Here is a 123,152-nt window from a genome sequence, read left to right as displayed (position 1 = left end):
ACTGAACTACATTTAAAAAGTTTTACTTGACAGCATAACTCGGTTGGTTATGTTTGCCAACATAGTTGTACTGGGAGAGTCCTAGTGTAGATGCATTTACCACAGTATAAAGATGCTTTGTACCAATACGGCTTATTTTGATTTGAGAACAAAATAAGCTATTCTGGTGGTATGAGACTCCTTTGTACTGGTATAACCACATCTACACTAGGTTTTTTTTTTTCCATTTTAGCTATGTCTCGTTAAAGCAACAAAACATTTAAGTGTAGACAAACCCTAAGATGCATCCTGAATATCGTTCAGAAATTAAAAGGAAGAGTCTATTTTTTTAAAAGGGAGGTTTGTGACCCATTTCTTAATGATCCTTCCCTGTCCAGGCAAAATAAGAGTAGCAAGCCTGAATAACCAGCCAGCCAAGCAAAGGCCAGGAATTAAGATGAGGGAACTGTATGTTGATGTTTGAAAATATCCTAAGGCACTTGAAGACAATCACTCCTCCTACTCATTCCTGTGCTATGATATAGAAAATACAAATTAGAGTTTTAAACTCAACCCTTTATCTGAGGCTCATCGATAGGGCCATGTCAAATTCACATTCCATTTTGGCCAATTTCATGGTCATAGGATTTTAAAAATAATAAATTTCATGATTTCAGATACTTAAATCTGAAATTTCACAGTGTTGTAATTGTAGGGGTCCTGATTGTGGGGAGTCACAAAGTTATAGTATTGCCACCCTTACTTCTGCGCTGCTGCTGACAGCAGCACTGCCTTCAGAGCCAGCCCAGCTCTGAAGGCAGAGCCGCCATCAGCAGCAGCGCAGAAGTAAGGATGGCATGGTATGGTACTGCCACCCTTACTTCTGCGCTGCTGCTGGTGGGGTGCTGCCTTCAGAGCTGGGTGCCTGGCCAGTAGCCACCACTCTCCAGCCACCCAGCTTCAAAGACAGCATAGAAGTAAGGGTGGCAATATTGTGACCCTCCTCCCAAGACCCCTTTTTGGGTCAGGATCCCCAGTTTGAAAGAAACACTGGTCTGCCCCATGAAATCTGTATAGTATAGGATAAAATTACATAAAAGACCAGATTTCACGGTCTGTGACACGTTTTTCACAGCCATGAATTGGTAGGGCCCTACTCATAGTGGTGGTGGAGGGTGCAAGAGGGTAGAGAAAACAAAAAAAAGATGGTGTGATATGGGGCTTGGAGGGCTGGGCTGCTTAGGGGTTAGCACACTGACTTCCAGCCCATTGTTCCTCTATCAGGGTGGTAGAAGTGCCTGTTTTGGACATTAAGCCAGAAACTTTTGGCTTTCCACCTGCCTCTGAGCATCAGCCCTCAAGAGTGTGGCAGGGGGGTCCCAGTCCATGGCTCATTAGGAAGGAACCCCAGCAGGGTCTTCCCTGCTCAAGTTCACATTCACATTCCTGGGCTACTTCCCATAGGTCCCTTCAATTTGGGGTGTGACACCTATAATCCAAACAGAGAGTAACTCAACCAAAAGAGTGCAGATGAGCAGGGCCCTGCAGGATTTCAAAGGGGGTGGTGATTACAGAAGACTGTCGTGTTGGTCCCTCTCAGGCTCAACCTTCTATCTGGTTTCCTGCAGCCTGTCCACCCTTTGCCTGGGCTTTTCAGCTCTCTTTTAACCTGCGCCTCCCATTGTAGGATGCCAGCAGGTCCAGAGGGACTGGGCTAGTTGTGGTTGCCTTTTAACCCCTTCGTGCCCAGTATGGGGTTTGTATACCCCACCAGAGATGTGGTTAGGCTGGTGCCCCCCAAAAGGGTAAGAGCTAATGCTCTGAAGAGCATGTTCTCCCCCTGCTCAGTGGCAGGATGCCAAGGGAAATGTTGCAATCCTTACTCATGAAGAGAACTGACATGCAAGAGAATTCCTCTGTAAGAGAGGCAGGTGGGAGGGAAGAAGAGCAGAATAGCATAGTAAATTCATAAGCCCAAGCACCCCTATAGATAAGCTAAGGGATGGCTGCAATGATAGAAAAGCATGACATGTTAGGCTATAAGATAACTAATTCAAGTGTAAAGATTTAACATAGGTATGTCAAGAGTGAAGGAGGAAACTGTATAATAGGAGAAACAGCTTAGGAAAGAAGACTGTTTACTAGGTCGTATGTTCAGGATTCAGTATAACATTGCTATTCCCAAATGCTGCCGTGAGGGGTAAACTGGTTACTCTCCATTTGAGCATCTCCCCTGCTCTTCTCCAACATTCAGCTGATTATTAAACAGTGTGGTTTTTTCTAAAGTAGGCCATGCTGCATATTTTTCTAAGTGTGCCACCCAACCACACACACAGTCATTCAGCTACTGAAACAGACTCACAGAGCTGACAAAAGCTGCTGGCAAAGATCCAGCTGCAGAAGGTGCTGTCCAGTTGCTGAGAGCTGGTGGAGAGTTGTTCATCCAATAACAGATTTCTCCAGCTACCAAGCAGTACAGCAAAGAGAGGAGCTGTCCAGCTGAAAAATGCAAAGTGGAGGTCGGCAGGCAAGTACAATAACTGTGCAATTTGGAACACACACAGGCTTGGAAAACATTGATAAGCTACTTTATGTGCACATTAGAAATGGACTCAAAACTATAACCTCAGACCTGCTACAAGAACAGGATTTCAGATCTGAATCTCCGGATTCCAAATTGGATAAAAAACAATCAGATGGGGTCCGTTTTCCTGATCCATTTTTCATTCAGCACCATAGGCACTGCCTCTGTGGGTGCACTGGAGCACCCATGGGGAAAAATTGGTGGGTGCTCAGCACCCACTGGCAGCTCCTCACCCTGCCCCAGCTCATCTCCGCCTCCACTCCACCTCCTCCCTTGAGCGCGCCACCAGGTCCTCCTTCTCCCCCCTCCCTCCCAGCGCTTCCGCCATGAAACAGCTGATTTGGGGACTTGGGGAGGGGACCAACAGGGGCGGGAAGGGGGCAGAGATGGGGCCCAGCTAGGGCCGAGATGTGAGCAGCCACTGGCACCCAATGGGGCAGGGAGGAGGCAGAGGCGGGGCTGGGGGCGCGAGCACGCACTGGTGCCAACAAAAGTTGGCACCTGTGTTCAGCACAAGAGGATGGAAAGTTGCCAAGACTTTTCACTGCTCAGGCTGGCAACAACCTTGTTAAATCAGATGATTTCTCAAGATTTTCCATAATTTTTACATAAGAACAGCCATACTGGGTCAGAACAAAAGGTCCATCTAGCCCAGTATGCTATCGACAGTGGCCAATACCAGGTGCCCGAGAGGAAATGAACAGGCAACATTACAAAAAAGCCACAGTAATGTTACTCACTAATTTAGCTCCTGAACCACTGAGGCCTGAGTATCACTGCCTTAGACCTCCCACTGTAGCACTCTTGATGGAATCTGGTGATCTATTAGGCCTGGACCAAAGAAGCATTGTTCAACTTTGGTTTAGGCTATATATACACACACAGAGCAAAATGACTGACCAAGTATTATTTTATCAACTACAATTGATTAACAACACAGTAAAAGCATCCTGATTGGTTAATAATTAAGTCACACAGTGTTTTAATCTCACGTGCTGCAAAAAGCTGCGAGAGACGCATGAAAGAGCTACTTGTGGTTTGCAAGCCTCAGTCTGAGTATCACTGTCCTAAGATAATATAACCTTAACATGGGTAAAATAAGACTGAAATTGTTTGTATTTTAAACAAATTAATAAGTTGCTATAAAGATAATGACAAAGAAACTAGTAATAATAGAGATGCTCCCAAAAGCAAAAAAAGAGGAGGGGGGGAGAGAAGAAAGAGGAACTAAGAATATTTTAGGTGTAAACTCATGAAAATGAGAACTAGAAGAAGAGCAAGGCCAATAAGAGCTATGTACAATGAAGAAAAAAGCACACAAAGCAGTTCCCCAACAGATAAATATGTAGAGGAAGTGTTTTGTATATCCAGTATAAATTCTCAAGTCTATAACATACAGAATAGCATTTACTACCAACTGGACAGCAAATATGTAAAGACAGCAAAAGAGTTCACAAGAAAAATTCAATTAAAAAAATAACAGTCCCCACACTTCCCTTAACATTTTCTGCAAATTCAGTATCTGATGCTTTAGGTTACTCTAATTATTAATTTACATGATCACATAGATCTGAAATTAATCAAAGATTCTTATCATATGCATGCATAAGGAGTAGAATTTAATTAGACAGTGAAAGTTTACTTTAGGTATTCCCTGATTTGAGTGCTGGATTACAGATTTAACAGTTCTCCTAACTCAGTGTTATCAAAGGCGTTGTCCAGGGTTTGCATTTAAATAAAATGGTAATCCCATAAACTAGAACTATTTGGCTAGACACCATCAAAATGCTCTGCCCCTTGCTTAGTGCCTTTTCAGTAAGCAATGGATGAGCACATTTAAAAAAAATATCACTGTCTCCATAACAGATACATAAATGGTCACAAGGTCACTAAACACATGAGAATGCATTTTGTACTATTTAACATCCCATGCAACTCCAATGACAGTGAGGAGGTTACACAAGAGGCAGAATTGAAGATACGTTTGGAACAAGATCCAGCATTGCATAACTACCCTGGGTCTCCTTGCATAATGATTTAAGGCAGTTATGCAATGTTGGATCCTGTTCCAAGATCTCTGTCCTTTCAAGCTAAGAGAAGGATGTAGAATTAACTTCAATAGTCAGGAATAACCTTGGAATGTCCTTTACAACTGATAAATTAACAGAATTTTCTTGTCTTTCTATGGCAAATGCCGATGAACAAGAAAATAGTTGAAGGTTGGATTGCATTTACATGCAACAATTTCTCTTTTAAGTAGTCAGCATTGTATTTGTAAAAGGAGATTATTCTATATTTTTCCAATCTACTAGGGAGAGGGAGGTCTGTCTTGCCCCAGTTTAGACAGGTCTATCTATGTGTTGTGAACTTTAGACATCTGAGATGACAAAAAAGGAGAATGAGTCATTCACGCAAGAAGCTGCATAAAAAAACCTAAGAATAATCCAGTGACCTTCAGCTAACTGAATCAATTCAGTAATGTGGATGCTGCTAAAAATTAACATTTTTTTCCATTTTCATTCCAGAGGAAGTAGCTGACAGGATGATTTCATTTTCTCAGAACATCTTGTGGGTCAGTGATTTTATTTTGACATTTTACAAACCTTTCCAGTGGTAGCATCTTGTACTGATTAGTTGAAAATGTATTTTCATTAGTCTGATATAAACAAAGCCCTACACTGTATGCACTTAAGCAGTCTTGCAAACGGCTGCCCCGTGCTCCATTTTTGTCAAGGCAGGCACATCAATTATTTTGTATGCTGCCTAAATAGCCAGTCAGGTGGACTGGTGGAAAGGGGTGCATGCAGAGGCTGAAGAAAGAGTAAAAATTAAGGGGAGTGTTCTGAAGAAAGTGCTTCTCAAGGGGAGAAGAAAGTGGGCTCCAGTGGTGCTTAGACACCCAATAAAACAAACCTTCCCCAGCTGAAGAACTCCTTAAGTGCACAGGAAAGAGACTGCATCATGTGCACCTTAGAAACTCTGCCATAGTGAAGCCAGCAGAGACTGGGCTTTCTGCCATGCAGCAGGCTGTCACCAGACGGTTTTTAGGCTCTGCTAGGCTGGAGGGGGAGATTTGTGGCAGCAGGCTGTGGTTGAGGGTGTTCTTAACTGTACTGGTCTTTACCATTTAATTTAGATCCGAGGAGCTTTATAGGACAAGAGACCGGCCCTTATGTATAAATGGATCTTAAATAGGCAAACAACTATTGCCAGGTAAATCTCTTATGTGGAATTTTAAAATCTAAATGATCCTCTGTACCTGGTAGTTACATGTTTTTCAACCTGAAGGATCAGACTACAAAAAAAAACAATCACTTCACGAGGGATGGGACATGGCAGCAGTTTGACAGTACACACCCATATCTACACAACAACTACACAACCGCCATGCTTATGCAACAATTTGCGTAGTCTGTGAAGGAAAGACATTGCATCCAGTAGAACCTGCAGAGAACTTTTCAGGCATGCTAAAATGGGAAATTAGCCAGCACATTGGAACCAACATGAACACTTGCAAAATGGCTATGAGAAATTAGGACCTCACTTTTACACTATTTCCAAAAGATGGCACTTACAGCAGCACAATGGCCCTTATCACCATCCAATACTGACTAGGGGCCAGGGAACACTTGTACCTCCCAATACCACTTCCAACAGCAGCCAAGTTCTAATCTTGATAGCTCCTAAGCAAGAACTGACCCTGTTTTGCTTGTTACTGGAATGGCTGCTGGCCAGTGGGGGTGGGTTGTTTCTTTCAAAAACAACAGTACAAAAGAAAATCTCATAGAAAGGTAACTGAAAGGGAAGGCTACTGCGATGCTAAGTGGAGTAACAGGGCTAATGAACCAGCCTCTACTGCCTCAGTAGGCCAGAAAGAAATTCTGAATAATTATTAACACTCTGATTCAGGGCAGCAGTTTAGCCCATGCTTAAATCCTATTGCATTTTCAGTTTCAATCAGAAATAAATGGGATTTAAGTATGTGCTTAAATCCTTTCCTGAATTAGGGCCAAGGTGACAAGAGAAGATGAGCTGTTTGGGTTCTTGCTAACCAGGGCTGGCTCCAGCCACCAGCTCAGCAAGCAGATGCTTGGGGCGGCATGTCGGCCTCTTCAGCAGCAATTCAGCAGCGGGTGCATCAGTCCCTCTTGGAGGGAAGGACTTGCCGCCGAATTACCACCGAAGAAGAAGAAGAAAGCGGCACAGTGGAGCTACCGATGACCGCAGCCTTTTTTTTTTCTTTTTGCTGCTTGGGGCAGCAAAAATCCTGGAACCAGCCCTGATGCTAACCCTTAGGGGATATTTTTCACCATTATAAAAACCACCCAGAATTGGAAGCTGCTCCAACCACATTGTTACGAACATGTATAAGAACGTGACAAGAATAATGTAATAAAATTGGTATCCCCTTCTATATTTTTAATTAGCTAAGAGGTTTGAAGGTTGGATAAGCATATCTAGTTTTATATCCTTGTTCTGCTGATCTTTCACATTTACATTCAAACAGATCTTGGCTAATGTTTTGTATCGGGATACATACTACACCTAAACCACTCTCTTATCTGCTCTTTTCCTATATTAAGTACTTTCACAGTTTTCAGTATAAACATGTGCACTGGTGTGATTCTGAATGCTCTGTAACTAATAAGAGCAGTTTAGATAAGAGAATATCACCTCAACCACAAGGGTATAAAGGAAATATTTTTTAAAAAGTTACCCTTAATACAGTTGGAGAGATATTACAAAGGACATCTTTAATCTTTTTTAATTTCAATTCCTGTAGCTGTCAACTTCATTAATAGGTATTTCTGTAACTGGAAAGGGATATCCATAGCCATTAAGCTAATGATAAATCTAATCAATAATGTAAGTTATGGAAGGGCTATGGAAGTTGTTGTAAGGGCTATTATATGACAAATCAATTGATTTAAGCTATATGTAATATAGAGGTGTTATTTTTTATCTTGTTTTCTGCAGATTGGGGACCCAAATTGTGGTATACACAGAAGACACGAGGGATCAAAGCCTTGATTCAGAAAAACAACCTTGTTCAGAATAGCACTTAAGCACTTGCTTAATTTTTGTTTCGTTCCAACATATCACCATGTGTGTGAATTTTCTCTCAGGTCAGTGACCTTCGGGGTTTTTCACTTTCCTTTACAGTGTGAGGTCTGGGTTGCCTGCCAGGTTCATCTGTGTATTTCTCATTTAAATCATTACCCTGCCATTGCAGGGGCCTTGGGCACTAGTGATGTACCTTGGTCCCTCTTATTCCCTGTCTGTGGCACATAATTGTTTGGTTTTCTGAGTGCTGTAATACCCTGGAGTAATTTCAGTTGTTGGGTTTCGTGTGGAGGTGTCCTGTGATATACAGGAGGTCAGACTAGATGATCTGCTGGGTCCTTCTGGCCTTAAACACTATGACAAAAAACAAACAAACAACTCAAACCAAAACATTTTATGCTGAAATTAAAATTGTCATTTAATTTAAAAAATGTTGATTCAAACTGGAAAATTTACATTTTGAATTGGTTCCAAATTTCCAATGGGAAAGCCAAAGTTTTTCAAATCAAAGAATTTTTGGTTGACGTTTCTTACAAGGAAAATTTCAGCTTTTTTATCATCTCTACTTTTTAGTCTGAAATAAACACAGCTCTGTTTATTTTAATACATGTGGTTCCAGATATGATACATGATCATCAATGCATATGTGTTCAATACCACATTTGTGAGGTTTACTTCATTACAGTATATGGTTCTGTGTTTACAGTATGTGATTCTAGATTGCTTGTAACTTAACTTGCAGACAATTTCAGTAAAAATTAAATTCATGCATTTTATCTTGATAGCTAGGTATGTGAGAATCTTCAAGTATTAAAAATAGTTTCTAGTTATTTGAGCATTTTAGAAGTATGAATTGTATTATATCTTTTCATAAGTTGAAAACAGAACAAAAATAAGCAAGAATTTCAACAGGACAACAAATTACAACCTACAGAATAGAGGTGTTTATAAATAGAATAACCATTTCCGTGGTGGAGTGTTCCTACCCAAATGGTAAATAAATATATACATATAGACAGAGGTGTGTTTATATATAAACTTCATAATAGAAAAAGATTTATAATTATACAAGTGTGAGCAAACAAAGAGAGCTAAGACGACATATCCTCTTACAAGGCAAGGGTATAGTTATACCCTCACTGTTAAATAACTGTTCAGTACTGGTACTAAAGCCTCATAGCAAACAGCTTTCTATAATTTTAGGTCAAACTATTTTCACTTTGCTGATGTGTAGTTGTGACGTTATTGATATAAACTGGGACCATATAGAACATGGGTTGCAACCAAGGTCCTGTAGTGGCACCGGATCTTATGTAAAGGGGGTCATATAAGGTGTCCAAGACCAGGTTACAGGTTACTGGTTATGATTATGCTGTCTGTATGTATCATTTTGTAGTTGAAGTTATAAGTATTGGCTGTATACTGTCTATATTTCAAACTTATGCTGTGTTACTGGGAAAGATCCCAGACAAGTGGGTGTTAGCTCTGCTTAGCCTGCTTGATGGCCCATTAAGGACCATCAGCTACACAATTGACCCATTAAGAGGAGGCAGATACACCTTGTGACTCAGCAGGGTGTGCAGGAACTGGCCCATGTGACTGCAGACTCCATTTTGCTGTAATTTTCCATAGTAAGAACAAAGAAGTGTTCTTGCACCTGGAAGTGCCTATATAAGGCTGATGCCTCATCTCCGTCTGGTCTTCAATCCTGCTTCCTACCTCTGGAGGGACTTTGCTACAAGCTGAAGCTCTACACAAGGGACTGATGACCCATCCCAGCGGGGGAGGTACTCCAGAGACTTGATTTGAACCTGCAGTTTACTCCATCACTGCTACAAGCCTGAACTAAGAACTTTGCCATTACTGTATGTAATTGATTCCATTTAACCAATTCTAGCTCTCATCTCTATCTTTTTCCTTTTATGAATAAACCTTTAGATTTTAGATTCTAAAGGATTGGCAACAGCGTGAATGTGTATATTGACCTGGGTCTGGGGCTTGGTCCTTTGGGATCGAGAGAACCTTTTTCTTTTACTGGGGTGTTGGTTTTCATAACCATTCATCCCCAGGACGGGTGGCACTGGTGGTGACACTGGGAGACTGGAGTGTCTAAGGAAATTGCTTGTGTGACTTGTGGTTAGCCAGTGGGGTGAAACCAAAGTCATTTTTGTCTGTCTGGTTTGGTTTGCCTTAGAGGTGGAAAAACCCCAGCCTTAGGCTGTGACTGCCCTGTTAGAGCAATTGGTCCTGAATTGGCACTCTCAGTTGGGTCCCGCCAGAACCGCATCATCACAGTAGTATATAAAGACCACTGCTATAAATTTTGTATAGTCATTTACACCTCTGTAAAGTGAGTGCAGGATGGCTATAAAATGCTACTACCAGTCTGAATGAATAGATAATTCTGCTCTGGTAGCATTTTACATCCATTTTGCACAGATTAAATGGCTACATAAAGATGCTACGTATTGAAGAATAAGGTTCTACATGTTTCCAAGCAGTAATAGCAAGTATGAAATGCCAATCTACAAAAGGCACTTAGTAAGCTTTGAGCTAGTAGCAATACAGAGTATAAATGCAATGCAGTTTTATCAAATTAGATGTTGAAAAAAGAGGCATCACAGAGCTGGATCATTAATTTCAACAGTAATCATTGTTAACCTTGGGGGGAGGGGAGGTTTGCCATTGCCATAGTACTAAGAATAGAACTGCCGGTTCTTGCACTATCTGTACTTATCAGCAAAAACAAACACACCTTTCAAACCAGCTAGGAAAGCATGTGCAATGGCAGAATTTATCAACCGTCTATCTCTGTCCTATTAGCTGGGCAATGTTCATCCATCGATTGAATCCTCAGTGTCCTGGCCTTCTGCTCTGGGATCCTGTTTAACATTCCCAAGCAAGTGAAAAACTCATGTAGCAACCCAGAATATACCATACTTAACTTTACAAAATGAGTCTCAAGGGAGCAGAAGCTGTAATTCCATAAGCAAAGAGTCTTTTGAAATCCTGAGACTAGAGCTCACAGTGTACTGTTAAGGTGGGGTTTAGGAAAGTACGCAGTGTTAGACAGCTTCTCCAAATCCCAGTCCCAAACAAGGTAGCTTGGTTATTCAGTACAACACGATCAGGAGGCGCAGAGATATTTAGCAGAGAGATAACAAAAAGTCTGGTGAACAAACCAACAACCAGCCATCTCTATAAAAGTCTCCTCTCCCCAGGGCCGGCGCTTCCATTTAGGTGGCCTAGGCAATCGCCTAGGGCGCCAGGATTATTGGTGGGTGGCATTTTGCCGGAGGGGGTGGCAAGCGGCTCCAGTGGAGCTGCCGCAGTCATGCCTGTGGAGGGTCTGCTGGTCCGCGGCTCCGGTGGAGCTGCCATAGTAGTGCCTGTGGATGGTCGGCTGCTCCCGCGGCTCTGGTGGACCTCCCGCTGGCACCACTGTGGCAGCTCCACCAGAGCTGTGGACCAGCGGACCCTCCGCAGGCACGACTGCAGCAGCTCCACCAGAGCTGCGGGACCAGGGCACGGGGCGGCAAAATTGCTGTGCACCTAGGGTGCTAAAACCCCTAGTGCCGGTCCTGCGTCTCCCACAAGGCAATTAAAAGTGGATCTCATGGCCTGCATGGAATAAGGCCACTTACGTGCTGTCATAAACAGATAGTTAAGGGTTAATAGAACAGGAGTACTTCATGTCTCTTTTGCCTGTAAAGGGTTAACAAGTTCAGTGAGCCTGGCTGTCACCTGACCAGAGGACCAATCAGGGGACAGGATACTTTCAAATCTTGAGGGAGGGAAGTTTTTGTGTGTGCTGTTAGATTTTGGTGGTTGTTCTCTCTGGGTTCTGAGAGTGACCAGACGTGCAACCAGGTTTCTCTCCAATCTCCCTGATACAGGTTCTTATAGATTCAAAATAGTAAGTACTAGGTGATAAGGCGAGTTAGGCTTATGTTTGTTTTCTTTATTTGCAAATGTGTATTTGGCTGGGAGGAGTTCAAATGTGTATTTGGCTGGAAGGATTTTACTTTGTACTTGTATACTTAGGCTGGGAGGATATTCCCAGTGTCTATAGCTGAAAGACCCTGTAACATATTCCATTTTAAATTTACAAAGATAATTTTTACTGTTTTTTTCTTTCTTTAATTAAAAGCTTTTCTTGTTTAAGAACCTGATTGTTTTTTTGATTCTAGTGAGACCCCAGGGGACTGGGTCTGGATCCACCAGAGAATTGGGGGAGAGAAAGGAGGGAAAGGGGAGAGAAAGGTTAATTTTCTCTCTGTGTTAGGATCACTTTCTCTCTCAGGGAGAGTCTGGGAGGGGGAGAGAGAAGGAGGGGGGAAGGTTGTTTTTCCTCTCTGTTTTAAGAGTCAAGGAGTTTGAATCACAGTGATCTTCCAGGGTAACCCAGGGAGGGGAAGTCTGGGAGAGGCAGCGGTAAGGGAAAGGGTTTACTTTCCTTGTGTTAAGATCCAGAGGGACTGGGTCTTGGGGGTCCCCGGGCAAGGTTTTGGGGGGACCAGAGTGTACCAGGCACTGGAATTCCTGGTTGGTGGCAGCGCTACAAGTACTAAGCTGATAATTGAGCTTAGAAGTATTCATGCTGGTACCCCATCTTTTGGACGCTAAGGTTCGAGTGGGGAATTATACCCTGACACATGCATACTCCTTTCCTTTACTATGAAATTGCATTTTAATTGGGGTAGGTCTCTGATATGTATCTGTTACTTTTCAATCATGCTTTTCCTCGTCAGCAAGGCCACTCCAGCTACCTCTCACAAGCACTGAATGAAACCACAATCATAGTGCTTGTTTGGCTTGGAGTTCAGATAATAGATCACTGTACAGAGGGACTTCTATTTCCAGTCTAAACTTATTTTCATCAAGTGCCTCGATTCCCTGGCATGCTCCCAGTCCTGGTTGTACACTTCAGAGCTTCTGTTAGATTATGTACTCTGATAGAATAATTATATTTTTCTTCATTGTGAAAATATCATGGGACATCTTGTTTTGAGATTTGTACCCTCACTTGCTTCAATTCTGCTGTCCAGGTTATTAATCTTGGCCATATGCATTTCAAACCTTTCCTTCTTAAAGAAAAACAGGTGTTCGCTCTGTTGTCCCTTTTGAGTTGGGTTCTAAGTAGAGATGATTTAAGGGTACAACATTTATTTCCAGATGTGAACTTCCTCAAAGTATGGACATGTTTGGATACAGAGCTTAGGCAGGGGTCATTTCTAGTTCTATGTTCCAAGAGTTCCTGAACACTCCTGAACACAGAGAGGCAAAAACAGATGAAAATAAAGATCCTGATTTTCCTTTGCCTTGATATATGAAACCAGTATAATTTGTGGGAATTCACCATCTTCAAAGTGGTTGAAAAACTTGGCAGGAACCAGTCCACTGGAATCAGCAAAACATTTATTGAAGTGTTTATTGGCATTTCATTTACTGGAAAATTAAAAAAGGATGACATCTTCCAGAAAACTGCCTTGGTGGCTGCCCATAAGTCATGCTCATTACATTGCTTCTTCTCTTTAAGGGAAAAAAAAAAAAAAGAAATCAAGAGGACTGAGGCTTAAGAGTTGATTAAGGAACTAATTTCAGTTGCATTATCAGATATTTTTAAATTTAAGTGTTAAAATCCAAAATATAAAAGGAAAAACACTGTTAAAAATGGACATACTGACAAACCCACATATATATACAAGTGCTACCAGCTCTGAATATAGATATAACACATAGCATGGCCAGTGTTATCACACAAGACCCATTTACATGAGTCAGAACTATCTGTGTTACTCATGAGTGGTGGAGTGAAATGGAATCAGATGGATTTACAGTCAGTGGACCCCTGGAATCCAATAGATTTACAGTTAGCAGGGCCAAGTGCTTTAGCAGCTTCCCAGGAAAGTCCTGACAATTTTGATTTGTTTAACAAGAGACGTTAGTCAAGATGGGGGCTTACTTTCCCTCCCCCGCCCATCTCATTAAGACACAATTTGTCAATTAAAAGGCTGAGTGGGACCAATGACAGCAATAGAGTGAGAGGAGCCAGCGTCTACCATTTTCTTCGGGGGCTGGTTCCATCATCTCTTTTTTCCCCAGATGGAAGTTTGTATCAGCCACTTTCCTCTACAGCTGGTCAGAAATTTTTCAGCACAACTTTTTTTTTGAAAAAGCTTTGAGCCAGGAAGGTTTTTCTGGTCCAGGATGACTTTCTGGTCAGCTAGAGCACACCCCCAAATAGCTAATAACCCAGTGGGTCGTGCACTCACCCTGGATGTAGACGCCAAGGTTGAGTCTCTTCTCCATACCAGACAGAACAGAGACTTGAAGCTGGGTCTGCACACACCTGCACACACCATTGGGCCATCAGCTATTCTGGGGCCTGTATTCCTCAGACTTTCCTGTTGGAGCTCTTCCATTTTGTATAAATAATTAAATATTCATAGGACCAGAGCAAGAGCCTGACTCCATAGGCCGGTGGTTAGGGCACTCATGTAGCATGTGGGAGAAACAGAGACTTGAACCTGGGTCTCCTGTATCTGTGCCCTAAACCTTGGGCTACAAAGTCAGTCTCTCTCTCTTTCTCTCTGGCTCAATTAATGGTTAATTATTTATACAAAGTGAAACAGCTCAACTAGGAGAGACTGACTCTATAGCCTGATGATTATGGCATGCACCTGGGGTATGGTAAACCTACTTTCAAATCCTTGATATGGGTCTCCCATATGCCCTAAACAGTGGAGTATTGGCTTTGCTGGGATGTTTTTTTGTTTTTTTGTTTTTAATTAAAATTGTCAGAGGGTCTTGGGTTCATCCCAGCACAGAACAGGAAACATTTTGAAATCTCAAAAATTCTCACAGGATGGGAAAATGGCTCCAATTTCCTGCAGACATCGCCAGGATAGCTTAAGAACAGCCCCATCTGCACTTGCTGAAGAGATGTACAAGTGGGAGTCCTGGCCAAATTCTTGAGAAGGCTGTAATGATTGCCTGCTTCTGCTGCATCTGTTCTCTGAAAGCCAGAGAGACTCCCTCAAATAGTGTTAATCTTTTTCTGGGCAATTAGATAACAGCTCTTTGCAGCTAGAGGTGCTCTGCTCAGATATTCAATGGAGACAATCAGAGGCGCCATTTTGGATTTTGATGGGGGGGGGGTCAACTTTAACTGTGACTCTGGGTGCTACTTGAGCAACAGAAATCTCTCTGGTGTTTTTGTAGACAATAATTTAGAAATTAGCTGACAGGAGAACAGTATCTAATTCATATATAAAGAATCTCTAATACTGAACTCTAATACTAACATGTTCGGATTTCTTGCGTCATGTCACTTAAGGGACACTGGTTAGGTTTAAAATCTTAAAGAAATTCTTACTCTTGAATACGACCATTGAAACAATTGTAGAAAAATCTAGATTGCTTTGCATAATTTATTCTACTTACTTTTGCAGTTTACCAAGCTTGGAATAGATCATTTAACTTTTGGAAACATCCTACTAGGGCAAGACCCCGTGCCTTTATACTGCACCTGTCTGGGGTTCTGGGGGTGTTACCATACTACAAATAATAGATTAGAAACTGACTTTAAACTGGAGTGAAACTGACACTTTCAGGTTACTGTCACAGTATTGCCAACCCCAAATGTTCAAAAATCATGAGTCAGGCTCACCAAAAATCAAGAGATTATGTAAAAATAACAGATTTTGTGTTCCTTTTATTTGCCTTCTGCTTCTTGAGCCTTTAAGATACACTGGGATCACATCTTGAAGCTTTCTACACAGCCAAGAGGGCTAGAAACTTACTTTTTCTTTAAGAATGAAGGCTGAAATCATCACATATCCATTTGACTCCAGGAGCTAGGGCTTTAAAGAAAACAATTATTATGGGACTCATGACAAAATCATGAGAGTTGGCAACACTGCTTTCAGTTCTGTTTAAAGGCTAATTACTTTCCAGATGGCTCTTAAGAAAAAACACTACACCAAGAAAATTCCACTTTTTAAAGTTGAGTAAAAAATGGAGTCTTCTGAGGTATATCAGGGCCACTGAGGGCAGGAAAGGAAAATAAACAGGCACAGGAACTCTGGGCAGCTCTTGAACTTGAAAAAAAGTTGGAGGGTCAAGTCTTCTAATCCTTAATCGTGTAAAACTTCTATTGCCAACAGCTCCTGCAGCCATGGATATTAACATGTGCTCAATAATTATACACTTCATACTTAAATATTTTGAGCCATCTTATCTAGGGCTACACATTTTATATGCATCGACTCAGGGACTATATTTTCTGGCATATTCTGAACAGTGCTGAGAACACGGATGGTGCCACTGAATAAGAACACAAGAATGGCCACACTGGATCAGACCAAAGGTCCATCTAACCCAGCGTCCTGTCTTCCAACAGTGGCCAATGCCTGGTGTTTCAGAAGGATTAACAGAACAGTTAATCATCAAGTGATCCATTCCCAGCTTCTGGCAAACAGAGGCTAGGAACACGATAATACAAAATCATGAATAATACAAATCATGACAATAATCATTGACTTTATGGACGCTATGGATGCAATTTCTATTCTTTGTTCTGAAATTGGCTTGAATACAGCTGAAACACTAAGAATTTGTGGCATACACACATACTCAGAAGACACTTTCTGATTCCTTCCTTTTCTCAAACTCAGACCAAAAAAATGACAAAATAAAATGGTTTTCAGTTAAAATATAAAATTTCACAGCAGTCATTGCTCTACAGCCCAGCATAGGGCAGAACCTGCCATCCCTTGGGGGTTAAGTGACCTTCTTTCATCTGACTCTCATTCTTCATCCTTCCTGAGTTCTGTGCTGCTTTTTATGCTGCCAACCAAGACAGCCTTCCCAATTGCCTGGGACTGTTTGCTGGAGTCTCAGAGAACTGGCCTTCTTGCGTTTGCTCCCATCTATCAGAGTCCTAATTTTTTGCAACATGCAGCACAGAGAAAGGCTGGTCCAGTGAATAGGGAGATAGCCCTGAGAGATATGGATTCTACGCCCTCCATCCCATGGACTTCCGGTATGACCTCAGGCCAGTGCCTTAGGGACAGCATTTCAAAGGCTTTTAGGCATCTAAGGATGCAGCTAGGAATCTAGTGGGGCTTACAAACCTTTGTACAATGGGGATAACAGCACTGCTCTACCTCACAGAGGAGCTGTGAGGAGAAATAGATTAAAGATTCTAAGGTGCTCAGATACTACGATGATGGGGCCACATAAGTACCATAGGTAGAGAGGGAACTTGTCTGTACTACTGCTATCCCTTCTCTGGCTTTTGGCCCCTTCTTTTCGCCTATCCCCTCACATCTCCCTCTTTTCTGAAAGTAACCTTGGCTCAGAGAGGGCTTGACTGTATTTCTTCTGAATCCCCTGCATTCTGTCTTCACTTCCAGAGCCTTAATTTAATTGCCAGCCCTTTCTTTTCTTAATCACACTGCCTTTGTTTGTAAACAAAACGCTGACTCCTTGCCCTGGAGCACAAGGTGAGCCCAGCACCTCTCCTCTGATGAACTCACATTCCACACTCAGGGCATGTCTACACTGGCAGAGTTACAGCGCCAGGAGTTACAGTGCCGCTTAGAGAGCGCTGAAGGGAAACTGCTATTGTGTGTTCACACTGTCAGCTGCCAGCGCAATGGTGTGTTCACACTTGCGGCACCTCTTTCTCTTCTGCCGCTGAGACTTGTGGGAAGACGGAGGGGATCACGGGATCCTGGGTCCTGTCCCAATGACCCATGATATATTGCTTCACATCCCAGCAATGCCTGTGCTTCTGTCCGCATTTGGCGCAATCTTTTAACTGTTTGCGTACTGCGTGCCCTGCCTCTTTAGGTTGCAAGAATGGATTCTGAATTGTTGACCAGCAGGCTGTTCGCTCTGACCAACACATCATGAGTGGCACTAGAGTTATTCTTTAAACTACAAAGGCAAAAGGAGTGTGACATTGAACTTGCCATGCATAGTAGCCATGACAAGAGATTGCTTGTGGCATTCATAGAGGTGCTGACCACAGTGGACTGCTGCTTTTGGGATTGGGAAACAAGCACTGAGTGGTGGGATGACATCATGATGCACATCTGGGATGCGGAGCAGTGGCTGCAGAACTTTCGGATGAGGAAAGCCACATTCATGGGACTATGTGATGAGCTTGCCCCAGCCCTGCAATGCAAGGACATGAGAATGAGAGCTGCTGTGCCACTGGAGAAGTGCGTGGCAATTGCACTATGGAAGCTGGCTACTTCAGACTGCTACTGATCAGTTGCTAATCAGTTCGGAGTGGGAAAGTCGACCGTTGGACTCATGTTGACGGAAGTGCAGGGCCATTAATCGCATCCTGCTCCAAAAGGTCGTGACTCTGGAAAATGTGCATGATATTGTAGATGGCTTTGTGCAAATGGGGTTCCCTCAGTGCAGAGGGGTGATTGATAGATGGCACGCATATTCCAATTCTGGCACCAGACCACCTAGCCACCGAGTACATTTATCGCAAGGGGTATTTTGCAATGGTTCTCCAGGCGCTTGTGGATCACCTTGGGCATTTCACAGACATTAACGCAGGATAGTCTGAAAAGGTGCCTGATGCATGCATGTTTTGGAACACTGGCCTGTTCAGGAAGCTGAAAGCAGGGACTTTCTTTCCAGACCAGAAGATCACTGTAGGGAAAGTTGAAATGCCCATTGTGCTCCTGGGAGACCCCACCTACCCCTTAATGCTGTCGCTCATGAAGCCATACATGGGCAACTTGACAGCAGCAAGGAGCGGTTCAACAATAGGCTGATCAAGTGCAGAATGACTGTTGAGTGTGCATTTGGCTGTTAAAAGGCCTTGTCACAAACCTAGTCCCAGATTTGGACCTTAGCGTCCAAAATATGGGTGTTAGCATGAAAACCTCCAAGCTTAGTTACCAGCTTGGACCTGGTAAAGCTGCCACCACCCAAAAAATTAGAGTGTTTTGGGGCACTCTGGTCCCCCCAAACCTTCCCTGGGGACCCCAAGACCCAAATCCCTTGAGTCTCACAACAAAGGGAAATAAACCTTTACCCTTCCCCCCCTCCAGGTGTTCCTGGAGAGACACACAGAAGCAAGCTCCGTGAATCTAAACAGAGGGATTCCACCCTCCCTGTTCCCAGCCTTGGAAAACAGAAGTACCGAGAGCTAATCTCTCTTCCCCCCTCACCCAGAGGGAATGCAAAGTCAGGCTAGTGAATCTAACACACACAGATTTCCCCCTGACTTCTTCCTCCCACCAATTCCCTGGTGAGCACAGACTCAATTCCCTGGAGGTCCCCACTAAAGAAAAACTCCAACAGGTCTTAAAAAGAAAGCTTTATATAAAAAGAAAGAAAAATACATAAAAATGGTCTCTCTGTATCAAGGTGACAAATACAGGGTCAATTGCTTAAAAGAAATATGAATAAACAGCCTTATTCAAAAAGAATACAATTTAAAACACTCCAGCAACTTCACACATGTAAAATACAAAAAAACATATAAATCACTATCTGATCTTTTGTACTTACAACTGGGAAACAGAAGATTAGAAAGCAGGAAATAGAGAAATCCTTCCCATAGCCGAGAGGGAGATAGGCACAAGACAAAGAACAAAGGACTCACACACAAACTTCCCTCCACCCAGATCTAAAAAAGTCTGGCTTCCTGATTGGTCCTCTGGTCAAGTGTTTCAGGTACTTCTTTCCAGGTGTAAGAGACATTAACCCTTAGCTATCTGTTTATGAAAGGCCTGTTGGTGCTACTTCTGTGGGAAGCTGGACCTGGCCGATGACAATATTCCTATGCTTATAGCCGCGTGCTATATGCTCCATAATATTTGTGAAGGGAAGTGTGAAAGCTTCACTCAGGGGTGGACCACAGAGGCTCAGTACCTGAAGGCTGAATGTGAACAGCCAGAGACCAGGGCTATTACAGGGGCATAGCGTGGGGCCATAAGGATCAGGGATGCCTTGAGGCAGCAATTTGAAGCTGAAAGCCACTAATATTTGGTGCTACGCTCAGGAGTGCAGTGCTTGTAATGCTGGGAGGTGTCTGGTGCACATGTTGCAATATGTTGCTTTGCAGTTCTCGTTTTGCTTTCAATTAATAGAATAAAAATCGCTTTCAAACCATCACAATTCTTTTATTAAAAGACAACAACCAGAGTAGAGAGTCGAATACAAAAACCCCCATCAGCAATGAGGGGTACCTGGGAAGGGAAGTTCCCAGGAGGAGAAGGGGTCCCAGGGCAGCTAAAGATTTGTGTATGTCCAGGGATCATATCCAACCTTCTCCTCTGGAGTACAGTGCAGCAGGTACTGTACTTTTGCAGGGCCAAATTGCAGAGGGATAGGTGTTGAGTGCAGTGGGAGTCTGCAGTGCTGGACTGTGATGGGGGAAGAGTGGAATGCCGCAGGTATAGACTGGAGCCAGGAGGTTGTTAAGAGTGTGCTGGTAGCGTGTGTGGGGCACACGGGAAAGAGTTTTGTGACAGTGACTGCAGGGGCAGGTGGGGAGCTGCCCAGTTTGAAGTGCTAGTATCACCAGGAGTGTGTCTGCTTGGTGCTCCATAACCTTTAAGAGTTGCTCCATGGCTTCATGCTAGTGTGCCATGTTCTCCTTCAGGTCCTTCTTCTCACTGTCCCATCTGTCTACATGGCAGCTCTGTAGCCCCAGCACAGAAAGCTATATGCCTCTCGTTGGGGTGTTTTTTTTAAAGCACTGAAACTGCACGGTTTCTGTGCTCTAAGTGTCTTGGCAGTGTGAACACCTTGGGAGTTACAGCTTAGAAACTGCCTTACTGCGCAGAAACTTGCCAGTTTAGATGGGGCTTCAGGCCACAGGGCAGCTAAGAGTTCTGCCTGGGGTAGGACATCCACTGGGAGCAGAGCTCCTATACAAAACTTGGCGGGGGACGGGGGAGGGCTGGAGTGGAGCCCCCCCAGAGACAACCTGGGTTGATTAGAATTTTTACTCATCTAGCACAATATACTGGACAGAATTTGCAGATGCTATGGGGGGTGAAGGGGAAGAGAAGGAATCCAGAATGTCTATCACAATCTCAGTATAGGATTCGTCTGCCACTTGTGCGCTAGCATTTTTTAACGGCCAGTGAGAATACATCTCATTTTTGCCTGTCTCTAGCTTTGAAGTGAAGTTGTTTTACTCTGTATCATGGTGAGGTGAATGCTGAGAGCATTCATTGTTAAATCTATTATGGGATGTTGGCCCCCTCAATCTGGAAGTCCTTTCTCAAACTTGACTCTCCCTCAAGCAAGAGTAACAAATAAAGTCACTAGTCAAAGATGCACCACTAAAACGGTAACACTCAAGCCAAGGGCACACAATACTTCATTGATATGTGAACCACAAGCAAAAGCCACATACAAATGTTATCACAGCAGCCAGCTGCCCTAAGAATGCAACCTCATGGACAAAGTCAAACTTTGGAGTTTTGAAAAGAAAAAACAAATTCCAGCTGCTCTCTCTCTTTAAGAAATGCTGAAATTCTCATCTATGAGTTCTGAATGCTGGCAAGCATCTGCCTGCTTATCGCTGATCTGTCTAATCTAAGTGTGTAGACAGATTACCATGGTGACACGTTGAATGTGTATTCCCTACCACTGAGACCACTCAGAGTCAGGGATTAATACAGCCATTATTACAACCCTTCTAATGGCTCCAGCAGATGGGAGGACAACAGTTCCAGTGCTGATGTTTCTGAAAACTGGAGGAGGTGCCTCTCCTATCACGTGACTATTGAATCAAAGTGGGAGGAAGGTCCTACTCTCAATTCCTGTAATGGTGATCTTACTCCTCTGGTAACCAATGGTCAATGTAGCCCAATATCCTGTCTTCTGACAGTAGCCAATGCCAGGTGGGCAGGGCCGGCTTTAGGAAATGTGGGGCCCAATTGGAACATTTTCGGCAGGGCCCCGGCAGAGATGACTAAAAAACCCAACCACATGTAAAAAAAAGGGAGTGTGAGACTGGCTGGAGACAGGGGCAGGCTGTGGGCAGGGCAGGGCAGGGGGTGCGGGGCTGGTGCAGGCAGGGAGTGCAGCAGGAGCTGGCTGAGGGCAGGGGGTGCAGGTGCAGGGGGTACAGCCCACCCTGTACAGTAAGTGCACCCCCCTCCTCCCTTCCACAGTGGGGTAGCAGCAGCAGCCCAGGACTCCCCTGGTTCTACTGCCCCAGCCCTTTAAATAGCTGCAGGTGCCCTGGGGAAGCAGTGAAGCTCCTGCGGCTATTTAAAGGACCAGGGCAGCAGAGGCAGCTGGAACCCCCTGCTACCTCAGGTCTCTGGAGGCTATTTAAAAGGCCCAGGGCTCCCCTGCTTCTACTGCCCTGGCCCTTTAAATAGTCGAGGGAGACCAGGGGCAGGACTTCATGGAAGGGGTGGAGTGGGGATGGGGCCAAGGGGGTGGGGGGGGGAGGTGTCAGTAATGTGGCCCTCGGGCCAATGTACTAGTCCTCATGTGGCCCTTATGGTCATTTGAGTTTGAGACCCCTGTGCTAGGCCCTTGGTGTGCTTTTGTAATTATTCTATTAGCATATTGAAAAAAATTGACCTGCCTCTTTAAGTATGTTAAATATAGCAAGGAAAAAGAGAGAGAGATGATTATAGGAACTTATTATAAGTGTGCCTTGCAGCTTGTGTTTGAAAAGCTGTTTAAGCTTGACATATGTATAGTAATAATATAGTTCAATCTAATGTGCAGTAGCCTCAGATAACAATGATACCTCAGATAACGTCAGATATTATACCTCAGATAATTACTCTTTCAACTGTTTTTCATTGTTAACAGATTTGCTTTGAGATATTTAAAAGGGACAGTCAGTGTTTTCCTTTCTTTAATGTCTTCTTAGATGCTTGAAATTATGTTTTCTGTAGTACTTGGTGGCTCAGAGATTAGTCTCAGAAAAGAGAGTTTCCCCCCACACTTAAAAAGGCCCCATCTCTTGTTTCTGAATAAGGCTACAGTTACTACCCCAGGAAGAGTAAGCTGTGTTCAAAGGAGAAGCTCTGGCTGACACCAATTTCCTAAAAAGTCAAGGAAACCACAACGCAGGAAGTTTTCAAGTAAGGGTCACAGACCACATTTACACTATTATATCAAGGGTCAACCTGCAGGAAGTCAAGAGAACCCCAGCTGCCTCTCATCACTACCTCCTATCTGAACAGTGAGGAAAGTCTAGTGTGAAAAAAGTTCAGTAATTTAAAAAAACAACCCAACCACACATGCCACCCACAGAATGGAGGATCAGGTTCAATGCATAGTTCAGGACTTAGCAACTAGGAGACCAGCATTCAATTCCCTGATTTGCCAGACTTCCTTCATGACCATGGGCAAATCACTTACTCTTTCTGTGCCTCAGTTTCCCATCTGTAAAGCAAGGGTAATAGCACATTACTACTTTACAGGGGTGGTGAGAGGCTAAATGCACTAAAAGATGGCGAAGTGATCATATTCTACAGTAATAGCGACCATATACTTTCCAAAGATCATTTGAACAGGGATACTGTAAGAACTACCATATATGAAGTATAGTTGGTGCCTGTGAACTTTTTCCACAGTTTTCCTCTCATTGGCTAAAATGTGTCACTTAAAGCCCTTGGGTGGGCCCTGGGTGAGGGGTGAGTTTGACCCAGAAAACATAGCACTTGAATTTCAGTTTCAGGTTTTGGCATATTTCATAACAAGAATTAAAGAGAAGCTTTACTTCGGTTTTGTCTCCTCTGACACCTAGAGCAACCATTGGATTAAATCGCTCAGGTTTAATGGTGCCTAATCCCAAAATAAAGCCAGCTGTGACTATAGGAAGGTCACACTCTGGAGCACCAACACAGTTTACATAGGAAAGGGTCCGGGGTGGAGGAGGGAGGAAGTTACTGGGGATTGACCCAAGTACAGGCTCTCACCAGGGCCGATTTCCAATTAGACACTGTAGAGCACCTAAAAATTCAAAGTTTGCTGCATGTGGGTCCCATCAAGGTGTGGGGCTGAGGGGGAGATGGCCCCATGCAGCCCTGCTGGAGCGCTCCTGCCAGCAGGGAAGGCAAAGCAGCCCCCTGGGTAGGGTTGCCAACTTCCTAATAGCAGAAAAGCGAGAACACCTTTGCCCCGCCCCTTCTCTGAGGCCCCTCACTCCTTCCATCTCCCCTCCCTCCATTGCTCGCTCTCCCCCACCCTCATTCACTCATTTTCATTGGGCTAGGGCAGGCAGCTGAGGTGTAGGAGGGGGTGAGGTTCTGGCTGGGGGTGCAGTCTCCGTGGCGGGGTCAGAAATGAGGGGTTCAGGGTGTGGGAGAGGGCTCTGGGCTGGAGCAGGGGTTGGGAGGCAGGAGGAGAGGAGGTTTCTGGCTGGAGGTGCAGGCTCTGGGGTAGTGCCGGGGATGAGAAGTTTGGGGTACAGGAGGGGTTGGGAGTGTGGGAGGGGGCTCTGAGCTGAGGCAGGAGGTTGGGATATGGGAGGCGATATGGGCTCTGGGCTGGGGGTGCTGTCTCCAAGATGGGGCCAGAAAGGAGGGGTTCAGCATGTGGGAGAGGACTCTGGGCTGCGGTAGGAGTGTGGGAGGGGGTTTGGGTGCGGGATGGCTCCGGGCTGGGGCAGCGGGGTAGGGTACAAGACGGGGCTCAGGGCATGGGCTCTGGGTGGCACTTACCTCAGGCAGCTCCCAGAAGTGGCCGTCATGTCCGGCTCCTAGATGGAAGGGTGACTAGGGGATTCTGTGCACTGCCCCATCTGCAATCGCCACCCGCACAGCTGCCATTGGCCACGGTTCCTGGCCAATGGGAGCTGTGGAGCCAGTGCTGGGTAGGGCAGCACCCAGAGCCCCCATGGCTTCCCCAACACCTAGGAGCCAGAGGGATACACCAGCTGCTTCCTGGGAGCTGAGCAGAGCTGGGTAGGGAGTCTGCCAGCCCTACTGCGCTGCTAACCAGTGCTGACCGGTGCCATCAGGGTCCTTTTTCGACCCAGTGTTCTGGTCAAAAACCAGACATTTGGCAATCCTACCCCTGTGGCAGGAGAAGAGCTCAACAGTCCAATGCTGGGGGTCCTGCCAGGAAAGTGGGTCCTGAGGGAACCCAGCCTGGACAGGACCCCTCCTGCTCCAGCCTGGCTGATCACACCACTCCCAACAGGTCAGAGCAGACCCTGACCGGCCCCAGATGTGCTACCAGCTCAGCCCGGCAGACACAGTCACCTCCCAGTGGGGCTGGTGAGTGCGGTTGAGGGGCAGGGCATGGGAGAGTGGGTATCTGGGGGAGGGTTTGGGGGGGAAGCACTGGGCAGTGGGGGAGATCTGTGTGTTGAGGTGCTGGGCAATAGAGGGGCTGTGTGAGGCACTGGACAGTTGTGGTGATGGGGCTGTGCGGGGGGCGCTGGGTGGGGGTATTAGGGTTGCCAATTCTGATTGGATGCATTTCTGGAGGATTCGTCACATGACATAATATTTAATTGAATATTAATCTTTAATTCCTGGAGAGAGTTGGCAAACCTCCATGCTGTGCAGGATGCTGTGCAGTGTGGTGGAGGTTCTCTGACTGGGTAGCAGGTGTGCCTAGCCCGGCTCTCTCAGGGGAGAGAACAACTTTCACCAATAGAAAAACAACCTTCTCTTCTGCTTCCCCTTTACAGCCAAGGAAGTTAAAGTAATTTTTACTAACCTCAAACTTAGTGTGAGGGGACTGTTGTCCCCTTACTAACACTCAGTGGGGCTGTTTTGCTTGGCTGGCTCCCAGCACTGAAAGGGGAAGAGTCGATGGGAAATCAAGAGCCTGAGACTGACAGTACCCAGGAACAATGGGGAGAAGCCAATGCTCCAGGTCAGCCTGATTGACAGGGCAGGCGGGCTAATCAGGAGGCCGCCCTGTGAGCTGGAATTGCCTGAGTCAGACATAGTGGGGCCGAGCTAAGGAGAGAGCAGGGGTCCAAGCTCAGCTGCTGGAAGCAGAGCTGCAGCAACCAGTCAGAGGGGCCAGACCAGCAGCCCAGGAAGCAGGTCAGAGCTGGGAGCAGAGTCACAGAAGCAGCCTGCAGAGCAGACCTGTCCTGGGAGCAGAGCTGTAGTAACCAGAGCCAGGCAGACCAGAGAAGCAGCTCAGGGAGCTGAAGGCAGAGCAGCAGCAGCTGTGCTGAGGCAGAGTGGAGCTGAGGCTGGAGCAGTTGGGAGCCGGGTGCGGTGAGCAGCTGGGGAGAGCGAGGGGGACCCTGGGCAGTGGGCCCAACACAGGGAGATGCCTCAGCTAAGAGGCTCTGCAGTCCAGACTTGGAGGGGGATTGTAACCCCGATAGGGCGGGGGCAACCCTGGGAAGAAGGGTCCTGCCACCTAGAGCCTGAGAGCAGGTGGCCACCGCCAGAACAAGTGTCCAACCAGCAGCATCTGTGCAGCACAGCCAGGGCTGAGAAGGTAGCCTGGGACTTACAAGGAACAGACTGTGAAGTGCCCTGATGTCCAGAGACATTGTTTGTGATTTACTTGCCACAGAGCGGGGTGATGTTTTCCTTTAACCTTTCCCATTTTTCCTTATTCCTTCTTAAAATTAATTGTTAAACAACTTGTATTTGCTTTAAATTGTATGAAATGATCAGTGGGTCTGCCCAGTGCAGAGAGAGTACCCCAGAGTGGGGGCACCCTAGCCCCTGTCCTGGGTGACCACAGCAAGATTGGGGGTTGAGCCCCTCAGGAATCCTGGGCCCAGCCTTGTTGGGATTAAGAGGACTCTGCCAGACAGCGCAAGCCCAGAAGTCTGCACAGCAGTGAAACAGCCCCACAGCCCAAGTTGGCTGGCACAGGCCAGCTGCGGGTGTCTAGTTGCAGTGTAGACATACCCTCAGTGCCACTGACACACATGCACAAACCACTGCCATGTCCTTCAAATCACTATCAGCCAATTCTCCTAAAGCTTCCCCGGCATGTGGTTTGACAGTGGAAATATTTATAAACAGGACTGAGTGCCCAGTTACTTATGGCTCAGCACATTCCCCACAGAATCAAAAGCCATTCATATTAAAATACCAAACTAGATAAACAGCTGTTGCAAGGTGATGCAATTACCTACAATGAAGTAATTTAACTAGACAGGCAGTACTTGGAATCAGCAAAACCACTGGGCTTCCTTAAAGGTTGCAACAGGACCAGAATGAGAGATCTAAATCAGTTTTTACAGCTCACCATGGACGCTGTTCAAACATTTCCTATCACTTCGGGCAGATAACTCCATTTGTAATGCAGATTACACTGATTCTGCTTAAGTAGCTGCAGAAGGCTGAATGATCTGCTGTATAATTCATCTCTCCTGATGCCATGCATGTTAAATCAACTAGGTCAGTGATGCAGACTCTTAGAAGGACCTCTGAACCAGTTCTGACAACTCCCCTCCCCCACGCCATTTTGAAAGAACTAGGAAAGAGAACAAGAGGTGGCTTCACCACATACCTAATCTATCCAATACCTGCCACTGACCCACTACTAAGATACTGATGGACCAACAGGGAACAACATATTTCATAAGAAGCAGTCATAGAAATTGAAATGGTTTGTGAAAAAGTGGACAAAATATTTAAATATGTAATTAAAACATGCATGACCTCTTCTCTCACATACAGGTGCTGTAGTCATCACGAATAGGTCGGAATATGAACGAGAGGCTGCTAGACAACTCTCTGACACCACATTCTACAGGCCATTACCCTCTGACCCCACTGAGGATTACCAAAAGAAGCTACACTATCTGCTCAAGCAACTCCCTAAAGAAGCACAGGAACAAATCTATACTGACACACCCCTAGAGCCCCGACCAGGGGTATTCTACCTGCTACCCAAAATCCATAAACCTAGGAATCCTGGATGCCCCATCATCTCAGGCATTGGCACCCTGACAGCAGGATTATCTGGCTGTGTAGTCTCTATCCTCAGGCCCTACGCTACCAGCTATCTTCGAGACACCATTGACTTCCTGAGGAACCTACAATCCTTTGGTGAATTTCCAGAAAACACCATCCTAGCCACCCACTCTGGATGCAGAAGCTCTCTACACGAACATTCCACACAAAGATGGACTGCAAGCCATCAGGAATAGCATCCCTGATACCATCACAGGAAACATGGTGGCTGAACTTTGTCCTCTCCCACAACTATTTCAGATTTGGGGACAACTTATACCTTCAAGTCAGCAGGACTGCTATGGGTACCTGCATGGCCCCTCAGTATGCCAACATTTTTATGGCTGACTTTACAACACTTCCTCAGCTCTTGTCCATTTACACCCCTACTCTACTTGCGCTACATTGATGACATCATCAGGACCCATGGGAAGGAGACCCTTGAGGAATTCCACCAAGATTTCAACAATTTCCACCTCACCATCAACCTCAGCCTGGACCAGTCCAGACAAGAGGTCCACTTCCTAGACAGTACAGTGCTAATTAGCAATGGTCACATAAACATCACCCTATACTGGAAACCTACTGACCGCTTGTGATGCAGTAGGGAGCGAGGTGGATTGACCTGGGAATGTCATCTAGTTTTACTGGAACTGTCTCCATGGGGGATGGGAGAGCAGAGGATGACTTTAGGTGATGGACGGTACCTGAGCCTGTAACCTGAGCCAGGAAAGGGGGTGGGGCAAGTCAACACCTTTGCCCGAAAAACCGGACAAAGGGAGAGAGCCTGCTGGAGGGGTTTTGGTTTCAGTTTTGGGCTGGATGGGAAGAGGCAGGGAACCCCAAGTCTGGGGTCTAAGATCCTTGGCCCTGCCCCTAGAGGGACCCGGCTGAGGGGTCCTGGCTGGACCTACAAGCCCTGCTTGGGACCATGTTCCTGTTGTCTAATAAACCTTCTGTTTTACTGGCTGGGTGAAAGTCACGGTAAATCGCAGAAAGTGGGGGGTGCAGGGCCCTGACTCCCCCACACTCTGTGACACTGCTATACTTATCTACATGCCTCCAGCTTTCATTCAAGTCATATCACACAATCCATTGTCTACAGCCAAGCTCTAAGATACAACCGCATTTGCTCTGATCCCTCAGACAGAGACAAACACCTGCAAGATCTCTATCAGGCATTCTTAAAACTACAATACCCTCCCGGTGAAGTGAAGAAACAGATTGACAGAGCCAGAAGGGTACCCAGAAGTCACCTACTGCAAGACTGGCCCAACAAAGAAAGTAAGAGAATGCCACTAGCCATCACCTACAGCTCCCAACTAAAACATCTCCAGCACATCATCAAGGATCGACAACCTAATCTGAAGGACTATCCCGTGTGCTCACAGACCTTGGGAGACATGCCAGTCCTTGCTTACAGACAGCCCCCCAACCTGAAGCAAATACTCACTAGCAACTACACACCACACAACGAAAACACCAACCCAGGAACCAAACCCTGCTACAAACCCCGGTGCCAACTCTGTTAACATATCTATTCAAGAGACACGATCATAGGACCTAACCACATTAGCCACACCATCTGGGGCTCGTTCACCTGCACATCTACCAATGGGATATATGCTGTCATGTGCCAGCAATGCCCCTCTGCCAGGTACATTGGCCAAACCGACCAGTCTCTACGCAAAAGAATAAATGGGCTCAAATCTGACATCAGGAATCATAACATTCAAAAACCAGTAGGAGAACACTTTAGTCTCTCTGGTAACTCAATAACAGACCTAAAAGTGGCAATTCTTCAACAGAAAAACTTCAAAAACAGACTCCAATGTGAAGCTGCAGAACTGGAATTAATTTGCAAACTGGATACCATCAGATTAGGCCTGAATAAAGACTGGGCGTGGCTGGGTCATTACAAAACCTAAACCTAATTTCCCCAATACTAATTTCTCCCTACTGTTACTCACACCTTGTCAACTGTCTGTAATGGGCCACTCTCTTACCACTTCAGTAATTATTTTTCCTCCATTGGTATCCTGCTGTTAATTTATTTATCTCGTTAGACTGACCTCATGCTTTCATGTATTTATACCTGCTCCTGTATTTTTCACTCCATGCATCTGATGAAGTGGGTTCTAGCCCACGGAAGCTTATGCCCAAATAAATTTGTTAGTCTCTAAGGTGCCACAAGGACTCCTTGTTGTTTTTGCTGATACAGACTAACATGGCTACCACTCTGAAACCATACACAAAATTAAGTAGCTTTCCTGGCCCACATCCAAATGTAAACAGTATTAACTTTTGAAAAGTCACTTACAGCAAAAAGATACTTATAGCAAGATAAAAGATACTTACAGCAATGTGTTCATGCAGGGTTCAGAGCTAGTAATAATAGAGCTTTCAGTTACTTAAGGGATGCAGACTGAAAAATGTAACTGAGGATATGAAGGGTTTGTCTGATGCCCTCCAGCTTAGTGGTCACATTCCAGTCCCCTCTCTTGCTCCTTGGGTTGGCAGGAGCTAGGTGCATGCTGGAGGGAACATGTGCAGTGCCTGGGAGGAGGAGGAGGCATGCTTTGCCTCGTGTCACAATGATCCTGCTCTCCAGTGTATCTCGTTATCCCCCTGCACACGCTAAATGGGGGGGGGGGGGGAAGTGACCGTACCTTTTTTGTCTCCTTGTTTTTCTGACTCATGCAGCACTGCTGTGCTGTCTCCAACACACTTCCACTTCAGCCTGCCGTCTCTAGTGCCCTAGGTCCCCACAACTTCCCCAGCCAACCCGCTGCTGGACTGCATTGGTGCCAGGCACCAGCTCTGGTTTGCAACTTTGACAAGTCAGCAGCTTACGTAGAAAGGAGATGACATTTGTTCCAGGCAAATGTTGAGGCAACTCCTCTAGGCACTGGCACTTGGGGGTTAAGTATCAGAGGGGTAGCCATGTTAGTCTGGATCTGTAAAAAGTAACAGAGTCCTGTGGCACCTTATAGACTACCAGATGTATTGGAGCATAAGCTTTTGTGTGAATACCCACTTTTTCAGACGCCTGACGAAGTGGGTATTCACCCACGAAAGCTTATGCTCCAATACATCTGTTAGTCCATAAGGTGCCACAGGACTCTTCTGTCACTTGGGGGTTGGAACTTCATATCCTCTGAGCGCTACCCCTCTCCAAATGGCTGCATTCTGCAGCAGACAGAATGCACCAGCCAGCAGTGCTGTAACTCTTTTGCCACTTACAGCTCCAACCTGACTGGCACCCTAAATCAGCTCCACCGAGGCTGCCAGCAGCCTAAGTGCTCTCACATTCCATGCCACGTCTTGAGCCCGGCATGCTTAGTGGGTCAGCCTCCTCCTGCGCTGTTGCCATTTCTTTGTTGCCTGTCTGCTGGCACACTGCTATGTTTGACATCATTGGACCTGTGTAACACTTGCTTCTGAGACCCTTAGGATCAGCTTAATTTCCCTGCTGCATAAACATCCTGCCCCAAGTTTGCAAAATGGACAGAAACTCTAGCAGCTTTACACGGCTCTCTTCAACATCTACCCTCAGGTACAAATCTGAGTGAGCACAGAGGAAGAGCATGTGATAGCATTTCTAATATGGCAGCAGGATAGGAGAAAATATTTTAAATTCTCTCTCAGGTATTTATATGGCCCCCATTACTGTAATATCTGAATGCCTCACAATCTTTAATTTATTTAGCCTTGCAGCACTGCCGTGACGTACAGAAGTGTTGTTATCCCCATTCTACGGATGTGGAACTGTGGCACAGTGAGGATAAGTGACTTGCCCAAGTCTTCACAGAAAGTATGTGGCAGAGCTAAAACTGAGTCTCCAGAATTCCAGTTAACCACTGGACCATGCTTCCCTCTCTATCTACACAAACGCACAGGGAAATAAGGAGATTACACACATTAATATTTTGCAAAGTTTTATTCGCCAATCAGAATGACAAATGTATTTCATGCGTTCTGATAGTTTGTATTCTTGCCAGGTTCTCAATAAAAATCTGAGTATTTCTCCTAATAAAAACATAGGTACAAAGGTTAAAAACAGCACGGGTGCACCAATAATAAAATATCCATATGTCAATTGATTTATAACAACATATTTATTTATTTTTTTAGTCAGACGATTATTGTATCCTTCTTCAGGTTCCCAAGGGGCAAGGCATGCATTGAAAATATAGATCTTCTCCCAAAGAGGCAAGTCCTGTAACATGTGCAACCATTATAATGAAGTACATTCTTACATTCTACTTTCGGTATCAAGGGGAAACTCAAGGCTGTTGTACTAGGACAATTGTATTTACGAATCCAAATTGTTAAGAGTGAAATTCACTCCTATGCACAGAGCCAGGACAAGGACTATGCACCACGTAAGTCTTCTAGATAGAGCTTAACTAAGAGTTGCTTATGCCTTGTACTGGCCCTTCTGTACAGGAGTGAATTTCATCCCAACAGAATATATAGGAATAGGTATAGACTTCAAAGTTACAAATACATTTGGAAAGAAACGTACTAGTAAATCGGTGACTGAAGTTTGCACTGAAACCTCCAAAATATACACAGGCATTGAATTAGTATTTGAAAAAAGATCAGGAAATTATTTTGCTGAAATATGAGAGTTGCCTATAACACCCCTTGGCGGTTCCCTTGCACTGAATGCCACATCCCGTACAAGTCATGTGAAGCTACAGGCTCACAGAACATAGTAAGGAAAGGAGGGCAATGCTGTTTTATCTCTGAGTGACAGTACTGTTATGGTTATTACTGCATACTCATGTCCTTAGTTACACAGGGGTACAGCCAAAACTAAAGGCCAAAATCCTGAAAAATGCTAACTCATATTGACTTCAGTGGGAGGTGAGGGCATTCAACTCCGCACAGGACTGGGCCCAAAGCAATGTCTGATGTTATAATCCAGGATGTTACTATAACCAGGGCTCAGGCCTGATTTTCATGCAGACCTCAAATTAGAGGTTCGGGTGCTTAGCAGGTCTTCAAATTCTTTCTGATAAACTCAGGCTAATCTGAGCACCATCACGTGGGACAGGCCAAAGAGAATCCTGAACTTAGAAACTGGGAGACAAGTGGAGGAGTCATTGATTTTTCAAATATATATTTTTAGTGTTCTCTTTATAAATATTCCCCTATAGAATGAAAAGAAAATAGTTTTTCTATGCACTATTCTGTTTATGTATCCATTACTACAGTGCAAATTCACTTTTAGTCCAATGTTTAAGTCTACATAAGCTGATATATTCTGTTTTTTAAAAAAATATAAAAATAGGTAACTGAACAATACACTGAAAACTTGGTCTCCATTAGCTTGTAAACACAGAGATACTGGGTGAGTGAGTAGAAGAGCAAGTATAATCTAAGATGTGGAACCAGGAAAATAATAATATTAAGGCAATGGTACATTAAAATATCAGCACAACAGCTAATAAAGCTATATATATTTATTTGAGTGTGGTATATTACAACATATAGAACACACTACAGACAGTGTTGGAAGTCCTCAGTATGATTGTACAATATAATTTATTAAGACTTGGGTTTTAATATTGAATTTGTACCATTTATGTTAAAGTAATATTATAATCCCCTTTCATCCTTAATAGTCAATTGGGCTATTTAGAATACTGCATAAAAACAGAATTGATATTTTGCTTGGTCCATGTGATATAGGTGCATTGTAGCCAGCGTTCAGCAATTACTTACTGTCTGGATACCTTATTAGAAAAGTGATAATGGTTCAGGACTTTAGAAGATGGGAGAGATGAAGAATCAGATATAATACATACTGCTATACAAACAGTATAAACTAGTTAAGGAAGGTTTTATGGACGTACATATGACCAAGTGGCTCGGATACATGAAACATCCCTCTCCTGAAAGTCTGTACACCGAAATAAACATGAATTCTTAGTGATTTAAACTGTAATAATTAGCAAACTTACCTTAATTTAGGAGATATTAAATATTATACACATAGAGAACTGTAGAGAGTAAGCAAAGAAGAAAATGGGTAGAAACATTGCTCTGTTGGGTACCTGGCTGATTCTTCAATACAAAAAGTGCAAAGAGGAGTGTTTGTTCTGCAAAGTGATGCTGACAAGTAAGCCAAACCCAGCGTTCCTCACAATGTCATTCTGGTGTTCATATGCTGCTGCAGTACCTGGTCTAGCTACAGAAGGCAGTTGTCCTCAATTAAAAACAAGGCTTAGTACTCACGGAACAGTTGATCAAAGCAGAATTAAGTTAATTTTTTTTAAAAAGTGGGCAAGCAACCTCAGATTTTACAATAAATATTCCAAACAAGGCTCAAGTCCATATTTCCAATCACCTACCCTAGACTTTTCTACAGTGGCCTATCAGCATAGTATCTAAGTGCTGGATCAGATTTGTCATGCACAATGTCTGTCTAGCTCTCAGTAATCTAACGTTTACTTCACTATCATCACTGTTGGGAAGCAGGCACTACTGCTGTGATAAGTGAATTTTTGGAAGCAACTTGTAACAAACGAAGATGTAGCACTTATTTCTCTGTGGGGAAAGAGAAAAAGGAGCTACCAAGACAATGCCGGTCACTGAGGCTAATGAGAGAGCAAGGAAACAGTATAAACACTGAGGCAGAGCCTCAGTTGGTCTTAAACTTCCATAGCTCATTAACTTCCATGGAGGTAGGACAAGTTATGCCATCTGAGGCTCCATCTCAAAGAGTTTTGAATCAGACTTATGAACAAGTATAACAAGGAAAGGGAAGTCAAGAGCAGCTAAGAACGTATTGTAGAAATCTAGAGCAGAGAGAAAAAGATTGCTGCTTAATTCTGATACCCCGGAATTGGTCAAAAAGAACAGGAGTACTTGTGGCACCTTAGAGACTAACAAATTTATTTCCGCATGAGCTTTCGTGAGCTACAGCTCGCTCATGCTGAAATAAATTTGTTAGTCTCTAAGGTGCCACAAATACTTGTGTTCTTTTTGCGGATACAGACTAACACAGCTGCTACTCTGAAACTCGTAACTGGTCAGTCAGGCATTGTCTTCAATTGGAAAAAAGTATGTTCTTAACTTGAATGAACTATCACAAAGCAAAATGCTAGTAAAGACAAGGCACTTGTAGTTTTATCATGAGTTAGCAGATCAAGATAAACCCTAGCCACCCCTGTAGTCTTAACCTCAACCAGCTAACCTGTGCAAACAACAAACTGCCTGGTCTTCATTAGGGTTTTACCTTGTATTAGCTAACTCAAATTTGGAACACACCTTTTTATCCTAGTGAAAACAAGACTTTACAGGCTGAGGATCACCATAGACTTAGCCATGGTCTAGAGCACTGTTGAACATGAGGTAGCCTATTTTTTACATTAGCTGCTTCAGACTGTGGTCTGACATTTGGTGGAAACACTCCTCTTTCTGTCCCTTTCCTTTATAATCCTCCTAATCCTATTTTCCCTTCTCTCCTCTGGCCTTTTCTAACATCCCCAGTTCTTTATCTATCCACCTCCTTCCTAGCTGTCCCTTTCAGTCATTCCTCCTCACTGATTACTTCCTACCTGCTTACCATTGTGTCTCTTCCCTCACGCTTTCCTTTCTGCTTCCACGTATGCTACCTCTTCCTTCTTGGATGCTGGATACTTCCTCCTGATGCATGTACTATGCATGTTTTTATCCCCACTTAAAAGAAGATATAAAGCTATGACTCAAACCTGATTTTTAAAGCTTTGCAAAATGTTCACAGTGAAAACTGAAGCCAGGCAAAATTCACCTGGTGTTATGTTTCAACACAAACTTGCAACTCTAATCTGTTAAAATCTCAAGCTTGGGATACAAAACCATTCAAATCAGGTGAAATGTTGTAGAACAAACAGTTTGCTTTGTGGTTTTAGCTACATCTAATCCAAAATAAAGGGTTGGTCTCCATATACTTTTGGTACCAATTTAACTATATTGGCTTAGAGACCGATATAGTTAAAGTGGTGCAACCCCCTAGTGTGGATACAGTTATACCAGTATAGTGCTTATTTTCACAGATTTATAGAGAGTGGTCCCTAGGATAAAGCACAAATAGTCATTGGTCCAGGCAGAGTGTGGGACAGACTCTATAGCCGGTGGCTGAGGCACTCACATGGCAGGTGGAAGACAACAGATCAAATCCCTGCTTCAATGACTATTTAATTATATATACACTGTAAAACTGCTTCAACAGGAGAGACTGACCGAGCTCCACATCAGAATATTCCATAGCCCAGTGGCTAGGGCACTTTTTTGCATTGAGGGAGCCCCAAGTTCAAATCCTTTCTCCATCTCAGGTAGAAGGGGGAACTGAATCCGGGTTTGGCATGAGTGCCCTAACCACCAGGCTAATGCTTATAAGGAAGTGGCGGCACCACGACTTCTCCCTGTCTTTTGCCAATAGGATCTCAGTCTTTGGAAAAAAAATTTTTTGCTGAAACTATTCAGTCCTTTGTGTTGATTCGGTGAATAGTTTCAGTTCGTCGAAAAATGCATACAGTTTGCTGCAAAAAAATCCACTCAGGTCCACTCCTTACACCATTTCCATGCTAGCAGGCTAGCGCCTTTGATGATAAAATGGAAAAACAGGATGACTTTTAATCAGGACAAGGATAGTGGTATTATTGCAGACACCTCTCAGACACGTGTATCTGTGTTACTAATAACAAAACAATAAAAATTATTTGTAAAAGTTTGCTTAAGAAGCAATAACAGCTTCACTGCCATAAAGGCTGATCCAGTGGTATTAATTCACATATTCTTATATATGGCTCAGAATGTGAATCGCACTACACTTAAAGAGGATGTCAGTAAAAACAATATTCTGGATACAGGTGATATCACAGTTCACAGATGAATTCATAGAAGAATGAAAAGCTCTACAAGCAAAATTATTCTGACAGTGTCGGTGCTGCCGCACTTCTCAGGGAATCCGGACTCCTCCGTTTTGTAAGTTTTCAGCGGATCTTGAATAATATTATGCAGGTGCTCTGTGTAATTTGAAAAGTGAGCAGCACATCATCACTGAATCTGACCATAAACCAGCTTTGCTGTTAAGGCTGCATTTTTAGCCAGGATGAGGTTTTCCTCACATGTCTCTCTAGTGTGGAATATTAGATACACTAAAATATGCTGCTTTTTCTCAGATGAGTGCCATTTCTTTGGGAAAGATCTTCTTCCTGGTCACTTTCACAATTTCTCTGAAATAACGAGAATGTCATGTTTCAGTCTGTTGAATGAGATACAGAGCTCCTACACAGATTAGCAAACACATACTTAACCAGTCATCTATGGGGGGATAAGCAGGAGAGCTAAGAGAAACATCACTGAGGTTCTCTACAGGTGTAAGCTGCATGGTGGATATTTCCCCCATCAACTGGAGGCCACAGCAAGACATAGGATTCTAGACGCATTTGTCCACTTTGGGGTGGCTGTTCTCAGATGAGATTATTGGGCCGAAACGAAAATAAGTGACCTCCTAGCCAAAATACAGCAGATGACCTGTAGTGGGGTTGTTGATCTGACCCTAAAGCAGGACATCCTTGTTCCTGTTTTTCTCTATTGACTAAAGCTCACTGTCAAAACAGCCTGACAAAAACCCCCACTTTATCTTTGGCTAAATGGAGACTGGGCAAATGCATGTAAACAATAAAGCAAAATAAATAAATAAATAAATAAAATAAGGCCCTCTAAGAAACTGTAGATGGTGTAAGAATCTATATAGAACACTTAGACAAAAATGCATCAGGTGTACGTAAGCTTGTTATACTTCCAACCTAATGAATTTTTTGAGTCCCGTTTCTGCAAACCTAAGTTTAAGCAATACAAACCGTCCAGCGATGTGCTCTCATGAGAAGCTATTGAACACAAGGGTTTTCCCATTTTAGATAAGACTTTTTATATTCAAGTTCTTCCTTAGTCCATGTTTGCTCACATAGGGAGCTTCTACTGAAGTCTATCGCAAAATCCCACTGGCATCGGTAGTGCAAGATTGGCCCTTAGCATCAAATTCCCATTCCCTATGCAAAGCCCATTTACGCTGGCTTTGCATGGGGGAACTACAATACATAGTAGGTTTTGGGATGAAATCCCCTCTTCCCCACACAGCATAGAGCAATTGCACCCCTCACCTCTCTCAGTTAAGGGTTTGATACCAAGCTCATCACTATGGTAGCCATGTACCTAGTGCAACTTTCATACTACTCCTCCACATCATAATTTTGGCCAGTGAATACACTTTGCAGAGCCACAGGCCACTCCCTGCTCCCCATTTATGCCACAGATAGCACCGTTGGAGCAATGGCCCAGGGTGCACAAAAGGTACAGCATCTCATGGTCTGGCTTCTCCATGGGTTGACTACCCAGAACCATGGCGGTTCTGATACTTTTTGGACCTTGGATGCCCATGCTAGGGGAGCAAGATTCACGTCGCAGTAAAATGGTTGCTTTTTCCTTCTCTCTTCCTCTTGTTTTTTCAATGTACCTACCAAACTTTCATCCTGTATCAGTGGGACCTTTCTCATCTGTGAGCGAGATAAGTGGTTGCACAGTGAGACAATACTGTAAGAGAGCTGGGGGAGGGGGAGAGATGAGAATTAAGTGACACTTGCAGTGTAGAAATCCCTAACATACTTAATACAGCTATAGTGCTTTACATCTTCAAAGCACTTTGCAAATGTTAGCTTGCCCTCGAAGCCCCATCAGGATAAGTAAGTATTATCACATCAGTATTAATGTCCCAGTGCCGTACCTTCCATCGCCTCCTGGCATATTGCCTTTTGAAGTTTTCCAAGTTAATGACAGATTCTCGTCTCACTAGGGCCTGCCGCTTGTCCATTGGCTGGAAGATAAGAGATGACAAGTTTATTGCTTAGCTTTCCCTAGGGACAGAAAGTAAACATGATTCTGCTTGCCTCAGTTACACACTGAACTGAGTTAAAAACCAGAGAGAGGTGCTTAGCTGAGGGAGAAGTTCTTGACTGTGCTAATTCTTCAGAGTACTTCCCTCTGCGGACCTGTAGCACCTCTGTCTTATCTGGATTGAGCCTGAGCCCGCTGGCTTTCATCCAAGTCCCTTTCTCTGAAAGGCACTGGGAGAGCATGGAAAGGGCTCCATCAAGGGCAGTTGAGAAGGAGATGGAGAGCTGTTGCCAGCATACTGATGACATTTTAGCCTGTAGCTCCACAGCCTTCCGCAGGGATTTGACAAGTGTCGCTTAGGAATGATGACAGAACAGAAACCTGTGAGGTTCCTTAGTCAAGGCCCTTTAGAGAGGGAAAGAGGAAGCTTGGCTCTACCTTTGACCGCTTTGGAAGGAATGAGCATTTAAAATTAATTCCATCCAGCTGCCATAGTTAAATGCATAAGGAACCCTCACAACCCAGGGTGCTGACAGATCAAGTAGTATTAACTTGAACATCTGTCATAGGGAGCTAGCAATTGTCATACCAGCTCAGACCTGTGGTCCATCTACTCCAGTGTCCTGTCTCTGATGCGCATTCTGTATCAGTTTAGCTTTTTAAAACCCAGCCACTGTTTCAGCCCCTGAGAGGGTTTAAGGTCCCATCAAAGGCAAAATCTCAGCTCAGCCTTAATGCTAGAGTCACTGTTAGTTCCTCCAGAGTAAAGGGGAAACAGATGAGTGTACTTTTTTCATTGTCCAAGCTGAGTGGGATGCTAAAAGTAAACAGCACAGATGGTGAAGGGCCAATTAGATTGATGATCAATGATATGAAGTGTTTAATGGAGACATTACTAAGAAAAGCTGCTTTTTTAAAAAAGAAATATATGAATTAAAAACCTGATAGTGTTCCCTTTAAAAAATAATACGCCTTTCAGAGGTTCCATAGTGCCGTTAATATCCCAGCTGCTAATCAGCCATGTCAGATTCTTCCCTATGTACAATGTCAGGAGGGTGGGAAAAGATGCTGATATCATTACTAGTACTTTAGAAATCAGGGAACCATATCAGTCACAGTGTACCAATGAAATACTAACAACAGAGATGCTGAGTAAGCCCCCAGAAAGCCAAATCATTTGTTTTTAAACTACCAGGAAACTTTTTCATTACACTAGTTCAGAGGGTCTTATCCCATGGACCATGATCCCAAAGGAGTTCAACCAACTCTTATCTGCTCCCATTCCCTGTCTCTGGTGTTCTGCTGAAACTAGGTTGTTCAGTTACTTGCAGTGAGGTCCCCCATAAAGATTCTTCACATTGTACTGATGCTAGCGGTGCAAAAGCAAGTGGATTCTGGGTGCATATGAGAGGAATCAGATGCAAGGAGTTGCACATGGGCTTATGTGATGAAAGAGGTGAAAGGAGAGAGAATCTCTGCTTAAGGGGAACATAAAATGTTACAAGCATTTTAAGATGTGATCATTAAACCGGATTCTCTGTTCTAACGTGCACAGCTTTTTCTAGGGATGAGCCTTAGTGACAAAGTTCAGATCTAGATCCTAAATCTCCAGCTTTGGATGTGTTAATATTTAGGGTTTCCATGCCCTTTAGAAAGATAAGCTTCAGCCAAAGTTCAGAGTGGCCCTTTCCCTAATTTCAGACCTCTTTTTTCCCTCCTAGCATGTCTTTTTGGTGTGTAGGTTTACTATTTACCAGAAGGATTTGGTAACACCACCTCGACACTGGTGCTTTGTGCTACCAATCAACACGGTAACTTTTTGAGGGCCTTACTAATCCAGTTTTGAAACTGGAGAATGTATAACATATGAATAAGAAATACTGAGAAACTTCAGAGATCTACATGTCCTCTGCTACTCACACATCAGACAGTAATGCACCAACAGTGCTGCTTCTCCGCTGACCCAGGAAGTAGGTCAGCAGAGTACTGAAGCAACAGCAAAGACCTGAATAGGCCACAACTATGAGGGGTTTGCCTAGCAGTGAAACAGGACAAAGAACAAAGTTATAACAAAGATAGCTGTCAACTGGAAGTGATTTACATTACAAGAGCTGGACAGTTACAGTGAGATGGATTGCAGAAGGTGTTCATTTAGGTTGTGAGACCAACAGATTCGATTCAGAACTGAACAGGAAAAGTAACTGAATACATAGGTTTCATCTGTATGGGGCCAGTCATGAAGTATCGAATGGGAACTTTTCCCAAACTCCTGATAATAAAATGAGAGAATGTTAGCTGACATTCAGAACCAGTTACAGTACATGTACTATATCAGTAAATGGGGCTCAGGGAACTTATGTTGTAAGTAGATGTTATGGTGGTGGGTGATCCAGAAATGCTTAGATTTAATTGGACTAGAATTAAACAAGCAAGGAAATAGAAGCACCAGAGCAGGATGGAAAGTGCACCCTCAAAGATAGAAACTTCTTGTCAGGAAACTGGTAATATTGTTGAGCAGACACATTTGCTTTCACACAAGCGATAATGCTGTTAAACAGCCAACACTGTTCTAAACAATACACCTATAACAGGGAATACCACCACATCTTTTCTTGTCAGTAGTTCTGCAATTTGGCTGTAGCCTGTCTGCTGATGTATTTTACAGAATCTTGATAAGAAAGGGAGAGAGAGCAAGGAGGTGCCCTAGGACAACAGCGTCAATGAAGGACTCAGAGTTTTAAAACTTTATGCACATGTATTCTGAGATACTTGTCAGGCCAAGGGCAACCTCAGAGTCAGCAGCATCTAAGTGCAAGTTGTTCAGCTTTGGCTCTAAGATTTTTAACAAACATTTTTATGCAACAGACAAAAAGTATGTAGCACCTTGAAGATATGCTGTTAGATAGTCATGGCTTGATCATCAGAGTGGTTGAGGTTTCACAAATCCCTTTCACATGGAACCTTTTAGCGCTTAGCACTTCTGAAAAATCAGGTCATCAATGTAAAATCGCCAGAGGATTTACCATAGTGTAGCAGACCATGATCCGACCCATCCTTCAGTCTTGGCCAATACCTGATCCTAGCCCTTCTGGGCCAGCAGAGGGCAGGGAGGTGATATAAATAGGACTGCAAGTTCAATGTGTACTTTTTCTATAGAGCAGGATGTGAAAATGTCAATTCTAAGAACACTTTTTATGGGAAATCCAGGACAGTTTTTACTGTTGCACAGAGAAATGTTTAAAGCCTAATGGCAAACACCAGAACCATTTGCACTGCTTCTGCTTCCCATCATTCTCCGAAGCTGTCCTCAGCTCTGAAACCTGTACAAATGAATACAGAGGCTGAGATTTCATCTACAGTGGCAAAGTATGCCAATACCTCTGAGAGAAAGGAGCTGAAATTACCAGCCTTCCCTCCATCTCCGTTAAAGATAGACAACATCTGTGCACAATTGACCCTGGATATTGATGCATGAGATATCAGTTCCCCACATTATAAGGGTCTAGACAACATCCCACAAATGTGCTAAGTCAAAAAGACTGGTGAGAAATCAGGTTAGAACTACAAAATGTCACTGTTAAATGTCAGTTGTACAATCGTCAAAAAACATTTAAATGCTGGTTCAATGGCAGAGCCCCTGAACTCCACCCAGATAATTAGTTTTATGATACTCTAGACTGTTAATAATCAGTTGCCCCATATTGCTAAGTACCTTGCAAAGTTGTGATCTTGTCATTCTCAGCTGGACATGATCCTTTCTCAGCTACAGCAAGGACCTCCTTCAACTCATGAAAAAAGCACAGGCCTTGAAGAATGGGTCATAATGATACTAGCCTCAGCCAGACATGCTAAAGATCAGAGCACCTGCTCTAATGTCCCTTCTGCTCTGTGCCAGTATATCCATACGCAGAGATAATCCAAATGGACAGAAATATGGGGTTAAGGATGGGGCAGACAAATTCTGTACATTGAGGGTCCTTTTCTTCAGATTTTGAATCTTACTCTATTTTCTTATTTTTCAAAATGAGGGGAAGAGAACCTCGATTCTGAAAAAATTGTCTAGTCCCTCTGGACAGTGTCCTCTTCACAGGGCCAGGCACCAGCTCAGCAAGCAGGTGCTTGGGGCGGCCAAGGGGAAGGAGCGGCATGTTGGGCTCTTCGGCGGCAATTCAGCGGTGGGTCCCCCGGTCCCTCTCGGAGAGATGGACCTGCCGCCGAATTGCCGCTGAAGAAGAAAGTGGCGCGGTGGGGCAGCTGCCAATCACGACTTTTTTTTTTTTTGCCACTTGTGGCGGCAAAAACCCTGGAGCCGGCTCTGCCTCTTCAACATACCAGGCAGCACTGGGCAGAACGCTAGGCTTGGACTCTCAAAGGAGCCTGGCACTCAATGACAGTTGAGCACCTCCCTCCCTCAGGTTCCCTTGAAAATTACAAGTGAGATATAAGATTTATTAGGTCCTTGGTAAAATTTTCATTTAAGCACCTAAGTGACTTTTGAGCCTGAGTCTCTTTTTCAAAGATATTTAGGCACCTTACTCTCATTGATTTCTGTGGGAGTTAGGCACCTAAATATCTTTGAGGATCTGGGCCTTCGGTACTTACCAGCCTCAGTCTCATTGAAAGACAATGTCACTTATGCCCCTAAGTCACTTAGAAACCTCTGAAAATTCTTCTTCCATCCTGTCTAATGTAGAATGTAAGTGTCTCAGGATGGGATGCACGTCTATTCTCTGTCCAACACCAGACACAGCTATTGTGCTACAGACAGGTGTAAAACAAATATATACATAAGCATGGTTTTTCACTAGTCTCCCAAAGTCACTATGAGAACATGGCACTTTCTGATTCATCATGCTCTGTGAACTGAATGAGAATACATTGTTGCTTTGTATATAAAAATAATAAACAGGATTATTCCTATAATCTTATGAACAGCAGCCCATTACATTTAAATCATTAGCTTTTCCAGAACAGAGGAGTGGGCTTTCTGGGGCAGGGCAGGTCAGACAAAGAGAAAAGTCTAACAGATCATCTCTCCCTTTGTCATCCTCTTTGTTCAGAGCATGATTATCTGAAAAAGGGGGATTTTGGCCACTAGGGCTGGAGAGTTTGCCTGAAGCTGTTGGCTACACTGGAGAGTTGCAGCGCTGGTGGTGGGTTTACAGCGCTGCAACTTACTCACCATCCACACTTGCAAGGCACATACAGCGCTGCATCTCCCTGGCTGCAGCGCTGGCTGTACTCCTGCTCTGCCTGGGGTATAACGATTGCAGCACTGGTGATGCAGCGCTGCTCCGCCAGTGTGGCCACCAAACGCGCTGTAATTGGCCTCCAGATGTATTTGGAGGTATCCCAGAATGCCTGTTCAGCCACTCCCAATAGAGCTGCAAATGCTGCAAATGTGGCCACACTGCAGCGCTTTCCCTCCCAGCGCTGTACAGCTGCAAGTGTAGCCATACCCTCTCACTTTTACCCTTTTAGGGAAAGCAACTGAATCCATTTCCAAAGAGCTATGAAAACAACACTGAGGCCCTGGCTACACTGGCGCTTTACAGTGCTGCAACTTTCACACTCAGGGGTGTGAAAAAACATCCCCCTGAGCGCTGCAAGATACAGCGCTGTAAAGCCTCAGTGTAAACAGTGCCACAGCGCTGAGAGCGCGGCTCCCAGCGCTGCAAGCTATACCTGTAGAGGATGTAGAGTACATGCAGCGCTGGGAGAGCTCTCTCCCAGCGCTGGCGCTGCGACCACACTCGAAACTTCAAAGTGCTGCCATGACAGCGCTTTGAAGTGCAAGTGTAGCCATACCCTGAGACATGGTATGGCCGTGCCAGAGCTTGAGAGCCCAGGGAGGAGAGATTCCTTGCTTGAGCATGTTGTTTGTACTGTGGTAATGCACAACATCAGTCCCATTGCAATAGCCGGCCCTGTACAAATCTAAGGCCCTGGCCCCCAGAGACTTCCACTGGAAGCACCACAGAACTGGCCATACAGATATTCTCTGACAATCTGCAGTCTTTATGTCAGGTCATTAAAAACAAGTTTGATTCCTGCATTGTAGCCCTGCTATGGCACGATCAAGTTCCCACTCTTTGATTCTCTGGGCCAACCCTGGCTCCGAAGCAAGTTAGAGCTGCTTCCAGGCAGCTCCAGGTTGCACCACTGGTAACGGCTCCTTTGAGGGACACTATGCCAGTCAAGGACTGCCATGTGAAACACAGATCCACCACACTCCCTCGTGGCCCATGACACACCCTTCATGCCAAGGGGGTGGGTAACAGAGGGAGAGAAAGGAGGAGTGAGTGAGTGTGTGTGGGAGAGAGACAACTGTGGTACAGATGCCCCAGCAGGGAATTCATTTTCTCTGCAGGGCATTTGCCACTGGATTACAGTCCCTTTGCAGTACCTCAGCCTCACAAAGGAACCATAAACCAGCTAGAGAATCTGGCCCTATAATCACTTTGCTAAATAGATGTTTAAATACCCCATTTCAGTCACAGACTTCCCCATCAGAGACTACAGCATCGTGAATAGGAGACTATTTATTGTGTCCATAACGTGAAATGGTTACACTTGTGTACATAAATACAGTCTGAGCAAATAACCTTTCCTTTGAAACACAGGGAAACGGTGCATTATTCAGTTTAAACACTGATGTTTTTTCCTTTTTCATAAGTTTCTAAAATGACCTTTGGAACAAAAACATAAAAGTCTCAAGTTCCTCCACACTGAGTCAATGAATTGTTTCCTTTGACAAACCTTTCTTATTATGGAATAAAAGTCAAAGTTCTATTGACACTGCCTGATGGATCATCATCCTCATAAATAATCTAATATTTGCACAGAAAAATATACATACATAGTTCTTCAGTCATTCCATTACAGATTTATCATTCTGTCTTTCAAATAAAATATTTTTGGTACATGAAACAAAGTACCTGTTTTTATTGCAAGAACTTCACATTAAAGGACTAAAAAGTATCTAACACTGGTCCCCAAACTTTTTACTTCGTGCCGCCCCCCCGGTCCCTGTCTGTGCCTCCCCCCTACCCCGCCTCCAGCTGGGTCTGGGAGCAAGGCTCTGGCTGGGAAGAGGGGTAAGGCACGCCAACAGGGTTAAGGGGGCCAAGGCTCAGGCCCACAGCTGGGGATAGTGACGGAGCCTTCCACGCCCCCGAGCTGTGCCCCCCAGAAATTCCTCTGCACCCCCCTGGGGGGGGTGCCCCACAGTTTGGGGACCTCTGTTCTAACAGCTGATGACAGTCAGAGACTGTATCCTGAATAATTAGCCTATCAAATAACCTTAACTTTCCTTCATTAGCTGTTATTTTCATGGCGTGAAATGATAAATCACTGCATCATCTGCTCCATTTTAAAGGGCTGCAATAACCTTCATAAGTGTTTTTAAGTATCTGCAAGACTATTTCCCTCATCCAAACAAGAATGCTACCAGGCGATTTTATAGACTTCAAAGCATATGTAATCTGGTAAATAAGGAGTGAAAAACTATTTCATTTCAAGTGAATTACCTAATAATTTTCAGGACTTGTATGTTTACATATTATTATAATGTTAGTGCAGAATAACTGCAGGGTTACACATGCCCTAAAACAAAGTGATTTCTAATTCTAAGGGTTCAGGAACTGTGCTGGTCACAACATCAGCACAAACACCACTGCAGAGTATAGGCTTTTGGTCAACATTTCCATATTTCTGTTTTAATGCATAAGTGATGGTTTTGTTCTGAAGTCACAAACTGAGATGATTTCTTACTGTTGCACACTGAGACAGACAGACAGCAAGATAGGGGTTCTAACGCAGATTTTTGCCTATTTACCATCACTGACTTGATTCTGCAACATCAAGATTCAAGCCTGCAAGGAATTCTTCACAGCAAGATCTATTTAACAGCTCCATTAGTGATTCATTAGTATCTTTGTTGAAAACAGAACCAAAGTTTCCATTCACACATGCATCATTTCCATTCTCCAGCTGAAAACTACTCATTAAATCCTGGATCCACCTGAGTTCCTCAGAAAGTTCCTGACTCAGAGATTCATACTGAGACTTTAGATCAATGTATTTCCCAGTGACACTTGCAAGACTAGAACCTACAGTCTTGATGTCATCCTGCAGATGCTTCTTCAGGGATTCAATTTTACGGTGCTCATACTTGAGCTGTGAAAGCTTGTGTCTCACATTTTCATTTTCTTCTTTGTACCAAGCTTCTTTTTCATTATATATGGAAACCAGAGCATCGATGTCCTCCTGCAGGGAGTCGTGGGACATGGTCAGAGTGCTGAAACCACGTTCCATCAGAGGAATGTCTTCTACCACACGGGCAAAGCGCTCAAAATTGACATAGGTGTTATTTGGTGGCATACTTGAATGGCACTTGATGGTGTACTCTTTCAGACGTTTTGTCTTCATCTGACTGTTCTCAGCCTTCTTGTTTTCTTGGACTTTTGTTTCTTCTATCAACTGGTGAGTCTTCAGACAGAAGAACCAGTATTATAGATTGATTATCAAGATTGCAAGATATTGCACAAATTCAACTCTACACAGCAGACAAGGGATGCAAACTGCATTTCCACAATGCTGGGGAGAAGCGTCGTTTCCAGTCATTCTCCTTCATGCATTTGATTAAAATAAAAGGGGTGATGGGACAAGCACTGAGCATTCATTCCCATGGGACAAGTGTAAATAAATGAAAGGGCTGTGAACTATTTGCATGCTACAGTTTGTGCCGTTAAATTCTCAAAACCATCAACATTTGTAGGGGAAAAAATAATCCTGAAAACACTCCACTCAATGTTTTGTACAATACATAACAAAATGAGAACAATCCAGTGTTTAAATATCTGTATTTGCCATGCTGAGATTGCGAAATGTATTTTCACTAAGAGATTTATCTACGGAGGCAAGCTTTGCTTAGAACAAAAACAACACACACACACAAATCCAAATACCAAGCAAATCCAGACAGCTACTAGCTCACTACACCAATGACATTTTGAAGGAGCTGATTTGTTTTCACATTTGGTATGGTCAGCTCTCAACACCCGAAAGCACTACACCAGAGGTATGGTTTGTGTCCATGCAAACATGATTAGAGATGAAAACAACACAAATGGTGTTCTAATACAGAATACTGTATGCCCATTTATTTATATTCCAGTTACCCCTACTTTGGCTTTATTGTAATAACAGAAGTCATGATTAAGGCTTGCAGAAATCCAAGATTTTGGAAGGAACTGAACAGATTTTTACTACGGTTTGTCGTGAATCCAAGGATCTCAGAGTGTTTAGTAGAGTTATTTCTCATAACTTACCTGTGAAGAAGGGGTGTATTCTCCCTGCTTTGCTCATGGGTGAAAGTGAGACATGGAGAGGTTAAGATTCACTGTCTGGTTCAAACTGATTTCTGAAAGCCATAACCATGATGAATTCTCTTGCCATTTAGGCACATAGCTTTAGCGTGGAAATATAAATTCCCATACAAATTCTGTATTAGTTTATCTCGAAGCAAATGTCCACCTGTTATAAAAGCATTACCCATATTCCGTCACTATCTTTGGGCTTACCGTTATCCAAGGGTGAGTGAGAGCTTCTTGAATTGAGAGCCGTTTCCTGCAATGAAACACACACTTAAATGAGAGCCAAGCTGCTTACCATACACTTCTCGCAGTGTGTTTATGAACCAACACTTTCATATTGTACCTTGTACCTATAACACTGTCACCTGTAGTGCCAGGATTACTTACAGTGAGGTACAACTTTCATGGCTACTTTACTCTGTAAGGCAGCAGGGTTCAGAACAGTTAGGTTTCTATCTTCAGTGTTAATACAGTGCTACCCTCAGCAGAGCTCTACTTAATTTTCATTTAGACTCAATGAAAATCTCTCCCTCTCTCATTGTTCTGTTAACAAGACGTGAAACGCTGCTAATGTTTCATGATATGTTCTGTCTTACTAGTCTAACATGCCAAATGAGTGAATTCTTCCTGCACACACTTGGTCTGACTTTTTCTCTATATCAGTTGATATAAGATTAATGTAATCAAAAAGGTCTTTAATGCACGAGCTATCATGTCACCCCTGGGGCTCTTGCTTCCTGAAAGCAGTATTCCTGGGCGGGATGCTTCAATACTAATCAGAAAATCTAACTTTCTCCTACACCCTAGCAGCACTGTGAACAGTACACTATCACCTTCAGGCAGGATGGGCATAAACATGGTATTGCCTTTGTAGCTGGTTACAGCACAGATTTCAACATGTCTGATATGCCTGGCTTGAAAGGCACTTGCTAAACCTGTGCAAAACATTCCCATCAGATGCCAACATATCCTGGGGTCTGAGGTTCATAGAAATGTTTACTGATGTGTTTGGACAGATACTCTAGCTGGCAGCCTTCTCCCAACAACTCCCACTATCTACTTTCTCCCCAGATGTCTTTAGAAGGCACCCTAGTAACCTGCCTTCCCACACCTTTCTCCAAGTGGCCCCTCACCTTGTTTTCAGGGGACATCTGATGACCACTCCCACTTGTACAAATAGACTCTTCAGAGGGCTCAGCAGCACATAACCCACAAGGATGCCCTTTACTCTCTCCGCCCACCCCAACATAATGCAGGAAGTGTGGCAAAGTAGTCCTGCTGCATCCAGATCATTACTAACTTCAGGAGCAGAGATCCCTCTCCTATAATCCCTATTGCAGTAGCTAAAGAATCTCTGTTGTTCCCTAATCAACATGAGGTAGGGGAAAAGCCCCATATAGCTGCTAGAGAAGTGCCAGGTGCACCTAGCTGATGCACAAGGGAGCATATTTGACACTAAGACAACTGAAGAGCAAGGAGTTTGAAGCAATATGGCTTGGAGTGTGGGAACAATTACCAACATCCACTACAGATCTGGAAAAAGAGCCATCCTGCCTCAGATGATGGACTCCATGAAGACAGCGAAGGGAAAATGGTGGCTTATAGGTGTGAACAGATAGGGTGTCCCTCTGGAGGTTTGAGACTGATGACACAAGCCTCCAAGTGAACACATAGGAGCTGGTTTGCTGACAATCTCAGCAAGCCAATCTGCAGGCTTTAGCATGTGATTAATAGATTCCCAGGCCAGAAGGAACCATTGTGATCATCTAGTCTGACCTTCTGTGTAGCACAGTCTGATAGAACTACCCCAAAATAATTCCTAGACCAGATCTCTTAGAAAAACATTCACCCTTGATTTAAAAATTATCAGTGATGGAGAATCCACCAGGCCCCCTTTATTGTTCCGATGGTTAATTACTCACTGTCAAAATTTTCTAGTCTGAATTTGTCCATGCTAAGCAGATGTTTTTGAAACACTGAATATAAAAACCAACCCTCTCACACACAGACATACTCACCCACCAAGGGCACATGGCTTGTGAGATGTCATTAGAGGCAATAACAAAAATTTAAGAATTACCAGACACAAGAACAGCTTCTAAAACCCAATAAACTCCAGTAATTTGCACTTCACAAAAAACCAAACCAATCCACCCTACTGGTGAAAGAAAATGCATGCCAAATTCTGCCACATTTGGTGAATTTTGGCACAGGGCATATTTGTAGGGCCTCTGTATACAGACATTTACAAGGGACACAGCAATACACCTGTACTTAATGACTCACTCTGGGACAGCGACCTACTCTGCAATGAAACCTCTGAACTGCTCAGCGTGCTCATTTTTGCCTGGGTGGCATGAAAGGCAGCCAGTCATTTCTGTACATTCACTTACCGTGTGTCTTTCACCAGGAGTTTCCGGATAAAGTCTTTTGCCAGATCACTGGTGTGACTGAAGAATTCCTCATCAAATTCGTAATTCACCGCTGTGATGTTGGCGAGAGTTTCCTGCTTTGTTTCTCCAAGGAAAGGGGATGCACCGCTGAGCCTGAATAGGCCAGACAGGAGGATCATGTTTTGATTGGGGAAAAATAAAGTTACTTTGACACAATTCCAATATTGTCATTTCACAATCTTGGAATGTGGGTCTCTCGTTCAGGGCAGCCAAGAAGATTTGGAAATAAAAGGCTCAAATCTTGGTCACCATATGTATATGGCTACAAAACAGACTCACAAAAGCAGCATTAATGTGTTTCCATGTGTGACAGCAAAGACCCTATTCATGGACACCCCCATCCCTGAGACACACTCAGGTTACTGCCACCCAGGGTAAGAATAATCCGCACTGGAGGAGAGGTCCAGTTGCTATGAATGTATCAAGGGGTACATGCACAAATACCCACAGGCTATGTCAGGGAATGTCCCCGCATAGTTCTCATCAAAGAAGCCAGGTTCAGTGGCCTCTCTGTAGGCTTTTGGGAAAAACTCCTGCCCTGTGCTGCTTTTCTGCCTGCAGTTCACTGGCAAGAATCTATGCACCCAGAGTTGGGCCCAACAGGTCCACATAGATAGAGAAAATTAATTGCTCAGATTTTTGTGGCCTTGCTCTGATTTCTGCAGGGTGGGAAGTGGACATGGCATTGATCAAAACTAGTCCCCAGGACAAGCCAGGGGACTTACAGTGCAATAAAATTGAACACAAAGAGCTAATTCTGTCGGAGTTCAGCTCCATGCTTAAAAGTGCAAGGATACAATGCAGTAACCATCCTCATAAAACACCATTCAGCAATCTTTCAGCTGTGATCCTGCTTGGCATCTCTCTCAAATGCAATTGACATCTTTCATCTTAGACTCATATTTACCTCAGTCCCACAAAAACCTGGGGTTAAAGCACTTCTATTAGAGTTCCTTTTTTTTAAATACCATGAATGCTTAGCCAAGAGAGTTAGTATAAATAACTCTTGCTGGAAATCTAAGGGTTCTTCATACTAAGGAAACTGATCCCATTAAAATACTACTACTATTCTTGCCTTCCCTGTTTGGAATTTGGTAGTGGAAGTTCAGGATGCAGTGGGCTCAAAACAGAACTGCATCAAACCCTTCAGATCTAAGAGGAGTGAAATTGCTTGTTTAAGTGATTCTGCTCACAATAGGCCTTTATCGTCCAACACTGTCACAGTGACCAAGGATCTTTTGCCTAACTGGACTTAATAGGCAGCTCCATGGCTGTGCAGCTTAAAGGGAACTTAACTGGGGAGGTATGAGGTGGGGGGTAAGAGTTGGCTGCTGGAAGGAGTCAGGGTTCTCACCTGGTATCTGACCAAAGAAGTCAGACTGAGACACACACATAGCTTGAAAAATGGAGTTCACTAGAGCTTGGCTGGGGGCTCTGGGCTGATCAGAATGGTCTTGCTTTAACCTTCCGTTCTCTATGTTAACCTAAGGACTTCCTATGCAATGTTCCAGTGGACTAATAAACCCTACTGTTTTCACAACACTGTTTGAATGTCACTGAAGAGGCTAGCAGACGTGTATCAATCCCTGGAGAACGTACAAGTCTCTACCAGGAATCCATCTCGTTTGGACTCACCGAACAGAGCTCACAGTATGAAGCAGGAGTGCTGCAGGCCCAGAAGTCCAGTCTAAGGAGGTGGAGAAGCCAGCTGACTTACTCTGGAGGAAAAGTGAGACCCCTAGCAGGTCTGGTACACTGAAGGGGTTCCTCCTAGAGCAGTGATTCTCAACTTGTGGCCCAATCAGCATACAGGGGCGGCCATGTGACATCCTCAGGACCACAGCCAGTACTGGATGTGGCCCACAGTGGTAAACAGGGTGAGAACCACTGCCCTAGAGATTGTTCCAAAGCTGGGGGCATAGCACTAATCTTGTGGATCTGTGACACACCCCAAATACATAGCGATACAACAGAGCCAGGATTAGTGGAAATCTACAGGGACATATTGTTTGCATTTCTCTTTCTTTTTTTTTTTTTCCTAATGGAGATTTAAGGTATAAGTAGAGGTGGGTCAGACAAAACTCCTGTTTTGAACAACCTGGAATTAATGGGGCAAGCCCATCTCTAAATACAAAGTTGTTGCAGAAGGTTTCTAGGTAATTTCAACCAGCTGGAACAATGCAAAATCAAAATCAATGTTTCTATCTCTCTACAGAGCAAGGTATATAAGTAGAAAAGAACTGCTCTATTGGAACAGAGCACTGCTCCATTCCCTGTATTATCCTGCCTCCAGCAAAGGCCTGTGTATGCAACACTTCAGAGGAAGGTGAAGGCCTCTCAGAACACCTGGCTATCTGTGCAATACTGTAATCACAGGGTAAGCATTCTAGCTTGGTTCTTCTCAACATCCAGTCTCTCTTCCCATCCATCTATGAACAGATGTAAATAGCAATTTATGAAGACTTTGATGTCCTATCAGGTTCAGATGTATTCGCTGATGACGTGAAGAGTGGAGATAAAGATCAAGGATCTGGACAATTTTAGAATTGCTCTTTAGATGCTGGTGGGCTACATAATGTGTCTCGGAGTGTATTCCTGTGCTCCTTACGGTACCCCAGGGCATAAGGGACTTCATAGCATCCCGATTGTGGTGTCAGCTTACAGCCCTTTTATAGTGGGCGGGGTCTAAGCTCAGGGAACAATCCAAAAGCTTTCAGCATGGCTTGTGGGTGTGTTTAATTGTGCTCCACTTGCTTTGCCCACCAGAAAGAGATTCCTCTTTTAAGCCTCTCTAGCTTTGTTGGGCCCGATGCTGCAAAGCTTGCTAAAGCAAAATTCCCAACGAGGCCAATGGGAGCTCTGGGTAACGTCTGCAGCACGTAGCCCATTGAGCCCACCCAGGAGAACCCCAGGGCTAGAGAGGCTGAGATTTAAGTGGGATTTTCAAAAGGGCTTGGTGTTGGCCTAACTCTGTTCCCACTGAAGCTGGTGGGTGTTTGACGTCAATGGCAACAGAGTTCAGCCAACACTTGGGAACCACTTTTGAAAATCCCACACTCAAAAACATAAGAGGCACAGGAGCTTCGTTGAGGCATTTGCTGGTCATTGGTCCTATCGCCTCTCTTTTAGTTTCACGTAATTTTCTTTGCGTTCTCTGTTTAAAAGGCCTCTGGATATCACTTGTCCATCAATCCCTTGCCCCATTTCTGCTGTGCAGCTCCTTCCCTAAGGGATTGATAAGAGCTACTTTTCACTAGCTTGCTACAACTTTTACAGCTGTTCCATACAAGTGGATTGAATTCTGTACTTACAGTATGTAGGTGATGACTCCTATGCTCCTAGAAAACAAAAAGAGCAACTAATTGTAGGTTTTATACATGTGTGTGACATCAGTCAATTATAGCTGCTAGATTGGCAGATGAACCATGATATTAGCAGTCAGACAAAACCTATGTAAAAGTCAATATGAATTTTGGATACAGACTCAAAAGACATGGATATCTGGGGGTTCTTTATATGGGTGTCTTAAGTCATGTTGGGTTCACGGTGGCTAATTAGCTATGATACATGTCAGAAGCATAGAAGTTTACTATAAACAGCAGGTAAAAATTGAAGAAGTGAAAGAACAGCTCTTTACTGTGTGTCAGCATTGTCTGATATGTAGAGAATGGATTTTACATAGAGCACCCTTAAGAAACTAGCAGTAAAGCACCTTGGAAGAAAAGTTAATGTTGAGAACTTACCACATATCTGCAGCTAGCCCAAGTGGTTCGTAGTTCACTATTTCTGGAGCTGTAAGAAGCATTTATTCAAACGTCAGCAACAGAGTGAGTAATTAATTTTAGCAACATGAATTGTATGTGTAGGTCAAGAATTACATTAGTCCTTGGTAAAAAGCAGACCAGTAATTATATAAGGTAATTTCTGTTTGAAGTTCTACAATGGTGTGTGCGAGTGGCGGCAGGAATTTAAGCTCCCAAACGGAGAGCTAATTTAGAGTCAATAGAGAATGAAAAGGGATCAAACAATAAAGGACAGGAAGATATTACAATCCACCTACAGTACTAATTATACCTTCAACAACAAATTATTTCATGTAACAGCATCCCTAAGTGGATGGATCTGAGCATTTTCTCCCAAATTATTTCAGAATGGCAATAAACGGATACCACTCATGCCCAGTCTTTACTTAGTAATTGGTCAGTCAGGGACTACTGTAGCATAACTTGCCCAAGGTTTCTTTCCAGCCAACACACCATCCAGTACTATTGTTGTCAGCTGTTACTGTAGCTTCTGTAGAAGAAACAACTTCTGGATGAAAAATATCCATGTGGAGGACTGAACAAAGGAAGCGATAAATGGCAAAGTATTGAGGAGTGAAGAGGTGTCTATAACAGGGCAGCAGGGATCAGTGTTTATTTAACAGCTTCATTTATTATCCGGAAGAGAAAGTAAATTAAACTGAACAGATCTCTGATTGGCAATAAGGACCAAGAGATAATACAAGCAAACCTCAAGGTTAGAAACGTGATCAGGAAGTCACAACATGACAGTCGGCCTGAAGTAATGAAAGGAAAGGAGCTATAATCCAAAATAGGTTAAATGGGAGGGAGTTATACTTACAAAGCAGTAATATCAACAGAGACCTATATTACTTCATTTTATAGATGCAGAGTGGCCCTGACTTGCCACAGGGAGAGTAAGAAGCAGAGCTGGGATTAGTGCTAGGGGGTTCCTAAATTTCAACCCTGAATTTATTTCTCTAGCTCACGAATTTGACAGCACCCTGATCTCTTCAGCTCAACAGCTACAGTTTACAGAAGGTGCAACTCGGCTGCTCCTCCGAGAAGATTCAAGCAAGCCCTCTAGATGCTGTGCACCCAATGGGGTGGCAATTTTAGGGGACTGAAAAGGTGGAGGTGTTACTGGCTTCTCCCTGAATTCACGAAGGTGTTGCTGGCTTCTCCAGTGAAAAGCTGTAACACAAAGGAACTGCTTGAACACTCACCTACAAACTCTGGTGTCCCAAAAATATTCTTAAATTCAACTCCATCTTCTATTTTATGAGCGAGGCCAAAGTCAATGACTTTTATGTGTGGAATGGGAATATTCTTGTCTAGAAGCATAATGTTTTCAGGCTAAAAATAATGAAACAGAGATTAGCTATAGTATTTGTTAGGAAGCTAACAGATCAGCCCAAGCAGTATCCCTGGAGTCACCTTTTCATACTTGTACATGTTTGCAATACTGCAGAACAGGTTAAAACCACAAACCTACTCCTGGCGATGCAGACTTCATTGTTTTGATAAATTGAACATATTTATGTAATGTGACATTGTCAAATCAGAACTTGACAGCAGCAAAATTAACTCTCCACAGTGTCTGAAGCCTCCTGCTCAAAAGCAATAATTCACTTCACTTATTGCCTTTATTCTTTTCTCTCACAAAAGCTGCAGCGTTTCCTGGTTCCTAATAAGTCAGAACCTTCCTTGTTCTCTTCACCAGTTGCTTTCTCTTTCTGCCTGCCTGTGTTTTTTTTGTTAATTACAGTTGTTATGGCAGGATGAAGATAAAATATACCTGGTTTCCAGGGAAATGATGAGACACTAGAGTTATTCACATAACTGTAAATAATTGCATGGCTCAGCTAGATGCGTTATGAGACTGACATGCTGAATGTGGTAGAACAACACAGAGGGTGAGCTTACCATGGCTTGGTCCCTTCCACAACAGTGGGGTAGGTTCAGATCCTGGGATGAGGATCTGAATGGCCCTGAAATTGGAAGGGGCTGGGATTGGAGATTCTGGCCCACCTCTAGTGACAAGCTATTCTAAGAACACATGGAGAATTTCTGACTGTTATGCAACCAAAAGCACCAGGCCAAACTCAATAGAATTGTGAAAAGAGAACCATTAGCAGTCCCTAAGCAGCAGGTTCGACTCCATACTCTGCACAGTATCTACTCATTATTTGCCCCCACTAACTTTCTTAGCCCCTATCAGTCCCCCTTTATTTTATAGTTTTTAGAGCAGCATGGCTAGCACAATTCAGCTCCGATGAAGAGTTCCAATGCTATTAAATTTTCTTTTTTTATTTATAGCCTGGAAGCAACAGTCAGAGAGTTTGATTCCCTGCTGGCAGCTGCCTGACCATTTCAGAACTAATTCTTATGTGCAAGGAGCTACTGCTAACACACACTCTCATTCTGCATAACACTTGCAGACAGGCTACATGAATAATTTATTTTCACAGCCATTGGACTAAGATGATTTTAGCTCCAGGCTAACTATGCTGGTTTTCTTCTGAAGATTCAGTGCATACAGCTGCCAGCAGTGTATGCTCCTGCCATGTGATGCAGGCCCATTTAGAACAGACTTGTGCTACAGGCAGCACAGTATGAAACAAGAAGTTATTCAACAGTCATCGCTATTCATCGTCTCTGCATCTTGGTGCAGATCCTCACCTGATGTAAACATGTACAGTTCTGCTGCAATTAATGGTGCTGTGCCAATTTACACCACAGAGAGCTGATCCCTGGTGTTCTCAGGCCTGCATCTGGATTTCAGCAAGTGACAAGGTGCGGACTATACCAGCTGGAAGTAGGTCATGAGAACAGACCAGCAGGAAAGGGGGAGCAATAGGAAAAGTGGTTGCCTGGCTAATATCATAGGAATAAAACACTTCACTCTAGTCACATACCTGATACATGTACATGTCTGCCTTGTTCACAGTATAATTAACGTTTTCATTATGTCACATTCCCCACCCACCATCTAATCCTCTTTACTGCTGCAAAACATCCCCCAGTATGTCCGGCTACTCCACTGATTTCAGCAGAACATTAGCAGAGGCATGACAGTGCCATTATTATTGATATTGCACCCAGCAGGGTCTAGTTTTATTGTCGGTCTTTGTACAGTGCCAAGCATATCATCAGTGCTTGTAAGGAATTAGCAAGAAATGGTTATATAGTTAAGTTTCCTTTCCCTCCCAGAATCTCTGTGGGGAGTGCTAGGGTTTATGGGCCACTTGGGAGAAAGGAATTTTCAGTTGTTATAATGGCTATAAAATATTTTAAATGTGATTTCCCTCTTTTATATCTCCCTCCCTCCTTTGGTGTATTGTCCATCTGCAGCTGTTCAGTGGCATTGTGTTCTGAGTTTTGTTTGTTTGTTTGGCTTCAGCAGCCTTTGTTTTTGCAGACAGTTCCACAATCAAATCTTGGCAAGGGGACTAAACAAACATCCCCTGCCCCCCTAAAAACCAACCACCAAACAAACAAAAAACACCTTTCCAAATTAGTTCCTATTATATGTTCCCCAGCCACTTTTTTTTTAAATGGCAAGATTGATAAGAGTGACAAGATAATTATGGATCTCCATTTCCCTAGTTGGATTATTGCTTAAAAATACATGCCTGGCTAAGTGCTGCAGAAGCTCTAAAAATAGTCCTATAAAAGCCGGTGAGTGATATCTTGAATCCTGCTTTAAATGGCTGGTCAGTGATTTATTTATTGCATTTATGAAATGGTGTCTGTTTAGCCCCACATGCACTTTTCTTTTTGCTCTTTTTCCAACATCATTATTGACAACTGAACTTTATTGACATGGGACATGTGGATTTCAGTAGCCAGAACTCACCCTGGGAAAAGTTTCATATATGTTCACATAATAATATTCCATCACTGAATGTTAGCATATTTTTCAAAAGCACAGTGTAAACCTTTGTTCGTGGGCTATATGGCTTCAGGGTAACCCCAACACACTCACACTCATTAAACAAACAAACATATGGACAGAAGTTTGATGAAGTGTATTGAATTGTTGGGATATATGCAATTGCAACAAGAAGAATATATATTTAAGAAAAGAAGTTAGGCATATATCTGTCCATGTAATACTCATCACTGTAGTAACTAGACATCACACAATTCTAGGTCCAAAATAATGACAAACAGCATGTGATCTACTCTAGGCAGCCCCCTACCCTTTTTAAAGTTCCTCATATCTCCTCAAACTCTGTCTTTCCTCTACCTTCCACCTTGCTCTGAGGAGGGACGGAGCCATGTTTTGTACACAATCCTGAAAATGGCAACGTTTGTGAAGCGAGTTCCATAGCTGCAGGCCTGCTGCTGAGAATGCTCGGTCTCCCAGGCTTGAGTTTCATCCTTGTGGGTGACAGAATCTTAGTTCAAGAGGCACATCATTGTCTAGGCAGATCACAGTCATGGACAGAGACAGAGTTTCCCAGGAAGCTTGGGTCAGTTCCATGAAAGGCTTTGAAGATAAGGACTGAAAACTATAAATTCACCTGATAGTATATGGGGAACATTGGGGTGACGTGCTCTCAGTGACCTGGATGATTAGGCAGGTCAGCAGTCATATTCTGAACTAACTGATACTTGGTGTCGGAATGACAGAGCCAACTAAACCAGTGATTCTCAACCAGAGGTATGCGTTCACCTTAAGGTACCCAGAGGTCTTCCAGGGGTACATCAACTCTTCTAGGTATTTGCCTAGTTTTAAAACACACTATATAAAAAGCACTAGCGAAGTCAGTACAAACTAAAATTTCATACAGACAATGACTTGTTTATACTGATCTATATACTTTGTGCTGAAATGTAAGTACAATATTTATATTCCAATTGATTTATTTTATAATTATATGATAAAAATCAGTAAGTAAACAATTTTTCAGTACTAGTGTGCTGTGACACTTCTGTATTTTTATGTCTCATTTTGTAAGCAAGTAGTTTTTAAGTGAGGGAAAGCTTGGGGGTATGCAGGACAAATAAGACTCTTGAAAGGGGTACAGTAGTCTGGAAAGGCTGAGAGCCACCGAACTAATCTACCTCTTGTTTTCTGGTCAAACATACATTGCCGAAGCTGTCTGAACTCTGTAGTTTCAGAATAATGTTCCTCATAGAATTCTAAACACAATCACTGTTTTAGTCTGTGCTATGTTTGGTAAAGAAATGAACTGGACAGGACTGGAAGCAGCACGTAGCACTCACAACACACATACTATAACTGCAACCCAGATTGAGTGGGTCTCTACATAGAAAATGCTTGCCAGAAGGGGGAATATGAATTAGAGTCTAATATTTACGGGGCAAATGTTATACTGACTGTTATTGTTTAAAAGTACACTTAAACTAATTTGCTCTGATGGAGTTAGCGATTTCAAAGGAAAATTTCTTAGAAAAGGACTCATAATGGTGACTGGTTTGTGAGTTCTCCGGGGCAGGTACTGTACATCTTCCTATACGTTTGTAAAAGCATCCACCACGTTGTGGGTGCTATTATATAACCAGTAAATAATAGTAGCATTAATTAAAATATCTGACCTGCACAAGACCAAGGTTTCGTTGATTTCTCATTCTCATCATTAAAAGAAATACAAGGCTGGACATTAGGAAAAACTTCCTAACAGGGCAGTTAAGCTCTGGAATAAATTGCCCAGGGAGGTTGTAGAATCTCCATCATTGGAGTTTTTTAAGAGCAAGTTAGACAAACACCTGTCAGGGATCATCTAGGTAATTCTTAGTCCTGCTATGAGTGCAGGGGACTGGACTGCATGACCTCTTAAGGTCCCTTTCAGTCCTAGGATTGTATGATTCTAAAACAGTGGTCAGCAACCTTTCAGAAGTGGTGTGCCGAGTCTTCATTTATTCACTCTAATTTAAGGTTTTGTGTGCCAGTAATACATTTTAATGTTTTTAGAAGGTCTCTTTCTATAAGTCTATAATATATAACTAAACTATTGTTGTATGTAAAGTAAATAAGGTTTTAAAAATGTTTAAGAAGCTTAATTTAAAATTAAATTAAAATGCAGAGCCCCTCAGATTAGTGGCCAGGACCCTGGCAGTGTGAGTGCCACTGAAAATCAGCTTGTGTGCCGCCTTCGGCATCCGTGCCATCGGTTGCCTACCCCTGCTCTAAAATCTTGGGAAATACCATTTCTGCTTACCACTGAGCACTGTCACATCCATCCAGCACAGCAAGCCTCAGTCCAGAAAGCTAAGCATTCTACTCTTCCACCTTCTCTATTATCAAAACATATTTTATATACCATCACTGTTAAATGTATCACTTATGCTGCATTATAGAATATATGCTATAATTATTTCTTTTAACTAGATCAACATTTTTTACCTTTAAATCAAAATGAGCAATTTTCTTGGCATGGAGGTAGTTAACACCATCTAAAATCTCCTTAATGAATCTGGTTGCTTCCTCCTCACTCAGAGACTCTTTCTGTGCCAGGAAGTCAAAAAGTTCTCCTCCAGACACTCTGCAAGACATACAGGGAAGCCTTGGGTTAGCTACAGCAGAGTAAGGCACATACACACACACATCAATACACAAGTAGTTAAAATGGCAAACAAAGAAAATGTTACCCACTTAGAACAAGCCCACTCTGAAGTGTGAGTCAGGAGATCTGGGTTCTAGTCCCAGTTCCACCACAGACTTCCTCCGGGATACTGAACACGTCACAACTCCTTTATGCTCCAGCTTCCCCTACTGTAAACTAGGTGCTGAGAGGCTTAATGCATTAACATTTGTAAAGCACTTTGAGTCTCACCTAAAGAGTTCTATAAAATGCACAGCATTATTAATATATATGTACATACATACACTAAAGCCCTGTTAACAAGTTCCTTTTTTTACTGTCCACTTTAATAGGGATGGAGGAAATAGAACAAACTGTAATATTGTTGTCCTGATGAAAAACGTTTTCCTTATCTTTCACCATCAGTGGTATGATGGAATGAGATCTGCCAACAGAATCTGCTTCCTTTCCCAGGACATGGATAAAGGACCTATTAGTACTCTTATGAGAATGCTTGTCTGATATGTAACTGACAGAGAAACTTCTATTTTGTGCCAGATTTTAAACAAGCAAATTAACTAAGCCTGGAAGGTACCTTAAGCCATTTCCCCTAAACAAGGAAATGTGAAAATAACAATCTAGTTACTATCATGACCTTTCAGACCAATAGTAAAAAAATATTTACCCCAGACAAGAATTCTGCAGCCATTTTTGTTTTCTTATATTATAAGCCTTGGGACAGTTTTCTATATTGCAACATGGCAGGAGATCAAGATAATGACTTAGCCAATATCTCTAGTGCTACTATTTTACAGGGCTGATATTTATGCTATTATCTTCCTCTTTCAACTTATCATTTGTAGTACAGAGCACAAATACCGAATGCCTTTGAGCCTGCCTGATCCTGTCGTTACTCACTCAAGGATTCCTACTGAGGACTCAGCACTGAGCAAAAATTTCAGGATCCAGCAGTTACTATGGAAAATAAGCCACTGGCATCACTGATCAGACCACATATCACTAAAAGAACTAAGGGCTGGAGGCTTCAGATGCTTGAAGCTAAATAGTCCTGGAGCAGCAGTACAGAAGTAGCTTGATTGCAATATGATTTGTATAGCTGTTCGTGCCTATTGCTGATTTGTTTTGCGGCAGGGTCACATGGAATCACTTGTCTGAGCTCAGGTTCCTGTGCAGTAGTTTTTGTGATGTGACTATGACTCCCATTCTACCCTCTTCCAAATGAGTGAGTGAACTTCTGGGCACAGCTACAAACGCTGCCCCAGAAAGTCAAGTGCAAACAAGAACTCTATGAAAGCACTGTTAAAATACACAACAGACAGGGCCGGTTCCAGGGATTTTGCCACTCCAAGCAGCCAAAAAAAAAAAAAAAAGATCACGATCTGCGGCAATTCAGCGGGAGGTCCTTCGCTCCGAGCGGGAGTGAGGGACCCTCCGCCGAATTGCTGCCGAATACCTAAAAGTGTTGCCCCGCTCCAGAGTTTCCGCCCCAAGCACCTGCTTGATAAGCTGGTGCCTGGAGCCGGCCCTGACAACAGAGACCTGGGCGTGAGCTCGTTTCTTAGCCTGTGCAGTTGCTGTGGGCAATGAAGTGTACTCAGCTCTTCCACAGCCAATGCCCAGAGCCATGCCTTGGGTATGGCGAATCAGGGCGACCACCCTGGGCCCTGTGCTCTGGGGGGGCCCTGTGGACGGTGAGGTGAGGCAGGCAGGCCAGTGCGGTGAGGAAGTGAGCAGGGAGGCGAGCAGCAGGCAGGCAGGCAGGGAGGGCGAGGAGGAGCCTCTCCTACCAGAACCTCCCCCTCCTCCCAGTGCCTTCTGCCCACCAGCGGGCCCCACCAATCAGCACCTCCCCTTCCCTCCCAGCACCTACCACCTGCTGTGGATCAGATGTTTCGCGTCATCAGGAGGCGCTCGGGGTGAGGAGCAAGGGCGCAGCATGCTCAGGGGAAGGGGTGGAACTGGGCAGGAAGAGGTGGGGCGGGGGCAGGACGTGAAAAGGCAGGGCCGGGATGGGGCCTTGGGGGAAGGAGTGGAGCAGGGGTGTGGCCTGGGCAGAGCTGTGGGGGGGAGCACCAGCCTGCAGATAGGCACCGAGTTTCTAATGTCCCAGGCCCTGCACCCTTCTAGGGATGGCCCTGCCAACGACTTACAAGTGTTAACCGACGCTGAGCAAGGATGATTATCAGTTGTATTTCACAGCTTCCTCATAGTCAGAATTATAGGCAGTAAGAGGAAGGACATGGAGCATACTGATTTGGGAAAGAGTCGCTCAATGCTTTTGCTTTTATGAATAAATGGTTGGCAAACAAAACTTAACTTCACATAACCCAGGAGTCTGATACAACTATTGTTTCAAGAGCTGCATTTGCACCTCCTTCCTACTAGTCTCAATCTCGTCACCATACAGTCTTTTCTCATTTGATCTTCCGTCTTCATGTTAGGTGATGTTTAACAAAGACATCCTCAGCACTGACACCATGCCAGGTAGGTTCTATAACATACAGTTTTCCTTCTACATTGAACATCTAAGGAGCAAGGGAATGCCGGCAAGTGGTAGTAGATTTTAGGGCCTCACAGACCAGTTCAGAGGTGCTTGGAATGTGCATAGATGGTGGGAGGAGAAAGCAATGTCAGATATTTTCTTGGAGCAATTTGTTTGTTTACCAAGTGTACATAGGTTCCGTTTCCTTGAACAGAGACAAACCGCGCACAGGCAATGCCGTTTTGCAGGCACCACTGCTCTGTAACCAGGAAGCAGAATTTTGGGCCTTTGTCATGAACTCGTCTGGAATTTTACAGTTTGAACACACATTCTTCCTATGGGCTTTTCTTCCGTGAAACCCGCCAGCCCACTCACCAAGGACGACTTGGCCTGGAAAAGTGAGCCTCGGCATCAGTCCACCTTTGGTGCAGCTGCTTTGTAACAGGGTGCCCTCACCTCTTGTGAGTGCCCCCTATTCATTATAATTCACACTGAGCTTGGTTCAGGCTGTGACTTTAGGGAATTAGACTGTGGAGAGAAAATTTCTGAGATAGAGCATGCAAAGGCAAAACAAACATGTAAATGGAACATTTGTGAGGTAGTGAAACTAAAACCCCTCACAGAGCTAGTTCAACATAAAGAAACACCACAGGAATATAGCATCCTCTAAGAAGCAAAGAATCATTATAAACAGTAATGATTTAATCTCCAACACCCTGGAAGGGTAGGAAAGAACTGTCCCCACATTACAGAGAGTTTAAGTAACTTGTCCAACGTGACTTGGTAAGTCAGTTGCACAGGTGTCACTAGAATCCAAGTGCCTAGACTAAAAGACCTGTGTTTTAACCATTTGGTCCATGTTTCTCTAAGGAAAGAACTGTAACTTGAACCCAAATACTGCCACAAGGGGGGAAAATACCTTTGTTAGTTCAGTAAGAGATATATCACCTAACTTGTAGCTCAAAGAGACAAGATGGCAGAAGAACCTACTCCTCCTCAGCTGCACCTGATTTCCCAAACATTTCTGAAAACAGTGCCTTTAGACAGCCACAGGTGAACCCACAGCAAAATGCTCTCAACACTCTTACTCTTTTGTACCACAACCCCTAGCTACACGTTACAACATTTGGATATCTGTATGATTGTATTTTTCGAACTGGTGGCACACACAGCAGACTGTGGGTTCCCAGGCTGCCCTAAGAACCCTAGACAAGAAGAACATCTCCAGTCTTTCCCTCCACACAGCTTCTTCTCTCTCGCATTTGGCAGCTGGCACTTTATCCTGGTTGTGAAGCATGAGGCTATTCCAGCAAAAGCTAGTAAGAAGGGAGTGATGCTATCCTCTTATCCCTTGGAAACAGCTGATCACTTTGTTGTATGTACACAGACTTCAACACCCACCACAAACACAGACTGTTGTTTCAGGGCTGAGAGCTGGCAGGACCCAAGAGGCCAAGAATGGAGGAAACAGAACAAAGAGCTGCAGCCCCAGGGTGACCCCCAGGTGCAAGGGCAAGTTGTGGAACTGCTGAGCTGCACGTAGAAAGTATCAGCTGCCGACTTAGCAGAGTTCTTCCTGTCCCCTTGTCATTGATGGAACCTAGTCTGCAGAGGAGGAACAGCAGAGCAAGTTTTGGTTGGGAATAAGTTCACCTCTCTCCCCAGGGTACTGGAAATCCTCCTGTAAATACCCTATGAATAAATCAAGTGGAGGGCTGGGCTGTGGTGGAACTGGGTGAGGTACGAGGTGGAACAAGGGGAGCTACTGAGACTGGGTGGCGACAGCTGGCTACAGGCTGGGAATGGGCATCCAGGAAGTTCATACTGACATTCCTATAGCAGTTCCTCAGCAGCTGGTACCTTGTGTTCTCCTCTCTACTGCCCTGTGCACTGAAGCCCCCTGCCCATGTGCCAGTGCACTGCTCCTCACCCCATCCCGATGGCCTCCTCAGCCCCTCCTCTGTGTCCCGCTTTCCCCTCCAGCCCCAGTGCACGCACATGGGGTGGAAACATAGCCAGGACTTCCCTCCATGAGATATTGTGTGGATGGAAAATATTGTGGAGGCAGAAACATACATCAGACACCCCCCAACATTTTCATAGGAAAAGGGAGGAGCTATACCCCTCCCCCAACTTCCTCCCCCCCCCTCCGCAATCAAGGATATTGAGTCAGCCTTTGAAGCCAAAGACCCACAGTCCCTGCCCTGACAAGCTTATAATTTAGGTAAATTTGGGTCATTGTGTTTCAGTGAAAATAAAGCTGAAAATAAATTAGACAAATTACACTATTTTCCAAATACTCAATAATTACTCTTAAAGGGGAAAAGGTGTTTGATGAGCCCCTAGCCTGGCACCTACATTCTTACAGTGCCCCTGACAATGTGTTATTTCAGAGGCTGATGGGTAGGTGGGGGAATGGTCAACTTCATTCCTTTTTAATTTTTGTTGCAGTCAATCGCGCAGATCAGAGATGGGAATGATACTAACTTGTCCCCTTGTGCACAGCTGCTCTCTACTGCCATGGACTCTGAGACACAGGAAGCCTTTCTCTCCCTCCATGACTTCAATCCAGGACCTTGCACAGCAGGTGAAATTCACTCCAGGGCAAAGGGCCATCACAAGGCCTAGGCAATGAGCCTTAAGCAGTGTTCTTTGTGCTAGCCCTCTGCACGTGGTGAATTTCACCCAGCTAACTACTGAGCCTCTACCTGTTAAAAGAGCTACTTCCACTCATATCATCCTTATGGGTCTGACGTGCATGCACATGTAATTCTTCCACTCTGCTTTACCCTGCTTATCATTTATCAACTTCCCTAGATCAGGAGTGTGGCCAGACACTCATTACAGTTCCCCATTTCCCTGTGGGATAAGGACTCTGCTTCCTCAAAGTGGCACCTTTTAGAATAGATTTAAGGGGCTGGCGTTTGACATACTCCCTTGTTGCTCTGTTGAACTCTGATGATTCTGAGGGCTTGTCTACACATGCACACCCGCTCTGAAATAACTACATCTATTTTACCAACTTGAGTTACACTGAAATAAGAGGGGCTACTCATAGACTTGCACCCAAATAACTAAAGGTCTGAACTCAAACTGACTTAGTTATTATGGAGTTAGTATGTGTGTAGACAAGCCCAGATGCTTTAAGCATCTCCCACCCCTGTTGTAAAAAAAACAGAATTATTTTGGGAGTGGGGGATTTCTTTTGGCTCAGTAACCGAAAATAAACAGTTGCAAAATTTTCTTGAAAATGACACTGAAACCAGCAAATTGATGGCAAATCTCTTAAATGTGGGGAGAAACAGACATTTTGTTCTGTACTCAGCTCCAACAAAGGCAGCACAGCATGGACTTTTCTATGGATCTGTAAGTTGTGATGATTGGCTTGTTCTGAGTCAATGTCATACCAGTTACAGCACGTCAGAGTGGATGACAAACAGTACTGAGATGGAACAGACACTCTTGGAAGCCACTAAAATCAGCAGCATGTGACCACTTAATGCTGCTAGTTGCCAGCTTCAGCCTGTGGAGAATTTCACACCATTATGCGGTGAGCTGTTTGCACAGCTACAGCATGTATCCGAAAAAGGTCGCAGTGACACATTTAGGGGATGATTTTCAATAGTACCCAACACTTACATACATTTGGTCAGTCAAATTGCTTGATCAGCTACTTATTCTAATACCCTCCCCCCTGCTTTGTGCAGTGGGACCATCCTGGGCAACACTGTCGCTCCTGTATGGACATAGCTGTGTTGTGAGTCTGTGTATGCTTCCTCAATAGAACTGTAAGAACAGGGCTGTGCTCTGCTGGGATGTCATTGGCAGGCCTCCTACCAAACCTCAGCCTATGCCCACCTCCACAGCAAGCTACAGTGACACAGGGAGAGAGAGTTACTGCTGCTTAGGTCATTTTGCATTATGTGTTACATTGCCCAGATTGGGATAGTGGTGGGGGAGCAGACATGCTGTGCTGAGTAGTGAATGCCGAAGTCCTCCCCATTGCTACAAAAACTGAGCTCCCGTGGTGTGGCTGTGGAAGGACATTTCTCCTCTACATGGTCTTCCTCACCTCTCTCCCTACCCTGCTTTGTGCTATACAAAGGGAAGGAAATCCCTGATGTTGACATTTATTTGCATGTCTGTGGTACTCACCTTGAGATTACTACCAGCTTCACAAACCAAACCACTCACCTACCCAGCCCAAGTATATAATCCAAACAATTTAATCATTCCTGGAGCACTGTAAAATTACCTGGCAGCTCACACACACACAGCGTAAGACAAGTTCCTAGCCCTGCAGAGTTTACAATCCGAGGCCAGGAAGCCAAAGCATTTCAGTTTCAAATTGTCACACATACAATGACAATGGCACTGAGAAGCAGAAATTAATGTGGGCAGAAGAATGTGTGTTATAGAACGGCATGCAGTACCACCCAATCTACCTACAAAAGGGGGCTATATCAACTATTTGGACTCATTTTCCATTGGTGTAGGAAGGGCAATGCAGTGTTAGAAATAGCTGGCTGGACCCATCTGTCATTTTGCATCCAGAGATGTTGCCTTGGGAAAAGCATTTCTAGATCAATGGGTAAAGCACCACTAGGAGGACCAGATTGCAGGAGTGAAAAATTGGGACACTTTTTTTTGGTGGTGGTGGGGGCACAGTTGCATATATAAGATAAAGCCCCTAATATTGGGAAGGTCCTAAGTGCCACTGGATCAGAAGATGTACAGCTAATTTATTGGTTACTGTTGGAACTAGGAATTTTGATACTGTCCTGGCAATGAATAAACTCCCATGAGAGGGATTTTTGCACTCCTTTATTGTCAGCAGTATTAACCTTACATCGAGGGATTGCTGATGACATGATGAATAACCTTACACATAAAGGCAACTCCCTGAATGCAAACTCACAGTTCCAAGTCATGCCACATGAAGGCTTTCTACTCAAGGCTTTGTTAACAGGATTCCCAAGCACACCACCAGCTTGCCGCTGCTATACATTGGTAAAGCATACAAACACACAAGTAAAAGTTTGTGGTTATCCAAGCCAAGAAGCTGGTGAAGAAGTCAAATTGTTTTCAATCCTTTTAAACAGCACAAACTGGTCTGCATTAGAAAGCAAAATCTGAAGCCAGATGATGCTTAGCCTTGTTTTGCAAACCATTCTTTCCTTTTAGGTCACACACTAGATGAAGAGTACATTTTACACAATTTGTGCAATTGGTTCTTGGGGGAGGAGGGTTTTTTGGTGAGGAAGCTGCAGAACTCGAAGGATCCACATTTCCCCTCAGCTATTATGGATATTATCCTTCTGGATAGGGACAGAAACAACCACTATCTCTTTTGCCCATTACCTTCTTCCTCACCTGTACCCCTAATCAGATACAGGAGTTTCCCTCCCATTCACTGGCCAGAGACACTCTCTCTGCAGCACTTCCAGCTCCTGCTGACTCAAGGAGAGAAAGTACATGTCACACTCAGGTCTACCACATGGTGGGGCAGAGCACCACAAAAGACTAATTAAATAGAGCTCATTGGCAGTTTTCCATTGAAAATGCAATTTCTGCAAAATCAAATTTTTTCATGGAAAAATCTAAACAAAATATTTTGTTTTGGGTCAGTTCGACATCAAATTGGTGTTTGTTGGAGTGCTGCAATGATTCATGGGCGCTTTAGTGCAGGTGCATTATGCCCTACATTCTCCTCTATTGGCCAGGCTCTGTGAGGCAACTACAGTTCCTAAGAGGCACTGCAGTCTGTCCTCTAATTGAATCATCACAGTGCATCATGGGAAACCAGCTTTACTTATTAATAGGATTTCACAGCAATTCTATTGTCCTTGATTCTTCATCAGGTTAAACTTCAGATACATTGCAGCAGTTCACCCAAGGGTTTGACTCCAAAGCCAACATGCATGTGACACACTGGAGGCGATGCAGAATTGGATCCTAAAATAGTTAAGGCATCTAATTTTCTCCTTGAAGATAAGGACAGACATCTTGAACTTGACTCAATATTCTTTGAGAAGTGTCAATATAGAACAGAGGACAATTTTGAGGTTCTTGTGATTGTCTGAGTTGCTGAGGAGACATGCTGCAGCGTTCTGTACTTGTTGGAGTTTCCTCAGTGCTGATAGCTTCATGCTCAGATATATCGAATTGCTGTAATCCAGCCAAGAAGTGATGAAGGCATGAATAACTGAGGCTAAGTTGTCATTCTCCAGGACAGGACAGAGGCTCTTAGCCAACTAGAGATGGTATTAAGTGTTACTTTCAGATGCTGCTATGCAAGAGTTTAGCTTTAGCAAGGAATCCAGGCACACTCAAACTATGGACTGAATTGACCAATTGTGGGTGTGAAACTTCAGCCAAAGTTGACTGCATTGTTGCTGCAAATTCTTCAAAATGCTTTCATATGCCCACCAGCATCACCTCTGTCTTGTTATGGCTCAGCTTCAACAAGTGGTTCTTCATCAATGAGCTGATCTCGTCCAAAGCACAGGGCTATCTTGGCGGTACTGGTGTGGTCATACATGGTGAAAGACAAGGAGCTATATGCTATCTGCATACTGTTGGCTCTGGAGTGCATATCATCCGCTCAGTTTATTTAAGGGATGCATGCAAGCGGGATCTGTTATAATGACTGGGCCTACCCATTTGCCCTAATTGTGAGTTCTACTGTAAGGAGTGAACATTTAGTAAATGTCACAAAGACTTACAACAATACATTTTGATGGGAAAAAGTACAAAAAGGAGTCAAAAACTTAATTAGTCTATAAAAGTGGGGGCTAGATGTTAACTCTTTCCCCAATTAGCCTAGGTTTCTTCCTCTCAGCCCCAGCTCTCTCCAAGGGCTGGTTGTAACCCTTTCAGGGCCGAAGCGGGTGACTACCTCGCTACACACCCCCAACATTTCCTGGGACTCTGAATCTTTGTTCTAATCCTGAGAGATGTTCTGACCATTCCAGGCCTGAGAGCGGGAGCCAAATGACCACTGCTCCAGCTAATTCCTGAATACCGCCTGGGACTGACTGTATGACAAAAAAGCGAAATAAAAGAACCACTCCAGCAAGTCTCAGAAACCAGGTTAAATGACTTGGGCTTGAGGGGGTCATGCTACAGAGCTAAAATTATTAGTGTGGATGTTTGGGCTTGGGCTACAGCCCAGGCTTGGAGATCCACCCCCTCACTGGTTTCAAGGCCCAGGCTCCAGAACTGCTACACTGCTTTTTCAGCCTTGTAGCACAAACCCTGAGAGCCTGAGTCAGCTGACCTGGGCGCTGAAACTCACCGCTGTCGATTCATAGACTTCAAGGTCAGAAAGGAGCATCGTGGTCATCTAGTCTGACCTCTTGCATACTGCAGGCCACAGAACCTCACCTGCCCACTCCTGTAATAGACCCCTAACCTCTGGCTGAGTTACTGACGTCCTCAAATCATGATATACCTTTTACACTAGTTTAAACCTGCAAGTGCAGAAGAAGGTGAATCGTCCCCCACCAGGGTCTCTGCCAAACCAGGCCCAGGGCAAAATTCCTTACTGATCCCAAATATGGCAGTCAGTTAGACCTTGAGTATGTGGGTAGAACCCACCAGCCAGAGACCTGGGAAAGAATTCTCTGTAGTAACTCAAAGCCCAAGCATCTAGTGTCCTGTCTCCAGTCGTGGGGGGATTTTTGCTACAGGCAGTAGCCAATGGACTATTTTTGCAATACTCTTTAGTTCCTCATCCCTGGCTCTCCCCTCCAACGGGTTCTTTTCCTTCCCCAATTTATTTCTTCTCTTTCCTATCCTTCTCTGTCTTCTTTCTTCCTATTTCGAGTCTAGCTTAGCTGGCCAAGACTGCACATTTTGCAACATTATTGCAAGCCTGTGACCAAAAAGGTAGCTAGAACTAATGCCCCACACAGTCCAATGCCGTACAAGTTTGCCAGGTCTCGAAGTGCATAATAAGACAGGGTGCTGTGTCTGTGTTTCTCCAGCAGCAATCTTGCAAGTGAGAGTTAACATCAGACACAGAAACTGCATTTTCTCTCTTTGTTGTTCTTTTTTCTCCCCTTTTGTGTGTGTTTGTCTTATTTTGCCTTCTAGGAAACTGGACTGGACTTTAACAGCAGCAACAACAGCTCCAGCCCATCTCAATTACCTTCTTTTTTTCCTCACAAAAGGACAGTTACCACCATCTTAAAAACCACTGTCAGACAAGGGCTTTTCCCCCTCTAAAGATTCTCTACAGCTAACGCAAAAAGGACCATGGGGTAGTATTAAATGAAATCATTCTTTAACACAGTGGTTCTTAACCTTTACTGCAGCCTGCACCCCTGGGTTCTCAAAATGCATTCTCGCATCTCTTATCAAAAATCAAAATATGTTCTCGCACCCCTTATTAAAAATTGTTGAAGTAGGCCAGTTCTTTAAACCTAGATATATTTTTTGTTTGTATATTACAGTAATTGTTAAGAAATGTATAATGTTAATAAATACTGTGACAGACCCAGACCAGTGGGGTACACGAGTCTGGTAGAGGGCAAATATACTGGTCACTGGATGAGTAGTTTTCTGTTCCCTGAGTGACCAGAGCAGGGGCTGCACTAGAGTAATTAGGAACCTGCTAGAACCAATTCAGGCAGACAAGCTGATTAGAACACCTGCAGCCAATCAAGGCAGGCTAATCAGGGCACCTGGGTTCAAAAAGGAGCTCACTCCAGTCAGATGGGGAGGAGCCAGAGGAGAGGAAGTGTGTGTGAGGAGCTGGGAGCAAGAGGCACAAGGAGCTGAGAGTGAGAGGCTGTACTGCTGGAGGACTAAGGAGTACAAGCGTTATCACCAGGAGGAAGGTCCTGTGGTGAGGATAAAGAAGTGTTTGGAGGAGGCCATGGGGAAGTAGCCCAAGGAGTTGGAGCTGTCATGCAGCTGTTACAAGAGGCACTATAGACAGCTGCAATCCACAGGGCCCTGGGCTGGAACCTGGAGTAGAGGGCGTGCCCGGGTTCCCCCCAAACATCCCAACTCCTGATCAGACACAGGAGGAGTTGATCCAGACTGTGGGGAAGATCACTGAGGTGAGCAAATCTGCCAATAAGCGCAGGACCCACCAAGGTAGAGGAGGAACTTTGTCATAATACATAGGTTTGCTGAAACAAAGTAGTTGTACTTACGTGCCTGTGCTTAATTTGTGTTTTCGATGATTTACCTTCTAAAAAAATCTGGCATGTCTCGCACACCCAGAAAGGGCATCTCGGACCCCCTTGGTTAAGAACCACTGCTTTAATGCTTTACATTTCAAATGCTTTTTCTTTCTTTTCTGTATCTTTAATAAAAGGTTACAAAGGATTTGTAATAATGTTTTTGCCATGGTACTAAGCAGGGTGAGGTCTCTGTGTACCAAACCCTGAATCTTATTTAAAACTGTTTAATGTTGGACAATACAAGGATCATGTTAACATTTTTGACTATTTGGGCCCCTTTATTCCATCTAAATTGATACAACAGATCCTTGCTTTACCCCGATCCATTGGGTTCCTTATAACCTTTGAGATTACTTGTTTATTAGACAATTCTGCTTTAAGAAGCCTTTGAAAGAGTTATCTAATTAAAAAAAGCCAGAAAAGGCAAGTTAGACAGTGTACAGTGCTACCTGGGGCACTACAACAGGCTCAACCTAATCAAACCAGTCAGCAATGGGCTACAAACACACTACCAAGTGTGCACTGCTGACAGGGCTGGGATTCTATAACTACTGTGTAACAGCTCAATAAGGGATGGGCTAACAGGTTTGGAGAACATTACAAACTGGTCCAAACTTCTGCCTGTCTCCCTAACAGTTCTGACAGGTTTGGAACATGAGCCTTCCTCCATGCTTCAACTCCGACCATACCCACAAATAACTTCCTCCCTCCTTCCCCGCCCTCAGCTCTCCAACCAAGGGAGACGCAGACACATTTGTCTATAATCAGTTTCCCTTCACCTGCTCACCCATTCTCAACTTCATGAGTGAAAAGAGCAAAGGCAGAGCTGGTGCTAGGGAGGGGAAAACGGTGCCGGGAGATGCATAGTGCTCCAGAGCCATCAGAGCTCTAGGCCTCCGGGCACCAGCTGTAAAATAAACTTTTCTTTTGTAAAGTAAGAAAAATATGGGGCTGGTGAAAGAGGCAGGAGCCTCAAGAGGACGCAGAGCGTTTGAGGGGTGGATGAGCATTGGATTTTTCTTGGGGTGGGCAGAGCAGGAAAGGAACTGAAGAAACTGGATCCTGTTAGAGATACTTGCACTTCCTCTAAATGAACGTGTTAGGCCAGCAGTGAGCAAACATTAGATAATCTCTGTGTTCACAAACCAACAGGACTCGCTGATTCGGCAGCAATGACCTCAGATGACTATCAGGTACATTTGTCTCTAGAGCGTGTGCTGATTTATTAAGGGGAGGCTGTTTACTGGTGACCTCATACTATTTTCCTGTCTAGGTCTGCTGATGGTTTCTCTAGCCCGATGGTCCAGCAGTTCCATTTTAAGAACACGCCTGTGTTCAGGAGGCCTCCACAGCCCTTTCCTGTTCCCATTTGCCTCATCCTATAGCGGAGAATAGGAAATCCTTCTACTCACAGCTCGAGGATAAGGACCACATCTGTCCTGTTCTCGTAGACGTCGTGCAGCTTGATGATGTTGGCATGCAGGATCTGCTGCAGAATGTTCACCTCCCGCTCGATTTCTTCACGTCTCACCCCCCGGCGGCTGGCCCGGCTCTGACGCTTCTTAATGAATTTAGCAGCGTATTCTACTCCAGTGCTTTTCTCTCGGCATTTCTTCACTATCGCAAACTGGCCACTGTAAGGACAAAGTTATAACAGCAATTACAATTAAAGCTTTCACAAATCCCATGGGCAATATCATAAAGCTCCCAGAATTAGCTTGCATAGACAGGGTCTGAACCTGTAAATCCTTTGGGGAATAACCCTTATTCTTACTGCTATAGTAACAATTTTTAGGATTGGGTTAATAAACTGCATGCTGTGCATTCACCATACTTTAATGCAGTACTTTAGCCCATGCAAAACAAAGTAACCTGTCTGAATGGAAGGGAGGATCCCTAGATACAAGCATCAAAGAATTTTTTTAAATCATCAAGGTCTGAGAGCTCATGTCATAAAAAACAAGAAAATTTAAAGTGAGTCCAAACTGCCCTTCATTTGCTAAGTGAAGTTCAGAAAGTACACAAAATATAGACTGCCGTCTGATGCTCTGGTAATATCTCGTGCACACATTTGAGTCACACCTGGAGGGTATAATTTTCAGAAGGCTCAAAGAGTACACCAGCCTTTGTAACTGGACAGTTAGACACAAGTGCCCAGTTTGCACTTACAAGTGCAGGTTTGTGTGTGTAAGATGCTGGTCCACGCACATTATCGCACTTGGCTTGAAAATCTAACTCTCAGTGTTACTTGAAAGTATGCCAGTTTCTTAATGTCAGTTTAAACAAAGGAGAAAGTTTGGAGAAACACGTGGAGATCAGATCACTAATACAGAGTATAATGTCCTACATGTTTCAGTCTCATCTACGTGATGGGAGCCTTGTGAAATGAGACATTTCCTTTAACAGGAAAGTGCAGGGGAATTTCTTGTTTTAACCTGCATGAGGTCATTATCACTGACTCCGTTCCTCAGTTAGCTCCCCCAAGACGCATAGTGAGACCACAGAGCTGTCACTTCGGGTACACAGCTGATAGCTGTTCCATTTCGTTTCTCTTTATGAGAGCTTCTCATAACTGGACAAAGTGAAAGACCATGTCCGAGGCAGGAATATTGCACAAGATGGAGGGGTTATTCATGTGACTCTAACCAGCTCTTTTTGGTTCTAATAACTTATTCTGAACAAAGAAATCAGTGTGTGTGTGTGTGTGTGTGTGTGTGTGTGTGCGCGCGCACGCGCTTAGCCATGCAAAAAACATAATAGGTTTACAAAACAGGATAGGAATGTACATGAACCACTCATGTTTACTCAAAATTTTTTAATAGAGAAACATAGAAGGAGGATGGTCTTGCGGTTCAGCCAGTGGAGGGACTCAGAAGATCCAAGTTCAATCCTTGGCTGTACCACAGACTTTCTGTATAACCCTGGTCAAATCACTTAATCTTTCTATGCCTCAGTATCCCCATCAATAAAATGGGAATTACACTTATTTTCTCCTACTTGTCTTCTCTATTTAGATTTTATGCATTTAGTGCAGGAACTCTCTCAACGTGTGTTTTTACAGTGCTTAACACAAAGCAGTGTTTGATTTCATTTGGGTGCTACCAAAATATAATTATTATTCATAATCCATGTAAGTTTCCAGGAATGTCACTCCAAAGCCTAGAATGTCTGTTGAATCAGTGTGAAGCAATGGAAACAGCTACAAGCATGGCTGAGAGCTTTCCGTTTAGAATATCACCATGGTCAATTGTCATGACTCTCAGACTGTTACTTTCCAATTTTTCATTTCTCTGCCGTTTTAGGCTTTTTTTTTTTTCTTTACACTTTACAAATTACAACCATACAACATCATGGGCTTTCACCTAGCAACAATAACAAATGGCATTTGGTAAGCTAGCAAGATTTCTCTTAAAATCAGCCTCCTTTAATTACTAACACTGCTTGTATATGATGTGGTAGACTGTCACTTCAACTGGATCTGAAAAGCAGACTAAAAAGTGTGCTGTGACAAAAGTATGTTGCTTTTAATCAAGGATAATTAAATGGATTTAAATGGAAACACTTATTACTCATTAATTGGTTTGATGGAAATTTGTACTGCTCATATTAAGCAGAGAAAGCAGCAAGCACATGTGTATGACCATATATTAATCTTGTGCACAAAACGTTGGTTGGTAGGTAGATCCATGAAAAATATTAATAACAAAATCTGAAACTAAGTGAACCTTGCCCGACTTTAGGTTTCATTACAAACTTCAAATTCAGACTTCAATTAAAAGGGTCCCTGAATTTCACAAGACTGGCCAGATTTAAGGCTCCACACAGAATTTGTGCAAAATTGTTCAGTTTGGATACAAATCTCTCCCATTTCAAGTTGTTTCACTCAGATTTTTTTGAAACCAAAACTAAAGCTGAACTAGGGGCAATGAGTGGGGAAGAAAGAGCAGGATAAAGCCAGATAAAATGCTGGCATAAACCTTTGCCAACCAAAAGGACCAGGATTCACACAGCTCTTCTAGTAGTACCAGCGCCACCTCTGTTTAAATTACAGTGCTGAATAGGTATCATTTCACCAGATTCAGATATACCTCCATATTAGGCAGCAGGGAATTCAGCCACAATTAGAAAGAGGAAGTGGTCAGTTTACTCCACTCATAGTGGGTTTAATTTGTTTATTGGTATCACTCAGTTCAGCAGAGAGTTAAGTTTACTGGTGAAAATGCTGAACTTTTATACAAATGGGCAACACCCACCTACACAAAGTTATTTTTTAAACTGTTAAAGAGGCCATCTCAGGGGCTTCTCCAAGGTGATGGTGCTTTCAGGAATATTTATTTATCTTTCCGTTATCAGCAACACATTGCTGTTACGGGGAGACCTGGTGAGACAATGCTATCATGTGGAAAGTACAATTCACTTCCCAATATTGGCAGCTACCTTTTGTTACATAATTGCATCCCCACTGGAATTCACAAAATATTGATACTGATTTATGGCTGGGGAAAAATAGAATGAATTTTTAGAAAATGTGCTGTTGTATATGTGCTGGGATAGTGACAAATGAACCCCATTATAGCGATACAAAATATTAAGCAATCTGAGGCTTGGATCCGTAGTTAACATCAAAGGCTTGGTGTTCCATCCAAGCACAAGAGACATAAAAAAATGGTGACTTGTATAGAAAGCAGAATGGGTCTGAACATTTTTGGTAAAACTAAGTTTTTCCCAAAATACGCTGTATCATGAAAGCCAAAACATTTTGCGGAGATGTATTGGTTTAAACAAAGTTTTCAATGGAAATGTTGGGTGGGTTTTTCTGGGGAGGTGGGGGAGCAGAGGAGAGAAACTTTAACATTCTATAGCCTTCTGATTAGAGCACTGGCCTGGGATGTGTGAGACCTGGATTCAAGTCACTGCTCTGCCTGATTCAGATTCATCTGGGATTAAAAACTCTGCTCTGAATCAGGCAGGGTGGGTCTCACACATCCCAGACAGTGTCCTAAACGCCAAGAGACAGGCAGACTCAGACACACATTTCCAAAAGCTCAAGTTTCAATCTACAAATGGACATTTCAGCATGATTCCACTTTTGCAGAAACACTCAAAAGGTTTTGTTCCAAAGTGGTACAAAATTTGAAAGCTGCTGCGAAACAGAATTGTCGTCCTCCGGTTCAGTCAGCTCTAAAAGAGTGTGCAGAGGGAATCTGATCCTGCGTTAATGCGAGCTCTTCTGTGAAGACAAAAATTACTCATGCTTAATAGCAGGAGTGAGGCCTACAGAGGAGTTCAAAGCTATGGTCTCATTAATAAGAGGAGGATCAAGCTTAAACCTGTATCTCTTCAGAAACCCCCACTCTCTGCTTGTGCCCTGGCCCCTTTTCATACAGTTTACTTGCAAGAGCAGGGATACAAGATTTCATACTGCATAGAATAAAAGACAATGCCTAGCACTTCACTTCACTTATACCCATGAGCAGCATCCACTCCCCCTTTGTGCTGTCACACTATAATTTTGAGCACCCCACTGAGCATGAATTGGTAGGATCCTAGCCCAAGTGTATTTGTTCAATATCAGGTATATCCTTGTTCAGGGTACTATACCCCAAGCTTGCAGGTAGTTCCATAGTTTCTATTATGAACTTATGGACTATGCTCCGTGCAAGGATCTCTTTATAACAATCACAAACATACTCATTAAATGCAAACACCTAAGATTACAGGCTTTCACTTACATCGGAGAAGCTATTAGCTGCAATGATATTCAATATTATTATATCCTTCGCTGGCTTGTATACAGTTGGGAATATAAATTATGCAGCACACACTGCAATTACATTCAGTACCTTACAATGAAACACTCTAAGTACCTTATATAATTAACACAGAAACAGCTGTTTGGAGTCAGTCTTAAATCTACAGAAGGCAAGGAAACCAAGAGTTAAAACTTTCCCTTGACCTTAGCTTGCCCTCAAATGCCCTCGAATGAGGCAAAATCTCACTCACTAATTTCAGATTCTTATAAAAACATATTGATGTGTTTATGAACCTCATAGCCATTCAAACATTTCTGGTGTGGGCTAGAAGATTTATTTATTTAGAAGACTTTTAGTGCATTAAACCTGATGTATGATTAGACTAATCTACAACTACCTGCTTAAAGAATTTTGACAACAGACTACTAGTGTTAATAAAGTTCTCCCTTCTTTAATTTACCATTCTGCAAAATCCCCACAACAGAATTTAATAGAGAATGAGATTCCTGCTTCAGAACACCATAGGTTACTTTAAAAATTCTATTACAAGACTTGATAGAACCTGATTGTTTTAATTCCTATTAAATCCTCTAGGACTCATCTACCAGAGTATTCTTTTCCAGGCAGGATTTTTTGATCACGCGTTTCTAAAGGAACTTAGAACTAGCCCTGGCCTTGTTTACTTCCTTGTCTTCATGGCTGCGTCATCAATTTTATTAGTACAATTCTGGGAAGAGAAATCACTATGTAACCACTGATTCAGATCTGTACACACCACACACTCTTGTATTTATCCTAATAAAATAGTGGTGTTGGGTAGCTTGGGTTTTTTTGTTCTTTTTTCAAATCTTTGAAGTTTTCAGTTACATAACACAAAAATTGTTTTCCAATAGGTATTTATAATCCAGGGGGGTGCTGACCATTACAAAAAAATTAAAATGATGGCCTCCTGAGACATGGACTTTATTGAATATAGGGACAGTCCAAGAGCTTGAGACAGTTGAAAAGAGGATGAAAATAATGAAAAGGGGCCATAAAGGAGCCAAGTACACCATTGGTTAGCCAGATATGTTCAGAAAAAGTTGATGTAATAGCAATGACGTTATGAATTGCTCATATACATACACTGACTTTGGAAACGTTTTCAGGTTTTTCTCACATTAACATCAAGTGTATCCCCTTTCCCACTCCCTGCTTCTTGCTATATGATGCAAATAGATTCACGTTATATATACTTGTTGCCAAGATCCCATGTGTCTTCATTACATTATCACTGGACAATCAAAGCATTTTTGGACCGTTCTTGACAACTAATGGCACGAAACAGCAGCTAGTGTTTAATGGTTTTCTGCGCCACCAGTTCATTATTTTATAAGGGAGGGATATTCTTCATCATATTAAGGCAAGAGCTAAGAGTTGGAGGGAGGGATGGGGAAAGACGAGAGAATAAAAATCTCAGTCAATGGTTATATAAATCTCAGTCAGTGTTGCTCTCCTTACACACTGACAGAACCTGTGTCTCAGTTACCCAATGTGCATATTTCTTGCAAAACCTCTTAAAATTATCTTTTATGACGTCAAAGGGATTTCCTCTCACCATATAGCAGTTGACATTCACTGCCAGGAATGTGCTCTAGTTTACTGTTAATGATCATAAACAATGACAGCATATAGCCAGAAAAAAAATTTGTATTATAGTATTTCCTTGTGACCCTGACCAAAATAACGGCCCCATCTCTCCTGCACCATGTAAGAAACAGTGCCTGCCCCAAAGAGCTTGCAATCTAGACAAGACAAGATATAGGAGAAAGGAAATATGACCTACATATGTGGAATTGAAGCACAGAGAGATTAAGCCATTTACTTAAATTAACATGGAATCTTTAGTAATCCTGAGAAATGAATCCAGATCTCTCAAGTTCTAGCCAAGAGCTCTAACACAAGCCCACACTTCCTAGTGCATCAGTGAAATAAGGATGACTGAAGTCCTACATAGCGATATGAACAGCACACACAACATAATCCCAGAGACAGACCCTTGCTCCTGTTTTTTTAAACTAGTTAAATTTGTTGAATTCCTCAAATATTTGGACAGCAGTACTACAGTTCTCTCCCCTCACCACAGCCCCAGGGCAGCCCGCAGCCAAAACCCCTCATTCTTGACCCCACCCCAGAGCCCTTACCCCCAGCCAGAGCCCGCCCTCCCTCCCTCCCACCCCAGCCCTGAGCCCCCTCCTACCCACTTTCTGAACCCCTAAGCCCCACCACTGCCACACATCACTTCCATATGGATGCACATAACAAAATTCATTCCACACACAGATGTAAAAAATTAGAGGGAACATTGACAGTGCTTAATGTATTCAGATTTCATTTTAGAAGCAAAATTTAGATGAGTACAAAATGCAGTTTATTTTATCATCCTATAGTTTATGGGCAACAAAAAGATCACAATGATTGACACCACCAGTTTGGTTTGCTCTTTTTTAATGGTTATTTTTAATTCTGGTCTCGGAGGGGCAATCTTAAACTGAGTGGAGTGAACGAAATGCTCTGTGGCATCCCAAGAAGGCAGACAGCAATGCTAACAACAGTAACATCACCATGAAACATTAGAATAAAAATAGCCTTTCTAATAAGATGTAAATATACATGTGCAATGGCAGCTCACCCTCCTTCTTCTTCTATTCCACGATATTGCGTCCTTGTGTGGCCATCCTGATATCTTGCAAATGCATGAACAATATTGAAAAGACACTGTTAAAAAGACACCTCTTTCCCTGGTTGTGGGACTTGGCTGTCAGGCAGCTGACTCCTCTTGTGATTTGAGAAGAGCAGATAACTTCTTAGTTCAAATATCACAAACATACATTTGAAAGTGATTAAGTTACAGTTTTTATACTTAGTTTTTCAAAAAATACTACAATTTGGAATATCTATAAGATGGTCAGGAATCAGTTTACAGGGGTTTCTAGACATTGGTATGCCCATGAAAGATGTGATATGAAGCCAAAAGAAAACACCTACCGGTATATCATATAGCATAGTTTGACTGTAGTCAGAAAATGACGGATTGTACAGTAAGGCAATGGGCTGGGACTCAGGAGAAGAAGGATAGTCCAGTGGTTAGGGTGCTAGACAGAGACTTGGGTTCAAGCCTCTGCTCCCCCACAAACTTCCTGTGTGACCTTGGGCAAGTCACAGTGTCTATGTGTCAGCTCCCCATCTGTAAAATGGAACTGCTACTAAATTGGAACTAAATGATAACATACACCTCTACCCTGATATAACGCTGTCCTTGGGAGCCAAAAAATCTTAACTGCGTTATAGGTGAAACTGCGTTATATCAAACTTGCTTTGATCTGCCAGAATGCACAGCCCCACCCCTCTGGAGCACTGTTATATTCGAATTCGTGTTATATCAGGGTATAGGTATAATTATCACTGATTATAACAAAGGGGCCTGGATTTCAGTTTGGGCCCCGAGGCACTACTGCCATACCAATAATAATTGTAATCATTCTCATTTTTATTTTCTCTCAATACCTTTCTATTCACATATGCCCAGCCTAGCTTAAAAGTCACAAAGCTGAGTTCTCGTATCATCAGCCCAGCACATTAAATCTGTGACACAAGCATTGAGCTGGGCTTCCTTCTGCTTCCACTTCTAGAATCAGAACATGGCTGACAATTCTGTTGTTGCATGAGGCAGACCAGAACTCAACATTTCTGAATAAAAAACAATCTAACAGTAAGTTAGCTCAGCAGAGGGCCCGTAAAGAAATGCTAATAGTAATTTAGGTCAGCAGAGGGTCTGTAAAGCCAGCAGATATGGCTCAGGACATACGTAGGGAACACACAAAATATGTTGAGCAAAGCACAATTTTCCAGTCATTTTTCTGACCCCTCCTGCACCTGAATGGCATCACAGAGTAAATCTACTGGGCCTTCTAGTGACAACAGGTGCAGAAAGTTGAATGTCCCAGTTTCCCCTGACACGCCTGAACAGGCTGTTCTTTCCTTTCCACTTGAGACAAACAGAGTGCATCAGACTAAGGGACAGAGAAATGATAAGCAGTAGTGTGCAGCTGTAAGTAATTTTGGTGTTTTATCTCTGCCTGATGCAGTGATATTATACATGGTAAAGTTCAATAAACTGTGGTGGAGACAGAAAAATGTGCCTTTTTAGGGAAGCAAAGATGACCTTCCCCCACTTCCTTTTTTGTGTGTGTTTTGTTTATTATGATTAGCAAGGTTAAACTTAACTTCCTACTGTGGTCCAGTTCCTGCTCAGATGTGCACTTCACTAAAGATAGAAGCTGAGTTAAAGCAATTATGCTTGGTATGCCAGCCAGCTGGCTTTAACACAGTTCAGTCACATTCTGGGCCAAGGGACTTCAAGTGAACTTCGAATGTCAGAAGAATAAAAAAGTTAAACTAAAGATTTAAATATAACAGAAAGCTTGGGAGGGGATACCACAAATATATATGTCTTTTTACTTTGCAACTTCTTTACACATTTATTCTCCAAGAGAATATCCCCAAAAGATAAAGCCGCCAAATCAATAACATTGAATGGGAACACTTGACCAAAGATCATCTGTAATCAGTTAAATGTCTCTACTCCATATTATGGATTTCTTTGAAAACACAAGGACAAATCGATTAAAACCAAATCACCTGTGCCAGAATAGTTATTTTTACATAGGCTATACTGTGCTGTTAAACACTTGCTACATTTTACCCCAGCAGTGGCTGCACATCTGCAGTGGGCAAAGGAATTACACAGTGATATAGTATATACAGTTTTTAAAATGTAATCTGGGATCTATGTGGATGGAGAGGCAATATATAAATTTTAATAAGTTATTTAATCTTTTAGAGAGAAAATACTTACGACTTTTTACTTTAATAACTTAACCTCTAGGACAAAGAAACTTCAGAAACTCTCTATTAGACCACTGTTTTACATATTTGTCCCTTTAGGGGAACTTTAAAAAAAATTCTGTTAGAATATTGTATACATTTTTAAAAGACAACCACTAGAAGCACTGAAGAATGGAAAGTACGTATGGACTTCCAGCTGTCAATTAGATAACAGTATCATAAGAACAATATACATGTTAGATTATTTCCAAGAATCATCTTGATTGTTGGCAGGGCATCCATGTGGCCCTGGAAAGCAGGATGCTCTGATATTTCACTACTGTGCATATTCCCAAGGATGTGTCAGGCAGAAGAGGCCATTGATGCAATTCACACTCATGCTTTACCCAATGCCTGTGACAGGGCTAATTTTAGGGTTGCCAGACTTTTCAGGATTTGCCAGTTGTTGGCTCTCTTACTATTTAATGGAATAAAAATAATGTTTGGTCTCTTGACAACCCTGATCTATGAAAAAATTTTTTAAAAATCTCATCCCATGCGATATATCCTCTGAGTTAGGAGATACTATTTTTAATCTGAAGAGAAGCATATCTATCCATGCTTATGTTTACTGACAGCAACCAATTAGTTCATTTTATACTGTACATTACGGGGAAGATTTTCAAAATCAGTGGCAATCAGGCAACTAAAACCTAATAGCATCTAGTGTCAGGTAATGTTGAGAAGAATACCATCATAGCCATGCAACACTGAAGGGTCACATTGCATAGTACCTAGTCAATTACATATAATGACTTCTAGTTATATTTTGTGTGTTGTTAGAATAATCTGGAGATCTATCGATAGCATGGAATCCATTCTAGTAAATATAAAATGGTTCACTATGCATATTTAACATTTTCCTGTGCATTTTAAAAGAAACAGATAATTTACGTAAATGTAATGTTAGTGAATGGTGCCAGAATAACCGAGAAGTAGGACTCATCTATGTAACTTGAAAAGACCACCACTAGAGGGGAGAGGGTAGCTCAATCTTTATGGCCCATTCACTCCATGCCAAATTCAAATAAGGGGCAATTAATATCAATTATGGTGGTAGTTTTGATGCTACAGATTGCAGATATGGCCTTTTTGTTACTACTGACTCAGACTCCATTTGAACGGGTGACTTGGAGTTGAGAAATTTCTATATCCTATTACCATTTCCTCAGTGTATCAAGATCCATCTCTTTGTTTCTCCTTTGCTTTTTTAGGAGGTGGGAAGGTTTACATAGTTTTATACCTCAGTAATTACTATAGTTGCCTGGCTTTCAAAGTTAAACCCTTAAGAACCTTTGTTCAAAACTCTCCTTTTTTTAATTAAACCACAGGAACTCTAACACTGCTGCCCTCTCACAGTTAAGGAACCTTTCTGGTGCTCTTAATGGAATGTGTATTATTACGCTACTGCTGGTCGGAAATACTCCTCTCTTTCTCTGTATTGCCTGAAAGCTGCCTAGCCAATTCTGCTGGTAATTTTAAGTGGCATGTTTGTCTCAGCAGAGAGGCAGCCACACATTTTGATAATTCCTCACTAGCTGTTCCTTCAGTTTTTATTTTCCTAGGACACATGATTCAGCAATAAATCATGTATGGTTCACAAGATACATATGTAAAAGGAATTCCCTGGAACATCTCTGTGATCACACTTATGACTTTCTGAAAACAGAATGCCACAGAATTTTTAACACATTTCACTTTTAGTGATCACAGACGGAAAGCACCTCAGCAAACTATATAGTGAGGTCCAGCAGTCCATTTCAGGCTAAGCGATTTAGATGGCAAGCTCTTTGGAGCAGGGACACAGGGCCGCCCAGAGGGGGAGGGGCAAGAGGGGCAATTTGCCCCAGGCCCCGGGCTCCGCAGGGGCCCCCACAAGTTTTTTGGGGCCCCTGGACCGGTGTCCTTCACTCGCTCCAGGGGGCCCGGAAAACTCTTGCAGGGCCGGGCCCTGGAGCTTCTTCCGCTCCCAGTCTTTGCCAGCGGGGGGGTCCTTCCGCTCCAGGGCGGAAGGACCCCCCACCAGTGAATTACCGCCTAAGCGGGACCTGCCGCTGAAGTGCAACCCAGTCTTCGGCGGTAATTTGGCGGCAGGGGGCCCTTCCGTTCCGGGACCCACTGCCGAAGTGCCCCGAAGACCCGTGGTGGGGGCCCCCCGCCGCCAAACAGGGCCAGCTCTAGACATTTCGCAGCGCAGGGGGGGCCCTGCAGCTTGCCGGTCCCGCGGCTCCGGTAGACCTCCCGCAGGCATGCCTGCGGATGCTCCACCGGAGCCACGGGACCAGTGGACCCTCCGCAGGCGTGCCTGCGGGAGGTCCACCGGAACCGCCTGCCGCCGATGGCCCCAGGCCCCCGGAATCCTCTGGGCGGCCCTGCAAGGACAGTCTTTTTGCATAACACCTAGCACAATGGGGTTCTGGTCCACAACTAGGGTTCCTAGGAACTATGGCATTACAAATAATAAAATTAATAAATAATAATCATAATAATTGCATCAATGAGAGTTTAAACTGACCACAATACATAGTAACAATCTATATCGTGGTATTTCAGACAATGGAAAATAAATCTAAGTAGTGAAAGAGTCATTGAAGGAAGTGTCACTTTACTCCCATGCAATTTTGTGGAACAAAGACCTTATAGTAAATAGTAAAACTGGATTTATCAAACCTGCTGATAACACTACAAATGAATACATAAGCAGCTTTAAAAAATGAAATGTTACAAATTTCCTGATAATTCCTGTGAGCTACGAAGAAATTAATTTTTCTGGAAGAAATGTGAATGGAGTCATGCAAATGAAGAACGCAGGCTAAATATCATCTATCAGCTACAGAATTTAAAATAACAGCCAGAAAACAGATAGCATGCCATGACAGACAGTGTTTTATACAGATAGAACACCTTTCAAACAACATGGCTTTATTAGGAATTTTGTTTGACTACTAAACAGAGAGAGAAGGCAGGGTGTGTTTGTGTGTGCGCGCGCGTGTGTGTGTGTGTGTGTGTGACACTAATAAAACTCACAAAATACTAATAAAGCTTTGAACTTCTATTGAACCTTCCATCTAAGCATATCACAGTATTTAATAGACAGTGAACTAACCCTCGCAACAGACTTTTGAGATAGGGAAGGAGGAAACACGTATGTAGGCAGTAAATGACTAATCTGTTTTTACTTGAGGGGGTCTTATAGGCATGAGGCAGTCAGAATACTTCCAGCCAAACAAGGTAAGGTGACATTAGGCTGTGTCACTGCACCCTGGATTGCCCTATTACACTTCTAAAAATGGACTGGCTTTTTATTCTGTTAAAGACACATTATTTTGTTCAGAAAGACCAGAAATGTCAGTTGCCAGTCAGTTCCAAGTACGGCATGGCATTTTCACTGACAAGCCATATTTTTACTTTTATTAATTCATTTTATGATGCAATTTCAAGTCTTCATGTTTTAGATTAAGATTTAATATAAATGACTGGAAATTCCTGGTGTCATCCAATAAACTTGGTGTCTGATGATACTGACTGCCAATCCTATAACATCTATCTTCCAAAGACCTTTACAGTCTAGGCAAAACTATCATAATCTGTATAAAAAAAGGGATCACTCTGCCCATCACTGAAATGTAGCTACTGCTGTGGCATACAGAGCCTTTAAAAGAGAAGCACTGAAGTAAGCTGAATAGGCAGTATATAAATTACCCATTTATAGGGATACGATTTTGTCATGGAAACCATGGAAATTGTGAATGTGAATAGAGGCCACACGATCTTGGAAATGGCTGTAAAACCCATTTGATTAGGTACTCCCTTCATTGCCCTTCCAAAATGCAGTCCATGTCATGCGCTGAAGTCAATACAAATCTGTACAGGTAATTGTTTAGCTGTGTACACACACAGTAGTGACAGCAGCCATATACATATTATGAATGGTGTGTACCACTGGCAGGGGCACCAACTGGGAGGTAGGGCCAGCTAGGAGGGAGAAGGTCCCCCAACCGAATGTCATGGCAACCTGGCACATGAGGTTGCATCAGATTTGACCCAGTGATCCCTTGATGGGGAGCTGTTGACACAAATCTGAATGGGGCTGTGCCCATGTGCCAGGTCACACACCCAATGGGGAGCAGGAGGGAAGCTGAGCCTCATCCCATTGGAGAGAAGTCATGCTACCATTAAGGTGGGAGTGTGGTTCAGTTGTGCGTATCACTTGTGTTCTTATGTATGCTGATGTTATGTATGTTGATGCAGCAAAAATTACATCCTTTGGTTAACTTTCTGTGACTTATCACTTTTTTCCAGTGATAAAGTGGTGCTGTGAAAGGTACTAAAAATTTCCATGCCAAAATGGTAGACTTACCCATTTGTAATTTAAATCAGGACACTGGGGTGAATACCACCAACTCTTTTAAGCAATGCTGTGGGTTATTCAGTGCTACGGATTAAGTGATCGGGATATTGGCTTTATAGTACTCAGCTACACAACACCCAACACCACACTGGGACACTGCCTGAATCGTGACTCAGAAGGAACAGTGCCACCTACTGAATCACCAGCAGCATTTTCTTTAGTAGCCAGGTATTTCTCGGAAGTCTCCCAACCAGGTAATGACCAAACAGATTTGGCCCTTCTCAACTTCTGAACTTGCAGGAGTAGATCACAGGCTGCAGTAATATGCGCTAGTCCAGCAATTCTGTCCATATAAAGTACTGACAAGTACTTTATATAGTCTCAAGCACAAAAATAAAACATGCATACTACAATGTTTTTCCCTAATCACAGTAAGCGATGAGGAAGAATGTCAGCAACTGGAATGACAACTAAGAGTCCAGAGAACTTTGAAAGATCAGAGCTGACACTTTTAGAAGTAATGGATGGATTGATAGGGGTAATCTCTCTCTGTTGCTAGGCTGGGCATGCTAGTGTATAGATAATATTTGTGTAATGGTTTAGTATAATCTTTCTGTACCTTCACTTTAAAGGTCAAAAACTGTTTAACATGTACAGGCTGCATTACTTATATAATGCACCGGAGAGCAGAAAAGATAGAACCAATGCTGTACTGTGAAAAGACATTCAACTATCAACAGCCCCTTGGTTCACGTGGGCCAGAGCTAGCTCAGGCAGAAGTGAAAGGAAAGGAGAATTTTTTTAAAAAGCTAGCAAACAATTCAAGTCTTTAGAAATATCCACAAGACCTAGAGTAAGCACATTTCCTTAAGCCGCCAATTTCTTTGTTTTTCAGGGATTTTTCTATTCTTCAGTGTAACTTTCTAGTCTCATTTACAATCTCTCTGTTACAAGTAGCTGATGAGAATCCACCCTAGGTAGCAGGACAGCACAATACCTATGCTGTTTATTCCCTCTGCAGCTCCAGTGCAGAAGGGAGGAAACTTAAGGTGGCAGTGGGGGAATAAATCTCTCATTACCACTGCTCTGAGCACATAGGATGGGATATTCAGACCAATATTGAGTTAGTTTCCTGGGAAAATGGCAGGTTCTGTGGTGGGAAAGAACTGACAAACTCCTTAGCATCCAGTTACAGACCAACACTGAACCCTCACTGAAGGCTGCCTGTCATCCAGTGGCAGAGTATTGACAGGCACAGAAACAACTGTGAAGAGAAAAAGGTAGCCCTGAACAAACAGCGTGGAGAGCTCCATAACAGATCCTTTAGTTAATGAACTGATGAAGACCCCTTTAAAAAGGAACATACACTGTGTATCTTCCAGTGTAGGAAATCCTATGCCTGGGGATTCCTTCATGCAAGAATATGGCAAACATTATTCCAAAAACCACCTCCTGCAAAGTCCATGGGTAGCGTGATAGCTTGCTCCCCATACATCTGAAAGAGGAGGGGATGGCGTTTAGTTGCATCAGGAACACAGCCTACTGATCTCTCCCTAAACATGGACCAGTTACTCAAAGCAACACCTTCAAGCAGCAGGGCTAGTTTAGCTATTTGAATTATTTTAAACTTCTCTCCCCTCTAAAGTGTTCCCTGAGTCATCATTGGCTGCAGGGCTTGGCTGTCATATCAAGCTCCTGCCTTGGCTCAAATGTATTGGTATGGGATAGTGCCAATGATTAGTAGATGTTTCCCAAAGTAGATCAATCCCTGAATATCACAGATGAGTATCTACAGACACACTAATAATTTCTCCAGTGCTCCTAACACTATCTATTCAATGGGATGCACTATTTTGACTTGCCCCATTACTAGTATTTCATTATTTCAAACAGCCTGGAAGGAACATGCTATCCTATATATTTCCCCAGTGGTTTTTGTTCCCAACAGTTGTGAACTGAAGTGAATAACTTTGCAGGGAGGGAGAGAAAAGAGGTTAAAATTAAGCTGGTATGTTTAGCATCAATGTATGACCTTGTTATTAAGCATTAAACAAGAGCCAATTCTTCCCTCAATTTCCTCTGTTCTTTCCTTGTCGCATCAAGTCAGATTTTGCAAGGTATTAAAATGAGACACTGAAAACTAGCTGGGAAAATCTGTCAAAATGCTTTAAAAGCCCACAGGTCATACTGAAGTATGTTATAAACAAGAATGAATGAAGGAAAATCCAGAATGAATGAATAATGTAGATTCCTGATCACAACCACACACATGGTGGTGAAAGATCCAAGTGTTAGAAATGCTCCAGCACTAAATTCAAGCCACACCTGCATTGTCCCCTTCACAAACAAGTAATTTCTTCTGGATTTAGAAGCAAAATATTAGAGAGGTGCTGGTAACAACTAAAGTATGTCAACACTGCACATTAAGCCCAGGATCTGACTCAGGTTTGAGCCCAAGCCCCATTTTTGTCTATGCTCAAATCAAACTCAGGTCAGCAAGCACTTAGGTCCCAAGTCATAGGACCCTGCAAGAGGGGTGGATCAGAATCAGAGTCTCACTGTGATTGACTCCAAGCCCTGTCATTCTGCTGTGTAGACACAGGTGAAGCTGCAGACCCAAGTCAGAAGATCGGCATAGTGCCGTATGGATGCAACACGGCTGTGAGATCCAGGTCCAGCAATTGTAAACTCAGGTTTACAACACAGTGTGGACACTCAAGCACAGTCTTGGAAACACTTAGTCCACAAGGCCTCAGTCCCAAAGACTCAGGTTTAGTGTGAAATGTACATATACCTGTAGAGCAGGGCTCCCCAACGTGGTGCCCACGGGCGCCATGGCGCCTGCCATGGCGCACATAGGGCATCTAAATGTGCCCGTATCCTGGCCAGCGGTGGATCATCTGCTGAAATGCTGCCGAATTTCTGCAGCATTTCGGCGGTGACACCTCTCGATGACGCCGCTTGCCGCCAAGTGACGCCATCAAGTGGCGGCGCCGCCGAAATGCCGCAGAAATTTGGCGGCATTTCGGCAGATGCTCCACTGCCGCCCCGGTCCTTCGTCTGGCACCCGCCAGACAAAAAGGTTGGGGACTACTGCTATAGAGTTTAAGGTCAGAAGAGACCACCATATAGTCTGACCTTCTGTATATCACAGGCCACCAAACACTACAACTCAATAGTTAAGGTAGAGTTCCATTATGCATTTAAAGCAGGGAGTCAACCTCTGTACTTTGCATGAAAAATACAGATAACCTCCCCAAATGTAAGCACTGACTCTGAACACTGAATGGATTTAAGGGCAGAGTTAAAGGTGTTTGGGAGCCTTAATTGTGAATTTCTGACCTTAATATGTCTGAATTTCTTTTAAGTGTAACCTCAACTCTAAATTTCCTGGGTTTGTATTGCTTGGCTCTGGGATAATTGCAACATCCTGAAAATGCTTTTTACCCTTAAGTTCACAAAATGTACTCATATAACACCATCCTTACAAATTCCTAGAAAAAAAGGTCTTTGCTGAATAAATTTTCTTCTGAGGGTGATACAACTTTAAGCAGTACTTATTTTATTGTATTTTTAAAAAACATGATTTTTTTTTAAATTGTCAAGTGTTCACTTTTAACATTTCTCACCATAGTTTAATTTAGAAGAAATTGAACTAACATAATTAGCACTCTTTTTTCAGTTCTATAGTATACTAACGATCAGTAGATCTCATTTTCCACTTACTTTGTACCTGATAGAAAAATACGTCTAGTGTGCAGTTATCTTTTAAAATAAAAAGGACATATTCTAGAAAAAATCCTCAGAGACATAAAAATATTCTTCTGAACCATATTTTTTCCTTTAAAAAATTACCATTCCTCCCTCTTTCATGAACAAGTGTCAAAATCTGTCTATATCACAAATTTTCTGGCATAACAAAACAAGGCCCCTAACAAAATGCTGAAAAGGAGCCATTTTAAAGTTTTTTAATCTCAAAAAGAACTTAATTTAATCAAAATTTTAAGAAAATATTCTAATTGCCAATGAGAACTAATCCTAAATAATATTTAAAATCAGGAGTTCTCTTTTTTTTAAGAAGGTATTTTGAAAGTATAAAGGATCTGTTTTCTTCTTAAACGTCCACAGGGTGACAGGCCCCTTTAAGAGGGAGCAGGGTACAATGCCCAACTGGGCTTAAGGGAAGGCACCTGGACCTTATAAAGGAGGACACCACTGCAGGCAGGTTTAGGCAGATGCCTTCAGGGAGTAAGAAGACTCCTGCAGGGCCCTATACCAGCAGGGCAAAGGTAACAGATTATGATGATGATGATGAAATGCTAAGGGAGATTAGACAGGCTATCAAAATTAAGAACCCAATAATAGTGGGGGATTTCAATTATCCCCATATTGACTGGGAACATTTCACTTCAGGACGAAATGCAGAGATAAAATTTCTCCATACTTTAAATGACTGCTTCATGGAGCAGCTGGTACAGGAACCCAAAGGGGAGAGGCAACTCTAGATTTAATCCTGAGTGGAGCGCAGGAGCTGGTCCAAGAGGTAATTACAGCAGGACCGCTTGGAAATAGTGACCATAATACAATAGCATTCAACATCCCTGTGGTGGGAAGAACATCGCAACAGCCCAACACTGTGGCATTTAATTTCAAAAGGGGAAACTATGCAAAAATGAGGGTGTTAGTTAAACAGAAGTTAAAAGGTACAGTGACTAAAGTGAAATCTCTGCAAGCTGCATGGGCGCTTTTTAAAGACACCATAATAGAGGCCCAACTTCAATGTATACCCCAAATTAAGAAACACAGTAAAAGAACTAAAAAAGAGCCACCGTGGCTTAACAACCATGTAAAAGAAGCAGTGAGAGATAAAAAAGACTTCCTTTAAAAAGTGGAAGTCAAATCCTAGTGAGGCAAATAGAAAGGAGCGTAAACACTGCCAAATTAAGTGCAAGAGTATAATAAGAAAAGCCAAAGAGGAGTTTGAAGAATGGCTAGCCAAAAACTCCAAAGGTAACAACAAAATGTTTTTTAAGTACATCAGAAGCAGGAAGCCTGCTAAACAACCACTGGGGCCCCTTGATGATCGAGATACAAAAGGAGCGCTTAAATATGATAAAGTCATTGCGGAGAAACTAAATGGATTCTTTGTTTCAGTCTTCACGGCTGAGGATGTTAGGGAGATTCCCAAACCTGAGCTGGCTTTTGTAGGTGACAAATCTAAGGAACTCTCACAGATTAAAGTGTCACTAGAGCAGGTTTTGGAATGAATTGATAAACTTAACATTAACAAGTCACCGGGACCAGATGGCATTCACCCAAGAGTTCTAAAAGAACTCAGATGTGAAGTTGCGGAACTATTAACTAAGATTTGTAACCTGTCCATTAAATCGGCTTCGGTACCCAATGACTGGAAGTTAGCTAATGTAACACCAATATTTAAAAAGGGCTCTAGAGGTGATCCCGGCAATTACAGACTGGTAAGTCTAATGTCAGTACCGGGCAAATTAGTTGAAACAATAGTTAAGAATAAAATTGTCAGACACATAGAAAAACATAAACTGTTGAGCAACAGTCAACATGGTTTCTGTAAAGGGAAATCGTGTCTTACTAACCTATTAGAGTTCTTTGAAGGGGTCAACAAACATGTGGACAAGGGGGATCCAGTGGACATAGTATACTTAAGATTTCCAGAAAGCCTTTGACAAGGTCCCTCACCAAAGGCTGTTACGTAAATTAAGCTTTCATGGGATAAAAGGGAAGGTCCTTTCATGGACTGAGAACTGGTTAAAAGATAGGGAACAAAGGGTAGGAATTAATCGTAAATTCTCAGAATGGAGAGGGGTAACTAGTGGTGTTCCCCAAGGGTCAGTCCTAGGACCAATCCTATTCAATTTATTCATAAATGATCTGGAGAGAAGGGGTAAACAGTGAGGTGGCAAAGTTTGCAGATGATACTAAACTGCTCAAGATAGTTAAGACCAAAGCAGATAGTTTTGTGAGATCTTTTTGAAGTTCTTCACAAAGTGATTGGGCAACAAAATGGCAAATGAAATTAAATGTGGATAAATGTAAAGAAATGCACATTGGAAAAAATAACCCCAACTATACATACAATATGATGGGGGCTAATTTAGCTACAATGAGTCAGGAAAAAGATCTTGGAGTCATCGTGGACAGTTCTCTGAAGATGTCCATGCAATGTGCAGAGGCGGTAAAAAAAGCAAACAGGATGTTAGGAATCATTAAAAAGGGGATAGAGAATAAGACTGAGAATATCTTATTGCCCTTATATAAATCCATGGTACGCCTATATCTCGAATACTGTGTACAGATGTGGTCTCCTTACCTCAAAAAAGATATACTGGCACTAGAAAAGGTTCAGAAACTGGCAACTAAAATGATTACGGGTTTGGAGAGGGTCCCATAAGAGGAAAGATTAAAGAGGCTAGGACACTTCACCTCGGAAAAGAGGAGACTAAGGGGGGATATGATAGAGGTATATAAAATCATGAGTGATGTGGAGAAAGTGGATAAGGAAAAGTTATTTACTTATTCTCATAATACAAGAACTAGAGGTCACCAAATGAAATTAATGGGCAGCAGGTTTAAATCAAATAAAAGGAAGTTCTTCACGAAGCACACAGTCAACTTGTGGAACTCCTTGCCTGAGGAGGTTGTGACAGCTAGGACTATAACAGCGTTTAAAAGAGAACTGGATAAATTCATGGTGGTGAAGTCCATAAATGGCTATTAGCCAGGATGGGTAAGGAATGGTGTCCCTAGCCTCTGTTTGTCAGAGGATGGAGACGGATGGCAGGAGAGAGATCACTTGATCATTGCCTGTTAGGTTCACTCCCTCTGGGGCATCTGGCATTGGCCACTGGGTCGGTAGACAGATACTGGGCTAGATAGACCTTTGGTCTGACCTGGTATGGCTGTTCTTATGTTCTTAACAGCTGGGAAGGCCAGTGGAGAAGGCTAAACTCCAGGCAAGAGATGTTGGCGGAGAAGCAAAGACAGAATGTCAGAGTGGTGGGGTTGTGCCCAGCTTGGAACTGGGATGGGGAAAAATTAACTTAAAGGGATGATAGACACCAGGGGGAAGGGGGAGGGGGGGAGGGTAAGCTGGGCCCAGCTAAACCTGGGATAAAGACTTTGTAGGCCTGTGTTCTATTTTGAAAAACTTTGTGCAGGACTTAATAAATTGGACCCCAAAGAGGAAATGTTTTGAATGTCTAAACTATGTTGACTTTAAAGGGACCTGAGAGCAGAGGAAACTGAGAAAGACCTCAGCAGAGCCATGCTTGATCATCAGGGGGAGCTACAGGGCAGGCACACCCATTTGATCCCTGATCAGATCAGTCTTATAATGGGACACTGGTTTTAACATTAACCACAGGTAGGCTATTACTTTTCCCATACTAAAACACATACACCTACAGAGTTGAACTAGAACCTGGTTCTACTGCTCCAAACACACTGGCCTCTACCATGTGAGTTAAAGGAACATTTCAGTTTCCTGTCAACTACAGCACTGCAACCCACCAATGGAGAGAAACATGCTCTTTCATACATAGCACCCTACCTTGTTCCCCATAAAGCCATTAGTAACGAAAAAAACACAATCCATTGATATCAATGGGAGTTCAATTGGGACCAAGGCTATGTATACATGCGCACACACACACACTATTTTCTTCAGATATTACCACTGCATGAGATTTCAAGAAGTGGGTATTCACCCACGAAAGCTCATGCTCCAAAACGTCTGTTAGTCTATAAGGTGCCACAGGATTCTTTGCTGCTTTTACAGATCCAGACTAACACGGCTACCCTCTGATACGTAAGTAACATTTGCACTGAAGGGGCATAGAAATGTTTAGCATATCTGGCATGTAAATACCTTGCAACACCGGCTATAACAGTGCCATGCAAACACCTGTTCTCACTTTCAGGTGACACTGTAAATAAAAGCAGGCAGCATTATCTCCCATAGATGTAAACAAACTTATTTGTCTTAGTGATTGGCTGAACAAGAGATAGGACTGTGTGGATAAATAGGCTCTAAAGTTTTATATTGTTTTGGTTTTTAGTGCAGTTATGTTAAAAAAAATTCTACCTTTGTAAAATGCACTTTCATGATTAAGAGATTGCACTACAGTATTTGTATGAGATAAATTTAAAAATACTATTGCTTTTATCTTTTTGCAGTGCAAATATTTGTAATAAAAATAATAATATAAAGTGAGCACTGTACACTTTGTATTCTGTGTTGTAAAGGAAATCAATTAATTGCAATTATTTTTTTTAATTGTTTGACAGCCCTAAAAATATTATTGACCTGTAACTCAAAACCGGCTTGCTGAATTCTCGTCAGGCTTTGCAGAAACATTCTCCTTTGCCTTCAGGGTAAATCTGACTATTTTCAGGCTAAACTAATTTTCCAGGTCAAAGTTATAGGTGGGCTAAAATAAGATGTTACAATGGAAGCTGGGTGCAATCTTAGCCACTCCCTAATACACAAACATACACAAGATATATTTTTCATACATATATGTATGTGTATACATACACACACACACACACACACACACACACACACACACACTCTTTCCTAGTATTCATTTGGCTGGCCGTCCAGAAAAGACCAATGTTCAAAGAATTAAATATTGCTTTGAAGGATTTTCACAGCTAGAAAAAAATTATAGCCCTGACCTGAAGCTATGACCAGAATGTACATTACTGGAAATTTCTCCCAGTAGTAATTACATCCCTCCGTTCGCTGGGGAGTATCTGTGCATAACACGTGTTTAACCTATGACACCTTTTCTTATCATGGGTTGGCAGGCTCCTCCCATGTGTAGAATACTCCAGTTATCTCTGCTTTTTGGTTTCACTACTGTAAGTAAATATTTGCTAGCCATGTTACTAAAACACTGATTATATGCCAGGCTTCAAGGTCTTATTGCTAGTAGTAAAACACTGAGTTTGATGTCCTCTAGTCTATTTAATGAGTACTGAATTTCTCTGGAAAGGGCACTAAGTCAGAGAGAGTTGACAGATCAAGCTGGTTGAAGTCAATGGGAATTGAGGGTAATTAGCACTTTGCAGGAGGCACTCAGCAGCCTGAGGGATTGGGCCTTTCAGAGCAATTAACATTTCAATTGTCATCATACAAGTCAATCCTGTTGATCCTACCCTAGTCACCTAGGTCAGGGGTCGGCAACCTACGGCAGGCGCACCAAAGGTGGCACACGAGCTGATTTTTGATGGCATGTGGGGCAGGATAAGCCGCTCAGTCCACCGCCGCTCTGGGGTTCCTGCTGCTGGCCCCTTGCCAGCCGGGGTCCCACTGCCGGTCCCACTCAGCGCCCGCTGCTGGCCTGGGTGAAGGAGCCCCAGGCTGGCAGTCGGCTGAGACACCGGATGGCAGGAGCCAGCAGCTGAAACCCCAGAGCGGGGGCTGGCGGAGATGCTCAGGCCACTGCTGAAACCCCAGCGCTGGGCGGGCTGACCCAGTCAGCCCGCTGACGCTCTGGGGTTCCAGCTGCTGGCCCTTTGACAGCCAGGGTCCCCGCTGCAGCCCCACTCACCTTGCTTCCAGCACAGGCCATCTGCCAAACAGGGTCCAGGCCTCCGGCCCTGCTCAGCCTTACCAGCCGCCAGCTCCACTCACCTCAGCTGCCGATATGGGGTTCCAGCCGTTTAACAACTGATCATTCAGAAGCCTGTCTGCAGCTTAAAGTATCCAAATACGTGCCACCAGACACTGGAAAACTCAGCAAGGAAAAGCAAGGGCAAGGATCACACTAAACTGATAAGATCTGCATTTTAATTTAATTTTAAATAAAGCTTCTGAAACATTTTGAAAACCTTGTTTACTTTACATGTAACAGTAGTTTGGTTATATAGTACAGACTTATAGACAGATCTTCTAAAAAACATTGAAATGTATTACTGGCATTGCGAAGCCTTAAATTAGAGTGTATATATGAAGACTTCGCACACCACTGCTGAAAGGTTGCCGACCCCTGACCTAGAGTATGGAAGGAAACAACGCTGGCCAAAATAAACACCTATAGTAATTATGGGTATATTTTCAGAGCACATTTCCTGTTTTATTCTTCTGCAGAAGATCAGGTATGTACACTACTACTTTGCTCAACTGCAGAGAAACTTGTCTGTTCTCCACAGAAACTATGACTGTGTGTAGAAATTAAGTATAATGAAATGAAATAATTCCATTACCACCTGAGACATGTGGAGAGAGTCATCTAGTTCTCACACATTTAAAAAACCACAAGAACATTTCATCTCCCATCAAAAACCTCACAGTTCAGAGACAAGTAAAAAAGACGGAGAGAGACTCAGAAGCAGCCTGAAAGAAGGTTGCTGATACAGTAATGAAAGGACAGTTCCCAGCTGGACACAACAAGAACAAAATCTAGCTCATGCACTGATTGGACCTGCTACTGAGCATGGTGACGTAGTCAGTTTTTCAGGGTATCTAGCAATAAGCGACTGCATAAGCCAAGAACAAGATCAAGCCTTCAGTCTTAGGGCTTTTCAAATAAAGCCAAGCATGTTTCTCTTGTGAAGCAGGAGAAATAGCCACTGTTAGTTCACCCTGAATGACCTTTTACTTAGCTCATCAGGGTAGCAGGAGGCTGATAAAGGGTTTCCTCTTTCTTCCTACTGACAGGGAAGCAGATTTCCACAGCACTAAAGATATGGACATTTACCTGAGTCTTATTCTTTTCCTTATTATTAATCATTTTATTATGATAGTGCCCAAGGATGAGGGTCCCATGGAGCTAGGTGTGTATGTCAGCAGAGTAAGAGACAGTCCTGGCCTTGAAGAGCTTATAATCTCAATAGACAAGACATGCAACGCATGGGGAGAGGAAGTATTGGTATTTTCATTTTACAGATGGGGAACTGAGATGCCAAGCAATCCTGCCTTAAATCTGCAGAGAATAAAATGCAAGATAATAAGGCAACAAACAGTGGTTGTAATTTTTAAAGCAGAGATACTGTACACTGAGTACAGTATATTAGGAGCTTTATTATGGGGATTGAACAGCCCAACTCATTAGCAAATCATGACTGATGTTCTGTTGCCCTGTACTGTATTAAACTCTTTTGTTGTTCAGACATTTGGAGAACTGATGTTGAAATCTATCTTTTGTCTCATTTTCCCCCTCATTCAGGACTGCCCAGAAGTGGGCATACACTTTAATCTGTAAAGGACAAGGTAGCACACACTGCCTCTTCCACTACATCCCTAAACAGAGCCCCACTGAAAATAGTTCGTCTTGAAGATACGTAATGGTCCATTCCCCAGGCTCTGAACAGAAATACCAGGACAGATAGATGATTGAGTAAGAAATGAACCAGATGCAACATGCAGTTAGTGACATTTGAAATAACTTAGCTCCACAAATTAAAACACAAGAAAAATGAATGAAAAGAGGATCCTGGCAAATATGCAGGAAGTGAGGATTTCAGACAAAGTTTCTCTTCTCCAACCCAGTTTGAAACCCTCCAAGAAATGCAGAGAAATGGATGCATGTGCAGCCAAACTTGATCCCTTTAAGGTCTGCAATCTAAGCACATCACTGACTGGTGATAATGCAGGAAAGACCCAATTGGATTCAGCACAGCTTTTTGTGTCAAGGGAGCATTGCTCTGACTAATCCATTCTTGGCCTCTCTGGGCAGTATGTGGTACCGAGGAACAAGATAGCTGTGTCACCACTCTGATGTGCATACCTTTAGCAGGCTTTATGTGCTTCTCCAGTCAGAAAAAGGTAACTTGTACCATGAATGCATATCCGTCTGCCCCTTTATAGGCCAGGATGCAGTATCAGCAGCCACATCAAACAGCCAGCGGTTTCCTGCTCAAAGGATTTCAGACACAACCGAGTCTTTACTGGCCCTAAGTTGGCAGAAGCATTCCTTGCTTCTCACACATACTGAGCAATTTCTGGTTTTGGTCCCCTTCTGACACAAGCTTAGCTCCTGCCCCCTAGATCTGTGCAAAGAAGGGACCCTCCCAGAGGTGAAAGTAAGCTGGTACGGTCCAGTACAATGTACCGGCAGGGGGCAGCTTCCCCAGGCCAGCAATTTAAAAAGGCCCCTGGCCCTTTAAATCGCTGCCAAAGCCCCACTGGCAGAGCCCTGGGGTAGCGGCGGTGGCTGGGAGCCACGGGCCCTTTAAATTGTCAGGGAACTGGGAGGGTCCAAGCCAAGAATGACAGGCCGCTGGAAGCACAGGGTCTTTCAGAGAGCTATCAGATTTGGAGCAGGAAGTTGTTGCCCCACCACCATGCCTGGACAAGGAGGTGGAAAAAGGAGACAGGATCTGCAGAGATTTCTTCCCCCAGAATTGCCTCCCATGGTAAGGATATCCTGGGCCTCTGCATGGATACTGTCCCAGAGACCTGACTCATGCCAGGCACCACAGAACAACACCTGAAGTCCCTACCTTTGCCGCAGGGCTGCCCGAGGGCGGGGGGGGGGGGCAAGTGGGGCACTTTGCCTCAGGCCCCACAGGAGCCCCCACGAGAATATAGTATTCTATAGTATTGCAACTTTTTTTTTATGGAAGGGGCCCCTGAAATTGCTTTGCCCCAGGACCCCTGAATCCTCTGGGTGGCCCTGCTTTGCCGTTCCTGCAGTGCTCTGTGTTTGACACGCTTTCTTAGGGGAAAGACTTCAGACAAAGGTTCCCCATGAGCCCCGTCACACTTCCCACCCTCTGCAACCAAGATAGATCCATAGGCGTAATATACAAGGCGGAACAATACTGTCAGGAGGGCACAAATGACATCATCAGCCTGTGGATGAGACTATGACATATTTAGGTGACAGTCTAATGACACTAAGATGCACCCTTCCATTGATTTTGTTGTTGTTGTTATTTAAACAGTAAAAAGCCACACATACTGGAAAGCCCTTGTCACCTTAAAACCATTAATCAGAGGAGCAGTGGTCTTTAAAATTAAAATACAAAACACTTTTGCCTGTGTGCAAATTTATTTTAGCTGTTTTTCCTTTGGAGATAATGAGATTGCAGGCCTGGAGCATTTAATACCCCAGTGTTTCATGTCTATTACTAAGGCGTGTGGGGGTGCATGAGAAAGAGAGAGAATGCGTGTGTTGTGGTGTTACTGTGGCTTTAGGGGGATGAATAGAATCTTTAGGGCGTGGGAGCCGGCCACAGGAAGAGGCTGTTGGTTTTAGTTTAGTCGGATAGATTGACTGAGTTAAGATGCTCTCTATATAAGTTAACTATGTATGTAATACAGACTGTTGTTAAGTTACTAGCAATGAATTATTATTAAGATTCATGGATTACCTGAATATAAAACAATACATGTGTATGTCTGTGTGTATCTATGTATCTAGATATATATACGTGTGTGTGTGTGTGTGTATTGACTCTAGGGTGATTGCTGGAATGATTTTACCAAGAGATGTGGTGGATTCTCCATCACTAGAAGCCTTTAAATCAAAATGGGACCTCTTCTTTAAAAATTCGCTCTAGCTCAACCACAAGATATGAGCTTAATATAGGAACCACTCGATGAAATTCTCTGGCCTGTGCTATGCAGGAGATCAGACTAGGTGATTTTAATGGTTCCTTCTGACCTTAAAATCAATGAATAAATACTGCAAACCACTCTAGAAGGCTGCACTATCGATGCTATTAATACTAGTCTTTATGCACCTTTGATACTGCACAGTGTTAACAATATAATTTAAAAAGGACAACTGAGCCCACACAGCTTCAGACAGAAGAGTCTGTCAAGCCCTGTCTCATTTATGTGGGCTCTGTGTGGTTAGAATGATCTGCCATTACACTGCAAGCACATCTGTTCAACACTTACAGTAGGAAACAAAAAACAGACAGGAAATGCTCACAGCCAGTCTGTAGTGGACTGCAACAAACTGAACAACCAAAAGGGCCACACAATTTGCCATTACCTGAATAACAGTGACATTAAGAAGTCAAAGAACCTTTTATATACCCCTGAAATGAATCCTGGTGATGAAACTCTGATTCCTGGGTACTGAGGCAGGGATTCCTCCTCCAGGATTGAAAGGACACAGAGCATCTCAATTAACTGCTATTTCTAGCTTCATCTTGAGAGCTCAAAATAGAAATGCAGGCTTTGCTTTGCATCCGACTGCAAGAACCAACAGAATCTTGGAACGGAGGACTCAAAATGCTGACTCTCAACTCTGCAGTATGTTCTGCATGGGTAAAAATAGATATCTGATTAAGCATTAAAAGTCATATTCTCTAATCTCTAGCATAAGCAAATGTACTACATTTATACCTTGTAGGTGGTACAAGGCTAAATCTCTGTGTCTGTATATAGAGATATACATATAGATTTTTATATATGTATTCAAAAATATGACTTTTTGCAGACTTTTCCTCAACAGTTGCTTTTGCTGGCAAACAGACAAGTTCAGATAATAATATACTGAAAGCTTCAATGCTTAGAGCTAAAGTCTCAAAACATCTCACTTGATCCAGAGTTCTAGAATTAAAGTGCAATGCATCCTCATTAAGCAGCATCTGTCAATTTGCTTTTTCCAAGTTACAGAGGCATTGGTAGTGATCGTGACCCTAGAGCTGAAGATGTATTAAGATTTATGCTAAGAGCATGACTCAATTTAGTTTCCATTTTATACACGCTAACTCTTCCTAGAACAACTGAATTTTCTACACATTCTTCCTCTCTGCCCCTGACAAAACCCCATATATTCATTTTGAAAGAGGAAACATTGAAAGACCAGCCCTTCCTAAAATTTGGTCCTGAGACTCTCAGTTTTCTAGGGTCCCTTTTAGCTAAAGAGCCACTATCACCACAAACTCCAGTCTCCACATGCGCACACTGCTAACAGATTCATAGATTCTAGGATTGGAAGAGACCTCAAGAGGTCATCGAGTCCAATCCCCTGCCCTCATGACAGGACCAAATACTTTCTAGACCATCCCTGATAGAAATTTATCTAACCTACTCTTAAATATCTGCAGAGATGGAGATTCCACAACCTCCCTAGGCAATTTATCCCAGTGTTTAATCACCCTGAGAGTGAGGAACTTTTTCCTAATTTCCAACCTAAATCTCCCTTGCTGCAGTTTATGCCCATTGCTTCTAGTTCTATCCTTAGAGGCTAAGGTGAACAAGTTTTCTCCCTCCTCCTGATGACACTCTTTTAGATACCTGAAAACTGCTATCATGTCCCCTCTCAGTCTTCTCTTTTCCAAACTAAACAAACCCAATTCTTTCAGCCTTCCTTCATAGGTCATGTTCTCTAGACCTTTAATCATTCTTGTTGCTCTTCTCTGGACCCTCTCCAATTTCTCCACATCTTTCTTGAAATGTAGTGCCCAGAACTGGACACAATACTCCAGTTGAGGCCTAACCAGCGCAGAGTAGAGCGGAAGAATGACTTCTTGTGTCTTGCTCACAACACACATGTTAATGCATCCCAGAATCACATTTGCTTTTTTTGCAATAGTATCACACTGTTGACTCATATTTAGCTTGTGGTCCACTATATCTCTTAGATCCCTTTCTGCCGTACTCCTTCCTAGACAGTCTCTTCCCATTTTGTATGTGTGAAACTAATTTTTACATCCTAAGTGGAGCACTTTGCATTTGTCTTTGTTAAACTTCATCCATATTAAAGGCAGCCTCTTTGAAAGTATTTGTATCAAAATTAATTATTCCTCTTATTTGGCATAATCTATTCTAGCTTCACCAGGTGTAGCCTGATGGAACTATCAAGTACCATCAGCTCCTTCATTTTTCCCAGGTTGCCTGATGGATCAGCTGTATTCTGCACGTTGCCCTACGAGGACAAGTTGGGCAGCACGGGTGAAGCGGGTGTAGCAGCTTTCACAGGGATGCACAAGAGGCCAAGGAAAAGGGAAGGAGAGGTTCTGTGCACAGGAGCTGGGGAGACTGGGACACGCTATGGAACTGAGAGTGCGGGAAGCTCAGAGCCTTTACTGCTACAGCACCAGCACATGAAGGGCTCCACTGATATTACTGTATCTGCTGCTCCAGTAAATGAGGCAGGCTGTTGTGATTTGTACGTTGTGAATGGTTCCACATTAGAGCTGAAAGGGATTTCGCTGTGGAATTAGCGAGCAAATTCAGGCAGAAAGTTATGCTAGCTGAGGTTGCTGTGGCTGTGAACATCCTCAGCTGCGGGGTTATGGCCAGTTGCTGTGCATGCGCTGATTGATGATTGTGGGGAGGGGTACATATCACTGGTGCATATTTAAGTCTTGTAGAGAAGCGCCTAGAGCAAAGGACAAGTGCTCCCTTTTTTAAATGGATGTGTATATAAACAAGTAAATGTGTGTTTGCTTTACTGGCAACACCCTGGATTACTGAATGTGCTGGTTGAATCTGAACTGGAACAATCTTAACCCTAGGTTCATGAAGATTTTTGTTCTGAAGTAATAAATAATAGAATCAAGGAGATAGTTAGAAGTTTAACAACTGCCAAAGCATGGAGATTACATTTCATACAAAGCTCTTTCTTTTGCCAATGACTTACCTTGTCACTACCCCGTAAATGAATCTTTTTATCTACCTGTATCTGCCAGCATTGAAAGCTGCTGCAAATACAAAATAATTAAAAGTAGCTACTGGCAAACAGCTCCATCAGCAACCACGGAAAGAAAATCTTCTCTTAAAGTTGCTGGAACATGTCTATTATGTTACTTTATTTACAATAAAGCAAGTAATCACTTGTCACAGACCCTGTAATTACTGCTCAGAGGTAGAGGCATGATAACCAGCTCAAACTACAGATTCAATCCATAGCTGGAACAAGAAGTTTGTGAAACCCTCACAAGATCCAAAAGAGTGAAAATAAAGCTAGCACAGGAAGTCAGTGTGATATTATATGCATTATAATTCCAAGGATACATCCTGAAATTGTTAAGAATAAAAAAGCAAAACCAATGTGGAGCTCCCCTGCTATGACTGTTTACAGGTTAAAATTGTTTACTTACAAAGTCTGAATTGGTAACAGAAAAGCAAGGACTCGGAGTCTAGGCTTATCCCTTAAAGTCTTTCACTGAACAAGTTTTCCCTGTTGCAACCCTCGCTAAGTAGACCCAAATTTCTCATCTGCACAGAGAGAAGATTTCCTCCCCTGGAAACTAATCATGATAATTCAGAACACTTAGAAGTCAAATGTAAAAAATGTACTAAAATGTTAACTAGAATAGTTTTGCAGTGTACGTTTCCTGGCTCCAGAGGATGAAATCTCCTTACGATATGCTGAGAGTACTTGCTCACATACAGGAGTTCCTTCTTCTGGCTGATCTACTGGAGCAGTTCCTGTAGGTCACTAGGAAAAGGCCATGGTTTTGGATCCAAAGTCTAAGTACTGCATATTGTTGTCAGATAATCATGGTGCCACTATATGAAAGGTCAAAGGATTGCTACACACCAAAAAGGGATGCCGATTTTTACCCACAACGTTGTGACAATTACAGCACATAATACTAGGATATAAAGTGACACTATATAAAAGATACAGTAAAAAATTCTGTACTGAGTAGAGAACTAAACAATATTAAAACAAGGATGATACTAATGGCTATTGTTCAGGTCACCTATGCATTTTCATTATAAACACACTCACACAAATGACATTTCAGACACAAATTTTCACCTTCCAAGCTGAAATATCCCAGATCCAGTCTCTGCCCAAAGTTAATATGTTACAGAATGTTTGAGCATTTCTGAGAGAGAGGAGAATGGAAGCACTGGAATAGCTGGGGGTGAAGATAAAGATTTGGCAGGTGTGACTAAGTGAGAATTTTTAAAAATATTTTTATGAACCCTATGTGTGTCTCAGTTTCTTCTATATGCTGCATTGTTACCCTGTGAGGAGAAAAGGACTGTTTGCTCTTGGGACAAGCTAGGAGATGGAGGTGTGGATGTCACCTAGCAGTTTGGACCTTAATCCCCATATTAGTGGACCTCTTGAGAATACAATGGCAGATCCAACTGCCCGGACAAGCAATGACCCAAAGGGATATGGACTTCCCTGTCTCTCAGCAAGGAGACTGAGCAGCATTTCCCCACCTGGAGAACAAAGGATTTGAGAGCTGTTAGGTGGGGGTTTAATGTGGGCTGTGGGAAGCAGTCGGGCACACCTGGGCATCTGACAAAGGAACTCAGATGGACAGAGAGAGATGGATCTTGAACAACGGGGTTCACTTCAGCTTGGCTTGGCTCTGCGTTAACCAGAAAGAACTATTCTTTAACCTTCATTTTTCTATGCTAGCCTAAGGACTTCCTGTGCTGTGTTCCAGATGACTAATAAACCCACTCTTTTGATAATGCTGTGTGAATGTCACTGCAAATGCTTGGAGGGTGCACTGATCCCTAAAAACTCTACAAGTCTCCATCAGAGGTCTGTCTCTGTTGGACTCACTGACTGGAGTTCACAATGTGAAGCAGAAGTGCTTCAGGTCCAGAGGTCCAGTCTAAGGAGGCGGTGAAGCTGTGTGGACTACCCTGGAGGAAGAGTTGAGTTCCGTGGCACACCAACGGGCTTCCTCCTAGAGACCATTCCAAAGCAGGGGCCATAGCACTGATCCTGTGGATCTGTGACAGCAGGGAAACAGCCCTTACTGAGGACTTTTAATGTGACTAACTTATGGGCCTTTGAAGAACACAGTATGCAGATGCACAGCCATTTATCAGAGATAACTGCCTGATGTCCAGCAGGAATTCAGGCTGTGCGATAACTTAGCTGCATGTGTGATCTTCTTATAGGTGTGGGCTTTCTGCATTCAGTGCACTGTAAAGTGCAAATTTAGTGGAGGAGACTTGCCTCATTCAGGCCCCCAAAACCAGCAGAGCACTTAAGCATATGCTTAACTATCAGCATGGAAGTAGTCCCATTGATTTCAATGATAGTAATACTTCAGTGGTACTTAATACCCATAAAGTCCTTTGAAGACTGCAAGTGATATGACGGTGCTAACTACTATCCCTTAAAATTTGATTTTTGCAACACTATATTGTGTTAAATGTTAGAAAGCAAATAGGGGGATTGGAACAGAGAAACTTTCTAAAGACTGAAAATAAAATTTATGCTAAAGAATATATTTCTGTTGTAATATATTGGGAATAACACCAGTTATCTGGGACCTGTGCTGTTAAACTCAGAGTGGATAAAAAGCAATGGTTTTTTTTAAAAAAAATAAAAATAAAAAAATTGATTTTTTTTAATTTAAATTGGATTTTTTAATAAAATGCTTTTTGAGGAAAAAGCCTATCTAAAGATAGTTTTAATTAAGATACATTATAGCTCAAAGATAGCTCATCATGGAATAGGGATTACAAATTCTAAATCTATAGTATGAGACAATATATTCATGTAATGTTTAAGAAAAGTTGTGTAAATTAGTTCCAATAGTCCATGGATTAGAGACCCAATTTTATGGGGCTCCAGGGGCTTCTGTAAAGATTATTTAGGTTAATCTTTCTATCTATCTAATGGGAGTCAGTACTCAGTCTAGAAGATACCATCAGAGATGCTTAGTTTTACAGTTCTCAAACTGTGGATTTGTGTTTCCAGAGATAACATGCTTGTTAACAGTAAAAATGTTTTAAAATAAATAAATAAATAAATAAATAATATAGAGAGGTGAGAAATAACAGACCTCAACCCTATTGTCCCTCTGCAAATTTGTATACACAGAGTCAATCCCTTACCTCTCTCTAAAAGTGCAAAGTTTCAAAAAGTTCAATGACTAGAAGATTGTTGGCGATAGACTAGATCTGGACAAGGAGAAGAAGTCTGGAGATAAATGCGAGAAGGGAGGGACAGGCAGTAGAAACAAAATTGAAACTGTTTGAGCATCGTATTCCAGAAGTGTTGAGGTCTTAATATTTGTTTTCTTTTTTTAAAATATTTCATTTAACTATTTTAGTTAAAAACAATTTTAATAAAAACAAACCTGATTTTTAAAATCTTGAATGTTTAACAAATTCAAACATCATATGCTTGTTTTGTTAAAATATTATGTTTGCTGTTGAAGAAAAAACCCCATGTTCTGAGTGTCCCTAAACCTCCAACTGCCAGAGAAAGGAACTGGACAACAAGGGATGGATCACTCAAAATTTTCCAGTTCTGTTCATTCCTTCTGATGCATCTGGCACAGGCTGGTCAGAGACAGGATACTGGGCTAGATGGACCATTGATCTGAGCCAGTATGGCCGTTCTTATGTTCAAGCAGAACACCAGTAAAATAATTAATTCATTCTTACAAGATACTGCAAATATCACTGCATCTGTCACCCTCTGAAGTGTGCTGGTGACATGTGTATGTGCTTACCTTCCTAGCTCTTCCCCAATTTCATAAACGTCTTCCACCTTCTGTTGTTTGAACACAGCCATCCCTGGACTCCTCATTGATGCACCCAGATAATGTGACTGGAATATAAATACAAAGATGGTAAATTCATTGTGCAGTTTAAGAGTAGCACAAGCTCAACCACAGTAAACAAAGAATCATTAAAAACACACTTCGTTTTGAATCTATTCCAGCTCATTACGTTCAAAGTTACCATCACCTGATGGCTGTTCTGTGGACTGTTTGAAATAAATGTGGTGGTCTGAGTCCAGCTGCCAGGAACTGACCCTGGGAAGTGCTGAGTTCCCTCCACTTCTATTGGCTTCCAGTAGTGTACAGCACCATGCAGAATCAAGCTCCTGGATCCTCACCCAACAAAGTGCTTAAGAACATGCTTAACTTAAAGCATGGATATAAGACCCATTGACTTAAATGGGACTAGTCACATGTGTAAAAAAGTTAAGCACATACTTAACTGCTTTGCTAGATCAGGGACACTGTGACCATATCACGGAAAAAAAACCCATCAGAATCAGCAAAATTGGCCTCCACATGGGCAGTCTCAGCAGAGAGGCTGAGGATAGAGTGGGCCAGGAAACTGAAATTCCTTCTTCCTGCTTGAGATGGTCAGTGTTGAAGCACATTGGTGGGGCAGCATGGGCAAGCTTGCACTACAGAGGGATTTGGTCTCCAGGCACCTCTCAGACATGAGTCATTTCAAACAGGGGGAAAAAGAAGCAAGGGGCAGCTCAGAACTTGCGTACCTATTGCTCTGCACAGCCATGAGATACAATCAGGTTCATTTCCCAGGCTCACTCCCTTCCTGGGTAGCAGTGTCTGAGAGATCTGCAGAAGAAGGGCGCGACGCTGGTGGGTTTCAGGATCAGAAGCGCCTCACATTGCTCTGTAGTGACTGCCTCTGACTATTTTAAGAGCAGTGATGGATTTTGAAGGGGGTGTCTTGCCCAAAGGAAAGTTATGGTAATATAAATCATAGGGCCTTGACAGGGTGGTAAACAAGAAAAGTAAGTGGCTGGGTGGCCTAGGAGGAATAGTCCTTAATTTCTGTGCTAGAGGTATTTGGTTCAAATTCCAGGGATGCTCTGGTGGATAGGAATTACATTTTAGGCTCCCAATTTTTTTGGGTGGAGGACAACACAAAGAACAAACCCCAAGTGACAGATGTTAGTTACATCACTTAAGACACGATTGGAAGGTGATCAGACCTACAGGAATGAGGGCAGTGTAAGAACCTATACAGAACAGAATTCTCCAACACAGAGCTCCTGGATTTTCATTTTACATTACAACATTTTTGAGGCAGCTGCTGCGTGAAAGGGAACGGAAAAGCCTATCTGGAAAACACGTTTTAAAGTGTTCATATCATTCAAATTCCTGCGTACGCAGGTGTTTCATCCCAAAGAGTTTTCATAATAAAATTAAAAGGATGATGCTAATATGAGTGAGTCTCATTAGGGAAGAAATTTAGGCCCAAGCAGGGTGAACAGATGTCCTGATTTTATAGAAACAGTCCCAATATTTGGAGCTTTGTCTTCTATAGGTACCTATTATCCCCCCCTTCCCCCTCACACACATCCTGTCCAAATTTTTCACACTTGCTATCTGGTCCAAAATCCAAAGTGTGACACTGAAGTTGTTAAAAACTGATCAGAATGCCCTATGGATTCTATTTTTTTTAAATATCCCCCCAAAAGCTGACCCCTTGACTGAATCTCTTTTATGCACAATGTTGCTTTTCTTACCTGTCCACTCAGTTCAGAGACTGCCACCTCCCAAGTGAAAGTGCAAGATCACGGATCCTGTACCTTAGGGTAGTGATTCTCAACCAAGAGTTCACTTACCGCAGGGGGCAGGCAGAGGCCTTCCAGGGGATACATCAACTCATCTATAAAAGCAGCAAAGAATTCTGTGGCACCTTATAGACTAACAGACGTTTTGGAGCATGAGCTTTCGTGGGGGAATACCCACTTTGTCGGATGCATGTAGTCTACATGCATGTAGTCTACATGCATCCGACGAAGTGGGTATTCCCCCACGAAAGCTCATGCTCCAAAACATCTGTTAGTCTATAAGGTGCCACAGGATTCTTTGCTGCTTTTACAGATCCAGACTAACACAGCTACCCCTCTGACACTTGATCAACTCATCTAGATATTTGCCTAGTTTTACAACAGGCTACATGAAAAGCACTAGTAAAGTCAGCACAAACTAAAATTTCATATAGACAATGGACTTGTTTATACTGCGCAATATACTATATTAGTGTTTCTCAACCTGGGGGTTGCGATTTATTTTATAATTATATGGTAAAACCAGAAAGTAAGCAATTTTTCAGTACTAGTGTGCTGTGACACTTCTGTATTTTTATGTCTGATTTTGGAGGCAAGTAGTTTTTAAGTGAGGTGAAACTTGGGGGTATGTGAGACAAATCAGCCTCCTGAAAGGAGTACAGTAGTCTGGAATGGTTGAGAATCACTGCCTTAGTGCACATCCCTACAGAAAAGACTGCTAAGTTTTAATACAGGAACATGCTGAGCAGCTTACAATATGGTTTGATCTTTCCTGTGTAAACAGGACCCCTCAGTTATACTCATGTCATGGACCATGCTATAGCCACTATGCAGTTCATTATTTTTAAGTATGTTTTTACATCCCTTACAAATATTTATAATGTTACAGTAAAAATGTAACTACCTCAAACTTATCTATCAGAAATTCTAGTGCACTCCTGAGACAAAGGCATTTCAGGCACAGCTGTCATCACCACATCTCTCAATTCAATTCTCATTTGCCCATGTGGATTTAGACCCAGTGCTTGCAAGCAATACATTAGGAACTCTCAGTTTCTGTATCTCTTTACTCTGATGAGCTTTTTAAAGAATGTCCTTCACTCTACAATACTTTTGCACACTGGAGAACTAGGAGTAAAAGCACATCAAAACCTATTTTGATCCTTTAAAATTATGTTCCATCTAATGCTGCAATAAGACATGGCTATTTAGATAACTTAGTAGACTTGTAATGTCTTTAGACAATAGCTTTGAACTACTGAAAAACTATTGAAAGGACTCCGTCAAATTGAAACTCAAGTTCCTTTAAAAGATTTCCCTGTGTTCCCAACACTATCTTAAATCATAGCACGGAAAGAGTTGTACAAACCTAACTGCCTTGTCACAGTTCATGCTGTTAGTTTGCTTTTGCCACAGCGTAGACTAGCCAATTTATTCTCACTCTTTTTTTTGGGGGGGGGGGGAATTGTCAGGTTTTTACACTTAGGAAACAAACACTGCAGATTACTGGGATTCCTTTTCAAGGATAGTGTTTCCATTTAAACTAAGAAAGAAAATCAAGGAAACATTCCCCCCACCGCCATGTACTGCTTTCTGAAAGCCTGATTTAACAAAGTTTATATGTTGAGCCTACAATTACTTCTCAGTGACCCCTAGTCTCAAGAGGAAAGATTCCTGTCTTAATGTGGCATCAACCCTTAACCTGAATAGTGAACTATGACTAACACTTACACTCATAAAACCTTATCAGTAAATGAAGGGATGCAAATAAGATTACAAATCTCTTTTTTAAAAGTCCAACTCAGCTGATCCTTGCAAAGGGAGGAAGAGAACCAGTATCTGGTGCCCTCCTCTGCTATTCTAGCATTTCCATAACTATTTAATACATTCCAATAACTCTCACTAGATGCTACATTTAACATCTTTGTTGAGCATGCTTTTGTGCAACACCATTTTCTTAGTATTTTGAGATCCACATGAATTTTGCGATCATTTTCCTTTGCTTACTGTTTCAATAACATATGATAAGCACTCCAGCTGTCTAACTGAGCATGATTTGCCCTGTTATATGCACATGCCAAATGTCCATTATCCATTCATGATTTACTAAATGCTCTACAGAATTGCCTTTCTGCGATTCCCAAGTTTGAGATGCTGAATGTAGCTCATTTGTTCCCTTTTGACCCTTTCCCAAATGATGATAGGTTCTACTACACTGCAAAATAGTGACCCAAGGGAAACAATGGATACCCCAATACTGAAGACATTTAAAACTAGAATGGATAAAGCACTAGAAAAATAGACAGTAGGGAACAATTCTGTGCTTCTGACAAGGGTGGACTTGAGCACAAAGGGCTTCTATCTCTGATTCCCCTTTCTATTGCCATTCCCCGTCAGAGATCTTCTCAAGCTCCCTAATTGATTACTGTTGCTACATGCTGAACATTCTGAAAGGTGCAGTAATCTGGCTGAATCTGTTATTTTGTTCATTGTTTACTATTCTGTTTCCTCCTCCCCAAATCTAATCCCATTACTAGCATAAAAACCTCTCTCCTCTAGATGAAAATAAACAGCTCACTAGCAGCTTCCCCCAAACTAGTGCATCCCTCAGGCAATTCTTTCATCTCCTCAAAGAAGTTCTAAGGCCATGTCTACACTTACAGTTTTGCAGCGCTGGTAGTTACAGTTGTGTTCGTACAGCTGTGTAGGGCCAGCGCTGCAGTGTGGCCACACTGACAGCTACCAGCGCTGCAGTGTGGCCACATTTGCAGCACTTGCAGCGCTGTTGGGAGTGGTGCATTGTGGGCAGCTATCCCAGCATTCAAGTGGCTGCAACGTGCTTTTCAAAAGAGGGGGGTGGGGTGGAATGTGACAGGGAGTGTGGAGGAGACAGACAGAATGGATTTTTGGAGTTGACACTGTTCTCAGCTCCCTGCCTTGCAAGTTCTAAGGACTGGAAGACACACAGTGCCTACCTTCAATCAGTTTAAAAGTTCTAACTCCCTTCCCCCACTGCTCTCTCATTCACTAAATGCAAATTATATACTTTTAAATACCCGTCAGACCAGATAAGCAACTGCTCAACACGGACTTCCCCCTCTCCCTCTGCCGTATGAGAGTGCTGTTTCTCTCTTCAAGCAAACAGCTGTGAACATTCCAAAGTAATTCCCCTGCCTGCCTCCGCTCTCTCAGCAAACAGGAGCTGTGTTTGCTTTTTAAATAAGCAGTTTGGCTCAACTCCGAGCTCTCCCTTTCTTCCGGTTTGTTGTGGACAGGAATTCTGGGATACCTCCTTATACCCCGGAGGTCAATAAAAGCGCTGGTTGGCGTCCACACTTGCTGACCAGCGCTGGATCACCAGCGCTGGAATCCCTACACCCGAGGCTCGACCGGGTGTACAGCCAGCGCTGCAACCAGGGAGTTGCAGCGCTGGCCGTGCTTTGCAAGTGTGGCCACATCCTAAGTTGCAGCGCTGTAACCCCCTCACCAGCACTGCAACTCTCTAGTGTAGCCATGGCCTAAGATCAGCTCTGCTTAGGGCCTGAGGAACCAAGTTTACTATTGTGCGTTGGGTATCTTAAAAAAAAGCTGGTAAGGTATGCAGTGCAGAACGGTACATATGTTCATTCAGAGAAAATATTTTATTCATAGACGTTAAGGTGGGATTTTCAGAAGTGCTCAGTGCTGATCTAACTCAGCCCCTCCTGACTTTAACAGGAGCAGAGTAAAGGCAACTTGAGGACTTTTGAAAATCCAACCCTCATATGGCGTTCATATCACTTTGCAGGAGAAAGTTCTAGGTGTGTGCAGCAGTATGCAACTAATAGCAAGGCATTTCTGGGAAGAGGCTTATCTGCTACAGTACTAGACTCTGCTGAGACTTGTCAAAAGAATGTAATTCCCTTAGGTTGACTGCTGCCTTTATCACAATCCAAGATGTATGCCTAAAAACAACTGCAAATACCTCTAAAAGAATACCACTACCCTGAAAGAGACACTGGACTGTGACATTGAGGGACAAGTTGAAAATACTGCTCTAAGAATGAAGAACCTGCCCGAGACACCTCTGGGGAAACAGCTAGGTCCTGTTCAACTGACCATTTACTCATCTCCCCTAAGGTTATCAAGGGGAAGTTTTGCCCAATTTGAACACATCACAGTGGTAGCCACATACAAAAAGAAAACCCCACACTTGCTGTTTAGAGCTTCCTTGTTTCTATAGCTCTATAATTTGCTCACTATTTCTGAAGTGACTAAAGAAACCAGCTTCTCTGCTGATCTTTGAAGCACATCTTTCTTCCAGAAGGTCAAACCAGTAAGCCTTCCCACAGGCATCATATATGGTAGTAGCATCCAAATGTCTCTGGATTGGAGCCCCATTTTATAAACTGCCCCAAAGAGTTTACAACCTCCAGCCTACAAACCTTACAATCTTTGATATGTAGGCATTTCCCATTCTATCACTACAGCCTATTCTAGAAAACCCTCCACTCCCCTACTGAGAGCCTCACTGGCTCTCACCCAGCTGTAAACGTAGTAAAAGCCCAAAATAAATCACTCTTGAGGAACCAACTTGCCTGTCATTAGCAAGTATGGAGGTGTGCGGAGTGAGCTGGCATAAAATGACCTTCAGGGTGTTAAAATTCCTTTGGAATGAAATATTCCATTCTCAAGTAGTAGTTACTGTTTATAAACAGAACTATTTCCAGACATTCTGTGGTAATTCTAGAAAATTATGAAGGATCTCTCCCATGCTCAGACAACTAGATTATGCCATTTTTGTTATGATACATTTAGAAGTTTGGAGCACAATCAATCCAAAGAAAGGATGAGAAACTTAATATATTTTAAATCAGGTGGTCAATTTTTCCATAGGTCAATTAGTGAAACCAAGTCAGCTGAATCAGAATTAGGCACTCAGATTTGGTTGATTTAAACACCAAGGCATACACAGTATCGTGGAAAAGCAGAAATAATCTATTGTATTTTCTGCCAATCTATTTTTATTTCAATATTTCTTAGGCACTTCTACACAATAAACATTCATTATGTATTGGGCTATGATCATTTTATTAATTTTGGGTCTAATCCAAAGCACATTTAAAAGTTGATGGGAGTTTACTGACTCTCAGTAGGCTTTGGATCAGGGCTACTTTTAAACTAAGATTCAATAACTGATGTTTGAAAGGATTTTATTGTGAGAAGACGGTTATCACTGCAGCATCTAATGTGCAGCAGTGACCTAAGCAGAGGATGTAGCTTTCTTCATTCTTCTCTGCTGGTTTTGTTGGACACTGTGCATTCTCTTTCAGATTTTTTTTTTCGGTGCAACAAGTAGCACCGTATGTCCTGATAGTTAGGTAAAAGGCGTTAACTAAAATAAATACCAGGAACACTTTAAAAATAGATTTTAATCTGCAGAATAATCTCTATTCAGCCGCATAAATATTGGTAACAGAGCTTTAATACTAATTCAGAGTATTACAGTACTTTTTGACTCAGGAATTCAAAATACTTTACAAACAAATAAGCCTCTATATCCCAGTGAGTTAAGACAGTGTTATTATTCTCATTTTATAGATGAGAAAACCAAGGAAAAGAATTTAAGCGATTGGTATGATCAGCAAGTCAGTGGCTAAGACCGTACAGAACACAGACATGCTGACTCCCAGTCGCCTGCTCTAACCACTAAAAGGTTTCCCCTGCCTTTTTTATTTTACATTCAGGAGTTTTATTATATCATAAATCAGGCCTTGTTCACATAGGAAAGCTTTTTCTGTATAACATAAGGTGTGAATTTGAACAGATATCGTTATCTGAGTATTATCCCAGTGAGCAGACACTATTATTCCAGTATGCGACTCATTTTCCAGTTTATCTAATGCTGCTTGGAAAGCGGTTTAAACTAAACCGAATAATGCACTCATGCCAGAACAAGTGACACGAGGGGGTTATATCACAGGACTATGTCTGTGTAACTGGGGAAACTTTCTTATGTAGACGAAGTTTCTTTCTGTAGTCACTTAATTATTCTAGGGATGTGACAAGTAATGACTGGCCTGCACATGATAAATCCATAATAAATACCAATCATTCAATCCTAGTGGGATTATAGAAATTAGATCTGGAAAATGTCTAAACTCTAATAGATCATTTGGCCTGACCCCAGCTGGTGCAGGATTCTTCCCTTGGATATGTTCTCCAGTTATCTGCCAGTCTGGAGTGACTCAGGTAACAAATTTCACTTTCCCAAATACACGAGACATGAAGTCTCTCTCTCTGAACCAATGCTGAACTCAGAGAAGCTACTTCTGTGGCCTCATTTTACATTATATATGGTAAACAACCACAACAATTAGAACTAGATTTTTCCCACATGGAATTTTTCACAGGAAATATATATCCATCAAAATTTTGGGCCTGAACACATACTGTTTCAAACTGATATATTGAAATAAACATAAAATTTCATTTAAATGTCATATTTCTGTTTTTTTAAACTCCAAAAATAGGATTGTCACATTTGAGTTTTTGGTGTTCACGTGCTTCTCCCACCTCCATTTACTTTTCCTCTTTTTTCCCACTGGAAAAGGTTGGAAGACAGTAACAAAGTGAGAGAAAATGGGGAAAACCTATTTAATTACAACAGTAAACCATGTGAAAAAGTAGTTTTTCTCCACTTTGCCAGTTTTCTAACTTTTGCAAGTCAAAGATGTTTTCCCCTGAATAATCTAGTTTTCAACAGCTCCCTATTCTTTTATACAAAAAAAAAATGTTGTCAGGAAATTTTCAGCCACTTCTACTATTTATTATCCAGACATCTCTGAATGGTACATTCCAGACGTGCCAGTAACTCAATTTAACCATCAAGTCTTGTTTAACCACCACTATTGTTGCCACTAGTTCTCAAGAGACCCCCCATTTCCATTCTCCCAAGTTACTCTGAGATATTTAGCTCTGTGGTGGCTGACTACAGACTGCAGTTCCAAAGCCTTCCACTTCAGCAATGAGTGGCTAACGAGTAATCTATGTTCATGATCTTGATCTTCCACTAAAGCAGAGGTGGGCAAACTATAGCCCGCGGGACCCTTCTGCCCGGCCTTGGAGCTCCTGGCCCAGGAGACTCGCCCCTGGCCCCTGTCCCACTGTTCCCCTTTCCCCGCAGCCTCAGCTCACTGCGCTGCCGGTGCAACGCTCTGGGCTGCGGGGGGCGAGCTCCTGGGGCAGTGCAGTTGCAGAGCCCAGCCTGACCTGGTGCTCTGTGCTGTGCGGTGGCAACGGTGTGGCTGGCTCCAGACGGGCCAGCCACCGGTGCTCCAGGCAGCGTGGTAAAGGGGCAGGGAGAGGGGAGGTTGGATAGAGGGCAGTGGATTTCAGGGGGCTGGTCAGGGGGTGGGGGTGTGGAAAGGGGTCGGGGTGGTCAGAGGGCAGGAAACAGGAGGGTTGAATGGAGCAGTCAGGAATGGGGGGGGGTTGGATGGGGGGGCAGGGGGCAGTCAGGGGCAGGGATTCTGGGGGCAGTCAGGGGACAGGGAGAAGGGGTGGCAGGATGGGGAAGGGTTCCTGGGGGGGGAGTCAGGGAACGGGGGGGTTGGATGGGTCAGCGGAAGGCAGTCAGGGGCAGAGGTTTCGGGGGCAGTCAGGGAGAAGGGGTGGTGGGATGGAGCAGGATTCCTAGGGTGGGCAGTCAGGAATGAGAGGAGGGGTTGGATGGGGCGGCCGGGGGAAGTCAGGGGCGAGGATTTCAGGGGCAGTCAGGGGACAGAGACTGGGGGGGGCATGGCAGGGGTCCTGGGGGGGGGGGCCCATCAGGGAACAGGGGTGGTTGGATGAGGCAGGAGTCCTGGGGGGGGTACATGGGGGGGCCAGGCCCCCTTCCCTAACCGGCCCTCCATACAATTTTCAAAACCCGATGCAGCTCTCAGGCAAAAAAGTTTGCCTGCCCCTGCCCTAAAGCCAGACAGCCAAGAGTGTTCAGTCAAGCCTGCACGTGCTGCATCCTGATACTCTGTTTCTGACTCACTGTCCCAGATACCAACAATCCTACATTTGCCACCACTGTTTGTATGAAAATAAAGAATGAAGGGATCCACCCCACATTCCATCAAGTCATAAACAAACAAGGCTGAGGACACAAGTAGAATTTGTGAAGAGGTCTCAAAGATGTGTGCATGAGGTCACTACCACCCAATGGGTTAGAAACAAAGCCAGTGTATTAATCCAGCCTAGTCTACACTACACTACACCACAGTGGCTCGCCTATCAACCTATGCTAAAAACAAATCTAGCTGGAACATCTTTTACCTATGGGTCCTTAACTCTGAAGTCCAGCGTAGATGGGACCTAGTAGCAGGGGCGGCTCTAGACATTTCGCTGCCCCAAGCAGGGTGGCATGCCGTGGGGGGCGCTCTGCCGGTCACTGGGAGGTGGCAGGCGGCTCCGGTGGACCTCCCACATGTGTGCCTGCGGAGGGTCCGCAGGTCCCGCGCCTTTGGTGGCGTACCTGCAGGAGGTCCACCGGAGCTGCCTGCTGCCCTCCCGGTGACCGGCAGAGCGCCCCCTGCAGCATGCCGCCCCAAGCAGGCGCTTGGCATGCTGGGGTCTGGAGCCGCCCCTGCTTAGTAGCAAGAATGTCATGAACTCGTACAGAAGTGCTTTTCCACAATGGCTGCCCAAAGGAAAATTAAGTAGCGAAAAACCTCTAATTTGAGAAAAAGCTAAAGAAGACAGACAGAGGAAAACTATAAGGGTTATAAGTGAAGTGGGGCAAAGGCCAGAACAACAAGGATTTTAGTAGGACCTGTATACATAACGCTCATCCTGAGAATGCATGGACTAGGAAAACATCTTTTTGGGGGGTGTGGGGGGTTGGCCCTTTGGATTACCACACTGCAGATCCATTTTTTCACCCACTGTCATATCCTAAAGTTACAGTGCATTGGCACAATAGGTGCATGCTGTGACACCTGTGCAGAGATTATTGGGAGAATGGTTTAGCCCAATCCTGTATAGCTGAAACCTCTTAATTTGGGAAGCTAAGCGGATGAGAGGAGACAGGTGTGATGATGATCTTCTACCTTCTAGGAAGGGCTTTATGAAATCCAGCCTGTTAACGTCCCACGCTTTTCCTTTCTTGGCTTTGTCAGTGACTGGCCATTCCTGGGAGCACCAGATGCACAGCCAGCACGTTGTCCCTTTGCATCTCGGCAGAACCCACCCGTCAGCTATTTCCTGTCCTCTCGACAAGTCACAAGCAGGAGAAGGCACGAGCTGGATAAACCCCCATCACCCCCGCCCCAGGTCCAGCCTCAGCCCCGGGAAGGCACCGCGCGCCCACTCCCCCTGGGCAGACGGGCAGGAGGCGATCCCGGCGCGGTGCTGTCAGGGAGCTGGCGGAGCACTGCCAGGCTGAGCCTGCCGCACCTGCGGAGCCGCCCGCCGAGAAAGCCCCGCAGCAGGTCCGAGCCAGGCCGGGGAGCAGAGCGCCCTGGGGATGCAGGCTGGACAGCCCCCGCCCGGGGACCTGATCCAAGGAGACCCGGGGATGAGCCCTCGCTGCTTCGGCGGGGCCAGGCAGCCGCGCCTCCCAGCCGCCTCCAGCAGGCACCGGCCGGAGGTTGCGGGGCAGGGAGCGAGCGTGGCTCGCGGCTGGGTCCGGGGCGGGCGCTACTCACCGTAGGGAGCCGCAGTGTCCAGGCGCCGATGCTGCCGGCTGCTCTCCCCGCGCGCTGCGCCAGCCGACTGCCGCTGGCTGCAGCGGGGAGGAGCCGCTCGCGCCAGTGTCAGGTCGCGGGAGCAGGCTGCGAGCGAGCCCGGCGCGGTGGGGAGCTGAGGGCGCCCCCTGCCGGACTGCAGGTGCAGCGAGCAGCCCTTGTCGCACCAGCCCCCTCCTGGGAGCGCTCAGGTCCCTCGCTGAGCTGAGCTGCCCCAGAAAGCCCGGCTGGGGGAGGGGCAGGGCAAGAGGTTTGGGGTCCTGTGCACTATGGAAATGAGGCCCCCATCTTTCTGCCGGGGCCTAGGGGCTTCTCTTTGGAGCCTGGTTGCAGTAGCAGTGATGAGGCCAAGTGGCAGGTTAGCCAGGCCTGAGGCCACTCCTCCATCGTGCTGGGGGCAGCCAGGCCACGTTGGCTTCAGTGGTGTTGGAATGTGGCAGATGGGGTCACAGCTCCGCTCCAGGCTTTGTCTTGGGTTTTTGATTTTTTCCGGTGGTCAGGGTCAGGGGCCAACTGAGCAGGGGCCCTGTGCAAGTGACCCAAGTGCACCCTGGTCAATCCATGCCTGGGGCAGAGGGGGCGTTAGAAGGTGGCACCAAGCTCTGGTCATCCAAGGGGTTTTTAAACAACTAGATGATCAGTGTTAAAAGAACCTATTTTGTGAGTTCCTGATAATTAGAGGCAGAAATTAATTGATTCCCCCTCTACCCCTTTGGTGAATGTCTGTGTTGTAGATTAGAGACACAAGGTGATATCTTTTATTGAACCAACTTCTGTTGGTGAGAGAGACAAACTTTGGAGGAGCCACACAGAGCTCACTCTCCCAGGCAAGGATTTTCTCTCAATTTGTGCCTTGTGCAGCAGAGAGCCTTTATTGGTGCTCAGCAAATACCAAATGAGAATAAGGCTAATACAACTTCTGCACATGCTGTCATAAACAGATAGCTAAAGGTTAATGTCTCTTTCACCTGGAAAGGAGTAACCTGAAACACCTGACCAGAGGACCAATCAGGAAACAAGACTTTTTCAAATCTGGGTGGAGGGAAGTTTGGGTGTGTGAGTTTTTTGTTCTTTGTCTTGTGTCTGTGCCCTCTTGGCTATGAGAGTGATTTTTCTATCTCCTGGCTTTCTAATCTTCTGTTTCCAAGTTGTAAGTACAAAGGTAGTTAGACAATAAGGTTTATATTGTTTTCTTTTGTATTTACATGTGTGTAGTTGCTGGAATGTGTTAAATTGTATTCTTTTTGGATAAGCCTGTTTATTCATTTTTTTCTTTTAAGCAAATGACCCTGTATTTGTCACCTTAATACAGAGAGACCATTTTTATGTCCTTTTCTTTCTTTTTATATAAAGCTTTCTTTTTAAGACCTGTTGGAGTTTTTCTTTAGTGGGGACTCCAGGGAATTGAGTCTGCAGCTCACCAGGGAATTGGTGGGAGGAAGAAGTCGGGGGAAAATCTCTTTGTGTTAGATTTACTAAGCCTGACTTTGCATACCCGCTGGGTGAAGGGGGGTGGGGGAGAGATTGGCTTTCTCGGTACTTGTGTTTTCCAGGACTGGAAACAGGGAGGGTGGAGTCCCTCTGTTTAGATTCACGGAGCTTGCTTCTGTATATCTCTCCAGGAACCCAGGGAGGGAACACCTGGAGGGGAAAGGGAGATGGTTTATTCCCCTTTGTTGTGAGACTCAAGGAATCTGAATCTTGGGGTCCCCCAGGGAAGGTTTTGGGGAGACCACAGTGAGCTAGGCACTGTATAAAATCCCTGGCTGGTGGCAGCGTTATCAGGTCCAAGCTGGTAACTAAGCTTGGAGGTTTTCATGCTAACACCCATATTTTGGACGCTAAGGTCCAGATCTGGGAAAAATGTTATGACACATGCCCACTTACAACATTAAGCAGAACTGCTATTAAAATTCACCAACCCAGGCAAACATGCCCAGGCACCCCCCATTTTCATCTGCTGTCCCACGAACATCTTTCAGCATATCTGCAATGTGTCATTTCACCCATCAAAACTTATGGGTTGCTCTAGAACTACAAAATATTTGTTCAGGATATATTGGTATACAGATAGCATTTGCTCTGTTTGCTAGGAACAAACAACCCACTGGAAGGAATGCTCAGTGTGGAAACCATGCTTAGGGAAGAACAGAGACAAATGACCATTGACTCCATCAGGACAGCACTTTTGCTCAAAATGCAGTGTTTTGTGATAAACTCACTCAGAACGCAATATAGCCTCCCTTGAGGAATATGCCCATATCCCTTGTGAATCTGAAGCTGCAATAGTGACGTCACACACCCTTTTTAAAAAGAGTCCTTTTGTGTGACTATTTTACAAGTGTCCAGTTCCAGTATTGCCGATTCCATGTGTTCAAAAATCATGAGCTAGGAAGTGCCACAAAATCATGATTGATTTAAAAATCACAAGATTTTAAAAACGATACATTTTAGGTTCTTTTTATTTGCTTCTTGATTTTTGAGCATTTAGGATTAATGTTTTCAAGCTTTTTTCTCTGCAACCACAAGAGCCAGAAGCATTGCAGGTTAACATCCAATCCCAGAACACATTAATAATACATATGCATCATTTGTAATGAACAAGCTGGGAACTGAACAGCAATGCCAGTTTGCCTTCATTTCCAATTGGATACATATCAGTTTTAGAGAGAAACTTGCATGGGGCATGCTGGCTTCTGTCTCTCCAAGCATTGGGCTTATTCCCCTTAAAGAATTTCTAGGATCAGATGTAATGCATTTGAAAATCATTTCACTCTGTCACGTTATTGAACTGGAGCCAGCCTCAAGGCAGTGCTCTGCATTGCAGTTCCAAAGACTTGGCTTTATTCCCAGTCCCAGCCTCTCTCCTTCCTCCAAGTCAGCAGAATTCAACTGTGACTCCTTCTAGCTGATTAAAGAGAGCTGTTCATGGCCTCTAAGTGAGTTCCACCCAGTTCTTCCAATCCAAAAGGAAAGTGGTTGCATCAAATGAGGTTGGAATGGGGAAAGATGGAGGGGGAGGAAATGAGAGAGATTCTAAAGCCTCCAAAATGCCTCTGGAGGAATCCAGATTTCTTTAACAAGGAAAGTCTACAGGCTCTCTCTCAAACCTCGGTGCTGAGGTTGTCATCTGATAGCATGAAATATCCCTAGGACGAAAGCTATGTTAGTTACCAGACGAATAAAAATACTCATGGAAAACTTTTGCCTTTTGTTTGGACATGTCTGGAAGGGAAGGTGACAAAATAACCTCGTTCTGACACTTAAAATTGCCATGGCTTTTCAAACCTGGGTGAGCTTTCCCTACTCACTCTATTATATTGAAGAGTGTAACTCCAAGGCCTGATGAAGTTGGCACCTATAGCCTACATTGCAAGCAGGGGTGGACTGGCTCTAAACAGATCTTTTCCACTTCTAACATCTACACTTTAATCCAAAGCAATAATTATAAAAGATTAGGGGCTAGAATAAGCAGCTCCCCTCCTCTATGGGGCTCATATACACCCCTCTTCCCTGGCTGCTGCAGTAAGAGTTCTGTTCCTATTTCAGTCCATTCTGACCACTGCAAAAGGTGCATTTCTGTGAAACACATGGTGTTAATCTTGATTTAAAAGAACACTGTGCAACCATAGCCTCAATTAACTTTATCTTGATAGCCTGCTGAAAATGAATCCTATGCAGCCCCTATGGTCTAGTGGGTTTGTAAAAAACAATCTAGATCTTATGTCAATAGAAAAAATTGCCCTTCTATCATTTATATAAACCCATCAGAGGTTCTCAAAGCCCTTAGATCAGAGGTTTTCAATCTGTGGGGCACCCCCCCCCCCAGGGGGCATGGAGTAATGTTCAGGGGAGCCCAGTTGGGGCCCAGACCAGCCCCCCACATGGGGTAG

The 123,152-nt window shown here is 43.3% G+C and overlaps 1 protein-coding gene across 1 annotated transcript; it reads right to left on the bottom strand.

Annotated features, from left to right (window-relative positions):
- Positions 1 to 45,844: 45,844 nt before the first annotated feature.
- On the bottom strand, positions 45,845 to 121,244 carry DAPK2 (death associated protein kinase 2). The gene is made up of 11 exons (XM_050968713.1): positions 121,182 to 121,244; positions 119,221 to 119,316; positions 107,718 to 107,815; positions 73,703 to 73,924; positions 60,416 to 60,554; positions 55,266 to 55,395; positions 54,001 to 54,049; positions 53,569 to 53,595; positions 50,198 to 50,350; positions 48,012 to 48,057; positions 45,845 to 46,917 (listed from the first exon to the last, which is right to left on the bottom strand). The coding sequence occupies exons 1-11, from the start codon at positions 121,242 to 121,244 to the stop codon at positions 46,267 to 46,269; spliced, it is 1,674 nt and encodes a 557-aa protein (XP_050824670.1). The 3' UTR covers positions 45,845 to 46,266.
- Between the last annotated feature and the right edge of the window lie 1,908 nt (positions 121,245 to 123,152).

Source organism: Gopherus flavomarginatus, chromosome 9 (assembly GCF_025201925.1).
Source record: "Gopherus flavomarginatus isolate rGopFla2 chromosome 9, rGopFla2.mat.asm, whole genome shotgun sequence".
In the NCBI taxonomy this organism is placed as follows: Eukaryota; Metazoa; Chordata; order Testudines; family Testudinidae; genus Gopherus; species Gopherus flavomarginatus.
This window is presented reverse-complemented; position numbering and strand designations above follow the sequence as displayed.

Coding starts and splice junctions, on each gene's coding strand:
- DAPK2 (XM_050968713.1), bottom strand. CDS start 121,244: ATGCTGAAAGATGTTCGTGGGACAGCAGATGAAAATGGGGGGTGCCTG. Junction 73,925..107,717: donor ATTGGGGAAGAGCTAGGAAG/GTAAGCACATAC, acceptor TTGTCCTTACAG/TGGCCAGTTTGCGATAGTGA. Junction 54,050..55,265: donor TGGGACACCAGAGTTTGTAG/GTGAGTGTTCAA, acceptor TGCTTCTTACAG/CTCCAGAAATAGTGAACTAC.